This window comes from Dryobates pubescens, chromosome 6 (assembly GCF_014839835.1).
Source record: "Dryobates pubescens isolate bDryPub1 chromosome 6, bDryPub1.pri, whole genome shotgun sequence".
NCBI classification, from domain to species: Eukaryota; Metazoa; Chordata; class Aves; order Piciformes; family Picidae; genus Dryobates; species Dryobates pubescens.
Window position 1 is genome coordinate 5,322,640 of NC_071617.1, and position 114,521 is coordinate 5,437,160.

Consider the following 114,521-nt stretch of genomic DNA (forward strand, 5'->3'; position numbering starts at 1 on the left):
GGAGCCTTGGTTCACCTTCTCAGCAATCTCTTCACAAGCACTGGGGGCGGCGATTTCCTCCCTGCCTGGACGACATCTCACCCCGCAGCGCTCCAGCTTCATCAGGCTTGGTCTCGTTTACAGATACCTTCTCTAAAAGGCATGGGGGAAGACTGCACTATCTCCTAGGCTTCCTTGGGTTTTATCAAAAGAATTCTTCCAGTTCCTTATCCTGAGCAGGTGGTCTGTGATATGCTCCCATCAAGGTGTCACCCTCACTGGTACTCTTCTCACTCTGATGTGTAAGCCCTTTCACCCAGTCCATACAAGATCTCCAGACACCCAAGATGCTGCTTCCCAGAGAGGGCAGTTTCATTGGTGCTCATGTGGATAAACTGTTGAGGGGGTAGTAGGCTGAGGGACTGGCAAGCCTCATCAGTGTCCTCGGAACTTGCTGGATCCAAGCCTCCAGCAGGCAAAAATCCCAGGCAGCTGGGGTCCTCCAACCTTCACAGCAAGAAGGCACCCACTGCTCTTATCCACCACTGTCTCCTGGTGGTGCTGCTCTGTGGTTCAGGCTTGGACAACTGTGGTGCTTCCCCAGGTAAGTCTCCCCATCATCTGCTACCAGGACATGGAGTCTGTATTGCAGTTGCAGATCTGCAGGTAGAGAAGGAATTATCCTCATGCTGCTAGAAGTCACAAACCTTCCCCATCATGGGAAATCCTTCATTTCCCTAAACCCAACCACAATCTCTAGCTGCCCCTCTGTGCAGTTTGGGTTCTCACTTCCACAGGGTCTCTGAGAAGAACTCTTTGATCTTCCTTGGTACTACATGGTCTGCTGGACATCTCAACTCATGACTCCTCACCACTGCACACCTCCAGTAGGCAAATGCACCACCTCTGCAGGGTGGTTCCTGCAGTCTCAGGCCCCTTGAAGTTGCAGCAGCCTCCTACTAGGTCTGGCTGGTATGGAGTTTCCTCACAACAGTCTGTATGTTGCTGTGCTTAGGATTTGTGACCAGTGTTGATAACACACCGGTTTTGGCTATTGATGAACAGAGTTTGCACGCTGTCAAGGCCTTCTCAGTGTCTCGTTCTGCTCTGCACAGCAAATGGGCTGGAGGTAGGGAAGAAGCAGGGTGGGGGAGAGGCAGGACAGCTGACTTGAACTGACCAGAGAGATATTCCACAGCACATAATGTCAAGCTCAGCAATAAAACCTGGGGGTGTAGTCTGTCTAAAGTAACTGTTGCTTGGAGACTGGCTGGACATCAGTGCACGTTTGCCTGTGGGAGGTGGTAAGTGACTGTATGGGGGGGGGTTTTCCCTCCTCAATTACTAATATATTACTGATGGACAACTTTTCCTGCTTTTCTTCTCCTTCTGCAGAGTGAGCTAGCCACTGGCTGGGGTCAACCCACCATGCCTGCAAAGCTCTGAACAGGGAACTCAGGGAAAGGCCAATGCCCAGAAACTGTCCTGCACCACCACCCAGCCCCTGCCTTATGAACAATCCCCTCTCCACCCCTTCTCGCAACAGGTCTGCCCCAATTCCTTGTAATCCAGATTCACCCACCTCTTGAATACTGTCACATTGCCCTCAGACCAAACAGTCATCTGCTCTCCTGAGGTGAGGCTTCCTACTGCTTCTCACAAGGCCTTCTATCAAGAGACACCCATTTGATTGTCCCTTAGCTCCTGATCACTGTCACCAGTGCACACTTCATCCAACTTGCCTCTCTCACAGTATCTAAGAGGCTGTGGATGGTCTGTAGTTGAGAGCACCAAGAGAAGAGCCTTTTGCTTTGAAAAAACCCCTAACTTTCTGTGAATGTCACACCACCTTCTGCAATTGCAGAGTCATTTGAAAACACAGTCTGCAAAGTTTTAAACAAGAAGGCAGATTTGCACTTGTTAAATTTTATAGCCATCTACTACCTAAGGCATCATTACTTTGAAATGATTTTTGGCCTTGGACTTGGCAAAAGCAAGTGGAAGGCTTATGAAAGTCTCAAATAAGTAGATGAAACAAGGTTTGGTTCTGGGGGGGGAAAAAGCTATGCTAGATAATAGTGAGCTAAATTGGTTCAACCAAGAATTTTGTTTACAAAGCATGTACTCAAGGTTATACTCTTTACACATCATTCTGAGTGTGGTGTTTGGGGATTTTGTTGTTGTTTATTAAGGAAGTGAAATATTTAGTCCACATGGTGGCTTTTATTTCCTATTACTTCACAAACCACAGAATCACAGAACATTAGGGGTTGGATGGGACCTTACAACATCACCTAGTCCAACCCCCAATGTGCATATTGTAGGTTAAATTGTTCTGAGCAAGCAGGTTGTAAGTCAAACACAAAATCCACATAATTACAGGAGAATTGACTCCTACTATTAGTGAAATGGCCTTGGGCCCTGACTTTACAAAGGCTTACACACAGCTACAAAGTCATGAATAATCTTAGGTATTTGCAGGGTGTGAGCTTCATTTATTCATAATTGTCTAGTACAGGTTTCTCACCATTTCTGCATAATTACACAGGAATGAAGGTAAATGTCCTACAGAGCAACTGCACCTGGCATCAGCAGTGCATCTAGGCCTCTATTTTGACTCCAATGTTCAGTAAAAGAAGACACTATTTAGGTAAAAATCCTCAGTGTTGTCACTTCCTGGTACTTCCTCTGTGTTTCTCATTTTAGTAGGGATGCTGGAAGGTACTTCCCTGCCTGTTTCCTTTAGTGTCCACTTATAAATGTGTTTGCCATCGACATGAATAATGCCTCCTTGGACCTATGGACAGCGTCCAAGTCCCCCACCTCGGATGGCAACACATTCTAGAAGCTCACAAACTGCTGTGCAGAAAAGCCATTTTCTTTACACATCTCAAAAATGATCTTCCACTGTTAGAACAGAATTAACCATGTTGGAAAAGACCTTTGAGATCATCAAGTTCAACCTATCCTCCCCATTCTCACACTCAGAGCTATTTGGTTAACAACTTTGTATCTTTTGAGATATAAAGGCTTGATCAATCCTCTCCCCTGCTTTGTTTCTCCATATCCAACAGTCCCAGCTGTTACTGCTCTTGCTGTAAGGCACCAGGCACCATCCCTCCTCTGTGCCTTCCCTAACTTCTCTCCACCCCTCTTGAACCATGAAGACAAGAATTGATGCATTTTATACAGCAGCCAAACATCCACCTACCTCTTACCTTGTTCTCAGTATCCTTCCTATGTTTTGTGTGGGGTTTTTTGGTGGTGGTGGTTTGGGATTTTTTGTTGGTTGGTTGGTTTTTTTCTTTTTTTGATTGCCACTGCACATGAAGCTGATGAGACAACTTCAGGGAACTGTTTCAGAGCTCTGAGTTTTAACTGCCACTGATAAATTCAGCAGAAGGGAAGCTTAGGAATCTGCATTACAGCACAGGAGCATGTGAAGGCACATAGTATTGAAAGGACCATCACCTCCATGAAGATCATCACTTTTAAGTGACTCCAAAAGCACCATAGACCCCAGTTAAGAATCTCAAATGCATTTGTAAGCACCTTCAATGACAAATAAATGTAAAGGCAACAGGAAAATTGGAAACACATGACCTGTAGCCATACTCAATGCCTCAGAAAAGCAGTGGCCATTTTCTGCTTTCCAAAAAGGTAATTGTTTCTCGTCTATTGAATCCTGGAATAGATTAATGAGAAAAGGAAATCACATTTTCTCTTAATTATTATGCCAAATCTGGTGTTCCCCATGGATCAGTGCTGGGCCCCATGCTCTTTAATATCTTTATCGATGATCTGGATGAGGGTACTGAGTCCATCATCAGTAAGTTTGCAGGTGACACCAAGATGGGGGCGGGTGTTGATGTTAGAGGGTAGAAGGGCTCTGCATAGGGACCTTGGCAGGCTAGACAGATGGGCAGAGTCCAAGGGCATGAGATATAACAAATCTAAGTGCTGGGTTCTATACACTGGCCACAGCAACCCCATGCAGTGCTACAGGCTGGGGTCAGAGTGGCTGGAGAGCAGCCAGGCAGAAAGGGACCTGGGGGTACTGTTTGATAGTAGGTTGAACATGAGGCAACAGTGTACCCAGGGGACCAAGAAGGCCAATGGCTTCCTGGCCTGCATCAGGAATAGTGTGGCCAGCAGGAGCAGGGAGGTCATTGTGCCCCTGTACTCAGCACTTGTTATGCCACACCTTGAGTCCTGTGTCCAGTTCTGGGGCCCTCAGTTTAGGAAAGATGTTGAGTTGCTGGAATGTGTCCAGAGAAGGGCAACAAAGCTGGGGAGGGGTTTGGAGCACAGCCCTGTGAGGAGAGGCTGAGGGAGCTGGGGTTGTTTAGCCTGGAGGAGGCTCATTGGAGACCTTCTTGCTGTCTACAACTCCCTGAAGGGAGATTGTAGCCAGGTGGGGGTTGGTCTCTTCTCCCAGGCAACCAGCACCAGAACAAGAGGACACAGTCCCAAGCTGCACCAGGGGAAGTTTAGGCTGGATGTTAGGAAGAAGTTCTTCCCAGAATGAGAGATTGGCCATTGGGATGTGCTGCCCAGGGAGGTGGTGGAGTCACCATCACTGGAGGTGTTTAGGAAGAGACTGGATGGGGTGCTTGGTGCCATGGTTTAGTTGGTTAGAGAGTGTTGGATGATATGTTGGACTTGATGATCTCAAAGGTCTTTTCCAACCTGGTTAATTCTATTCTAAACTTCATAAAGAGCTGGCTGATAATGTAAGTCACCAAGTAGAAGATTTACAAATACTATGAGAATTTCCCCTGGCAATATTTCAGAAATATTTACTTGTCTTCAGACAAAGTCTCAAAAGATTTATTATATGAGCAGAATGCACTTCTTCTTTCCCCAGTTAAGTAATTTATGACCATAATAACTGTTTGCTATTATGAAGCCTGCTTTAATTTGAAAACCCTAACGATGACTTTGAAACTAACAGACTGCAGCCTAAACACTGTACCCTTTGTACTGTGAAACTGGCCACTTGAAAATCATCTTGCAATAAAAACAATCCCTTTCAGCATCTTCCACGTGGGCACCCCACACACTCTTATGTGCAATAAGGACTCAAGTGTACTAGCAACAACTCTTTTAACATTCTAAATGCAGCTACTCCTGATATAATCAATTATACCCTAAAGCACCACTTGCCTTCCATTTTTACCTGCGCTATATTTGCTGAACTATGTAAAGACTAGACAAAATATCTATACATATGAAAACTCCTTATGCTTATTTCCATCAGCGCACATGTGCCCACTTCCACGTTCTCCCCACATGCAAGCACGGCGACGCCAAACCATCGACGAGGCACAAGCAGCTCCTTCCTCACAGAAACCCGCAGCCCGCACCTGGAGCCAGCTCGCCCTTCGCCCGCCGCCCCGTAAGCGCCAGCACAGGTGCGGACACAACCGCAGCGTTACGCACCCCTGCTGCTGCCCGCGGGACAGACTCCCCGCCGCTCCCCGCCGCTCCCCGCCGCCGCGCCGAGGGGGAGGCCTTCCGCGCGTGCCGCCCGCCCACACGCGCCGCCTGCTCCCGGCGCCTGCCGCCCGCCCACACATCGCGCGCGCCTTTCCGGCCGCGGCCCGCCAGGGGGAGCGGTGCGGCGAGCAGCGCCGCGGCGAGCAGCGCCGCGGTGCATGCCGGGAGCTGTCAGGGCGGCGCGGGGCTGCTGGCGGTGGTCAGGCTCTTCCGGCTTGGGTCGCTCAGGTAACGCAGCTCCCCCCACCCCCGGCGTCCCCTCCTCTCCCTTCTCCTCCTCCTCCTCTTCGTCTTCCCGGCGCGGGTAAGCTGCGGGGCCCAGCGGCGACTGCTTCCCTCCTCCCTTCCTCCCGTCGCTGCGCCTGTGTTGGGGAGGGCGCCGCAACCGAGTGGGGTCCGCCTCTGAGGCAGAGCCGGCCCTCTCCTCTTCGCTCCCCGGGCCGGGCTGCGGGCGCCGTTAGAGAGAGCCAGGGCCGAACCAGGCCCGATCTGGCCTCGGCGCGGAGGGCAGGTGCCACGGAGCCTTTTGATTGCTCTGCATCAGTTAACCTGTGGCACCTGACTTGCCCGACTGCCGCCCCGTGGTCTGCCCTCCGCTCTCCCCTGCTGTCTCCCGTAGCGCAAAGCGGGCCCGGTTGGTTTCGGGGCTGCAGAGGCTCTCCTCTCGTTTCCCCGCTCCGATACCTGCCGCGGGCGCTGCTGGCGGGGCCTGGTTTCACCCTTCGTGGAGTGCTTCTGCAGGGGATCTCTTCCCGTCCGGGAAAAAGCTCAGTGTTGGGCTGGCAGAACCGTCCTGCTTTGACCTTGAGCGTTCAAGGGCTGTGGGCCTCTTTTGGGTCAGATTCCTGGATGCCTTACTCGGCTGTTTCAGACGTTGTATGTGATGTTTGGAAGGATACGTGTGGCATAGGGCTGTCCGTGCTTCATGTCGCACAGGGTTAAATTTCATCTGTTGTTGCAATGATGGCCTTAAATCTCCTGCTGCCCACTTGAAAAGCAGAAATATGTGGCAGCTCCTGTTAAATATTTTTCAGAAGTAACATTTTGCATAGCTGCAACAATAGCCAGGAAAGGATAAACAATTTATCTCTTAAGTATCCTAAAATATGCTGGATATGAAGTGCAGGTTTTGATGATCTTATTCTGGGTGACTCAGTCCCTGTATTTTTGTTGCTGATCTCCTTTCTATATAGAGTAATAGGGAATGTGTGATGGTTCTCAGGTTGTCTACATAATGTGGTACCTAAACTCCACTTACAGGGCTGTGAAGTGGTGGGAAAATTCTATCTAAATAGTAATGGGCTAGATACTTGCAGGATGTAAGGAGGCATAAAGTAAGGTTGAATATCATAATCCTTCATTTTGTTGCCAAGCCTTGGTCTGTGTTAAATGTTTTCACTGGCCTGGCTGTCAGATTTGCTTAATATTTATTTTGTTTGAAATAATGGTAACTTTTCAAAGGCAGGCTGAAATACAGCAGACATTTTGCAAGTCTAATGATAGTATGATGTCTAAATACTGTGATTATCCGAAATGTACAGTCCATTTTAACATAACATGGATGAATGTCATGTAGAGGAATGTCAGTTGGGAAACAAGCTGAATGTCAACAGTGTTTTTGTTTTAATTGAAATAAGAATAGGCACTTTTGGTAATGAAGCAGCCTGTAAATGCAAAAGAGGGAGGGAGCGACTACATTTCTGACTTAACTGAATGTCTTGCTTTCCCAGCTCGTTGGTAACACCTGTGGCAGGAGATGTTTAAGCAGTATCTTGTCAAAACAATGTACTCTATGTCTTCCATTACTGAGGTGACTGTGCATTCAAGTGGATGCTTATATCTGTTCTGGTGAGACGCTACCTTGAGTGCTGTGTCCAGTTCTGGAGCCCATATTACAGGATGGATCTAGACATGCTGGAGCATGTCCAAAAAAGGGCCATGAGGATGATCAGAGCTCCTCTCCTGTGGAGGCAGACTGAGAGAGTTGAGGTTATTCAGTCTGGAGAAGAGAAGGCTCCAAGGAGACCTTACTGTGGCATTCCAGTATCTGAAGGGGGCCTACAAGAAAGCTGGGGAGGGACTTTTTAAGCTGTTGGCTAGTGATAGGACTAGGGGGAGTGGAACAAAACTAGAAATGGGTAGATTCAGATTGGATGTTAGGAAGAAGCTCTTTACTATGAGGGTGGAACACTGGAACAGGTTGCCCAGGGAGGTGGTGGAGGCTCCATCCCTGGAAATTTTTAAGGCCAGGCTGGATGTGGCCCTGAGCAACCTGATCTAGTGTGAGGTGTCCCTGCCCATGGCAGGGGGGTTGGAACTGGATGATCCTTGAGTTGCCTTCCAACCCTGACAATTCTATGATAGGCCATGTTTATACTGGTAGTGCTTTTCTTGTGTAAAAATGTTGGCACACTGCACTAATCATTGAGATGCTTATGGCACATGCAGCAAGATACTAGATTAAGAATGTGTTTTGTCTGGTGTACGTGGGCATGGCCTGTATTCTGCCACTGTTTCCAGTTTGAGTAAGGGGAGGGTACTTCCACCAGTTAATTATTGACTTATCTGTCTTGACCAGAGCTACTGCTGTCCACCTGTCCACCTTCAGTGTCTTCTGACTTAGCTGGGAATGGCTGCTTGGTCTGAGCTGGCTGACTGAAAATGATTAGTTAATAGTCTACTCTTTTTTTTCCCTTTTTCACTTTGTTATGTTGAATATGCAGTTTGTAGAAGACAGTCAAAAAGTATGCAATATGTTGTAAAAAATAAGCTCTGAAAGTGGTTGAGAAAAATAGGAGCTAGAAAAGAGGCTAAACTAAATGATACCTGCCAAAGCATGAACCACAGAAAGGGAAGTAATTTATTTGCATGCATGTAAATTGTCTTTCAGCTTAATAGTCATGTGCTGACTTGTAGCAGAAAAGTTGGATGGTAAATAGAAGGAGTAGGAGCTTGTGTTTCCCTCTGAAAGCCTGGAAAGAAGAAACATTGCTTGTTTACATTGCATTGCTTACATTATCAACCATTTTCCCTAATAACTGAAACAAGAAGAAAGTACCAAGGAGACTCAGTAAATTGATTGGCCAACACATCCATGTAATTATCATAGAGTCGTAGTCTGCATCCAGTTCAAAGGGACCCCTTGAAGGTTGTCTTGTCCAACCGCTCTGCAGTGAGCTGGGACATCTCTAATTAGATCAGGAACTTGTATTTCAGCATAAGAATAAAAAAATTATATCAAGCCAAGGAATGATGCTTTGGCTAATATGCTTTCTGCTGTCACTTGCAACAATCAGAGGGAATTTAACCTTCTATTTATGTCTCTTCTTGGTTACTTCTGAAAATGAGCAGGAACAAGTTTCAGTCCAGCCACCATTTTCAGAACAGGCAAAAAAGGATTCTGCTTTACAAATTCCTTTGAAATCCATCTGCAGAATATATGAAATCAGATAAATTGTGAAATAAGCACAAACTAGGGCTAAGTATGGTATATGACACTATTACAGAACTGAAGTCAGAACGGAAAGTGATAGAAATGAGCTGAAATTTGAACAAATTATCTTAGGACCTCAGGGTGTAATACAGAAAGAAGTTGCATGAAGTCTTTCCCAGATGCACTGTATTAAAAGGCTGCCTGAGTAAGGCAGTGATAAAGATATGAGAGCTTCTGATATGGTTTTGTGGAAAGAAATATAAGGGTTGTTTCGGGACAATGTTAAACTTGCCCGAAGCTACATATTATTAGAAGGATGGGTATGGATGAATAAAGTGTTCACCTAAATCTTCAATTTTACTTATTTTCAACAAAGAATAAACAAATAAACTATCAAATCACCTGTTTTTTTGTTTGCTTGCTTGTTTGTTTATTTTTCTTGGCCTTTTATTTTAAGTTGATAGATTTTGTGTTAAGCTGTGCATGGGAATATATAAAGAAATGGCACAATGTGAAGGCCTGCTGCTGCCCTGGAATCAGGGCTTCTCTCAGCAGAGGAGAGTGCTGCAAGCTTCATGTAAGAGCAGGAGACTCTTATCAGACCTCTGTCAGTTCTTTTTTGCTGAACTGAAAAGTATCAGGAGGTTGGCAAATTCCCCTTCAAAATAAAGCGTAGCACAAAGCTGTGTTTGAACTGTGGTCATTCTGGTTTGAGTTGTTTTTCATTGTTACATTTGCTATTGCCTTTTTTGTTGTTATTATTGGCTTATTTATTTATTTTAACTGGAATTTTACTTTCTCTACTTTGAGAGTGGCAAAGCACTGGAACAGGCTGCCCAGAGAGGTTGTGGAGTCTCCTCTGAGAGCTCAACATGTTCTTGTGCAACCTGTTTTAGCAGAGGGGGTAGATTAGATGATATCCAGAAGGCCCCTTCCAAACACGCACCATTCTGTGGTTTTGTACTGCTTAGAATAGAATAGAATTAACCAGGTTGGAAAAGAGCTTCGAGATCATCAAGTCCAACCTCTCACCCAACACCATCTAATCAACTAAACCATGGCACCAAGCACCCGATCCAGTCTCTTCCTAAACACCTCCAGTGATGGTGACTCCACCACCTCCCTGGGCAGCACATTCCAATGGCCAATCTCTCTTTCTGGGAAGAATTTCTTCCTAACATCCAGCCTAAACCTCCCTTGGTGGAGCTTAAGACTGTGTCCTCTTGTTCTGGTGCTGGTTGCCTGGGAGAAGAGACCAACCCCCACCTAGCTACAGCCTCCCTTCAGGTAGTTGTAGAGAGCAATAGGGTCTCCCCTGAACCTCCTCTTCTCCAGCTCCCCAGCTCCCTCAGCCTCTCCTCACAGGGCTGTGCTCCAAACCCCTCCCCAGCTTTGTTGCCCTTCTCTGGACACCTTCCAGCAAGTCCACATCTTTCCTAAACTGAGGGGCCCAGAACGACACAGGACTCAAGGTGTGGCCTAACCAGTGCTGAGTACAGGGGCAGAATGACCTCCCTGCCCTGCTGGCCACACTATTCCTGATGCAGGCCAGGATGCCATTGACCTTTTTGGCCCCCTGGAGACACTGCTGGCTCATGTTCATCTGGCTGTCAACCAGTACCCCCAGGTCCCTTTCTGCCTGGCTGCTCTCCAGCCACTCTGACCCCCGCCTGTAGCACTGCGGTGGTTTCATTTGGAAGAGAGAAGATGGAGGGGGTTATCTTACTAATGTTTAAAAGTATATGAAGGGTGGATATCAAGAAGGTGGTACTTGTCTCTTCAGTGGTGTAGTGTGATAGGACAAGAAATGGGCAATACAAACTAGAACACAGGAAGTTTCACCTCAACATGAGTAAAAACCTCTTTTCTGTGAGGGTGATTGAGCATGGGAACAGGCTGCCCAGAGGGGTCATGGAGTCTTCTTTGGAGACTTTCATGAACCACCTAGATGTGCTTCTGTGTGGTCTGCCCTAAGCAATCCTGCTTTGCAGGGGAGTTGGACTTGATGATCTCTGGAGGTCCCTTAAAACCCCTACCATTCTATGGTTCTACTAGATGGCCTAGAATAATATATGACTAAGAAAGAAAAATAATCTTGCAAGTCTTCCATCAGTAAGTGCTTGGAAAAGATTGGAAGAGGAGAGCTAGCAGGTTAACAAATGAATTCTTCTCAGAGAGGATGTAGTGATCATTTGAATGCATGAGGCTGAAACTCACAGAAGTGAAAATAAATTGCAATTTATTTTAGACAGCTTCTCTTGTTATTGTTCTCAGACACTTACAGAGAAAGTAACTATTTGAAATTGTGTATTTACTTCTCAGTCATTGGCAGTAGCCCTAAAGCCTGGTCGGTGTGTGAGCTGGGACTGTGGGACTGGAAAAGCACAAAGCTCACAGTGCTGACAAGTAGTATGGAAGCCTCAGGAAGGTGCAGTTGTGCTCATACCAGAACATGCTGTTTTCTCTTTGTTAATGATTTTTCTAACCCATCAAATCTCTGTGGTTACCATGGATTTAGCTTTGTTGGATAAATAACTTCTATATTCTGTTCAGAAGAATACAAACTGCCGTATTTCTACTATGCAGTCTCAGGATCTTTTTATGAAGGTAAGGAAACTGCTAACTGCCCAGTGTTGCAGATTTGAGTGTGTGTGGTTCTAAAAGGCCCTACCAACCCAGAGTGCAGGCCAGCCTTTTTCAGCATGGCAACAATTTGTTTTGGTCCAGGGAGCGGTAGGTGATAGAGTAAATAGGAAGTCATGCTTGGTTTCTGAGTAGGGATTTTGGTTTTGTCTTTGACTTGGCATCATCAGAGTGACTGGTTGGCTCCAGGAGGTTGCATTCCAGATATTAAAAAATAATAATCCCAAATGTGAGATTCTGCAGTTGGGGTTGTTGAGATCTCAGCCTGGAGCCTGGCATGAAGACTGTTTTTAAAAAGTGCTTTTATCAAGATTGTTTACTGACAGAGGCATTGGTGCTACAAATTAAACTGAGTGTAAAGATGGTGACTCTGTGAGCTGAGCCGAAATGCAGCTTAAGGAGGAAACCCTTTGGAAACATGTAAGAAGAATGCAGGTTAAATGCTAGGTGTGGTATTTGGTTTTCTCTCCTTCTAATGTGTAATTGAATAAGAAGGAAATAGTAAGCAAGTTCTAGATCTAGACTGAAATATTGGTGATTCAAATACATTAAGCAACAAAGGGAAGAAGAGGCCAAGAAAACTAGTTGTGAATGAGCATTGAAAGACAGCCACAAATTCAGGGAAGCATTTCCTCCTTTTTCTCTGTGTTGTGTTATTCTGACTTAAATTGCCATCTGTTTTTAAATAAGACATGCTGGATATTTTACATCATTTAAAATAAGAAGCGTGGATATCTGGAGTTTTGTTGATTTTTAGACACAAAATGCATGCTGATTAAGTTATATTGTAGTAGATGGATAACTCAAGAGTTGTTTATTGCCAGAAAGGGATTAAAAAAAAAGGCATGGGAAAGTAGTATTTTAGGTAGAGGAAAATATTTTCAGTCAATGATTGGCCTGAGTTATAACAGTGAAGAAGCAAATAATCATCTTGCTTTTACTGAGTGACAGAACTTCAGATCTGTGAAACTTGGGTGTTTGATTTGAGATCAAGAAAAATGAGACATTTTAAAGGCAGAAGCTTCAGTGTAAGATTCCAGCATTTGTATAGCACAAGAGGACCTAACTCTAGAGATTCTGTTATGCTGAGTATCACGTTGTCATTTGAGCATCTGTTGTATGCCACTACAATGCTTACATTGACTGATACGTATTTAGTGTTTATTCAGGTTTTTAAAATTAACTGTTAGCTGCAATTAAATATTTGGCACTGAGTCAAATACTATTTTAACAGAGAAACCCTTTTATTCATTTATTACAGCAGTGCTTGGAGCTCCCTGGAGTGATCACGGCTGCTTTTTTTCCCTCATACTTTGCCACAAACAGTAAGAAAGTCCTGAGCAGTTTGCAGGCTCAGTGCACAAGGGCTGAAAGAAAAGGAATTGGTAGTGTTCTAGGTCTGGAATCAAAATGGAATTCCAATCAAGTGTATCAAATTCTTCTGTACTCCATGTATTATATATGGAAAAGCTGTAATAAAGAAGTAGTAAGTCAGGGAATTAAAATGTTGGCACTCGGTGCCATGGTCTAGTCATGAGGTCTGTGGAGACAGGTTGGACTCAATGATCCTCGAGGTCTCTTCCAACCTTAGTGATACCGTGATACTGTAAACTCTTCTTAAGAGGCAACTGGAAGGGATCTGTATTTACCAATTAAAATGAGAAATTTTTGGTCACTTTTATCTTCTGATAGACATAGATTTGATACTTCAATTTTAGATTTGAAGTGGGAAGTAGTGTGCCTGGCTAGGATTAGCAGAAGGTCCTCTGTTAAGAGAATGGAATGGAATGGAATGGAATGGAATAGAATAGAATAGAATTAACCAGGTTGGAAAAGACCTTTGAGATCATGGAGTCCAACCTATCATCCAACACCATCTAATCAACATGGCACCAAGCGCCCCATCCAGTCTCTTCCACAACACCTCCAGTGGGCAGCGCATTCCAGTGGTCAATCACTCCTTCTGTGAAGAACTTCTTCCTACCATCCAGCCTAAACCTCCCCTGGCACAGCTTGAGACTCTGTCCTCCTGTTCTGTCACAGGGAGAAGAGACCAAACCCACCTAGCTACAACCTCCCTTCAGGGAGTTGTAGACAGCAAGAAGGTCTCCCCTGAGCCTCCTCTTCTCCAGGCTAAACAATCCCAGCTCCCTCAGCCTCTCCTCATAGGGCTTGTGCTCCAGACCTCTCGCCAGTCTTGTTGCCCTTCTCTGGACACCTTCCAGCAAGTCCACATCTTTCCTAAACTGAGGGCCCCAGAACTGGACACAGGACCCAAGATGTGGCCTAACCAGTGCTGAGTACAGGTCAGAATGACCTCCCTGCTCCTGCTGGCCACGCTATTCCTGATGCAGGCGAGGAGGCCATTGGCCTTCTTGGCTGCCTGGGCACACTGTTGGCTCATGTTCAGCCTACTATCAGCCAGTACCCACAGGTCCCTTTCTGCCAGGCTGCTCTCCAGCCACTCTGACCCCAGCCTGTAGCACTGCCTGGGGCTGCTGTGGCCAATGATGATCACATTTCGTTGATTTAGAAGTTGCCAGTATGGGTAATGTACAGGTTGTTATGCTGATTTATTTTCACTTTCTCATGGAAAAGAATTTGAACATTTAAAGCAGTGTCATTTTCTGTAGAAAAATGTAATAAGCTCTTTCCAGTTGTGAATTTTGCCTGGCTAGGAAAGTGTACTAAAGCTATTATATGCCATATTAGATCTTATTAAGTGCTGTATGCTGTTGCCGGATATTAATCAGATCATGGCTAATTACAGCTAATTATACAGTCTTGTCCAGGATTTGTTGTTTCTTTGGGTAATAAGGAGTTGGTGGGTGGGTTTTTTTTTTTTCATCTTTCATCACTGTGCTAAATAGCAATTTTTCAAAATAACAAGCTGAAGCAAATCTTTTCTTTAGAAGAGACATTAGAGATGCCTCTGGAAAAAGAAGATTATAGGAAAGTCAGTTTAGGAATAATTAGCTGTAATTGCAAAGTCTCTATCTTTGGTGGCAGAAAAATCTATTTATTTCCAACATTTTATTTTTATCTTAATAGACTGGCCTGGGATTTTCAGTCTTTATTTTGCTCTTCATGCTTTGAGATGCTTCTGAGGGAAAGCGAAACATAATAAATTACCAAATGACAAGGCTTCTGTTTTTCATGTATTCAAATCTGTGTTTGTATCAAGTCTATTTAAATAAAAAATGTGTTTCTGCAGTTACCAGCTTGGTATGTGGGTATTGCACCCAGCTTAAGAAGCAGTGGCTCAATCCCATGAAATCTGATTTTTTCAAAATCATCTTTTTATCTCATCTGATTTTTAATTATCTCTCAGTTCTGTTACTGTGCATCCCATAGCCATGCTGGAAACTGCAAACAATTTTAGAGAAGCCTTTAAATATTTCAGTGGTGAAACTCTGGGGAATCCAAAGGGATTACAGGTTCTTAGAGGATGTGGCACAAATCTTGGGATTTGCTGAAGCGAGGTGGATGTGTGCAGATTTGTGCTCCGTTGCGATCAGCCCCTTCTGACCTACACCAGAAAGCAAACATTTAGCTCTTGCTGTTTGGTGTGAAGCAGACAATTAGAGTGATTCTGTGAGACTTGAAAAGTCTAAGACTGGAACAGTAGCAAATCAAGCCTGTAGATGAGCTTTGGAATGCAGCAGATACTGGAGAGATTATGAGTCCTTGGGAAGTCTTATAACCTTGGATTAAGTTGAGACGGGATGTAGATGAAAGCAGCTTTTATTGGATGTGTTGAAGAAGCTGTTGTTTTTCTCTATCAAGTTTCTGTAGCTTTAGTGAAAACTGTTTAGAGCATTTTAAACAGGTTGGTTGTGTTGATGTGAGACAAGCACAAGTTGAGAAGGATAGTCACTTGCTCTGGGGAACACAGCTGTGGAAGTATTATCATAACACACTCAGGGAAACCGATACCACCTCACTGATAAAGGGATTTGAGGGCTGCTCTATGAAGACACTATGTACAACCCTCAGCATAAGGAGATCCACAGCCCCAGGTAACTGCTTTCACTGCCATAGAATCATAGAATTAATAAGGTTGGAAAAGACCTCAAGGATCATCAAGTCCAACCTGTCACCCAACACCTCATGACTACTAAACCATGGCACCAAGTGCCACATCCAGTCCCTTCTTGAACACCTCCAGTGATGGTGACTCCACCACCTCCCTGGGCAGCCCATTCCAACGGCTAACAACTCTCTCTGTGAAGAACTTTCTCCTCACCTCCAGCCTAAACCTCCCCTTGTGCAGTTTGAGACTGTGTCCTCTTGTTCTGGTGCTGATTGCCTGGGCAAAGAGACCAAGCCCCTCCTGGCTACAACCTCCCTTCAGGGAGTTGTAGAGAGCAAGAAGGTCTCCCCTGAACCTCCTCCAGGCTAAACAATCCCAGCTCCCTCAGCCTCTCCTCATAGGGCTTGTGCTTGAGACCTCTCCCCAGCCTCGTTGCCCTTCTCTGGACAGGTTCAAGAGTCTCAATGTCCTTCTTAAACTGAGGGACCCAGAACTGGTCACGGTACTCAAGGTATGGCCTAACCAATGCAGAGTACAGGGGCATAATGACTTCCCTGCTCCTGCTGGCCACACTATTCCTAATGCAGGCCAGAATGCCATTGGACCTCTTGGCCACCTGGGCACACTGCTGGCTCATGTTTAGGCAGCTGTCAATCAGTACCCCCAGGTCCCTCTCCGTTTGGGAGCTCTCCAGCTGCTCTGACCCCAGCTTGTAGCTCTGCATGGGGTTGTTGTGGCCAAAGTGCAGCACCCGGCACTTGGACTTGTTGAATGCCATCCTGTTGGACTCTGCCCATCTCTCCAGCCTGTCAAGGTCCCTATGCAGACCTCTTCTACCCTCTAACAAAATCATACTTGAAGACTCTACAGGCATCCAGGTATATCCAGAATTGTGCAGTGTCTGTTTTTAAATCCCCATGAGAAGGCGAAGTGGAAAGTTGTTAAGTGTCAAGACCTACTTCAGCAGTTAATTATCATTTAAATATAGTTTTATGGAACAGTTTGAAAGTGTTTACTCTGAGTAGTTTCTTCCTCCTTGTCTTCTGCTCAAACACATCCTGTTTGCTTTTTGTCATCCAAAAAGAGGTGTGGTCATCTAACAGGTCAGCGATTACCAATGTCCAAACTCATGGGAGCGACTGAACTTTAAATCTGAGAGGTTTGTTTCATTTCATTATGTCTGCCAAAAGGGGGGAAAACCCCTCAAAAGCGATGGATGGTGTTCTTCATACTTTTCTTTAAACAGATAAATAAAGAACATTTCAAGGAATGTTTGCCCTCATGCTAAATGGTGGTTGTGGAGTGGCAAGATAACCGGTTTACCCTTTGGGCTGTTTGATGGTGTGGCAGAAACTAATGGGTTTTGATGATTTTTTTGTGCTATCAAATTTGATTATTTCAATTTTCAAAGTAGTAAACCATGAAACAAGAAGGGTGTGATACTAGTAAAGAGGTAGACATTTCTAAGCCTTAATGTGAAATTAAATGTTGTTCTATTGTAGGTTAAAAGAATGAAAAAGTATTAGAATATACAACAGAAACAGGAAAAGACTGAAAACTACACACAACAACCCCATGCAGTGCTACAGACTGGGGTCAGAGTGGCTGGAGAGCAGCCAGGCAGAGGGGGACCTGGGGGTACTGGTTGATGGTAGGCAGAACATGAGCCAGCAGTGTGCCCAGGCAGCCAAGAGGTCCAATGGCATCCTGGCCTGTATCAGAAACGGTGTGGCCAGCAGGAGCAGGGAGGTCATTCTGCCCCTGTACACTGCACTGCTTAGGCCACACCTTGAGTCCTGTGTCTAGTTCTGGGCCCCTCAGTTTAGGAAGGATTTTGACCTGCTGGAAGGTGTCCAGAGAAGGGCAACAAAGTTGGTGAGGGGCTTGGAACACAAGCCCTATGAGGAGAGGCTGAGGGAGCTGGGGTTGCTTAGCCTGGAGAGGAGGAGGCTCAGGGTGACCTTACTGCTCTCTACAACTACCTGAAGGGAGGTTGTAGCCAGGTGGAGGTTGGTCTCTTCTCCCAGGCAACCAGCACCAGAACAAGATGCATAACAGAACAAGATCCATAACTGGATGTTAGGAAGAAGTTCTTTATAGAAAGAGAGATTGGCCATTGGAATGTGCTGCCCAGGGACATGATGGAGTCACTGGAGGTGTTGTGGAAGAGACTGGATCGGGTGCTTGGTGCCATGGTTTAGTTGATTAGATGGTGTTGGATGATAGGTTGGACTTGATGATCTTGAAGCTCTTTTCCAAACTAGTTAATTCTATTCTATTACTATTCTACTCTATTCTATTTCTATTTCTTTTCTATTTCTATTCTATTTTATATTTTGGAATATCTCCAAGCTAAACCAAATGTAAACCTTGTAAGACAAGTGTATATTTATGTATGAGAGGTAATAAAAATAGACATCCCTGTAGTTTCAATGAGCTTAGAATAAAATTAGTGCCAGGTTTATATAAATAATACAGAATAATTACACAGTATCTCCTCTGCATCCCTGGTTATGACTGCAGATACAATTTGGAAGGTATATTATTTAAGATAGAGTCCTTGTTGTGGGGAGAACTATGCAAAAGTTTTTTTCACTCTGTAACCTCAAATTATACAAAACTTAAAATTTTTTTTTTTCTTCTCTCTGTGAAAGTTCAGAATGATTAAATTCACTGCTAACATATGGATAATTGTCAGTATCAAGGACATGATTGGAGTAAGTTCTTTAGTATCTTCTTTAGCTCTTTAGATAGGCAGAGGTTGGTCTTTTCTCCCAGGCAACCAGTACCAGAACAAGAGGGCACAGTCTCAGGCTGCAGCAGGGGAGGTTTAGGCTGGAGGTTAGGAGGAAGTTTTACACAGAGAGACTGATTGCCCATTGGAATGGGCTGCCTGAGGAGGTGGAGTCACCATCACTGGAGGTGTTCTGGAGGAGACTTGATAGTTTAGTTGGTTGGGTGGTGTTGGATGATAGGTTGGACACGATGATCTTGAAGGTCTCTTCCAACCTGGTCTATCCTATCCTATCCTATCCTATCCTATCCTATCCTATCCTATCCTATCCTATCCTATCCTATCCTATCCTATCCTATCCTATCCTATCCTATCCTATCCTATCCTATCCTATCCTATCCTATCCTATCCTATCCTATCCTATTCATATCAGCCAGGGTGCAATAGACTTGCCTAAAGTACAGGTTATTCAAAGTTGTTGATGTGTTTTGTTTTTAAAAAGAGGAGAAGATTCTGATCAGTTAACTCTTAAAAAAAAAAAAAAAGCTACCTGCTGATTTTGTCTAACCTTTGATAATCCTGAATTGGTCCACTCACAGCTTTCAGGCTTTTTGAAGCACTTGATGAAGACAGAGGCCTGTTTTCCGCTCAGCCTTGAGTAGCTCTAGCTAGATTGGAAAAAAGAACGCTGGCGCTATTCTTCAGTCAGAAAGCATTTCTCGCTGTGTCTACTTCTTTCCCTGTCCTTTGTGCTTGGAAAAATGAGCATTCTGCTGGCTTTGTATGATGACCCTTTCTTCTTTTTTAGTGCTAGTACTTCATTTTGCTTTTGGAGGTCAGATGTTAGCACTCGCGCAACTGTCACTTGGACAAATCTGTTGGCGTTCTGTAGCTTTTTCCAAAGAAAACATGATTATTACTGTTTTTTCTGGACTTAATCCAAAGACAGATAGTTATTAGGAAATGAAACCATGTGAAATATTTTTCCTTTTGAAAAAAAAAGAAGAAGTGAGATCTTAGGTGCTTTGTATCAGCAGGATATCCTGAAATCTATCAATTGGGCACCCAGAATATGGTTTTTTAAGTAATGGTTTGCATTTTGTTCTGCCTTAGAGACAATCTGTCATTATTAGGCTTCCATCAGAAATAAGAGTCCAATAGTTTTGTAATTCTTGACCTTTATATTCACTCCTGCCATCCCAGCTATTTTCCTTCATCTTGTCTGTCTCTTTCTTGTTTTTCTTCTTTCTTGCCACTTTCCTTGCATTGCTAAGAAACCAGGAGATGAGTAATGTGAGGAGAAAGAGAGTGCTAAGGATACAAAAATTATTAATGTAGAATTTTGCTTGTTTTGTAGAGGAAAAGATAAATACGATGGCTGAGGCTTGTCTGGCACCTCACACATGACAGATCAGGTGTGAGAGGGTTCTCAGAGGCCCCTCTCTGTGACCAGGAGTGGCAGCATACTGTCTCTGGCTAAAGCAACATGTTTTAAATGTTCTTCCAGCACTAAAAAAAGAGGTTTGGGGGGATTGAAGGTGGCTTCTCATCAATTTAGTTTCAGACACACTTGCTAAGGAATGAAGAAAATTCTCCCAGGGCGTTTTGTGATAAACTCGACATGATTACAATCATGACCGTTTGTCAAGAGTGCTAAAAAAGGCAAAAGTAGTAATAGTGGTGTGGTTTGTAGGTTTGGGAGTTGTTTCAAGAACATGGCAAGGAGTCAACCTTCAGATGACAGAGTGACCAGTCCTAGGTTTTATTTTGTTTAGTCAGTGCTGATTGCACAAGAGAGCTGCTGACAGTGTTATTGAACAGCAGCTTTATAGCCACCTGGGGGAGAGCAGTATTTGAAGGGAGGGATGGATGTAGTACAAATCAAATAAAGATTGTAATGTGTCTGCATAAAACATTCAAAATTGATCTTGTATTATAAAAGGAAATAAAACCCTGTTCATATTTTTGATGTAACTTGCACAGTTGCAGTGTGTTTGTTACCTGAATTAGTACATGTTGAATTGTTAGTCTTTTCTGATTGGTCTGAGAACCCAAACTTGTTCCTTAGCAGAATTCAGATATGGATGTTTTTATTATCTCCAACTGCAGAGCCAGCAGAAATTGGAAATGCCACTTTTTATTTCTGCAGGTTCTTCTATTCTGTTAATTCCTTAGGCATTTTTCATTTCAGCTGTTTTGTTATATTGCAGGGAGGTAGTGGCCAGCAAAGCATATTCTTCAGTCATCAGCTTTCAGCATGACTACTTGGTAGACAGTGTGATGAATATAGCTTCTTTATGCATGTTCCATGATTTGCTTTTGTGGTTGGTTTTGGTTGTTGTTGTGGGTTGGGTTTGGGGTTTTTTTGGTTGATTGGGTTTTGTTGTTTTGGTTTTCTTTGTTTTCTTTGGTTGGTTGGGTTTTGGGGCTGAAGGGTTTTTGTTGTTGTTGCATTTTGGTGGTTTGGTTTTGTCTACCACGCTTCAGCTTGTGCTTCTGAACACAATTTCTCATTTTCTTTTAATCAAGACTGAAGAGAGCAACATCTGCTGAGTGTGAAATCTCTTCTGAAGCTGAGTACCAGGGAGAACTCTTGAAACACTCCAATTCAAAAGGGAACAAAAGCTGCTTTTTTTCCACAGAGTTGCAACTGCTTTGGATTAATGTACCTTTGAAAACATATTTCTTTCTAATAGTGATTCAATGTAACAAACTAAGTAGTGGTGTGGCCTATAAAAGTATGAAGTGGTGTGTCTGGAACTGGAATATCTTAATTACTTGGTGTAGACTACCATGTGATGAGCAAATATATAGAGCAAATATATAGAGCAAATTGTGTAAGCCTCTGATTACAGACCACTGGCAAACATACTTCTGTTGTGTGTGGGTAACAGGAATATAAAAACAAAGTGGAGCTGTGTGGCTGAATTAGAATGTGAGGTCTTGTAAGAGGAAGTGTTGATGCATGAAGCTGCTCTTGAGTGGTGTGTGAGTCTTGTCTGTCTTCTGCCTGGAAGTGATTCAGAAAGGTTGGTGTCTTCTCTTTTCAGAACACCTTTGTGGGGTGATTTTTGGAACGCCTTCAGAATTCACCTTTGCAGAAAGGTGAGTTTTTCTCATGGTGGACCCAGAAGAGGGGGGGCGGGGAAAGGCAAACCAAAAATCCCTTTGTTGCATTGTTTATTAGAATAAACAGTGCTTTTGGGGAAGGGCAACACATTATTTCTCTAGGTTTGGTTTTTTATGGGAATTTTTTGTTTGTAGGGTTTTTTTGTATCTGGTTTTGTTGCTGTTTTTTTTAACAGGACTCAATTGCAAATTACTCTTTTGGGCATGTTAAATGTGTGCAATGTGTTAGCTTTTGCTTCAGATTTGCTGTAAGCTGATTTCAGATTGACATTTTGCAATGCATTTGAGGAACATGTAGTGCTCTGTATACAAAATGGTTTTAATAATGTGTCTCTGGAAACAATGGTTTCAGGAAGTTTTGGGCTTTATTTTGGACAGGTAATGTCTGTACATGAATTGCAAGCTGGTCTCTAGTGGGGACACCGTGGGAGGATGAACACGGAGGAGCTGGAGTTACTGACTGATTCCAAGTACAGAAACTATGTAGCAGCTGTTGACAAAGCACTGAAGAACTTTGAATATTCCAGTGAATGGGCAGATTTGATATCAGCACTGGGAAAATTAAACAAGGTATGCCTGGCAGGTGCTCTTGGAAAAGGTTCAGGAACTGACAAAGGGTAGTGGTGTGATAATGCAGAACTGCAAGGTTCTAGCAGTGTAATATTCTTGCAAATATTTTAACAGTCTGAGCCAAGTGCTGGGTGTGTGCAAGGAGCAAACAGGTCAGATGCCTAAGCCTTACAGCTGAGCCCTTTAATCATAAGTAAAGGGAGAAGTTATTTACATTTCTAGTGGAAATAAATGCAACATTTTTTATTACTAACTTTTACTTCTAATGTCATTCAATGCTATGGAAACAGTGTGGAAAATAGTAGCCAGTGTAAATGTCAGCAATATTTTTCATGAATCATTCATCAAATGAAGAATGTTATCATTCTGATTTAACAGTTGAGAAACTGAATGTGTGATATATCATTGTGATCTTTAATGGCAGTTTACAAGTGAATAGAGACCTTGATACCCATAAAAATCTTGTTCTGATTAATCCTGTATGTTTCTGGGGATCTCCACTCAGGGTCATAGGATTCCTTTCACATTCACACATTTTGTCAATGAGAAGCTTTGCAGAATTTAGCATAGAAAATTACAGACCTGAAGTGTTCACATTCTACCCTTTAAACTTTGTGGAAAATCAGGATTGACAGTAACAGTGGGGGTGCCAATGGCATCATTTCTTTGTATAAACTCCCTTTTCTTTCATTTATTTGATTGTAACAGTCCTTGCTGCACATGGTATACAGAGTAAAGGCTATCTAAAACTGTAAATGCAGCGCTGTGTTCCAGTCCTGAAGCAATTATGTAGTTTCAGGCAGTGTATGTTGTCTCTTTCTATAACAGCTCCATAGAGTTATCCAACCACCCACAGTTTGATAATCCTTTTTGTGCTACTGGCAATCAATTGAAGCAAACAGAGAGAGCAATTTTTGCCCTCAAAAGGGTGTACAATGATATGGACAAGCTGCAAGTATGGAAGTGAAGTTGTGTCCTAGTTTATAGCGGGACAGATTGCTTTATTGCTCTGAAAGGGGCAAAAGGGGCTCACACAAATGGATTGGATAATCATGAAATGGAAAAGCAATTCATAGTCCACAAAAACTACAAAACCCACAAAAACTACTAAAAACTACTATGGTGGTAAGCACAGTGAAGTATATAAAGTTCAAAGAAATCCCTAGTCTAAACTTAACAACTTAGCACTCAAGTTCCTTTACACCAGATCAAAACCCCAGCACTCCCCTTCTTCCCACCTGGGGTTCACCCAAAACCCCAGGACTCTTTCTTCCCCACCATTGCTAGGCTGGTTTCAGGTTGGCCAGGCCTGAACTGGCTCCTCCTTTTTATCCTGGCATTAGGCCTGAACAGGCCAAGATTGCACAGGGGTCAAAAAAGAAAGAGTTACTCAGGCCAAAGTGGCCTGGGATACTCCCCCATTGTTACCAGATAAGAGAGTGTCTCTCTCCCACAGGAGCAGAGAAGGAAGCAAGAGACAGACAATAACTTTGCAGCCAGATTGGTAAAGGTGCAGGATTTCTGGGCAGAAATTTCTGCCCTGTGTCCACCCACTGGGCTGGATGCTCTAGACACTGGAGGTATCAACTCTTTGGCTTCTTTTGTGGAGGCACCCAGCCTAAAGGGCCACAAGTTGTAAATGCCTTGGTAATTCCCTCTGTAGCAAGTGTGCAAGCGAAAGGCTTTACAAAGAAGCAGCTCCACAAGACATCTCAGAGGTGCTGTTTTGCTGTGGTGCTGTAACCAGGGCATGTGTTGTGACCTACTGACCGTATTCAGGAAACTCCTTTACTCAATGTGGCTGTGATGTTTAACTTGCCTTGTGCTATTTTCCTGCCCGTGCTGCTCCGCCAGGTGCTGCAGAACAACGCGAAGTACCAGGTGGTGCCGAAGAAGCTGACTATAGGCAAGCGCTTGGCACAATGTCTTCATCCAGCTCTGCCGGGAGGGGTTCATCGGAAGGCACTTGAGACCTATGAGATCATCTTCAAAATCATTGGACCCAAACGTTTGGCCAAAGATCTTTTCCTCTACAGGTATGGTAGTTCAAACAATAACATAGTAAATCAAGCACAGTTGAGATGGTTTTTTGGTTTTCTCCAATTTGTATTAAAGCTGTTGCTTCGTTGCATAGCAAGGATCAGTCAGTTCCTCTTCCTGCAGTTACTAGTCCTCTGCTCTGGTAAAACCTCACCTGGAGTACTCTGGGGCCCCCAGGAGACATGGACCTAATGGAGCACATCCAGAGGAGGGCCACAAAGATGGAATGGAATGGAATGGAATGGAATGGAATGGAATGGAATGGAATGGAATGGAATGGAATGGACCGGGTTGGAAGAGACCTTCAAGATCATGGTGTCCAACCCATCAACCAATCCAACCCACCTAAACAACTAACCCATGGCACCAAGCACCCCATCAAGTCTCCTCCTGAAAACCACCAATGACGGCGACTCCACCACCTCCCCAATGGGCAATCACTCTCTCTGTATAGAACTTCTTCCTCACATCCAACCTAAACTTCCCCTGGTGCAGCCTGAGACTGTGTCCTCTTGTTCTGGTACTGGCTGCCTGGGAGAAGAGACCAACGTCCGCCTGTCTACAACCTCCCTTCAGGTAGTTGTAGAGAGTGATAAGGTCACCCTGGAGCCTCCTTCTCTCCAGGCTAAGCAACGCCAGCTCCCTCAGCCTCTCCTCATAGGGCTTGTGTTCCAAACCCCTCACCAACTTTGTTGCCCTTCTCTGGACACGTTCCAGCAAGTCAACCTCCTTCCTAAATTGAGGGGCCCAGAACTGGACACAGTACTTGAGGTGCGGCCTAACCAGTGCAGTGTACAGGGGCAGAATGACCTCCCTGCTCTTGCTGGCCACACTGTTCTTGATGCAGGCCAGGATGCCATTGGCCCTCTAGGCTGCCTGGGCACACTGCAGGCTCATGGAATGGAATGGAATAGAATAGAATAGACCAGGTTGGAGCATCTGTCCTATGAAGACAGGCTTAAAGAATTGGGGCTGTTCAGCATGGAGAGGAAAAGACTGCAGGGAGATCTAATAACTACATTTCTATATATGAAGGGGCCCTGCAGGAAGGCTGGGGAAGGACTCTTCAGAAGGGCTTGTAGCAATAGGACAAGGGGCAATGGTTTTAAATCAGAGCAGGAACGATTTAGGTTGGACATAAGGAAGAATTTGAGAGTGGTAAAATGCTGGGTCAGGTTGTCCAGGGATGTGTTGAGGCCCTATCCCTAGAGACATTCAAGCTCAGACTGAATGTGGCCTGGGGCAACCAGATCTAGTGGGAGGCATCCTTGCTTACTGCAGGGGGGGTTGGATAAGATGACCTTTGACCTGTGGTGCTAGTATAGTTGTGCTCTTCTCCTGAATCTGAATATAAACAGATCACCAAACCTTTTTTTAGGAACCAACTTTGATGCTAGAAAACCTGGAACTTACTATTTCTTAACTGAAATAAATTGCTGTGCATACATGCACAGTATATACAGTAATTGAAGTGTTAACACTTTTTTCAATCTATCCACATTAACTTTTTCTATTGTAATTTAAGTAATGCTGGGAAAGAATTTGAGTATAGTTCATTACAAGAAGGTTTCTTTTCCCAGCAGTCAAATCTACAGAGCAGGAGGACATGTCTGTTTTGCTAGAGTGGGAGAGCAAGTCCAATTTTATTATTTGTTTTTAAATTTTCAGTCTGTAGAACTGCTGATAATGAATCATAAAATCATGGAGCTGTTAGGGTTCCCTGCCCTGGGCAGGGACACCTCACACTGCATCAGGTTGCTCACAGCCATATCCAGCCTGGTCTTAAAAGCCTCCAGGGATGAGGCTTCCACCACCTCCCTGGGCAAACTGTTTCAGTCTCACTCTTATGTTGAAGAACTTCTTCCTAACATCCAATCTGAATCTGCCCATTTTTGTTTTGTTCCATTCCCCCCAGTCCTATCACTCTCTGACACCCTAAAAAGTCCCTCCCCAGTTTTCCTGTAGACCCTCTTCAGATACTGGAAAGCCACAATAAGGTCTCCTCAGTGCCTTCTCTTCTCCAGACTGAATAGCCCCAACTCCCTCAGTCTGTCCTCATAGAAAGGATAACCTCAGTCTGTCTGCATCAAAAGAAAGTATAACCTTGAACAGAATGTGCAGTAAAAATATATAGATTCCTAAGCCTGCAGTAGGTTTTTTGGTTGGGTGAGGTGAGGAAGACATGGATCTGTTTGTTCCATAATGCATGGAGGGATGTGTCTGTGTTTATACACACAGTCCCACACACAGGCCTTAATCTTCAGCTGGCCCTGGAGGTTAAAATTTCATCTGTGTCTAAAATAGTGGTACATAATATAATAATTCTGTTCAGGTAGCAAAGTTCTGTATTAATGCATGGAAATAGTTTGTCTTCACATCAGCTGCTCTGTCTTGCATTTTCAAGATGTTTGTAGTTAGTGGGGGAGGGGAGCAGCTCAGTTCTGTGTCTCCACAAGATTCTGTGAACTCACAGTGCTTGTGCAGTGGTTCAGTCGCTGCAATAGCTTGTTCACAATAACTTCTAGGGTAGTGGAAAATGCCACCTTGGGTAATGTGACTGAAAGCCATTGTTCCTTGTGCTTGGGAGAAGAGTGGCATTCACATTAAGGCATTATCAAAGATTCCAGTATCTTCCATGAAAGCAGAATGACAGTGTCTGAGCGTGGAATCTTGAAGGATGGGCAGCAGCCTTACAAAGAAAGGCTGTGTGGCAGCATGCTGCTCACTGAACAAAAACACATTTTCTGCAGGAAAGAAAAAACCATTGACAATGCCAAAACTGTAGTTCTTCTAGATAAAGGCCAAAAGAATTTTTTTCTAATGTTTTTGTACTTTGGAAAGAGGTTTTCCCTCCCCTGTAACAGGAATAATGTTGTTCCCACAAAGGTTATTTATTTATTTTAATTGAATGGTAGATTTGTAGCTGTGTGTTTTAAGACTCCTTTCTCAAATCTGCCTTTTCTTTACTGTTAACAGCCTTATGTGTCAGGGGTCTTCTGCCCTGAGTCCTCAGTGCTTTTGAAAATTGAAAATGCTTTTGATTATTGGTACTGTTCATAATGATTTGTGATGTTTACTAGCAGAAGCAACAATTATTTCAGTGTGTAGGTAACTTCTCTGTGTTACCACGTCTGTAACTTCCATGAGCTTACACTTAAGACTGACAGGAAACTCAAAACATGCTTCCAGTGTTTTTAATCCTTCATGAACAGTGGGTTTATTGTTAGAGAATCTGTTTTCAGACTAAAAATTCTGAAATTAATCTCTACTGTGTTTTTGCTTAACAGTCTAAGTGTCTCTGAATTTGGCTCTGGGTTACTTGGTGAAGTAAACCATCATGGGGTTGTTTAGCCTGGGGAAGAGGAGGCTCAGGGGAGACCTTGCTGCTCTCTACAACTACCTGAAGGGTGGTTGTAGCCAGGTGGGGGTTGGTCTCTTCTCCCAGGCAACCTGTGACAGAACAAGAGGACACAGTCTCAGGCTGTGCCAGGGGATGTTTAGGCTGGATGTGAGGAAGAAATTCTTCCCAGAAAGAGAGATTGGCCATTGGAATGTGCTGCCCAGGGAGGTGGTGGAGTCACCATCACTGGAAGTGTTTAAAAAGAGACTGGATGAGGCACTTAGTGCCTATTTGATTAGGTGGTGTTGGGTGATAGGTTGGTCTTGATGATCTCAAGGGTCTTTTCCAACCTACTTAATCCTGTGTTCTGTACTATTCTTGTTTTCTTACAGAAAGGTATTTCTACAACTTTCCTCACGTGTTCTTATCCTTTGTTTTAAGCAAGGGCAAAGACAGTGTGTTTGTAAATACGTTTTCCATTGAGATGTAGTTCAGCATGGGCAAAATGAACTTTTTTGGTCTTGTAGAGATTGTCTTGCAGCTTTATTACATTTATTTCCTTGGTGGGTGTTGTGGGTTAAGGTTAGACACCTTTAAGAGCCAGAGAGCTGACAGTCCTCCAAAGCACCAGATAGACACAGGAAATTATAATCTATGTTATTTTATCCCATAAGCCCTGTATCTGCTATATAAACTGAGTACAGACTTGCCATTTTTCTGGCCTCCTTTCTGCCTCTCTCTCCCTTCTGAGCACTGATCCTTTATCTCTTGCAGTGTGGAGGAGGTTTGCTGCCTGGTGCAGTTTCGGCAGAGATAGTTTTGTAGCAGAGCCATTTGGCCTAGGTGGGGGGAGAGGGGGGAAGGGTGGGTGGCCTGGGAGGGCATTGAAGCCTGGATTGTTGGAAGGCTTTTGGCTCAATGAACTGGTTTTAAGCTGGAATGTGAGTTTGAGCATTTCACATTCATGTAAATAGTGTAAATATTTGTACGTGGTGTTTCCATTTACATTTCCAATTCTGTGGGGAGCATTTTTATTTTACTCCTCTTGGGAGGGGTAAAATATATTTTCTGTCCACTCTGAACTAAACTAAGACAGTGGAAGACACTCATCTCTGGGCCTTCAGCACTTGCTATCATAATACTCATAGTTTTAATCTGCCATACCAGTCTGTCAGTCTGGAAGGCTGCCGGATTGTGTGGGGGTCTGTGCCTGTGCAAAAATCACAAGATAAAAACCTGCTACTTGTAACTACACCAGACACTCCTGGAACAGTCTTAAGATATAAATGAAGTTGTATCATAAGAAGCTTCCTAAAGAAAGATACATTTTATTTTTCACAGTTCTGGCCTGTTCCCACTCCTGGCCAACGCAGCGATGTCTGTCAAGCCAACGTTACTGAGTCTGTATGAAATTTATTACCTCCCATTGGGGAAAACACTGAAGCCAGGGCTGCAAGGACTGCTCACTGGGATTCTGCCTGGGCTAGAGGAGGGCTCAGAGTATTATGAGAGGTAAGGATAGATTTGTTTATAAAGTGATGCTTGATTGAGGTTTGGGGTTGGTTTTTTTCCCTGCAACTTTAAATACTTGTATGTGGATTTTTGATTTATTTATTTTTCCCTAAGATAAGTGGAATTTAGTTTCATCCAGCCATTGGGTAGTACAGTAAAAAGATTCTTAACATGAATTATGATAAATAACCTGTTGTTCCTGTTATTTAAAAGGGATTGACAGTAAGTACACCTAGTGTTACATGTCTTCTGCAAAGTATCAAGTCATAGGACAAAAGCAAATGGATTTAAGTTGCACCAGGGAAGGTTTAGATTGGACATTAAAAGTCTCTTCACCAAAAGGGTTATCAAACATTGGTACAGGCTGCCTAGAGAAGTGGTGGAGCTGCCATTCCTGGAGGTATTTGAAAGACCTGGACTTGATGATCTTAAAGGCTCTCTCCTAACCTTTAATGACTCTATGATTCTTGTTTCATATTGAGATAGGGATTAGGAACATACTGCTTGTTTCTTTTCCATGAGTTTCCTCTAATTACTACTGTCTTACTATTCATGGTCTAAAAGACATAACTGTATTTAAGATAAGAAACAAATCTTCCATCATTAAGATTTACTCATTACAATGCCTAATTTGTCTGTAAGTCATCTATGTAAGAAACAACAATAATCCAGCTGTCTTGATGGGTTATTACCTTATTTCTGGCCTGGGACTTACAAGCTCTTCTCATCAGCAAGCCTAAGCCCCAGTTGTGTTATCTTGACTGCAGAGTTGGGGATGCTGGGCTAGAATCTTAACATATTTAAAGAATGACCTTATACTCTGAGGCTTTGAGTTCTTGGAATTGTTCTCTTGCTTGCATATTCTTGGTATTTCTAACTTCAGAAGCTGGAATTTTCATGACTTGTATGTGAAGAGCAGTTTGTCTTCTGCTGCATAGGTGGATACACACAGTGTAGCTGACATCACTACAACAGGGAACACAGCTTGCTATAGGGTGTAGAGGTGCTCCCACATGAGCAGAGGGGAATGAGGACAGGGGAAGGGGTTGCTTGTGCTCAAAGATTTGTCATATATTTATGCTCTGTTGTTGTCAGAGTTGCTCAGTGCAAGGAATGAGAGGGCAGAAGCCATTTGCTTGATTCTTTTCTTTAGTAGCTGTGGTTTCCTGCTGTCTCTGAAACTTCTGTCTGTAGCAGCACTTGGCTTTAAGTAGCAAATATGGAAGTTACTTGGCTGTTTGAATATAAGGAGTGCATAAGGAGAAGCATTTTGCAAGGCAGGGTGGCCCACAAGCTTCCGAGTTGGATTGCTGCGTTCAGGCTGCATTATAAGGTTCGAAGTGTAACTGGGGCTTCGCTTGGTCTCTCCAAAAAAGTTTTGACCTTTCCATAATAATTCAGTCTTGTACTTAGTAAAACTGGGGGCTGAGTGAAGGCTGTGATAGAAGCCCTAACGTAGCTGACTTGATTTTACTGCAGAACAAACACACTGCTGGAGAAGGTCGCCTCGGCCGTGGATCAGTCAGCATTCTACAGTGCGCTCTGGGGTAGCCTCCTCACCAGCCCTGCAGTTCGCTTGCCTGGGATCACCTATGTCCTCTCCCACTTAAACAGGAAGCTTTCCATGGAGGATCAACTCTACATAATTGGCAGTGACATTGAATTAATGGTAATGGTTTGAGGGAACAATGCAGACATGGATGTTGCTTTCTATAATAATATACTTCTGGGAGATTTAGATGTCTTCTCTGTCTTTGAACATAGCCTTTGAAGAGATAAAGATGCACATTCATCTATTCTAGCCCCAGTTAAGGTGATGTTTTTATGCATGATAAAGGTTATTTTTACATTGCAAAGCTGACTTAACGTTTCAGAACAACTCTAGGTTTTGTATAAAACTTTCCATTCATGGCACACTTCAGTTAAAACATTATATAGGGTTTTATTTTGTCTTTTAAACTTAAGATAATTTGTTCATAATGTCAAAACCCAAGAGCTTTAAGTCTGTAGAGTTGAGGGAATTGATGTTGATTCTGTTTTGTCATTGATAAACCTTCTCCCTGTTTTGTTTTATTATTAAACATTTTTAAATCACTTTAATTCTGTACATATCACTGTTTATAAACAACTGTTCTTGTTTTGTGTCTGTTGTCTTATATCTGCCTTCTTAAAATATTACAGTAATTAACTCTTTTTTATTTGGGGGGGGGGTCTGCCATTACTTCAGGTGGAAGCAGTAAGCACATCAGTGCAAGATACCAGTGTTTTAGTACAGAGGAGCACGTTGGACCTTATTCTTTTTTGTTTTCCTTTCCACATGAGCCAGGTAGGTTATTGACATGAGAGGTGAACTAGCAAATCCTCAATACACTCCACTTAAGTCAGTGGCAGTGTTTAGCTGGTCTTGGTTAATAATTTAATAATTTTTCTCCAAGCTTGAACAGGACTCATATGTAAGAGTTTCTCTGATAGGTTTGGCTACACTTGTGTTGTGATCTCTGCCTTCTGCCTTTTAACTTGGTATCTTAACTTTGAAGTTAGCTTTTGTACGGGTTTGCATACACAGACCTGCAGTACTGTGTCCAGGTCTGGAGCCCTCAGTATAGGAAGGACATGGAGCTGATGGAGAAGGTCCAAAGGAGAGCCATGAAAATGATCAGGGGGTTGCAGCACCTCTGCTATGAGGACAGGCTGAAGGAGCTGAGATTGTTCAGCCTGGAGAAGAGAAGGCTCTGGAGAGACCTAATAGCAGCCTTCCAGTACCTGAAGGGTGCCTACAGGAAGGATGGAGAGAGACTGTTTACAAAGGCCTGAAGTGACAGGACAAGGGGCAATGGCTTCAAACTAGAGAAGAGCAGATTTAGATTGGATGATAGGAGCAAGATCTTTACCATGAGGGTAGTGGAACACTGGAACAAGTTACCCAGGGAGGTGGTTGGGGCTCCATCCCTCGAGATGCTCAAAGTGAGGCATGACAGGGCTCTGAGCGGCCTGATCTTGTTGAGGATGCCCCTGATGACTACAGAGGGAGTTGCACTGGATGACCTTTAGAGATCCCTTCCAACCCAGACCATTCTGTGATTAAGTAAATTATGATGTTTAGTCCGTGCAGAGGCTTTTAATTTCTTTGAATATGACGAGAAAGCAAATTATCTGTTCATGTGCAAGTTTCCAACTCTCAGCATTCCAAAGCAGCAGAAGTTAATCCTCCTCATCACTGACTTAGTCTGTTAGGAAACTGGAAATGTTTGTTGGCTTTGGATGAGCAGTTAGCCCTGGCAGTAGTGGGGAACAGACCTTACAACTTCTAGGTAATTGTTTTCAGACTGCAATTGTTGTTAGTCACTTTCTGATTTTAAATGATCCTTGATTTATTTTGCTTCCGGAGGAAGGTTGATTCTCACCTTGTTATAAATTATGGAAAACCTGCACTTCCCTGAAAAAGAACTGAGTTGTTGCTTGCAGAAGTGGTTTGTTCACATGTAGCAGCTACTAAATCTCAAAGGTCTTTTCCAACCTGGTCTATTCTGTTCTGTAGTAATATTTAGAGTATCTCTGGTTAAAGTGCTGGAATGATAAAATTTGCAATGTAGCCTTGTTTTTTAAAATATTAAGATACTAACATTTAAAGTTAAAGTATATCAAGTTAACATTAAGACACTAATGTTTTCCTTTTATATTTTCTTTTCCTTTTTTCTTAATTTCTTTTTCCTGTTGCATTTTTTTCTATCCCCTTCTTTCGCTTCCCTTCCCCCTTCTTTCGCTTCCCTTCCCCCTTCTTTCGCTTCCCTTTCCCCTTCTTTCGCTTCCCTTTCCCCTTCTTTCGCTTCCCTTTCCCCTTCTTTCGCTTCCCTTTCCCCTTCTTTCGCTTCCCCTTCCCCTTCTTTCGCTTCCCCTTCCCCTTCTTTCGCTTCCCCTTCCCCTTCTTTCGCTTCCCCTTCCCCTTCTTTCGCTTCCCCTTCCCCTTCTTTCGCTTCCCTTCCCCCTTCTTTCGCTTCCCTTCCCCCTTCTTTCGCTTCCCTTCCCCCTTCTTTCGCTTCCCTTCCCCCTTCTTTCGCTTCCCTTCCCCCTTCTTTCGCTTCCCTTCCCCCTTCTTTCGCTTCCCTTCCCCCTTCTTTCGCTTCCCTTCCCCCTTCTTTCGCTTCCCTTCCCCCTTCTTTCGCTTCCCTTCCCCCTTCTTTCGCTTCCCTTCCCCCTTCTTTCGCTTCCCTTCCCCCTTCTTTCGCTTCCCCTTCCCCCTTCTTTCGCTTCCCCTCCCCCTTCTTTCGCTTCCCTTCCCCCTTCTTTCCTATTTTCTTTATTTTTTCCTTATTTATTTTCTTTTCCTTTTTTTAAGTTTTCTTTTATTTTTTTCTTTTTTTGCCTTTCTTTTCCCTTTTTATTTTTCTTTTCTTCTGGATTTTAGTTCAGTTTTCCTCCAAGGCTTTTGATCACTAAACAAACTGGAATGTGACAAAATGAAGTTGTTTATTTTTGCTGTTAACAGGGGGCACATTATTACACAGTGTCTGTTCCACATGATAATCATACCTTGATTTCCTGAGAGCAAGATCAGGTTTTCTTGTACCATTTTGAAATGGGGACTATCAGAACACAAGATTAACCATGTTTTAGTGCACATTAAGCTGCTAGCATAGAAAAAGTGCTAACTTTTCCCAGTTGAATTTAATGGTGTTTCTAAACTCTTCAGGCAACACGTCCAGACATGATCAGAATTTTGTCAGCAGCCCTTCATGTAGTCCTGCGCAGGGATATGTCACTGAACCGAAGGCTTTATGCGTGGCTTCTAGGTGGGTTTGTATTTCATTCCATTGTTCACTGGAAGTGGAGGAAGGATTTGATGTTCCATACCACTATTTTGCTATGCTGTGCAGAAAGATTCTTGGAAAAATGATTTTGTATCACAAAGAAGAAAGGCACTGTCTCTCTCTCTCTCTCTCGGGACATAAAAGATGAAGAATATTGTGCTGGAACTCTTTCCTCTTTTATAAGTGGTTGTTATATTTTCCTGTAGCAGCAATTATGAGCACGTTCAGGGGCAGAGCCTTGTGCACTAGGCCTGTGTAACTAGACACTGAAAGGCAAATTTTGTATTCCTCAAAACCTAAAAAGGGAAAAATAGCCAACAGATGTTAGGGAGTGTAAGTGGCAGCTGAGACACTACAGCAAAGAAGGTACAGCAGTAAAAGAACACTGAAAAATGTTGATATTACACTCAAGCCCCCATCAGTGTACACACTTTACCCTTCATTAGACATTTGCATGGCTGAATTAACAAATGACTAACCACTTATGTTCTCCATGCACCTAGAACATCATTTCAATGACTTTCTTGGGTAAAAATCAATGACAGGATGCACACTTTGACTTCTACCAAGTGGCAGAATATCAGTGCAATACATATTTAATCTTCTGTGTGAAGCCAGTGTGTAATCAGAAGAGGATAGCAGAGAATAGTTGCTATTTAGGAGACTAACTGTTTAAGGAATATATGGAAAGTTAGGAACTAGAAAAAATTTGCAAAACACTCTTACTCAGCCTTTGTATTTTAAGGAAATGAAGCTTGTGGTTAGGTGAAAGTGTCCTGTTACTCTTTAAAGCCATTTTCAGCAAAGTCAGAAGCTCTGACATGGGACTTCCTAAGAATGTCATAGAAACTGGAGCCTGAGTGGAGGGACTAAGTGATTTCTCTCTGCAAGTGGAAGGCTGTTTTATGGTCTGCTACTGCCTTTTTTTGTTTGACTTCTCATCTCATCAGCAAGCACATACATGCTTCCAGGCTCCTCAGAACCCTTCCCAGCAGCTCTTGCTTCTTTCCCAGCTGATAGTAAAGACATCAGAGGCAGGTAGCCTGTGGGTGAGTGTGGAGTAAGGAAGCAAGTAAGTAATGAAACAGTTCCTTCATGGAAAGGGTTGTCGAGCCTTGGTAAAGGTTGCCCAGGGAAATAGTGGAGTCACCATCCCTGGAGATATTTAAAAGCAGCATAGATGTGTTGCTGAGGAACGTGGTTTAGTTGTGAGCTTGGCAGTCCTGAGTTAGCTCTTGGATTTGATGATCTTGTAGGTCTTTTCCAACCTAAATGATTCTGTTATTCTATGATATGCAAGAGAAATGAAGTTACACGGGAAGGATGAAGTCAGCAACATCATTTGCATGAGGGGGTTGATTTTGTTGCTGTGGAAAGATGCAGGGATTTAGAAGATTAATATGAAAAAAATCTCAGCTGCTTTAGCTGATCATTTCTCAGGACACTGACTGCAAATTGCTCATCTTTTAAAGAAAGAGAGTGCAATGCATCAGAATGCTCCATACCTACATTTTCCAGCTTAAGAAAAGAATTTCCAGATCAAGCAGTGCGCTCTAAATTTAGTGGATGAGGTAATGTCTTTTTGCTGCCACTGAACAAGACATTTCATGTGTTAAAAATGTCACTGTGATTATTTGGTTGCAGAATATTCTTCTACAGCTGTATCATGAGCGTGGTCCTCACTGAAAGATAATACAGCTTTGGAAGAGAGTTTTCCAGGGACTCTTCCTCTCCTGTTTAGTGAACAGCTGCTGCTTCCATTTGCTCTATATTAGGACAGACTTTTTGGCAATGTAGGAGCTGTTTTGCTTGTTTTTCTTAGGACACTGTACTGCTTTCATATTATGATGACATTCTACTCCTACTATAAAATATTATGCCCCTTCTCTTCCCCTTTATGAGGGAGAGGGAGGGATTAATAGAGCCCATCTGTCACTCAATTAATGGCCAGGGGGTCAGTTATGTTGGGAGATTCTCTGAAGTCTGACAGTCTGTCCTGTGTGACATGACTTAATTCTAGTGTTAGCCATTCTTCCCTATTCCTTTATAGCTGGGAGTGATCTATTAACATTCTCCAAGCATAAAAAAATTCATGTGACATCTTTTGAAGTTCAAGCTAGCTTGACCATTGTTAACAGTGGTGGTTTTAAGTTGCTGCTCAAGGGCATGCATCTTCTTGGGCTTTCCTTCTCTTTTTTTGTTACAGCAGGACAGAAACTGGGGAAAACACTTGTGTGGAACTGGGTGATATCCTGACTGTGACTAATTGATTTGATAGTTTTTATTGGTTTTTTCCCTCTGGTTGGTTGGGTTTAATGTAGAATAAAACATTTACTTGGTAAAGGAAAAGATAAACTTACAAAATAAAAGCATGTCTGAATTTTCTTACTCCAAATTACAGGCGTTTTTAACAATAGAATTGATCTCCTAAGTGCCTTAGTCATGCCAGTGTGTTCTGATGATCATTTCTTTATGTTTAAAGTACTGAATTTTGTATTCTCATAATAGTACTGAAATATCTTTATGGGAAAGGGAGTTTTTTGAATGTATTCTGTGGGGGTCATCCAGTGTTCTTGAATGTGTTTTTCTTTTGTACAAGAAGTAGTTTGATGAGTAATGTTGCATAAAGCTTGAGTTTGTAATCTGTGTGGATACTGCTTACTTGGAAGTCTCACTTAGTTTCCTGTATTAAACTCTATAAAATCATCTTTCTTTTGCCAACATTATTTGGACTTCATCTTGGTAAGTTATCAGTACTAGTGTGTTGATTTCTAGTTTAAAGAAATTGGCAAAATGTTCTGTGAAGGGACAAATACTTATTTGCCTTGTCTTTTGTTTGCTCAAAGGTTTTGATAACAATGGTGCCCTTGTAGGACCCAGAAGTACAAGGCACAGTAATCCTGAGGAGCATGCTACTTACTATTTCAACACCTTCTCTAAGGAGATGTTAGTCCAGGTAGATATATTGTGTTTTCTTGTGGCATAGATCTCCATATGTGGATTCTAATCAAAGCTGCTGTATCTGTTAGTTTTTCACTTGTCATTTCAACATGACCATGCAATTTCTGTCCTTTTGTGGTATTGTGTCTTTCTCTTCTGTGGCAGTTTAGGCTGGGTGCCTCCTGTCACTGCCACGTGAGTTACACCTCCGGTGTCTCAAGGGTCCAACCCAGTAAGTGGACACAGGAAACAGTGTATTTCTATCCATAAATCCTGCACCCTATAAATCCACCTGCAAAGTCATTCTCTTTCTCTTTCCTGCCTCTGCTCCTGTGGGAGATGCTCCCTATTGGCTAACCATGGGGGAGTATCTCAAGGCCACTTAGGCCTGGCTAGGCCTAATGCCAGGAGGAGAAGGAGTGGCAGGGGGTGGGGGGGGAAGTCTCAGACCTGGCCAGCCTGAGACTAGCCTAGAAGTAGAGGAGGAAGAAAGAGCCCTGGGGTTTTTTTGGGTGTACCTTCAGGTGGGGAGAAGGGAAGTGTTGGGAGCCTTTGGGAGTGCTGTAAGGGACCCTGTACACTTTGGGATATCTTTGCCACTATGCTTTGCAGTTGCTGTAAAACACCAATTGCTTTTCCATTTAAACTTTCCATCACTCTCCAATCCATTTGTGTGAGTGGCATTCTTTTGCCCCTTTCAGGGGCAATAGAGGATCTGTCCAGCCTCAAACCAGGACATCATCTAAAACCTTCTCAGTGGAAAAATGAAGACATGGGCTAATGTGTTTATTTAGACTAACAGTATGATCTGGACAGATATTAGACTGGTCTCTCTCTTTCACAGGGAATGTAGGATACATGGAAGATATTTGATTATGACTCCAGCACACTGAAGCCTTTTTCTTTTCAGAAAATGGAATTGGGCAATTCTCTATTTCTGTAGAAACTCCTCTGTGTCTTGGAAACTGGAAAAATTTATGGGATAGTACTCAGAAGGTCTGAATGAGAAGGGTCTTCCTTCCCTCTAGGAAAGGGGAACATAGACTCATAGAATTGTCAGGGCTGGAAGGCACCTCAAAGGTCATCAAATTCCAACCCCCCTGCCATGAGCAGGGACACCTTACACTAGATCAGGTTGCCCAGACCCACATACAGCCTGGCCTTCAAAACCTCCAGGGATGAGGCTTCTACCACCTCCTTGGGCAGCCTGTTCCAGTGTCTCACCACCCTCATGGGGAAGAACTTCCTCCTAACATCCAATCTGAATCTACCCATTTCTAGTTTTGCTCCATTTCCCCTAGTCCTCCCTGACATCCTAAAAAGTCCCTCAGTAGCTTTCTTGTAGGCCCCCTTCCAATACTGGAATGCCACTATAAGGTCTTCTCAAAGCCTTCTCCTCTCTGGACTGAACAGCCCCAATTCTCCCAGTCTGTCTCCATACATCTTTTCTGCTGTCCCTTGGTAGACAGGAATAGTTGAGCGAAGTGATCCTTAAAGCCATGCTAAGTGAGCTGAGATCACCTTGCCTGAAGAACTGTGCTCAGCCTGGATGCATTCCTGTGTAATCTGGTGTAGATGATCCTGCTCTGGCAGGGGGGTTGGACTGGATGAGCTTTCAAGGTCCCTTCCAGCCCCTGAAATTCTGTGATTCTGTGAATCTCTCACAGTAATTAAAATATGCAAACATCTTTCAAGATGCTTTGAGCCTGAGCTTGAAATCAGGCAGATATTTTATCAGTAAGGCAAATAGATAAGGTCAGGATTTTTCTTCTATTCAATCAGAATTGCAGTGCTGTGTGTGGGAGTGAGAGTAGGGATTCCAATGTTAGTAGCTGATGCAAGAATATTTAGCTTATCACAACTAAAAGCTGATACCCAGCACAGAGCTAGCACTTTTACCTGGAGGCAGTGAGATCCTCTAAGGAGGAAGAGACACCAGAATTCCGGTGCAGCACCTCACTGGCACACTCTCACCTTTCTGCCTCGCATGGAAGATGATTCAGAGATTAACAAAGTGCAGGGGAGAGGCCTGAATGGGATAGTTTTGCCTGTGCATGTCTATACAAAATGTGGTCAGCTTTTAGCAAAATGGGGGTATTTGCTGATAGCCTGTGGTCTTCCTTTTAAATCTGCCCACTTCTCTAGCCTACTCAGCATCATTAAAGCTTTTCTGTCTGACAATACTAACAACACTGTGGAGTTGACTTACTTTCAGTAAGAAGGAGCACAGTAGAATGAAGAATGACCATTTTTTGTAGCAGGCATAATCACCTGGGTTTTTGGCTTAAAGGGGTGTTTTTTATGGGCATTTAAAGTCAGTGACTTGTTCTGTATAACACATTGCATATACCTTCTAAACCCATTTGCTGTCTTCTGAAAGGCTTCAAAGACAATGCTCCTTTCTGCCTTCTTCCCAGCAGTCTCTTTGTGTGTTCTTTTATCCGGTCCACCCCCATCTTATTCATTGGCACAATGTACTGAGAATTCTGGCTTTCTAAAGGCATATTCAAATACAGAAGATTTTTCTTTCAGGTTGGTGGCTGATAATACTTGGTTTATAGCAGACAGCAAAGTCAAACCTGTTTTCCTGCCTCTCTCTTTCCTATCTCTCTTCTTTCTCTTCTTTTTAGAAGCTGTAAAAGAAACAAGCTAGTTTTGATTCAGACATTTAAGCCAAGCACAGAGACAAAGTTAAGCAAAAACAGTGACAGTTTGGGGGTTTTAGTTTGTTTGAATTCTGCAGCTTGTTCCCTGAATTGCTACAGTACAGACCCAATTGTCCCATTTGTTTCTAAGTTGTTATTGCTATCAAGTCTGCTTAGTGAAGCAAGTTTTCTATCACACAGGTATATACTAGATGGACAGGTTATTATTAGGTCTGTAGTGTTAGCCCAAGGGGCAAGGGCTTCAAACTAGAGAAGAGTAGATTTAGACTGGATGTTAGGAACAAGTTTTTTACCATAAGGGCAGTGGAGCACTGGAACAGGTTGCCCAGGGAGGTTGTTGAGGTCCCATCCCTGGAGATATTCAAGGTGAGGCTCAAAAGGGCTCTGGGCAACCTGATCTGCTTACTGCAGAGGGGGTTTTACTACCTGACCTTTGGGAGGTCCCTTCCAACCCAGACCATTCTATGTTTATGTATTAAGCCCTTCACACTGTACCTTGTAAAACAATTTCTTCATCACTCTTCATGTCTTCTCTTACTCTTCAAATTCTGAGTTGGATTCTGTTTATAATACTTTGGTTTGACTTTCAGTGTGTACAAATTAACCAAGTTCTGTTCCACACAAATATTTCTGTAGGCATAGCTGGGAGAATACTTAAGCATGGAGAGAATGAGCTGCAGTAAGAGGCAACAGTGGTTTCCACTACTGAGAATTTTTCTTTTACATGCAGATTCTAGTGCATCTTCTCTTTCAAAAACTGCTCTCTGCTTCTGTTTTTCTGATGTGCTTTTGCTCTTTTTTTAGGCAATGGTTGGAATATTGCAAGTCAATGGGCATGGAGAAGAAAGTACATTAATGCAAGACTTAAAGCCTTTTCGAATTCTTATCAGTCTGCTGGATAAGCCTGAACTAGGTAATTTTCATATTACTTCTAGTCTTTAACTTCTTTTGCAAGGTTTTACTTGGAGAATTTATCTCTCTCATTGGTCAAATGGAAAAGGCTGTATTCTTAGTCATGGCAGGCTGGCTGGATTTCTTGGATCTTCAAAGCTAATAATTGAATGTATTCATTAGATTTGCCTTTCACCAAATGCAATTTCTTCTACTTTCTGCACAGGAAATAGCAGCTTGAAGTCATAGACAGAGTGACTGCATGCTATAAGAAAGGCAGACTGGATCTTTTCCATTTCCTTAATCAAATAGTGACTTGCACTGCTTTCAATCTCAGCTGTTGCTTGTGGGAATAATCTGCTCTTTTTACAACAATTAATTGTTGGATAACTTCCTTTTTTCTGTGGAATAGCAGTTTTGGAAATGACCCAGTCTCAAGCTGCACCAGGGGAAGTTTAGGCTCAGGGTGAGGAGGAAGTTCTTCACAGAGAAAGTTGTTAGCCATGGGAATGGGCTGCACAGGGAGGTGGTGGAGTCACCATCACTGGTGGTGTTTAGGAAGAGACTGGATGGAGTGCTTGGTGCCATGGTTTAGTTGATTAGATAGTGTTGGATGATAAGTTGGACTCGATGATCTCAAAGGTCTTTTCCAACCTGGTCTGGTCCATTCCATTCCATTCCATTCCATTCCATTCCATTCCATTCCATTCCATTCCATTCCAATGTTGAGTTCACTATTGAGACTTCTCTGATCTTGATAAGGGGCTCAGTGAGTTACAGTTGAACAAATCTCAAAGTAATTTATGATTGGACATGGCACTTGGTGCCATGGTTTAGTAGTCATGAGGTCTGTGGTGACAGGTTGGACTTGATCTTTGAGGTCTTTTCCAGCCTTACTGATTCTAAGATTCCAATTTCTGAAGTCTGCTTGGTTGCATGGTTTAGTTGATTAGGTGGTGTTGGATGATAGGTTGGACATGATGATCCTGAAGGTCTCTTCCAACCTGGTCTGATCTGGTCTGGTCTATTCTATTCTATGCTAAAGAGCAGTGTAATAAAAGCATTAAAATACAGCAATTACAGAATACAACTTGAAACGAAGTGGTTAAGAGACACCACAAAGAACAAACTATCTGACAGGAATCTGTCATCTTCCTGCTGACTTGTGATTTTTGCAGTTTTAATTTTCAGAGGCAATGTGTATGTTGAGACTGCATGAAGTAAAATGAGCTGTGAGGTAGGATCCTTTCAGTAAACTGAGCTGGAAGCAGCTAATAGGGTTTCTGCTTAGCTCAGTGAGCACACTGTCACAGAATGTAGCTCAATGAGGCTAGGAGAAAGCATGAGAAAGCAGAAGATATTGCAAGCAGGGTCACTTTATCAATTCCTTTCAAAAGAAGTGTTTTGTTGGTGTTCTGGTTTGCTCCAAACTCGAAAGGAGGTGATGTTTCAAAAAGTATCCTGCAAACTGTATCTGAAACTAAAGAAAACCTGCCTGAAATTGAAGAGATGGAAGATGATCAAAACACTTCTCCCTTGTATTATGCAAGATGCTCAAAACATTTTACTTTGCATTTGCATTACAATATTTGAGAATATTTTCCATATGATAGCAGCATGATCTACCTTAGGGTTGGATTTTGTTTGACAGTTACATATGATCAGGAATCCATGGGGTAACATTACCATGTTACTCAGCTGAGCTACTAATACCTCAAAGAGGATATGTTGGCCTCAACATGAGCTATGCTAATGTGACTGCATAGCTTTTGAACTGTGTGTGTTTATATCCAGCCATCAGTGTACACACATTGTCTGGGAAAAGAACTCTGTGCTTTGTACACTCCCAGGCATTCCAATTGCCTGTGCATTTCTGGAAAGCAAATAAACCCTCTGAAATGGGAGGTAGTTGATGAAATGAAGGAGGAGGGATTTTATGGGTTTATTTTGGAGAGTTTTCAGATGTGGACTGTTAGCAGTGCTTAAGACACAAGACTGTGAATACATAGAATACATAAGACTGTGGTTGCTGTATTTCTCCCTAGGCCCTGCCATTCTAGAGGATGTGTTGATTGAAGTGTTTCAGACATTGTATACACAGTGCAAAGCGGAGCTGGAGCTTCAGGCAGAGCCTTCGTTCAACAAAGATCACACACAGCTAAGCAGGTAATGTATTTTATAGTATATATCATATATATATAGGGGGTGTTCAGTCTGGAAAAGAGAAGGCTCAGAGGTGACCTAATTGTGGCCTTCCAGTATCTGAAGGGGGTCTACAAGAAGGCTGGGGAGGGACTTCTCAGGATATCAGGTAGTGATAGGACTAGGGGGAATGGAATGAAGCTGGCTCTGGCCAGCCTGATCTAGTGTGGGGTGTCCCTGCCCATGGCAGCAGGGTTGGAACTAGATGATCCCTGTGGTCCCTTCCAACCCTGACTGATACTATGATATATATACATATATATAATATATATATATACACACACACACACATATATATATAAAAAAAAAATATATATATATCTATATATCTCTTCTGTTGCTGCAGACATGACTGTGGGATGTGTGGGACTGTAACCTGTTGGTTTGTTTTTGTTAAGATACAGCATCCATTGACAGGTTGCCCAGGGAGGTTGTGGATACCCCCTCCCTGGAAGTGTTCAAGGCCAGGATGGGTGAGGCCTTGAGCAGCCTGGTCAAGTGGAAGGTGTCCCTGCCATTGGTTGGAACTAGATGATCTTTAAGGTCCTTTCCAACCCAAAGCATTCTATGAATCTGTGAACCATTCTATGAATCTATGACATTGCTTGCAAATTCTGTGTTCAGTGCAAAGATCTGCAGGTTTTAATACTATTTTTAACAGCATTTAATATACATTTTATTCTGTATCCATGACAAAAAAGCTTGCTTCATCCAACTGGAATGCCAGTGGTGTAGATGAGTTGTGGAATTTGTTTTGTCTGTATTCTTAAAAAGAAACCAAACCAACTGATGAACTTCATTGTACACAGAGTGGAAATGAAGAGTGCTGCAAGACAGCCAGAGGTGGGAAGGAAAAAAAAAGTCAAGATTTGAGTTGAATATCTGAGAAAGTTGAGAGAAGAGGGGGAATTGAAAGCTGAAGAGGGGAAACACTTGTAGGAATGATCACAGGAAAACAGATGGGTAAAAAGCATGTTTAGAAAACATATACTTAAAGAAGGGATAGAGAAGAAACTATGGAAACTAACTGATATGAGAAACCTGCTAAATTACCAAGCAACAGAACAACAACCACTTGTAGGGATGAGGGAGGGATAATCCGTCAGCGTTAACTGGCAATGAGTGCACTTCCAGTGATGTGTAGTCACATAACTCAGAAATGAAGGCTGAAAATACAAAATGTTCTTTATATTTCCTTTCAGCAAACTGAGAGAAAACAAGAAAACAGCAGAACTGATTAAAACTGCCAATCTTCTCTTTAATTCCTTTGAGCCTTACTATATGTGGGACTACATCGCTCGTTGGTTTGAAGAATGTTGTAGGTAGGATATAATACTTAGTCTCTGAATGTGTAGAGTTTAAGTTGGCTTTTGCTTTAGTTAGTCTAATGTGAACATTTAGACTGTAGTCTGCTTCTTCCCCATCCCTTTAACTCTGATGATTTGACCTGTTTCAATCAGATGTGATTGGTGGTCTCAGCAGTGTGAGTTCTCACAGAGTTCTGTGTCTGGGTGCAATCAAGAGATCAGTCAGCGCCTGTGCTGAAGGGAAGACTCCAGATCTATCACAAAACTAGCTAAATCACAACTGTAACTTTAAAAGTGATTTAGAGATCCCTCAGAATTTGTCTGAGGCTTTTGCTTATGATTTTGCCCCACTAAAACTTAAAAAGATAATTTCTTGTATCCAGTGTTTTCTCCTAAGTATTACTCTTTGGCCAGCAAAAGAACAAGAGGACACAGTCTCAAGCTGCACCAGGGGAGGTTTAGGCTGGATGTTAGGAAGAAGCTCTTCATAGAAAGAGTGATTGGCCATTGGAATGTGCTGCCCAGGAAGGTGGTGGGGTCACCATCACTGGAGGTGTTTAGAAAGAGACTGGATGGGGTGGTTGGTGCCATGGTTTATTTGATTAGATGGTGTTGGGTGATAAGTTGGACTCAATGATCTCAAAGGTCTTTTCCAACCTGGTTTATCCTATCCTATCCTATCCTATCCTATCCTATCCTATCCTATCCTATCCTATCCTATCCTATCCTATCCTATCCTATCCTATCCTATCCTATCCTATCCTATTTTATCCTATCCTATTTTATCCTATCCTATTTTATCCTATCCTATTTTATCCTATCCTATTTTATCCTATCCTATTTTATCCTATCCTATTTTATCCTATCCTATTCTATCCTATCCTGTTCTATCCTAATGTTGAGTTCACTATTGAGACTTCTCTGATCTTGATAAGGGGCTCAGTGAGTTGAATTTCAAGCCATCCTTTATAATTTATTACAGTTGAACAAATCTCAAAGTAATTTATGTAAATTATGGTAGATCTTTTAGGGCAGTGGTGGGTGAAAGAGCATGTGTTAGAACTTAGACTCACTTCACTGCACTGCTGGTTTCATGAAGAGAATGGCCTGTCAGAGAGACACAGTAACCCAGCAGAGGTGTGGGTTGAGCTGAGTGCTGCTTTTTAAGTGTAGGTTACTGACACAATGCAATTGACATTTGATTTTTAAAATCTCATCAAAATATCTTGGATAAATGCTGACTGTCATTGTGTCAGATTTGGTTTCTGTAATGGTTCTATTATTTCAAATATATCTGTTTTTCAGTACTGACACATGTTCCAAAACAGAAGAAAAGGATTAGCGTGACTCATCTATTGCTGAAAACGTGACACTGCCCTTTCTACCCAATTCCCTTTCCCCTCACCACCACCCCCCAGCAGAATAAAATAATTGAGGACACATAATATTATTCTTTTGTTCATATCCTTTGCTTATAATCTTCCCAGACATGAGTTCATGGGAGGGTTGTGTTCCATCATCCCTCAGAAACAAAGCTCATCAGATTATGAATTCTTGTCAGTAGTAAAACAAAGCAGTCAGCTGAAGCTGAAGTGGATATTAGCAAGAGCCTGGTTTGTTTTCCTCTTGCACAGCTTCAAAGCTTCATGGGCCTTTTATTTCACCTTTGGTTGTCTTTGTCTCAAGTGCTTTATGCCTTGGGTTTAGACCTCTCCAAAATCACTGTTCTGCAAGCAATACTATCCCTTGATTCTATTATGGCTTCTCCTGCTTATACTAGCAGATAGTGCTGTATATGCTAGGGTCACAAATGCCATTTTCTTTAGCCTGAGTTCCCTTAGTTAATGAATCAGGACTGTGTTGTACTGAAAGGCTGGTTGCTGCTTTTTCTGAAAGCATACAAAGGAGCTACTTGAAAGTAAAATGAGAGATTCCTTGTTTGTTTGCAGGGATTATCCCTGAGGTGTACAGCTTCAGTTATAGAAAATGGTCAATGTAAGGGGAAGGGAAAAATGTTTTGAAACCCTATTTGAATTTTGCAGGAGGACATTACATGCCAGACTTCAGACTGGGCCTGGAGGTGGTAGTGAGAAGTCTGAGTTACCCCTGACTAACTTCTGCTTGTTAGTGGATTTTTTGTTGGATATAGTTTCTTTGGTAAGGATTGTGTTATTCATTGCAGGTACTGGGGATTCTCTGTATTTATAGTCTGCATCTGCTTTATTAATTGTTTCTTCCTGAAAATATATTGCCATATTGCCACCTTTTAGAAGAAGTTTTAGATGCATTGTATGATGTCTTGATAGACTGCTTGGCTATAACCAAAGTGGGGTTTATGGTGTTCATGCCTGAAACTTTTTATCTGTCCTTGATTTCTTCTCTCTAAAATTATGCTGTATTAGTTACAAGCATAGTCTTTAGTAGCTTAATATGCAAGTTCAGGTGTGCAGCTTTCTTTCAAGGCTCTTTTAAATGTCATAATAAGATGTATCTATAGCTCTTTTTCTTTTGTTGTTGCATTGCTTAACATAGCAAAGACTGAAACTGTTTTTTTTCTGTACCTGTCTGTCCTCAATTCTTTTGCTTTCTCACTTCAAAGCCTACTAGAAGTATGAGAGTGCTGTGTCAGGTATGACAATCAGCCTGTTTTTCCTTTAGTTCTTAATTGCTATTTTTTCATCTTTCCCTCTTAAACTTTTCTTTTAAGGTTATTAAAATAATAGTAGTGATGTTCTTTAGCCTTCTTGTTGTGTTTTGTACTGTTTGTTGCGTAATGAACAAGAAGCAAGAGTCTGGACAAGTTAAATAGCTTTGTGTTTGTTGGCTACCCAGTTGTACAGTTAATTATGTTATCTGTTTCTTTGGTTTATTTTAAGTAAAGCATGTATCTCATATTCATGGATATTAAGATATTCATTTCCCTTTTCCCTTGTTCTGTATGTTTAGAACACAGTTAAGCAATTGATAGGTACCACTGTTAGAGAGGATGACTTTCAGGGTGGGCTTTAGTGTTGCAATTAATGAGTTTTGCTGTTAATTACTTTGTTAGGAGACTTACATTGAAATACAGACGGAACACTTGCCCCAGCTGTTGCTCAGGATGATTTCTGCCTTGACAAGCCACCTGCACACACTGCACTTGTCTGAGCTTACTGATTCTCTCAGACTCTGCTCGAAGATCCTTAGCAAAGTTCAACCACCTTTGCTGTCTGCAGGTACAGATGGTGTCCTGCAGCTTCCTAGTGGGCACAGCAGCTCTATCAAAGAATGGGAAAACAAAAAGGTAACTGATTGTGTTTTGCAGCATCTTGAAAAATTACTTTTTGGGTGGAAAGGAGAAGTTGGCTTTCTGAGCCTGTATTGAACCACCTACAAGTCACAGAATTTTGTTAGGGTTAGAAGGGACCTCAAGGATCATCTAGTTCCAAACCTGCTGCAATTGGCAGGGACAGCTTACACTACATCAGGTTGCTCAGAGCCACATCCAGCCTGGTCTTAAAAACCTCCAGGGAGGAGGCTTCCACTACCTCCCTGGGCAACCTGTTCCAGTGTCTCAGCACCCTCATGGGGAAGAACTTCTTCCTAACATCCAATCTGAATCTACCCATTTCTAGTTTTCTTCCATTCCCCTTAGTCCTATTGTTACCTGACTCCCTAAAAAGTCCCTCACCAACTTTCTTGTAGGCCCCCTTCAGACACTGGAAGAAGAGAAAAAACATTAATGCTCATCAGTTATTTTACTGGGTTTAGAATGATTTAATAAAGAAATAAAAGAAACAAACCAGCCAACAGCTCTTTCTCTTTTAATGCTGCTGAGTTTGGTCTGCATCTATGGCTCTGTCAGGTGTGCTAAGTGACATGTCCTCAAATCCTTGTTCTCCAGTTGAAGAAACTAGAGAAACATCACAGAAGAAATTTAGGTTGGAAGCAACAGTTGGAGATCACTGCTCAAAGCAGGCCTGATTTCAAAGTTAGATTCTACTTTAAAGCTAGGTCAGATCATTCAGGATCATACCCAGCTTGGTTTTGATATCTCCAGGGATGAAGATGCCACAGCTCCTCTGTACCGCTTCTTTGTGTGTACTGTATTAGTCAATCAGACAGCCTAGGAAAAACAGGAGGATGACAATGACAATAGAGTTGACATCTGAACAATCAGAGGGCAGAGGTTTCTGATCAAAGGACTTCTTCCTTCCCCTGAACTCAAATTCCTAATAATAGTTAGGAGACAATTTACTCTGGAAAGATTCAGCAGTCACATTTGTATCAAAGGCTTTCACTAAAGCAGTTTCTTGTAGGAACAATGAAGCTTCGTAACTCTGATATTCCTTTCACACAAAAAAAATAAGGCAAACCAAACCCAAACAAAACCAACCCCCAAAGTAACAACAGTGAATACAAACACAGAAGCAAAAGAGCCCTGTTCATTTTATTGGAAATGTCTGACCTGAAATCAAAACTCAAGACTCCGCACCAATCCTTGGCTCTCCCTGCACAGAGCTCCCTGCAAGATCAGGGCTCTCATTTTTCACAGGTTGGACTTGATGGTCTCTGAGGTCTTTTCCAACCTTATTGAGTCTATGATTTTGTGTACAATGAATTTGTGATAGATTTAAAACAAGCAACAAAATTGTTGCTTGCAAACAGAGAAAGAAGTATATTTTTTTTTCTCTCACTAGACCTCAGATAACTAATTTTGAACAGTCATAAAACTTTTTTTTGTTCCTCACTCAGGTGCCATCGGTTTCACTTGAAAATCCTAGTGATGTGTTTGAAGATGGTGAGAATCCCCCCAGCAGTCGCTCATCAGAAAGTGGCTTCACTGAGTTTGTCCAATACCAGGGAGATACATCTGATGACATTGACAGAGCACTCAACGAGGGGCACGGTGCCCCTGGCATTCCTATCGTGGGTAGTACATCCTCAGAGACTGAGACAGCATCAACTGTGGGATCTGAGGAAACCATTGTACAGCCTCCTTCCATCGTGACACAGGGGACAGCAACTCGAAGCGGGAAAGTGATCCAAAAGACTGCAATGCAGTGCTGCTTGGAGTATGTCCAGCAGTTTTTAACCAGATTCATCAACCTGTATATCATTCAGAGCAATTCCTTGTCTCAGCCCTTCGGGGCAGAGCTTCCAGCAGACTCTGCTAGAGAGCAGGGACAGACCACAAAATGGGACAGAGAATCACAGGTTGATGCTAAGGTGAAGAAAACAAACAAGAAAAAGCCACCAAAAGAATACCTTCCTGCCTTCATTGCTGCTTGTCAGCTGTATCTTGAATGTTCAAGCTTTCCTGTTTACATTGCTGAAGGAAACCGCACTTCAGAATTACATCCTGGGAAGCCTGAAGTTGGTAAGCTGCACTCTTGGCTTTTTGTTGGTTTTGGTTTCTTTTTGCTTTTAAAATCATATTTGAATTTCCCCAACCCCCCCCAAATGAAAGTAATGCTCTTAATGCTTTGTGTGTGTGTTGCTGTTCCTCTCAGAAATGCAGGGTTCCTTCTCTATCGGTTTGTTCGGGTTTTGCTTGGTGTTAAGGAGATTGGTGGCATGGGTTTTGACACTAATTAATGTTGGGGTGACAAATACATAATGCAAACTGAAGCCTGGGAGTAGAATCTAGATTCTTCAGATGCCCCATTTCACTGTATGACTCCACAGTGTTTTTGCTATCATTTTTGCAACTGCCACAGCTTCATTTTAGCAGCTTTTGACAGATGTGCATCTTGGTCATTTTGTGCCACATGTGGAAATGATAAACTTCTGTCCAAGAAATATATTGGACAGATATAAAGAAAACCTATAAATATAAAAATTAATATGTAATTTTACTTTATTCCTATTAGAGGAACAGAGGTGGTTGAGGCCTCATCCCTGGAGGTGTTTAAGACCAGGCTGGATGAGGCTCTGGCCAGCCTGATCTAGTGTGAGGTGTCCCTGCCCATGGCAGGGGGGTTGGAACTAGATGATCCTTGAGGTCCCTTCCTCAACCCTGACTGATTCTATGATTCTTGCAAACAATTCCAGCTACAGTTGCCTTAGAAAAACTCAACAAAACTGGTGGGGTTTATGAAGTGTGAATATATGTATGGATGAATACAGTTACAGAAATGTGATTAAAATGGTGACAGTTCTGGATTACTGTCAAATGGTGACATTTTAGATGGACAGTCCTCTTTACAGCTTGTAAGGTCTTTAATGTCAGTTCTAATTCCACTTCTGGTTTTGGCCTGTTGCTTGGTAGTTACTGGCTTAAAGTGGTAGATGTGCTTGGAGCATACAAGCAATTGTGACAATAACGTTGGCTACTTGTCAGAGTTGTCTTCTGTGATTTTGTTTCTTCTAGGTAGCTTTATCCTTGCAGCTTTCTGTTTTTGTCCACAACTTCCAAAATCTATTAAAGGCTAAGTAGTGGGCACTGCTTGGAGATCACAAGATGTTAGGGGCTGGAAAGGACCTCTGGAGATCAAGTCCAACCCCCCTGCCAGAGCAATACCACAGAATCTAGCACGGGTCACACAGGAACACATCCAGACGGGTCTGAAAAGTCTCTAGATAAGGAGACTGCACAACCTCTCTGGGAAGCCTGTTCCAGTGTTCTGCAACCCTTAGAGTAAAGAAGTTCTTTATGTTGAGATGGAACTTCCTGTGCTTCAGTTTACATCCATTGGCCCTTGTCCTATCAAAGGGGACAAATGAGAAGAGCCTGTCCCCTCCCTCTTGACACCCAACACTCAGATTTATAAGTATTTGTTAGATCCCCTCTCAGTCTTCTCTTCTTCAGACCAAACAGCCCCAGGTCTCTCAGCTTTTCTTCATAAGGCAGTGCTGCAGTCCCTTAATCATTCTTGTAGCTCTCCATTGGACTCTCTTGAGCAGATCCCTGTCCCTCTTGAACTGGGAAGCACAGAACTGGATGAAATATTCCAGGTAGGGCCTCACTAGGGCAGCACAGAGGGGGAGGAGAACCTCCCTCAATCTGCTGGACACACTTTTCTTGATGCACCCCAGGATACCATTGGCCTTCTTGGACACAAGGGCACATTGCTGACCCATGGAGAGCTTGTTATCCACCAGGACTCCCAGGTCCTTCTCCACAGGGCTGCTCTCTAGCAGATCACCTCCCAACCTGTACTGGTGCAGTTTATCACTCCTTCCCACATGCAGGACTCTGCACTTACGCTTGTTGAATCTCATTAAGTTCTTCTTGCCCAGCTCTCAGTCTGTCCAGGTCTTGCCAAGCCTCTCAGTTTGGTATTGTCAGCAAACTTACTGAGAAGACTCTGTCTGTCTGTCCTGTCATCAGTGTCATTGATAAAGATGTTGAACAGGACTGGACCCAGCACTGATCCCTGGGGGACTCCACACTTACAGGTCTCCAGCTGAACACAAATTTAACATGACTGCTTCTTCTGTTCCTGTGTTGTGTATGTCTTTGCACAGAATATTTGTGTTTCTAAAGCATGACCCAGAAAAACATGGATTTTAAACATACTTTTTTCTCAGCACTAGCAGACCACAGATGAATGTTGAGGCAAAAGACTTCCAAGTGCTTTCAAAAATCAGATGTTTGTTTATAACTTTCCTGTGCATATAGCTCTTCTGATTAGTGCTGCCTTGTAAAACCCCAAAGCAGAAAGAATAGAATGGAATAGAATAGAATAGACCAGGTTGGAAGAGACCTTCAAGATCATTGTGTCCAACCTATCATCCAACACCATCTAATCAACTAAACCATGGCACCAAGCACCCCATCAAGTCTCCTCCTGAACACCTCCAGTGATGGGGACTCTACCACCTCCTCAGGCAGCCCATTCCAATGGGCAATCACTCTCTCTGTGTAGAACTTCCTCCTAACCTCCAGCTTAAACCTCCCCTGGTGCAGCTTGAGACTGTGTCCTCTTGTTCTGGTGTTGGTTGCTTGGGAGAAGAGAGCGACCTCTGTCTGTCTACAACCTCCCTTCAGGTAGTTGTAGAGAGTCTCCCCGGAGCCTCCTCTTCTCCAGGCATAGCAACCCCAGCTCCCTCAGCCTCTCCTCATAGGGCTGTGTTCCAAACCCCTCACCAACTTTGTTGCCCTTCTCTGGACTCGTTCCAGCAAGTCAACCTCCTTCCTAAACTGAGGAGCCCAGAACTGGACACAGTGCTCAAGGTGTGGCCTAACCAGTGCAGTGTACAGGGGCAGAATGACCTCCCTGCTCCTGCTGGCCACACTGTTCCTGATACAGGCCAGGATGCCATTGGCCCTCCTGGCTGCCTGGGCACACTGATGGCTCATGTTCAGCCTACTATAACCCAGTCCCCCCAGGTCCCTCTCCAGCCACTCTGACTCCAGCCTATAGCTCTGCATGGGGTTGTTGTGGCCAATGTGCAGAACCCGGCACTTGGATGTGTTAAAAGGCTGTAGAGCCTGAGCAGTGTGTGCCTTGCATGAAGGCAGTGATTCTAGGAATCTTTCTCACTTGGTGAAATGTCTTGGATTGCTCATGCATCAGCTGAACTTTCCCATTTGTCGTGTTGCATTTGACTTTGAGGAATAAGCATGTATCGTAGGTGGCTGAAATCATTGGGAAGGATTTGTTTCCAGATGTAAACATCTGTTGTATGGAAAGGCAGGGTGGATGGCAACAGTGAAGGGAATGGGGCAGTCCCAAGAGACCTACATCCCATAACAGAAATGCCAGTGGAACAGAGAATGGAGAATGGGAGGCAGCCTTCTACTACCTGAAGAAGGGGGTCTACAAGAAGGATGGAGAGAGAGGCCTGTTACAAAAGCCTGCAGTGGCAGGGTGAGGGGCAATGGCTTCAAACTAGAGAAGAGCAGATTTAGGTTGGATATTAGGAACTTATTCTTTACTATGAGGGGAGTGGAACGCTGGAGCAGGTTGCCCAGGAAGGTGGTTGGGGCCCATCCCTCAAGATATTCAAAGTGAGGCTTGACAGGGCTCTGGGCAGCCTGATGTAGTTGAGGATGCCCCTGCTGACTGCAGAGGGGGTTTTACTAGATGACCTTTGGAGGTCCCTTCCAATCCAGACCATTCTGTGACTCTAGTCACCATAATTCACATGCCAGCCTTTTCTGTGGCTTTCTACTGCTGAAGAGCCTGGTTTTATTCTAGAGTTCAAAGGCATGTTCCAAGTTTAGGATGGGTGACATTAATGGTGTGACCTGATTGCCTTTAATTAACAGTAAGAGTCATCAGTGTTTATTTGAAGGAGCCAGATTAACCTGATATTTGATAGAGCATAATTGTGCTTAAATTTTGCTGTATGCTTCATTTCTGTGCTAATATTAACTGAAGAATTTAAAGGAACTGAGTCAAGCTCAGACTCAAGTTTCTATTTGTAAACTCTAGAATGTTATGTGGGATTGGTAGGTATGTTTAGGCTCCAGTTCACATTGCAAAAGTAACTACTGTGGGTATAAATTAGAAATTGCCTAGTCCTTCTCCTAATTCTGAGTAGAAGCTGTATTTGTGCCTATGAAATAACATTCTTTCACTTGGCTATTTTAGGAACAGCATCAATAGCCCTCCTAAACTTTTATCACTTGGAGAGTTGACTGTGAACTTCAGAGAAAGACACTTGCATTGTCAGGACAGTGTATGGTTTTGAGTGAGAGGATGGTGTCCTGGTTTGAGGCCAGACAGTTCCTCTGTTGCCCATGAAAGTGGCCAAAGAATGCCACTCACACAAATGGATTGGAGAGTGATGGAAAGTTTAAATGGAAAAGCAATTGGTGTTTTACAGAACCTGCAAAGCATAGTGGCAAAGATGTCCCAAAGTGTACTGAGTCCCTTACAGCATACCCAAAGGCCTCCCAACACTTCCCTTCTCCCCACCTGAGGGTATACACCACTAGGTTAGTCTCAGTCTGGCCAGGTCTGTGACTGCCACCCACCTTCCCTCTTCTCCTCCTCCTGGCATTAGGCCTAGCCAGGCTTAAGTGGCCTTGAGATACTCCCCCACCGTTACCCGATAGGGAGCATCTCCCACGGGAGCAGAGAGGGAGGAAAGAGGAGGAGAATGACTTTGCAGATGGATTTATAGGGTGCAGGGCTTCTGGGTATGAAATAGGCTGTTTCTTGTGTCCACCTACTTGGTTGGACCCTTGAGACACCAGAGGTGTAACTTATGTGGCAGTAACAGGAGGCACCCAGCCTGAACTGCCACAGAAAAGTAAGAAGGGGGCAACAACTGCTTACAGTGAAAGCAGAGTGGTTTAATCAGATCAAGTTTCTGCCACCCAAAACATCACTTCTCACAAGACACTTTTGCCTAAGTGTTGCCAGGAGAATCTCTATAGATAATTCTGTAGGTAATATCTATATAACATTTTAAGGTTATAATGTTTGTAACTGTGGTAGGCTGAAATTGTCCCCCAACTAATGTGGAGGAAATTACCCCCAAAATAAAATTGTCAGGCTAGCTCAGAAGGTTTTGGAAGCAAATGAAGCTCTATTTACAAGCAAACTATAAGCTAGAAATATGAAATGCAATGAATAGGTACAAAATATACAACATATGTGCAATACATATGCAATTTAGAAACAGCAGAGAAAACTCCTCAGATCCCCCTGGATGGATCCAGGGGACCTGTTCACCTCCTCTCCCACACTTTGCCTCCTTCCCATTACCTCACAGAGTCGTCAAAACAGACCCTGGCAAGGCCACAGGAGACAGAGAGAGAGAGGAAAGCTGCAATCAGAAGTGACAGAAGAATTACAGAATCATAGAATTGTTAGAATTGGAAGGGACCTGAAGAATCATCTAGTTCCAAACCCCCTGCCATGGGCAGGGACACCTCACACTAGATTAAGTTGCTCAGAGCCACATCCAGCCTGACTAAGCCATGGCTTCAAGTGCCACGTCCAATCCCCTCTTGAACACCTCCAGGGTCGGTGACTCCACCACCTCCCTGGGCAGCACATTCCAATGGCAAACAGCTCTTTCTGTAAAGAACTTTCTCCTCACCTCAAGCCTAAACTTCCCCTGGCGCAGCTTGAAACTGTGTCCTCTTGTTCTGGTGCTGGTTCCCTGGGAGAAAAGACCAACCCCCACCTGGCTGCAACCTCCCTTCAGGTAGCTGTAGAGAGCAAGAAGGTCTCCACTGAGGCTCCTCTTCTCCAGGCTAAACAATCCCAACTCCCTCAGCCTCTCCTCAAGGGCTGTGCTCCAGACCTCTCCCCAGCCTCGTTGCCCTTCTCTGGTCACTTTCAAGTGTCTCAATGTCCTTCTTAAATTGAGGGGCCCAGAACTGGGCACGGGACTCAAGGTGTGGCCTAACCAGTGCAGAGTACAGGGGCAGAATGACCTCCCTGCTCCAGCTGGCTATACTATTTCTGATGCAGGCCAGGATGCCATTGGCCTTCTTGGCCACCTGGGCACACTGCTGGCTCTTGTTCAGCCAGCTGTCAACCAAGGGCAAATCTTCCCCTACATTCCCCTCTTTCCCTCTCTTTCTTTCTCCTGCATATTTCCTAAACCCATATAACAGGCATGTTGAAATACAAAGGACAGTTGTGTATATGGTTATGGATTCTAATATTCATAATGTTTAAAATTAAGTGAATGTGTCATTTGTGATCTTTATTTCAGACTGTGAACAGGTACAACCTCCACTGTGGCTCCAGACTTTAATGAATGCCTGCAAGCAATCAAGCAATTTCAGTGTTCAGGGTGTCACTATTTCCCTTGTGATGGACTTGGTTGGATTGACTCAATCTGTTGCTCTCGTCACTGGAGAGAATCTGAACAGTGTGGAAACTGCTCAGCCTCTTAGCCCTAGCCAGGGAAGAGTGGCTGTGGTCATCAGACCTCCTCTTACTCAAGGCAATCTGAGATACATGGCTGAAAAGACAGATTTCTTCAAGGTACAATACAGAATCTCATTGCTGTTTTCTCTAGACTTCTTTTGCTGGCTGGTGAAGACTGAGTCTTGCCCACTTTACTGTCCTTGTTATGGGAAACCACCTTACTGGGTTTTGTATTTTGAGAACCCTTTCAATCTGTGATGGACTCTAAAGGAAAATACACAGCAAGTTTTCCCACTCTGCTAGCCTTCCTGACTGCTTGGGTGAAAATCCCTGTTTGAATGAGCATTTTAAAGATGTAGAATAGAATTAACCAGGTTGGAAAAGACCTTTGAGATCATGGAGTCCAAAAAATTAAGAGATCTCTGCATTTATGCAATTTGTGTTAAGAAATCATGTCCAGAAGACAAGCAGCAGCAGGGTCTGTTATGTAGTTAATTATATTTTGATGAAAATGTATTTCTGGAGGTGCCTGTGAGCTCTGACTCCAAATGAATGAAGCTGTGGTGAGTTGAAAGTTCATCCCCCCCCAAACATTAACTTTGCCAGAGCAGCTCAGGTGAAAGCAAATGCAAGCTGTATTTGCAGGCAAAACTACAATGTATAATGGAATGCAATGAATATGTACCAAATATACAGGATTTACAGGTATTTGCAGTTAACAAACAGCACAAGAACTCTCCTGGTCAGAGACCAGGGGAAGCTACTAGCTTCTCCTTTTCTGCCCCCACTCCCCTGTATGGAAAGAAGGGAGAAAGGAGCAGAGAAAGTTGCTGTTAGACTTAATCAAAACAATGCAGCCAGGGTGAAGCAGAAGCAAGTTAGCATCTCTCCAGAGTGAAAAAGTGAGAAGGGAAGAAAGAATTGTTTTGGTACAACCAAGCCTATGGTAGAGATCTCTCCTATGGGATTGCTTAGAATTATCTTTGTTCTCCTTTTCACACCCAGCAGTGATTTATTTACATGTTACTACTTTTCTGCTCAAGATGTGTGAAAAGAATTTGAAAACATAGCCAAAAACTGCCACAGAAGCAAGCTATTGCAGGGCTTCAGACAGTACCTTGTGTTCACATGAACAGAAAGGAGAGTTGCCTTATTGGTCATCTTGTGTCATCAGATGTGAGGTCTCCCATCACTGCATAGAACTGAAGTAGCCTAAGGCAAAACAAGGTGTGATACTCATTCACTTGTGTTTCTTGCAACTTCTGTTTTCATGTACAAAGCATATAGCTTTAACACTGTGGGACCAGTTGGGTGATGGAACTCCTCAGCATCATCAGAAGAGTGTGGAGCTCTTCTACCAGCTGCACAACCTCGTTCCATCTTCTAGCATTTGTGAAGATGTTATTAGTCAGCAGTTGACTCACAGAGACAAGGCAAGTGGCTCATGTGTTTACTAAAAGAAAATGGATCTGGTGCCTCAGAAGAGGACATCACTAACTTCAGTATTGAAAAGAACATTGATTGTTTCAGACATTAAAAATACTCTCCTGCTTGCATGCAGAACATCAGATTTGTCCACCCTCTGACACTGCCAACCCTCTTTTCTGTATTCCCACTCCAAGGAAACCTTAACCTTCTGTCTGTAGTTTTCATGATATCTTCAAGTTTCACAAACATATGAAATGTGTTTATAGTGCTAGTGATTGAATGCAATTTTTTCTAGGCTCCATTACAGTTCTCCTAACCACTCTTCCTGCCCTGTTAGAGCTCCAACAAATTTAAACACACTCTTTAATCAACTATAGTTCAGTTCTCTGGTGTGCTCCCTCCTATTTAATCTGATTCCTGCATTTTGTCTAATAATTAGTCCTAATATAGCCTCTAGACTTTCTTCTTCCTTTCTTCTACAGGAAGAAGTGTTGAGGCCTTTATAGTTCTTTAAATTTTAAGTATGTTAAACTGTTTCCACAACCCCAACAGAATGAATGATAGAGGCTTACTTGCTTACATGCTCTGGCAGCTCATGGTTGTGTGACTTCAGAAGCAGTTCCCTTCTTACCTTTCTGCCGCGGGGGGTAACCATGCCAGCACAAGTGAATGTGAGCCAATCTGTCAATCAGTGCAGTTCACAGCTTGGCATATTTATAAAACTGCTGAGGATTTATAGTCTCATTTATTAGGCTGATTTGGGAACTGCTGTGACTGCATGTGGCACTCACTCATTTCTGCCAACCTTACTGTGGAAACAGTAATTGCTTACGTCTGCCCAGCGGGGATTGCAAGGGCCTTACATGGAGTCATCTGTAGGTGTTTGAGGGTTGATATTGTTGTTCTTCATTCAGCAGGTGTTAGTAAAATGTTTTCTGTAACATTATATATTTTTGTAGGAGTGTTGTGTTTGCCCTTTTTGTTGTGTTGTGCTGTGTTGTTTTGCTTTGGGGTTGGGTTTGGGGTTTGGTTTTCTCCTCTTGGAAGCAGACTAAATACAGGTGATGCATGCTTTGCTTTCCAGAATGCTGCTGCTTCTCTTGGTTTGTTGGTTTTTGTGGGTTTTGTTTGTTGGTTTGGTTGTGGTGTTTTGTTTGGTTGTTTTCTGTTTGTCTGATGTGCTCTGTCTTGTGTCCTTTCTGTGATTTTCAGCTTTTATAGCTTTTACTTAAAACTTTCATTATTGTAGCGCCTGCTGCTTGTGTTAAGTGTTGCAAAGCCTCTTACATGCTGTATGCTGGAAGTGAAATCTGGAAGTGGGCCAGATTGTCACAGTGGTATTAACAGTTCTTAGGCTGATTGGAAGGATATATGCCTGCTGTTCATTCCTTGTAAATACATGCTTTAAGAACCAGCAAGTGCAAACCTTCATCCTTTTGTCTCTGCTTATCATCTAGTAATTTACTTTAAACCCTGATTGTGTTTGAAAGTTATTTTAATATTCAGCATAATCACCCTGATTGTTCTGCTTGGTTTCTCACCCCCACAACTGATTAGCATCTTCCTTGTCTCTTGGGTAAAGCTATTTTAATGCACATACCCAGGCCTTTTTCTCATAGTATGGCCTTTGTTGTTGTTTACAGCCTAGCTGGAATAATATTTTGCCTTGAATCAGCCACAGTAAAGAGAGAGATAGAGGGGAATTAAAATTGCTACTTTAATACCAGTGTCACTGTGCAGTGTTCTGCATTTCACAACTAGTCATTAGGAGTCCTTTGGACAGTAAGCATGTCCCTGTTTGTCCAAATACAAGTCACAGGGCTAAATGTGGCATGGTAGTGATAGACTTTATCTACATTGTATCTAGGTACAAAATTCTTGTCCCTGTTTAGCCAACTTGTTTTCATTCTCCTATTTCCATAGATACTGTGTTTAATCCCATTGTTCCAGGCACTATCTTTGCAAATTTCTCTTTTTTTTAAACTCTGCCTTTTCTTTCTGCTTCAGTTTGCTTGAGTTTTCATACTGAAAAGCTTACCTTCTTCATGATCTCTTCCAGTGCCTTGAAACATGTAGGTAAATCAACTGATATCAGAGCTGTGCAACTTGTGAGAATGAAATAAGCATTGTTCAAGCTAGGACATCAAGCATGTAAAAGATTTTCAAGCTAAACTACGAAACTAAGGCAGCCAAGATCAAGACAGGGAAGAATCCTTTCATGGCACTAAGTTTGTCGCAGATACAAATTGTTGCCTGCTACTGTTTTGTTGTTAGAAAATAGGATTTGAGCACAGAGTCAGAAAGGTTAACTTTAAAAGATATAATGCATGTATTAAACTGCTGTATAGCCCTTCCCCCCTTCCCCCCAGTTCTTATCAGAGGCTGTTGTATTCTCATAGAACTGACTTTTATAATTTGGTTCACAGAAAGTAAGAATGGAAGCTCATGCAAAGTTTGCAGTCCTATGGCACCTCACCCGTGACCTTCACATTAATAAGTCTTCTTCCTTTGGCCGCACCTTTGACAGGTTGGTGACTGCAAGCATGGTTCACTTGAAGTAATTTTGCTTTAAGATTTTTGACTACATTACACTGGTAGCATAGAGTGCTTACAGAACTGCAGTGTTAAGTGTGGGAGCCAGGAAGGGGGTCAAGAAATAAGTTCATGTTAGACAAAAATTGTTTTCACAGTGCTGACGGTGTAGGCTGTAGGTTCTTCTGGTAGCTGTAAAAGGCGGGACAAGAATGGCCACACGATTCCTTGGCTGAAATATTTGTCTGCATTGAACAGAGTTTCTGAGTTCTTGCTGGCATTTGGTAGAAACAAAAGCAGGAGACAGAGGTCAACTCAGATGCCAGTTACATAATACACAGAATATATAGAATAAACCAGGTTGGAAGAGACCTTCAAGATCATCACGTCCAACCCATCAACCAATCCAACACCACCTAAACAACTAACCCATGGCACCAAGCACCCCATCAAGTCCTCTCCTGAAAACCTCCAATGATGGTGACTCCACCACCTCCCCAGGCAGCCCATTCCAAGTAACAGTAAAGCTAAAACAACAGCGTTGCAAGTAAGCACTAAGATATGAAAGTCCTTTTGTTTGATCTGTGTGGCTTATTGTGTAAGATGTCATCTATGGCACGCAGCAGAGGATTTCTGGGTTGGATTCTGCTATCAGACTACCTCCTTAAACAAAAAATAATGAATGAAACTGAATGATCCAGACTCTGAACTAGTCTTCAAGATGCAGCTAGCACAAATGTTGTAGAAAGAGCTGATTTAAATTTTACTAATGTACACTTAGCTGTAGGAAGCAAAGTACAAAGGTTCTTATTTCTCTGGCAGTAAGTGGTGATAAATTCTGCACATAAAGCTAAGATTTTATGGCCATGTACTGCTGGAGATAGTAAAACAGTCAATAAAATTCAGAGCCCAATAATGTGTATATTATTTTTCCCCACTTCTGGATAGGATTCTAAAGGCTAAAAGCGTTAAGGAAGTGACAGTAGGAAGTGCTGAATTGTTGAATATCTTTCTCTTCATTCCTGAAGAAAAGATCTTTCAATAAATTATCTTTTCTTTCCCATGCATCTGTGTGAACTGGCCTTTAAAGTTTTGTCTTTCTGTGCTACACTAGCACCAAGTAGGCAACCCAAGCTTGCTATGCCACTAGCTGTACAAACAGTTGAACTCACCATGCAAGTGCTAGTATTACAGCAGCTGTCTTAACTGACTTTATTACTAGCTCTTTGTGGTCATTTCTTCATTAGACTAGAATGAAATATAAAAACTTCAGGCTGCAAAGTTTAGAATCCAAAGAAAATACAATTTTATATGGAGAAAATACTGGACTGTGTAAGGACAGTATGGCATCCTGGCCTGCATTAGGAATAGTGTGACCAGCAGGAGCAGGGAAGTCTTTGTGCCCCTGTACTCTGCATTGGTTAGGCCACATCTTGAGTCCTGTGTCCAGTTCTGGGCCCCTCAGTTTAGGAAGGACATTGAGACTCTTGAACGTGTCCAGAGAAGGGCAACAAGGCTGGGGAGAGGCCTTGAGCACAGCCCTGTGAGGAGAGGCTGAGGGAGCTGGGGTTGCTTAGCCTGGAGAAGAGGAGGCTCAGGGGAGACCTTATTGCCCTCTACAACTACCTGAAAGGTGGTTGTAGACAGGTAGGGGTTGGTCTCTTCTCCCAGGCAACCAGCACCAGAACAAGGGGACACAGTCTCAAGCTGTGCCAGGGGAGGTTTAGACTTGGAAGTGAGGAGAAAGTTCTTCACTGTGCAAGTCGTTCGTCATTGGAATGTGCTGGCCAGGGAGGTGGTGGAGTCACCGTCCCTGGAGGTGTTCAAGAGGAGATTGGACGTGGCACTTGGTGCCATGGTCTAGTCATGAGGTCTGTGGAGACAGGTTGGAATCAATGATCCTCGAGGTCTGTTCCAACCTTAGTTATACTGTGATACTGTGCCATGTTAAAATTTATCATATATCAGATTAAAATGGGTTTATTCTGTGAGTAATACAGAGTTTGTGCTAGGCTCATTCTTCTGTCTGTTCTAGGTCTCTGTTTATCATGCTGGACAGCCTTAATAGCTTGGATGGTTCTACATGGTCAGTAGGCCAAGCCTGGTTAAACCAAGTGCTTCAGAGGCATGATATTGCAAGGGTTCTTGAGCCCTTGCTCCTGCTGCTTCTCCATCCCAAAACTCAACGCGTTTCTGTTCAGCGCGTGCAGGCCGAATGTTACTGGACTAAATCTCCCTATCACCCTGAAGAAGAAAATGAAAAGCACTTTATGCAGAAGTTTAGCTGTTCTGATGGTATGTACACAATAAGACTGTAGGAAGTTCCTTATTTAATATCTTTGTTTGTTATTTGCTTGCAACATTATAAAAAGCAGCGCTCCTTTTGGAGGGTGACTCACAAAACAAAGCTGTGGAGTAGCTGCTGCTTTTATGTGCATTTGTGCTTGCTGTTTCTAATTCCAGTTGGAGTGTCCCAACTATCATTGAAGTTTTATTGTTCTCAAATTACATTGCTGTGCACATATTATAATGCAGGGCAACTTGTTATGCCTTCCTGAACGAAAATTGGACTTCTTGGTTAGAAGCTTAACCATATGAATTGCTCTTATGAATTAGGACCCCCGATGCTGAGAAGATCTGAAGGTGTTTGCATGTATTGTGTAGTTTTAGTAATGTACTAACAATTTTTTTTTGGTAAAACAGGAGCAGACAAGACAGCCTAAGGTTTTATGGGAGAATTTTGTTGGCCTGCTAAGGTCTGCTGCTAAAGTAATGTTGCTTTGGTTATGTGAATGTGTGTCGTTTCCTATTAACGTTATTTTCTGCTGTGAAGCAGAAAGACACCATTTGCCATGCCTTTATAGTCTCAAGTCTCAGTAGTGGCTTAAATTCTAAATTCTTATTCTGAAGAACAAAATACTATGTGTATAATTATGTTTTTTCTTTGTGTGTTTTTTCTCCTAGCATTTTCCCATGTGCCTGTAAGCCAAGGACAACTTATTATACCTAAAGAAAGCAATGAAAAACAACTTGCTATGGATGAAATGGAGAACTTCAGCCTGACTGTCAACCCTCTGAGTGACAGGCTTTCCTTGTTAAGTACCAGCAGTGAGACCATACCTATGGTTGTGTCTGATTTTGACCTTCCTGACCATCAAGTTGAAATACTGCAGAGTTCTGACTCTGGTTGTTCTCAGTCATCTACTGGAGACAACATCAGTTACGAAGTGGAAACGGAAAGCCTGAGTGCCCAAGATAGCTCTCAGACCCTGAGAGAAGACTCACCTGATGAAATCGTGCAACAAGTAGTTACAGATCTTATATGCAAAGTTGTAAGCAGTCTTGGAGAAGAGACTGAACCAGTTAAACATAGCCTGCACTCTGAGGATACTTCATGTAAATTGAGTCCTTTAGATAGCTGTGCAGAGGTGACAAAAAGCGAAGATCAAACCATTCAAAGTAGCCAGAGCAGTTTGCTTAGTGACAGCTCCCAACTGCTGTCAGCCTCAACTGAGACTGGCCTTGAGAGTTTAAGAGATGAAATGTCAAGAAATAACTCTTCACCCTGTATTGCAGAAGGCCAGCAGTCCCTCTCTGATTTCACTCTTGCTTCCACTGAGTCAAAGTCCAGAAAGCGAAGCCACAGCAGCATTCAGTTCAGCTTTAAAGGGAAGCCACCAGAGAAGCTGTCAGAAAAAGAAACCATTGTTAAGGAGGCTGGCAAGCAACCCGGTGCAAAACCTAAGGTGAAAATAGCAAAAAAGAAAGATGAAGAGAAGAAGAAAGCTCAGACAGAAAAGCTGAAACAAACAAATGTCTTCTTTAGTGATGGCCTTGATTTGGAAAACTGGTACAGCTGTGGAGAAGGAGAGATTTCAGAGATAGAAAGCGATGTGGGGTCTCCAGGAATGCGGAAATCTCCCAGCTTCAATATCCACCCCTTGTACCAGCACGTGCTGCTTTATCTCCAGCTCTATGACTCTTCCAGGACGCTCTATGCTTTTTCTGCAATCAAAGCAATCCTCAAAACCAATCCCTCGGCTTTTGTCAGCGCAATCTCCACTACCAGCGTCAACAACGCGTACACTCCTCAGCTTTCCTTGCTCCAGAATCTCCTGGCCAGGCATCGAATATCTGTTATGGGCAAGGATTTCTACAGCCACATCCCAGTGGATTCTAACCACAACTTCCGGAGCTCTATGTACATAGAGATCCTCATCTCCCTGTGCTTGTACTACATGAGGAGCCACTACCCGACTCACGTTAAAGTCACCTCGCAAGATCTCATAGGAAACCGCAACATGCAAATGATGAGCATAGAAATTCTGACGCTCCTCTTTGCCGAGCTGGCAAAAGTGATAGAGAGCTCTGCCAAGGGCTTTCCTAGCTTCATTTCGGACATGTTGTCCAAGTGCAAGGTTCAGAAGGTGATCCTGCATTGTCTGCTGTCTTCCATCTTCAGCGCGCAGAAGTGGCACAGCGAGAAGATGTCTGGGAAAAACATAGTGGCTGTAGAAGAAGGCTTCTCTGAGGACAGCCTGATAAATTTTTCTGAAGACGAATTTGACAATGGTAGCACTTTGCAGTCGCAGCTCTTGAAAGTGCTGCAGCGGCTGATCGTGCTGGAGCACAGCGTCATGACCGTGCCCGAGGAGAACGACTCGGGCTTTGACTTTGTCATCACGGACTTGGAGCACATCGGTCCCCAGCAGCCCATGACTTCTCTGCAGTACTTACATTCCCAGCCAATAACCTGCCAAGGGATGTTTCTCTGCGCAGTGATACGAGCTTTACACCAGCACTGTGCCTGTAAAATGCATCCCCAGTGGATTGGCCTTATCACTTCCACGTTGCCTTACATGGGAAAAGTTCTTCAGAGGGTGGTTGTGTCGGTGACTCTTCAGCTCTGCAGGAACTTGGATAATTTAATTCAGCAGTACAAATATGAAACAGGACTATCTGATAATAGGTATGCCTACATAGGGGTGCGTAATCTCCTTAACCGGAGTTAATTGTGCAGAGTTACTTTACAACCAGATGAACTCACTTGAAAAATTTACTTTCTTATTGTAGGCCTCTCTGGATGGCATCAGTCACCCCTCCAGATATGATTCTTACTTTATTAGAAGGGATCACAACAATAATTCATTACTGCCTCCTGGATCCATCTACACAGTATCATCAGGTAAATTTAACTGGGTGTCTGAGAGCTTCCTGCACAGTACATGTCGAATTAAGGACTGGGGTTATATTAGCAGATAAGAAGATATGAGTGGCAAAAATACCAAATATATTGTCTTGGCTGTAAGTATGAGGGGGGTTATTGGTAAAAAATGGAAAAAAACTAGAAATAGGTAGATTCAGAATGGGTGTTAGGAAGAAGTCCCTCACCGTCAGTGCTGCGTGCCCAGGTGGCCAAGAAGGCCAATGACATCCTGGCCTGTATCAAGAATGGTGTGGCCAGCAGGAGCAGGAAAGTCGTTCTGCCCCTGTACTCTGCACTGGTTAGGCCACACCTTGAGTGCTGTGTCCAGTTCTGGGCCCCTCAGTTTAAGAAGGACATCGAGACACTTGAATGTGTCCAGAGAAGGGCAACAAGGCTGGGGAGGGGTTTGGAGCACAGCCCTGTGTGGAGAGGCTGAGGGAGCTGGGGTTGCTTCGGCTGGAGAAGAGGAGGCTCAGTGGAGACCTTATTGCTCTCTACAACTACCTGAAGGGTGGTTGTAGCCAGGAGGGGGTTGGTCTCTTCTCTCAAGCAACCAGCACCAGAACAAGAAGGCACAGTCTCAAGCTGCGCCAGAGGAAGTTTAGACTGAACGTGAGGAGAAAGTTCTTCACTGAGAGAGTCTTTTGCCATTGGAATGTGTTGCCCAGGGAGGTGGTGGAGTCACCATCACTGGGAGTGTTCAGGAGGAGACTTGATAGGGTGCTTGGTTGCATTGTTTAGTTGATTAGGTGGTGTTGGATGATAGGTTGGACACGATGATCTTGAAGGTCTCTTCCAACCTGGTCTATGCTATGCTATGCTATTCTATTCTATTCTGTCCTGTCCTGTCCTGTCCTGTCCTGTCCTACCCTGTCCTGTCCTACCCTGTCCTGTCCTGTCCTATCCTGTCCTGTCCTGTCCTATCCTGTCCTGTCCTGTCCTATCCTGTCCTGTCCTGTCCTATCCTGTCCTATCCTATCCTATCCTATCCTATCCTATCCTATCCTATCCTATCCTATCCTATCCTATCCTATCCTATCCTATCCTATCCTATCCTATAACTGTAGTCATGAGCCCTCACAGAATACATTTTGAATTGAATTGAATTAACCAGGTTGGAAAAGACCTTCGAGATTATTGAGTCCAACCCATCACCCAACACCATCTAATCAACTAAACCATGGCACCAAGCACCTCATCCAGTCTCTTCCTACACACCTCCAGTGATGGTGACTCCACCACCTCCCTGGGCAGCCCATTCCAGTGGCCAATCTCTCTTTGACATTGTACATTTTCAGAATACATTTGATACTGTACAGCTGAGTCAAAGGATTCTTTATTCTTTTTAATAGCTTCAGAATCTGTACATACTACAAGAATTCTTGAAAAACTTTTGGAAAAGCTAAAGTTTACAGCCTCCATGTTTGTTCAGTCTCCACACTCTTTTAGTTGTGCTGTTTACCTGGGTATTTAATGTTCTTCCCACTCTCTCTCCTTCAAATCCTCTAGCTTTTGGTTAACGTTGATCAGAAGCACTTGATCGAAGCACGCAACGGGATCCTGTCTATCCTGCATATGATCATGTCTTCTGTAACTTTGCTGTGGAACATCCTTCACCTTGCAGATTCTTCAGAGAAAACTGCTACTGCTGCTGCTGCATCCATTACCACTATTAATCTTGGATCAACAAAGGTCAGAATATCAGAGATATATTGCTGAAGTTGTTCATTGATACCTTTTGTTCAACTAAATCCATCTCCATTCCCTTAAATGTAAACTGGATTTTAATACCTTTGCCCTCATCTACTCTTCCATTCCACAAACAAAGCTTTATGACTGAGTATTGAATTTGCTTTTAAGCTTGAGTGTGTCAGTTCAAAGCAGCAATGTCTTACCTCTTTGCTTTCTGCAAAGAAACTGGAATCTCTCCTGAAAGTATTTAAGTCACCCTCTTATGCCTCAAAAGACAGAAAATATTAGTGTAAAACCTCAACAAACAAGAACTCTCCTCTTAAAACATCCAGTACTCTGACATTTGTGACCTAGTTCTTTTTGTCACTCAGCTCCCCTACAGTGGTGCCACTGGGCATGGGGAAATGTCATAGAGAGAGAGCTGGTGTGCCTAAAGAGTAGAACCTGAGAAGTGGTCAAATAGAACTATAATGAAAACACTGTCTAGCCCTCTTACTGGGAGCAGTTCAGACTTCCCTATACTTCACATTGTCAAATAGGAAATGATAGTTTACATTTTTAATGTTTAAAACTGAGACTTCCTCAGTTAATTTGAATTCTGTCAGGTCATGTTCGTGATGCTGCTGCATTGCATCCGTTTCAACCTTTGTCATTCACACTGAAGGAATTAAAAATAACTTACCTAAGGCTCCATGTCTTTGCACATGGTCATATTTGTGCTGCCCAAAGGGTTTCCTGAAAGGAAGGGAGGCTGTGAAAAAAGAATAACCTTTTGTGCTCTGGTTAAAGATTAACTCTTTTGTATATAGAATCATAGATGGTCTGGGTTGGAAGGGACCTCCAAAGGTCATCCAGCCCAACCCCCCTCTGCATTCAGCAGGGACATTCTCAACTAGATCAGGTTGCCCAGAGCCCTGTTGAGCCTCACCTTGAATATCTCCAGGGATGGGGCCCCAACCACCTCCCCACACAACCTGTTCCAGCTTTTCTTTAATTTGCTCAGGTTTGTAGCATTCAAAAGGGCATTCAACATATCCTGCATATGAAAATACCCAGTTTGAATTCAGCTTGTCCAGTGTATAGAATAGAATCACAGAATCAATAAGGTTGGAAAAGACCTCAGAGATCATCAAGTCCAACCTGTCACCCAACACCTTATGACAACTAAATCATGGCTTCAAGTGCCACATCCAATCCCCTCTTGAACACCTCCAGTGGTGGTGACTCCACCACCTCCCTGGGCAGCACATTCCAATGGCCAATTACTCTTTCTGGGAAGAACTTCTTCCTAACATCCAGCTTAAATGTCCCCTGGCACAGCTTGAGACTGTGTGCTCTTGTTCTGGTGCTGGTTGCCTGGGAGAAGTGACCAACCCCCTCCTGGCTACATCCTCCCTTCAGGTAGTTGTAGACAGCAAGAAGGTCTCCCCTGAGCCCCCTCTTCTCCAGGTTAAACAACCCCAGCTCCTTTAGCCTCTCCTCATAGGGCTTGTGCTGGAAGGTGTCTGGGGTAGTATCAGGATAGCTTAGTTTACTTTTTCACCTCATTCCTTTTGGGTAATGCTTTTGGATTTCATGGATGTCATTAAAAACACAAAACTGTGAACCCTACAGAAGTTTCTGTCTGAACTCCAAACAAGGTTTTCAAGCTTGAGTACAATTGCTGTTGGCAAGTGCATGAAGCATGCACTCTGAAGTAGAACTCCAGAGTCATTTACAGCAGTTTGCTGCAAGCTCAGACAACTCCTACTGAAACATCTCTGACCAAGGGGAAAATGGCTTTCAAAGAACAGGTAGAATAGAAAGTACATTTTCCTTTGAAATCTTCCTGTGCTAGAAAACAGGTCATGAAGTCTGCTCAAGAAATACATTTCCTGACCCAAATGTGCCTCAATAACTTCTGACGTGCTTAAGAAACCACACGTTATTAAGAGTTCCAGCAGTGAATATTTCAGTCTCCTGGTGTAGCAGATTCTTTCTTTTAGAATTTCTCCACCATCCCTACTTCCTAACTTTGTCTCACTTGCTACAGGGCAAGTCCATCACTATTTGTAGCACACATGAACATCATCTTCCATTTCTTCCTGATTAACTGGTATACATTTGGTAGCTGTTTTATCTCCCCTTAAATGTTTTCATCCTGACCATATACAAGCCTGTTTCTGCCCTTTGTAGGTCATGTTCCATAGCACTAATCTTTCTTTTTTAGCTTCAGGTCTGTCAGTTTGTGGCATGTCCAAAACTGGACATGATATATAGAGTCTTCTTTCAGGGAAGACACTTCACAGGGTCACAGGATATTAGGGGTTGGAAGAGACCTTTAAAGATCTTCAAGTCCAACCCCCCTGCCAGAGCAGGACCACAGAATCTAGGAACATGTCCAGATGGGTCTGGAAAGATTCCAGAGAAGGAGAGTCCACAACCTCTCTGGGGAGCCTGCTCCAGCTCTGTGACCCTTACAGTCAAGAAGTTCTTCCTCATGTTGAGGTGGAACTTCCTGTGCTGTAGTTTATACTCACTGCCACTTGTCCTGTCATGGAGCACAAGTGAGCAGAAGCCATTCCTTCCTTCTTGACACCCAGCCCTCAGATATTTATATCCATTTGTTAGATCCCCTCTCAGTCTTCTCCAGACTAGACAGCCCCAGGTCTCTCAGCCTTCCCTCATCAGGCATGTATAATGTATTGCATGCAGTTGCCATAGTGAGTTTGTTATCCACTATAATCCCAAGATTATATTTTTTCCTGCAGGGCTGTTATTTAATTAGCTCTCATCCTGAATCACTGGAGCTGTTTATTCCTACCTTTGTATGCAAAGATCAGGCTTCTGTAGCAGCTTATCTGTTGTTCAGGATGCCTTTTGAGCTTGTCAGATCATTTTTTAGTTCTGTGACTCCCTATCAGTTGTTTCCACTTCATTACCAGTTGTAAATTTGACAAGTGTATTTTATCTTCCTTATCTTTCTCCACATTCTTTCTCAATGAATAAAATGACTGGAGGGTACCACATGCAGAATGAAGCCTAATGAACCCCCTTGAGTGCATTCTCCCATTTTGGCAGTAGTTAGTGGCAGTTACCATCCAAGCATGTCTTTGTTGCTGTCTGTTGTGAATGTAATTCTGGGGTGCTTACCTTGATGTGTGTGTGTCCTGCTTCCACATTTCAGAATTTGAGGCAGCAGATTCTGGAGCTCTTGGGTCCAATTTCAATGAACCATGGTGTTCACTTCATGGCTGCTATTGCCTTTGTGTGGAATGAAAGGAGGCAAAACAAAAATACTTCTAGAACCAAGGTATGTTTACACTGCAGTGGTCACTTCAAAGAGTGGGAGAAGCTTTAAGGAATTCTGAAACAGTAAAGAAGCAGCAGATATTCCACTGGGGTTAAAAAACCACATTGTGTGAAATATGGAGAATGGTTATATCACATTTCTAACTGGCAGCTCTGCTGCCAGGGAGCTACCAATTCATTTTAGCATAGCATAGAATCACAGAATCATAGAACTGTAAGGGGCCTCAAGAATCATCTAGTTCCAACTTCCCTGCCATGGGCAGGGACACCTCACACTACAGCAGGTTGCTCACAGCCACATCCAGCCTGGCCTTCAAAACCTCCGGGGATGAGGCTTCTACCACCTCCCTGGGCAACCTGTTCCAGTATCTCACCACCCTCATGGGGAAGAACTTCTTCCTAACATCCAGGCTGAATCTACCCATTTCTATATTTTTTCCATTCTCCCCAGTCGTGTCACTACCTGGCACCCTAAAAAGTCCTTCCACAGCTTTCTTGTAGGCCCCCTTCAAGTATTGGAAGGCCACAATTAGGTCTTCTGGGAGCCTTCTTTTCTCCAGACTGAACAACCCCAACTCCCTCAGTCTGTCCTCAAAGGAGAGGAGCTCCAGCCCTCTGATCATCCTCATGGCCCTTCTCTGGATATAATCTTCCTGAATTCTTCAGGAAAAGAATAAAGGATTCCAAACCCCTAATGAACTCTTAGTTACTAACATTTCAATCCCATGAAGTCAGGTGCCTTAATTTTGTTGTGGACATTATCTGTGATGATAATCTGTGACACATTTTTGATTCTTTTAGGTTATTCCTGCAGCAGGTGAGGAGCAACTTCTACTGGTGGAGCTGGTTCGCTCTATCAGTGTGATGAGAACAGAGACTGTTATACAAACGGTGAAGGAAGTTTTGAAGCAGCCTCCAGCCATAGCAAAGGACAAGGTATGAAGCCTGTGGAGACACTATAGATCTATTGAATGTTCTCTCACAGATGCTTAGAACACTGATGATATGGCTCCTTCCTTCACAAAGATGAGCACTACAGTGTGAAATTATTCACAGTACCTAATAGAGGGATGAACTTTAGGAGGGAAGTCTAACCTCCTGAAGTCATTACCATCTGGGGGCAAGAGTACCAATGGCATCCTGGGGTGCCTTAAGAAAAGTGTGTTCAGCAGGTCTAGGGAGGGTCTTCTTCCCCTGTCCTCTGCCCTAGTGAGTCCACTCCTGGAATACCGTGTCCCATTTTGGGCTCCCCAGTTTGAGAGGGAGAGGGATCTGCTGGAGAGAGTCCCAACAGAGAGTTAGGAGGATGATTACAGTACTTGAACATCTCTCCTATGAAGATCTGAGGCTGTTTAGTCTGGAGAAGAGAAGACTGAGAGGAGATTTAGTAAGTGTTTATAAATATCTGAGGGCTGGGTGTCAAGAGAGAGGGGACAGGCTCTGCTCACTTGCACCCTGTGATAGGACAAGGGGCAATGGATATAAACTACAGTGCAGGAAGTTCCACCTCAACATGAGGACGAACTTCTTCACTGTGAGGGTCACAGAGCACTGGAGCAGGCTGCCCAGGCAGTTTGTGGAGTCTCCTTCTCTGGAGACTTTCAAAACCCACATGGATATGTTCCTGTGTGGCCTGCCCTTGATGGTCCTGCTTTGGCAGTGGGGTTGGACTTGATGATCTCTGGAGGACCCTTCCAACCCCTAGCATTCTGTGATTTACTGGACAACCCCAGAAACCTGTTCATTACCTTTGTACAAAACTGGTTTTGTGGTGATAGACTGCTTTCATAAGGGGAACAGCTCTACAGCCTAGCATAAAGTAGTGAGAAAGGGAAGTGGGGAAAAGAGGAGGGGGAAAAAATTGCACTATAATGTGAATAGTTGCCTAAATGGGTAATTGCAATATCCTGGTAATGAGTGTATTATATAATGATAGCATTGTCATTTTTGCCCTTGGAAGTGAGGAAAAGAAAGTCACTTTCTTCTTCCTGTTAACAGAGGTTTTTGTCTCTTTGTTTCTAGAAGCATCTTTCACTGGAAGTCTGCATGCTGCAGTTTTTCTATGCTTATACTCAAAGGTAAGGCAAGAATTGAAATTTCAATTCTGTCCTCAACAAGCAGGTGGACAATTTGAATATTTTCCCATCTTTTTATCATCCCTAGGATGAGAAATAGCCTGTGTCATGTAAATCATGCAGAAAGGATGGGTGTGAACTGTAGGAATCAGAGAAAAAAGAAAGGGATTTATTTTGTGAGTTCTAGTTCTGCATCACCTTTCTTGCTCGCTGTAAAATCCTGCAGGAAATCTGCCCCCTGCCCAGGGCAAGCTGATCAGTGTGCCCAGAAAGCCAGTTGCATCCTGGGATGCATCAAAAGATGTGTGGCCAGCAGATCCAGAGGGGTGATTCCGTCACTTTGCTCTAAGGAGACCTCACTGGAGTTCTGTGTCCAGGTCTGGAACCCTCAATAAGGACGTGAACCACATGGGGCAGGTCCAGAGGAGGGCCACTTAAGTGGCCCACTTAAGGGGGCTGGAACACCTCTGCCACAAAGACAGGCTGAGGGAGCTGGGATTGTTCAGCCTGGAGGAGAGCAGACTCCAGGGAGGCTTAATAATGAACTTCCAGTACCTAAAGGGGGCCTACAAGTTAGGATGGAGAGAGACTGCTTGCAAAGGCCTGGAGTGTTAGAATGAGGGGCAATGGCTTCAAACTAGAGAAGGAGCAGGTTCTTTACCCTGGGGGTGGAGGAACACAAGAACAGGTTGCTCAGGGAGGTGGTTGAGGCCTCATCCCTGGAGATATTCAAGGTGAGGCTCAACAGGGCTTTGGGCAACCTGATCTACTTTAGGATGCCCCTGCTGACTGCAGAGGGGGTTGGGCTGGATGAACTTCAGAGGTCCCTTCCAACCCAGACCATTCTATGATTCTATGATCTTAATTCTGCTGTAACTCATTGGTACCATTCCAACCTTGGACTGAAAAGCATGTATTTAGAACACACTCTTCTGCTGCTCTCCTCCTGTTCTTAACAACTCGATGTAGCCACCTAATATTAAATGGAAAAAAAACCCAAGGAATTGGATGAATGTTGATTCACAATATTTGCCAAGAGAATTGTGAGGTAGGAAGAAATACCTGAGAGAGAGAGATGATGTTTTCATTGCCATCAATTCTCTCTCTCTTAGGATTCCCGTGACCAGCTTAGTAGATAGCTGGGCAGCACTGCTGCTTCTGTTAAAAGATTCCATCCAGGTTGGTCTTCCAGCTCCAGGACAGTTCCTCATACTTGGGTAAGTGCTCTTAATATCTGCAATTTCCAAGTAAGCTCAAATGTTAAGTGTGTGAAACCACACTGAAGTGTTTAGTGTTCTCCAGTCTCCAATACCTATTTTTGAGGGGCAGAGCTAATGCCTGAGTTTTGTGGGATTTATCAGTTTAGTTTCTTCCCCAAGGATTGGTTGCACATACTCAATTTTTCTGTTACACTAGAATATAAACCACAGTCTTACCTTACTGATTGAGTGATTCATACTCTTTAAATAGTAGCTTGAAGTTTCTGGGGTGTCTTACCAAATAATTACCATTCCTGTTTCATGGGGATGTGAAGATTTGCAGCCCACTAGAGAGGCTCTGTTCCCAGCATGAAAGCTCTTTGTGGAGTGTTAGAAATAAAATATTGAATAGGGTTTTCTCTGTAAAGCTTCAAGGACCATTTGGGAAAAGAGAAGACTCAGAGGGGCTCTTATCAATGTTTATAAGTATCTGAAGGGTAGGTGTCAAAAAGAGGATGCCAGGCTCCTTTCAGGTGTGTCCAGTGATAGGACAAGGGACAATGGACACAAACTGGAGCTCAGGAAGTTCCACCTCAACATGAGAAGAAACTTCTTTATTGTGAGGGTGCTGGAGCACTGAAACTGTCTGTCCTGAGAGGTTGTGGGGTCTCCTTCTCTGGAGACTGTCAAGAACCATCTGAATGCATTTCTGTGTGACCTGCCTTAGGGATCCTGCTTTGACCAGGGAGGTTGGACTCCAAGACCTTCAGAGGTCTAGTCCAACCCCTAACATTCTTTGATTTTCTTGATTTCTGGAATTTATCTTCCCTATTAAACTCTCTCTGAAGACACTTTTGTGCATAGTCTAGTAAAACAAGGTCTTGGTAAACTATTATGATATGATCAAAACTAACAAGAAACTCAGAAGAATGTTTTCTGCAGTATTGGTAAGCAGCAGCATCTGGAGGTTTAATAAACAAATGTTGTGCATGTAAATTTCTTAAGATTTTTCCTGCCTTTGAATAATCTTTGAATAATGTAGAAGAAAATCCATACTTTTATTTCCCTTTCCCCCCCCACAGTGTTCTTAATGAGTTCATTATGAAAAACCCAAGCCTGGAGAATAAGAAAGACCAGAGAGATCTTCAGGTAAGAAATTAGTGGCATGTTTGTGTTGTCAGTTAAGGGAAATCAAGAGTCACTTGGTAGAACCATAAAGAAAAGTCCTCCAGAGGCTAGAGAATCCCAGGGGGACAGGCAGTTTGTCCCAGGATATTGTAAGCTGTTATTCTACTCCATTTGCCTGTACCTCTCTGTTTAAGGCAGTGTACAGCCAGTTCTCTCCTTCTCTCCATCTTGGGATGCAAGCTGTTGTCTTATGGTTTGTGAGGGAGAGGCTTCCTCCTGGCCTTGGCTGGCAGGAGATTTCCAGCTATGCCACTGGGCCTGTTGAAGCCTGCAGAAGGCCTGTGTGTAGTTGGGGACAGTTTGACTGCTCCTGGCCCTGCTGAGGCTGAGGGGGGTGGAGGGTTTTTGAAGGCTCTGGAAGGTGTTGGCCTGGTAGGTCCAGGTGAAGAACTGAGCCTAATTTGTGAATGTATTCCTTTTACCTGGATACCTTTTGTATATGTTTGTGAGTAGAATTTCCATTGAAACTTCCAATCCAGTGTGGAGCATTTTTATTTTCCTCCTTGGGAAGGGGTAAAATATCTTTCCTGTCCTTTTGTCCTGGGCAGCTCGTGGCTCAAAACTGGGACAGTTGGTCTCTTTTGAAACTACTGAACAATAAAAGCTTGGAGTTACTAGAATTCTCTGAGATACCAGTTCTGGGGTCTGAAATGACCCCAGAATGAGGCTCTTGAAGGTGTCCAGAGAAGGGTGACAAGGATGGTGAGAGGCCTCAAGCACAAGCCCTATGAGGAGAGGCTGAGGGTTGCTTAGCCTGGAGAAGAGGAGGCTCAGGGGAGACCTTATTGCTCTCTACAACTCTCTGAAGGGCGGTTGTAGCCAGGAGGGGGTTGGTCTCTTCTCCCAGGCAACCAGCACCAGAACAAGAGGACACAGTCTCAAACTGTGCCAGGGGAAGTTTAGGCTCAAGGTGAGGAGAAAGTTCTTCACTGAGAGAGTTGTTAGCCATTGGAATGTGCTGGCCAGGGAGGTGGTGGAGTCACCGTCCCTGGAGGTGTTCAAGAGGGGGTTGGACGTGGCACTTGGTGCCATGGTCTAGTCATGAGGTCTGTGGTGACAGGTTGGACTTGATGATCTTTGAGGTCTCTTCCAACCTTGGTGATTCTGTGATCTGTGATTCTGTGACTTTTCAGTGTCTTCTACTTAATACTATTTATCACCCATGGTATCTGTGTTAATCTGTTGACAAAGATCTCGTTTTCTGCGGAGTTATTAATCGCTGCCAGTACGGCACAGAAACGATTTGAAAGCAGTTTTACACTTAAGTACTTACAAAGGACAACACAAACAGCCCTTCTGCACAAAGTTTGGTGTGGGGTTTGTTTTTTTTTAATGCTTGGGTTTGTTTTTCCTCTGCCAGGATGTAACACACAAGATCGTGGATGCCATTGGGGCAATTGCTGGTTCTTCTTTGGAACAGACTACTTGGCTGAGACGAAACTTAGAGGTGAAGCCTTCTCCCAAGATTATGGTTGATGGAAACAACTTGGAATCAGATGTTGAAGGTAGTTTTGTTTTCATCTTTTCTCTTTTTGCTCTTTTTTTTGGACATAAAACATTAATTATCAGACCAGAATGAAGAAAGGGGACAGCTTTACTGTGTTTCAATACATTGAAAATGTTTCAGTTTTGTTCAGCCATTAGTAGCGTGCCCAGGTGGGCAAGAAGGCCAATGGCATCCTGGCCTGCATCAGGAATAGTGTGGCCAGCAGGAGCAGGGAAGTCATTCTGCCCTGTACTCAGCACTGGTTAGGCCATATCTTGAGTCCTGTGTCCAATTCTGGGCCCCTCAGTTTAGGAAAGATGATGACTTTCTGGAATGTATCCAGCAAGGGCAACAAAGCTGGGGAGGGGTTTGGAGCACAGCCCTGTGAGGAGAGGCTGAGGGAGCTGGGGTTGCTTAGCCTGGAGAAGAGGAGGCTCAGGGGAGACCTTATTGCTCTCTACAACTACCTGAAGAGAAGCTGTAGCCAGGTGGGGGTCTCTTCTCCCAGGTGGCCAGCAGCAGAACAAGAGGACACAGTCTCAAGCTGTGCCAGGGAAGGTTTAGGCTGGATGTTAGGAAGTTCTTCATTGAAAGAGAGATTGGCCCTTGGAATGTGCTGCCCAGGGAGGTGGTGGAGTCACCATCACTGGAGGTGTTTAGGAAGAGACTGGATGGGGTGCTTGGTGCCATGGTTTAGTTGATTAAATTATGTTGTATGATAGGTTGGATTCAATGATCTCAAAGGTCTTTTCCAACCTGGTCTGGTCTATTCTATTCTATTCTGTTCTATTCTGCTCTATTCTATTCTATTCCATTCTAGTAGGCCTGTGGTGTGGCTCAGTTGGTAGCACATAAGACCCTTAATGGGAAGCTTGTGAGTTCAAGCCTTCAGTGGGCACTATTGTCCTCCCTACTCTAGTCATGGGGTCTGTGGTGACAGGTTGGACTCGATGATCTTTGAGGTCTCTTCCAACCTTGGTGATACTGAATACTGACTTGATATTCTATTCCATTCTATTCTATTCTCTCCTTACACAGTGTATCTGTCAGAGTCTGCCTGCCCAGGGGTGTGGTTGGGTCACCATCCCTTGATATGTTTAGAAGTTGTTGCTTGGGGATATGGTTTAGAAGTGAACTTTGTAGAGCAGGGTTCTTGGTTGGACTTGATGGTCCCAAGGGTCTTTTCCAACCTGAGTGTTTCTGTGATTCTGTGATCTTCAGAATATATGCTATTAAAATGCTATTAAAATAATCTTTTAAAGTAAACAGTGCCTTAAGAAAACTAACTTTGGACATCTTTATTATCTTCATTTAGATATGTTGTCTCCAGCAATGGAAACGTCAAACATAACTCCGTCTGTCTATAGTGTCCATGCGCTGACCTTGCTTTCTGAGGTAAATACCTCCTCAGATGTAATAAACACTGTCTTATAGAAAGTGTTTAAATTGTGAAAAGCTTTGTATTGGAAGCCTGGGGAAAGAGATTTGATGGGGAACACTGGGTTCTGTCATTTAACAATGTATGTAACAATGTACAATTGTTACTGACCCAGTTATAAACAGGAGGTGCAAAACATGGCCTTTGTGATGTGCAAGCGAGGAAACCTCTTTGGTGACCAAACTTTGTGTGGTGTTCACTACTGATAGTCACAGTAAATCTTTGAATTTTATTTGGTTTTGTTTATAGCTTATGCTGTAGAATACTCTGCCCAGGAGCCTGTGCTTTTACCTTTGTTCCTGTGGTTTTACCTTTGCTTATAGAACTGTGTCCAGTTCTGGGCCCCTCAGTTTAGGAAAGATGTTGAGTTGCTGGAATGTCTCCAGAGAAGGGCAGCAAAGCTGGGGAGGGGTCTGGAGCAAAGCCGTGTGAGGAGAGGCTGACAGAGCTGGGGTTGCTTAGCCAGGAGAAGAGGAGGCTCAGAGGAGACCTTATTGCCATCTACAACTACCTGAAGCCAGGTAGTGGTTGGTCTCTTCTCCCGGGTGGCCAGCAGCAGAACAAGAGGACACAGTCTCAAGCTGTGCCAGGGGAAGTTTAGGCTGGATGTTAGGAAGAAGTTCTTCATAGAAAGAGAGATTGGCCCTTGGAAAGCTCTGCCCAGGGAGGTGGTGGACTTGCCATCACTGGAGGTGTTTAGGAAGAGACCGGATAGGGAGCTTGGTGCCATGGTTTAGTTGATGAGATGGTGTTGGGTGATAGGTTGGACTCAATGATCTCAAAGGTCTTTTCCAGCCTGGTTTATTCTATTCTGTTCTGTTCTAAATGATGGAATCTTTATACTCTGGGTTTTGTGTGGCCCATTTGATCACTGCCATCAGAAACTTCAACATTCAGTAGAGCACATTGTGGAAAAAAATACTTAATAGATATAAAGCCATTTAAGAGTGCATGATAATGTGTCTTTCTCTCCTTCTATAGGTTTTGGCTCACCTCTTGGATATGGTTTTCTACAGTGATGAAAAAGAGAGGGTTATTCCTTTGCTTGTGAATATCATGCACTATGTTGTTCCCTACCTCCGTAATCACAGGTACCCTGTTCAGTTGATGTAGATCTCTGCAGCCAGTTGAAATTTGGGTGGCACTGAAGCTGGAATAGGCATGCTAAGGATTAGATGTCTGACAAACTTTCTATAAAGCAGCAATTCAGAGTTGTTTCATGTTGGCTCTGTTTGTTGTTTAGTGCTCACAATGCATCCAGCTATCGAGCCTGTGTCCAGCTGTTAAGCAGTCTGAGTGGCTACCAGTATACAAGGAGAGCATGGAAGAAGGAAGCATTTGACCTCTTTATGGATTCCAGTTTCTTCCAGATGGATGCTTCATGTGTTAACCAGTAAGATGTTTTATTTTTCCCCTGCTTATATTGATGGCTGTTCCAAATTTTATGTATACCACTGCACAAGAGTATGTGTAATGTGGACCAGAGTTTCAAACAGATCTGTGTTGAGAGACATAAAGGCCTGTTGTGTGGTTTAGATTGCCCTGTGAAATGTGAAACTTGCTTACCTAAGGTATATTGCCATGCACAAATCCTGGGTTGTTTTTTACAGTTTCAAGGTTTTCTGGTCTGCATCAAGAATAGTGTGGCCAGCAGGAGCAGGGAAGTCATTCTGCCCCTGTACTCAGCACTTGTTAGGCCACACCTTGAGTGCTGTGTCCAGGTCTGGGCCCCTCAATTCAAGAAAGATGTTGAGTTGCTGGAAGGTGTCCAGAGAACAGCAACAAAGCTGGGGAGTGGCCTCTAGCACAGCCCTGTGAGGAGAGGCTGAGGGAGCTGGGATTGTTTAGCCTGGAGAAGAGAAGGATCAGGGGTGACCTTATTGCTCTCTACAACTACCTGAAGGGTGTTTGTAGCCAGGAGGGGGTTGGTCTCTTCTCCCAGGCAACCAGCACCAGAACAAGAGGACACAGTCTCAAGCTGCACCAGGGAAAGTTTAGGCTGGAGGTGAGGAGAAAGTTTTTCACAGAGAGAGTTGTTAGCCATTGGGATGTGCTGCCCAGGGAGGTGGTGGAGTCACCATCCCTGGAGGTGTTCAAGACGGGGATTGGACGTGGCACTTGGTGCCGTGGTCTAGTCGGGAGGTCTGTCGAGACAGGTTGGACTTGATGATCCTTGGGGTCTCTTCCAACCTTAGTTATACTGTGAGACTGTGATACTTCAGGTGGGGTCTTACTAGAGCAGCAGAATCACCTCCATCAGCCTGCTGGCTACACTTCATGTGATGCAGCTTTCTCTACAGGGCTGCTCTCAATCCGCTCACTGCCCAGCCTGTGCCCATGTGTGAGACTGCTCCCTCTCAGGTGCAGGGCCTTGCACTTGGTCCCATGGAACATAGTGAGATCACACTGGCCCACCTCTCTAGTCTGTCATGGTCCATCTGGATAGCATCCTTCACTTTCTGTGAAAAGAGTGTTTGAGAAATATAGTTTCAGGTGAAATTGCACCAAGTAGAAGCAGAGAGCTTGAACTGAAAGCTTCAGCCTGCATTAAAAACCTCTCAATAATCCTGTAAATTGCTGCTGCTTTGTTGCTTCCCTGATGTGTGAACAATCTTCCTCTTTCAGTTGGAGAGCTATTATGGATAACTTGATGACACATGACAAAACCACGTTCAGAGATTTGATGAGTAAGTATTTAATGACCCACTGGTGGGTTTTCACCAAGGGAAGTATTAAGAAAGGGGGAAATAAATGTCTTGGAAGAAAACATTAGTTCAGCACTTAGTCCCACCTGTTTGATTTATTCCATGCTTTTCCTTTTTTTTTCCCTTCATCTACTTGTTTGTGGAGATCCATAAATAAGCTCAGTTGAAGGCAGAGAGCTGGAGACTGCCCTGGCACATAGTGAAATTTGCCTGGAGGGCAAAGTTGCTTAAGCAGAGCAGGTTGGGGGGGGGTTTGGTTGGGGTTTGGTTTGGGGTTTTTTGGGGGGGGGGTTGTTGGTTGGTTTTATTTTGGGGTTTCCTGTTCTTTGGGTTGGTTTTTTGTTTGGGTTGGCTGGTTTTGGGGGGGCTTTGTTTGGGGTGGGGGGGGGGTTGTGTTTGTTTGTTTGGGGGGCTGGAGTTTGGGTTTTTGTTTGGCTGGGGGTTTTTGTTGGGTTGGGGGTTTATTTTTGATTGGTCAGTTGGGGTTTTTATTGAGATCTGACACTAGCTCTGCTTGAGGAAAATCTCATCCTGCGCACTCCAAACTTCAGGCAATCTGTTCCTGTTTAAAAAGAAATAAAAATGGCTAAACTCTCTCCCCAGAGCCCCCAACCCCATGCATTATTGTGTGTAAGTTTTCTTGCAGCATGTGTTTGGAAATCCCTGTAGTTGAAAATGCACATTTGTAATGGGTTGGGGCAAACCCCCTCCCCACCACAGGCAGAAATAACGACTCAGACAAACTGATTGCAAAAGTAGGGGAGAGTTTAAATAGAGAACAGTGAGTGTGCACAAAAGGAGACATGGTGACAAGGAAGAAACCAAAGTAAACCCAGAATGACCCCAAACCCCACCTGAGGGTGCATCCAAAACCCCCAGGGCTCCTCCTTCCCCCCCACCCTGCTATTAAGCTGGTCTCAGCTGGCCAGACCTGAGCATGCCCATGCCCCAGTGGCCTTGGGCCCAATCAGGCCCATGGCCGGGAGATCTCTCCCCCAGTTACCAAGTCTCGGAGAGGGAAGGAAAGAGGAAGTGCCAGACCCCACCGCAAAGTTTATAGTGGTGCAAGGGATCATGGTAGAAATACCGAATTTCCTGCATCCACCCACGGGGATGGACTGCTGGACACAGGAAACACCCCCGGAGCAGAGGGCACCCAGCCCTAACTACGACAACATTGCAGAACCTGCACCGTCTCAACATCTGCCTTTGAACCCCATTCGTGCAATGAAAGCAGGAGTTACTTGTGCCCTAAAGTGAACCAGAAGGGCAATGTTGAAGCTTGTCCCTGCTCTGTTTCCTCTTTCAGCTCGCGTGGCGGTGGCTCAGAGCAGCTCTCTCAATCTGTTTGCTAACCGAGAAGCGGAGCTGGAGCAGCGTGCCATGCTCCTCAAGAGGCTGGCGTTTGCCATTTTCAGTAGTGAGATAGACCAATACCAGAAATACCTTCCAGACATACAAGGTCAGTACAAATGTGTCTTTTAGTGAAATTCTGGGCTCTGGTCTTAGCTGAGGAAGTAAATTTCCCCCCTGGAATATTGATGTGTGGTAAAATTTCTGTCTGGATGCAAATTCCTACAGATTTTGATTGGAGTGTTTTCAGTCTTAAATGGTTACAAACCAGACAGATTCCAGTTGACCTCTGTCCAGGTTATTTCACTGATCTGTCATTTTTATACCTGATCAATGTCCTTGGGTACCTGCAGTGTGCTTTTTGCCATGAACATTCAAAGTATAAGCATCTACCATCTAGGGATAAATAGAGAGGCCAACCTCCAAGAAGCTTTGAATTCTTGACCTCTCCATCTTTTTCTTTCCTGCTATTCTGTTTTTCTGTCCTATTTATCACTGAAGAATTGTCTTTTCCAGTGACCTTTTACATTAAGTGGTTGGGAATGGCAGCTGCTTAGTTTTACTCTAAGATTCTGCCCAGGGAGGTGGTGGAGTCACCATCACTGGAGGTGTTTAGGAAGAGAACCTAACCCTGGTGCCAGGGTTAGGTTGCTTAGATGGTGTTGGGTGATAGGTTGGACTTGATGATCTCAAAGGTCTTTTCCAACCTGCTCTGCTCTGCTCTGCTCTGCTCTGCTCTGCTCTGCTCTGCTCTGCTCTGCTCTATTCTATTCTATTCTATTCTATTCTATTCTATTCTATTCTGTTCTGTTCTGTTCTGTTCTGTTCTGTTCTGTTCTGTTCTGTTCTGTTCTATTCTATTCTATTCTACAGAGAGTTACATCAGTAGTTTCTTAGATGTATTGTGTCTTAGTTCCACCGAGGTGGACACTTTGGTCTCTTCCTCCATATGAAAAGTCAATTCCCTCATCTTTCTTGTTTCATTTGTTCCAGGATTGAGTTATTGACTCTCTTTTCCCCAGTCACCTTAGTAACTGGGTTTGCTATGTTCAAGATACCAGCTGGTTTTACTGGTCTGAATGGTGAAGTGCATGTATTGGTTTGGCTGGAAAGGTTTCTATATGTGTCAGCCTCTGTGTGTGTTGAATGCTGAGTGGTGGTTGTGGTTAAATAAGAGCATATAACTCCTGAGTAATAGCTCATGTGCCACGATGATGCAGCCTTTTAGGAATACATCCTTGTGGTTCAGGCTGTTCTGGTGGTGCTGGGAATCTGTTAACTCCTCTTGCAAGGGGTGAAACGTGGCATAAGATGAGCAAAACTCTCAGATGTGTTCCTGTGTTTATGTGGAGAACTTTCATGCAAATATGCAACTGCACTGCTCTGAGGTTTCTCACTTTTGTTGGTTGCTGAAGCAGTAACATGGTAGACACTGTGACAAAATGAGAGGGAATAAGGGAAGGAGGAAATGCAAGTTGGGATTACTCTAAACTGAGGAAATCTTCTTGGATTTTTGTTTCAGAAAGGCTGGTAGAAAGTCTCCGTTTGCCACAGGTGCCCACCCTTCATTCCCAAGTGTTCCTGTTCTTCAGAGTATTGCTCTTGAGAATGTCTCCACAGCACCTTACCTCACTCTGGCCAACCATGATCACTGAACTGGTGAGTTGCAGCTAGCATTCATGATTTGGAAGAGCAGTGCAAATCTGAGATACAAACTCATTGCTTCTTAACCATTTTTAACAAAACCTCTTCTAGATGAATGTGAGCCAGCAGTGTGCCCAGGTGGCCAAGAAGGCCAGTGGCATCCTGGCCTGCATCAGGAACAGTGTGGCCAGCAGGAGCAGGGAAGTCATTTTGCCCCTGTACTCTGCACTGGTTAGGCCACACCTCGAGTCCTGTGTCCAGTTCTGGGCCCCTCAATTCAAGAAAGATGTTGAGTAGCTGGAAGGTGTCCAGAGAAGGACAACAAAGCTGGGGAGGGGTTTGGAGCACAGCCCTGTGAGGAGAGGCTGAGGGAGCTGGGGGTGTTTAGCCTGGAGAAGAGAAGGTTTAAGGGACCTCTCTTACAACTACCTGAAGGGTGGTTGTAGCCAGGTCTCTTCTCCCAGGCAACCACCAACAGAACAAGGGGACAGAGTCTCAAGCTGTGCCAGGGGAGGTTTAGGCTGGATGTGAAGAAGAAATTCTTCCCAGAAAGAGAGATTGGCCATTGGAATGTGCCTCCCAGGGAGGTGGTGGAGTCACCATCACTGGAAGTATATTAAAAGAGACTGGATGAGGCTCTTAGTGCCATGGTTTAATTGATTAGGTGGTGTTAGCTGATAGGTTGGACTTGATGATCTCAGAGGGCTTTTCCAACCTGGTTGATTCTGTATTCTAGATGCTGTGCATGTGAATGTGCAACAGGCACAACGTGGAAGCTGACTTATCTTGGTAGTCCTGGTGTCTGGTTTTTCCAACCAAACGTGCTAGCTGTTGGCTTGCACGGTTTAAGCTGTTCAGATGTCTCCTGTCGTCGTTGTTCCCTGCTGACTCCCCCTTCAATTTGTGCCTCTGTATGTGTATACATACACCACTATTCCCACTCTTTCTCTGCTCAAATGTTACTGCTTCTTACTTTGCTGGTCTTTCAGCCTTCTTCCTCTATGTGGTGGGTTCAAATTTCCCCTTCACATTGACCAGGCAGGACCAGCTCAATTGGAAGCTGTATTTACAATGCAAAAACTGCACTCTACAGTGGAATGCAAGGAATAGGTACAACATACACAGGAGTTACAATATTATACAGGTATTTACAATCAGAAAATAGCACCAAAAGGTTGCTCCAATCCCCCCCCAAACCACCTTCTTTTTCCCCCTACAATTAGAAGAAAAGAGAAACGTTAGGAGAAAATGTTAGTTCTTACCTGCAAGGTCAGCTGGCAGCGATTACATCCTCCCCAGCCCAGCAGAAGAGCCAAGCAGCTGGAGGGGGAGGAAAGGAATGAAGGTAAACTGTGTGAGATGTTTATAGAGCACTTGCTTCTGTACCAGGCATTCTGTCCAATGGAATTCATTTAGAATGATCTTTTCTTTTGCTTTTTTAGACCCAACTGTGAATTGTTTCTCTTTTCCTCCTTTCCTGCTCGAAATCTGCAGCTAACTTTTAAAGGCATAGCCTGAAACTGCCACACTCCAGCTATGAGGATGAGAAGCCACATAAAGGAGTCAGAAGCCATACTGTATTTGCAGTTGGTGGTCATTCAGCTCACCCTGTGGCTGAAGCTTTGTAACATGCTTTATACAAGGCTCCACTGAGCTTTCTTCTTTCTTTGTTCCTTTTGGTGTTTTTCCTTTCTAATTTTATTGCCATTTTTGTTTGGGTTTATTCTTCTTTCTTTTTCTCTTTGTTTTACTCTGCCTAACAAGACAGGATAAACATTTTTCAGAGCTATTACCTGTGGAGTCTACGTTGTTGACTGTTTGACAGGTTCTTTTGGCTTTCAGCTTTGGCAGTGGGAGCGGTTGGTGTGCCCTGGGGTTTGTTTAATCTGTTAGCTGAGCAGTTCCCAGGGGACTGACCAACACAGGGAGCAAATCAGAATCACTGCTGGGCTTTAATGTTTTGGTATCTGTAGGCACCTAACCTGGCCACAAATGTAAGCAATAAAAGGAGAAAAGCTATGGAAAATGTCTTTTAAACATCAAATGCAAAACTAGAAATAGGTAGATTCAGATTGGATGTCAGGAAGAAATTCTTCCCCATGAGGGTGGTGAGACACTGGCACAGGTTGCCCAGGGGGGTGGTGGAAGCCTCATCCCTGGCAGTTTATAGGCCAGGCTGGATGTGGCTGTGAGCAACCTGCTGTAGTGTGAGGTGTCCCTGCCCATGGCAGGGGGGTTGGAACTAGATGATCCTTGGGGTCCCTTCCAACCCCAGCAGTTCTAGGATTCTATAGATGGATGTATTTTATTTTGTAGCCTGTCAATAACATAAACATAGGAAACCCATTCTACTTGGTGTGGCCCTTGGATTCCTGTGGTGTCCCCTGGCCTTTACACAAGTTACCACAGTCCTGGAACTACTTTCAGTGCACAGGACTATGTTGCTTCTGGGAATTAGCAGCTGAGCTTGAGTGCTGCAGTATGTGATTCTTATTTCCTGTAGCCTTTCTTCTCTTAAGTATTAAGCCCCTATTACAAGAAGGATATGGAGGTGCTGGAGCATGTCCAGAGAAGGGCCATGAGGATGATCAGAGGGCTGGAGCACCTCTCCTATGAGGACAGACTGAAGGAGTTGGGGCTGGTCAGTCTGGAGAAGAGAGGGCTCCAAGGAGACCTAATTGTGGCCTTCCAGTATCTGAAGGGGGCCTACATACATGAAGAAGGCTGGGGAGGGACTTCTCAGGATCTCAGGTAGTGATAGGACTAGGGGGAATGGAATGAAGCTGGAGGTGGGGAGATTCAGGCTGGAGGTGAGGAGGAAGTTCTTCCCCATGAGAGTGGTGAAGCCCTGCAATGGGTTGTCCAGGGAGGTGGTTGGGGCCCCGTCCCTGGAGGTGTTTAAGCCCAAGCTGGATGAGGCTCTGGCCAGGCTGATGTAGTGTGGGGTGTCCCTGCCCATGGCAGGGGGGTTGGAACTAGCTGATCCCTGTGGTCCCTTCCAACCCTGACTGATACTGTGATACTGTGATTAAGTAGTGCAGGGGACCAGTCTCTGAGAACTTTCCTAGCTAGACAAGAGTCAGTTGCTTATGGTCCTTGTGCTACTCAGGCTATACATGAGAAAAAAGCTTTATGGTAACACTTGTCATCCAGGAATAGAAATAAAGCTCCAAAGAGTTCTTCTAAGGCTTGTTACTCATTCTTCCCTACAGCATTTTCTTGGATAAAATGAAAAATGGTATTAAAATGTATGGTCCATAAAAAATGGTACTAACATGTAGCATTTGATCTCCAGGTACAAGTGTTTTTACTGATGGAACAGGAGCTCACTGCTGATGAAGACATTTCCAGGTAAACCTAAGTACTTCTCACTTGCTTTAACTTGGTAACAGTCTTCTGGCATGCTGCTGGGCATTTGAGTCATTGTTTGAAAGCATTTTTCTTGTAAGGAATGATCAAGCTCAAATGAGAAGGACAAGTAAAGGGTAGTTCAGTCAGACTGCAGTACTAGGGACATACTGGCAAGGCAAAAGGAAACCAAATCCCACTGTCAGACTGCTCATGAACCGCTAAGCAAATTGCAGAAGACAAGTATGTTAGTTCTTGCAGTGGGTTCCTGGCTAAAATGACACTGCTTCTGCAATTGAAATCTGTGTGGTATGACTTCATAGCTTTTCCTGTGTCATACACTTATTTACACTAATATTGATGCAGGGGTTGGGGTTTTTTTTGGTCTGAATAAAAATAATGGTTTCTTGTAGCATGAGAAAGTCATAAAGATGAAGGAGGTAATTTTTCTTGTTTCACTGTCCCTTTCTATCCCATCTGCCTTCTGCACAGTATGAGCCAATTTCAGCCAGTGCTAGCAGTGGAGGCAGATTTCTCTAGAGAACAGGAGATACTTGCCCAAATCTTGGCCTTCAGGGTTTTTTTCCCCCTAGATTATCTCTGTTCTTTTGAAGATTTTTTTTTTCCTTTAAAACAAACTGGTGTGGACATGACTCAATTTCAAACTGTCTCTTCATTTGGATGGCTGATGAGAATGAGATGCAGCCTAGCTTGCTTGTTAACACTTTATCACATCTATCAAGCAAGCAGAATCCATCCACAGTGCAGACTTGCAATGTTCTGGTTTGATTTAGGAGTTCAGGATGAAGTTGGTGATTAGAGAGATGTGTGTGCAAAGGCAAGTTGAAGAGGATGATCTTTCCACAGTGATAGAAGGCTGTTGGGACTCACCTGCCTGCTGTAATTTGTTTTAGAACTTCTGGCCCATCTGTTGCTGGTCTGGAGACAACATACACAGGTGGCAATGGTTTCTCCACGTCCTACAACAGCCAGAGATGGTTGAACCTGTACTTGTCTGCTTGCAAGTTTCTGGACTTGGCCCTAGCTTTGCCATCTGAAAACTTGCCTCAGTTTCAGATGTGAGTAGAAGATGACACTGTCATTGAAGTTTTTGAATGCTTGTCCATGTCTCTTGATAAAATCCTTGTGTATAAAACTCCTTTTTTCCCCCCATTCCCCTGCCTTTTCCAGCCTTCACCCAAGGCTTCCAGTGTCAGAGTGGCCCCAAGTATAAGTGATGCTATGCACCAAATGACTTCAGGCTGGTTTGATTTAGCCTACAGCAAGAGATTCCCCACACTTGTGAGCTAATCAATAATAGTGATTTACTGAAGTACTTTAAAGTACTTCAGACCTTGCAGTAAGGTCTGAGATCTCAAAATACACCCACAGGTCTCAGTGACTAATGCATGAGATCAGTCGACTCTGCGTGGTCTCAGCATGACTCAGATTACTGCTGCGTGATCTGTCTAGAAGATGTTGCATCAAACCTGCTTGTGAAGGGGACTCCCTAGGCTTTTCTTGGTCAGTAGTGTGCATATCACAGAATCCCAGAACACTAGAGGTTGGAAGAGACCTCCAGAGATCACTGAGTCCAACCCCTCTGCCAGGGCAGGATCACCCAGGGTAGGGTGCACAGGAAGGCATCCAGGTGGGTTTGGAAAGTGTCCAGAGAAGGAGACTCCACAACCTCTCTGGGCAGCCTGTTCCAGTGCTGTCACCCTCACTGTAAAGTTTCTCCTCATGTTGAGGTGAAGCCTTCTATGTTCAAGTTTGTATCCACTGGTCCTTGTCTTATTACTGTTTACCACTGAAAAATTGCTTGGCCCCCTCCACTTGACACCCAGCCCTCAGCTATTGATGGACATTGATCAGATCCCCCCCACCAGTCTTCTCTTCTCAAGATTAAACAGCCCCAGGGCGCTCAGTCTCTCTTCCTAGGGGAGAATCCCTTGATCATCCTGGTGGCTCTCCATTGGATTCTCTGCAGCAGGTCCCTGTCTCCCTTGAACTGGGGAGCTCAAAACTGGACGCAGTGCAAACTGCTTCCTCAGTGCTTCTGCCTAGGCAGGTGGTGGAGTCTCCTCCTTTCAAGAACATTTCGGACACATACCGGGGTGACGTGTCCTAGGTGGTTCCGCTTTGGCAGGAGGTTTGCACTCGATCTCCAGAGGTCCCTTTCAACCCCTACCATTCTATGACTTGATGATTTTGCAGTCATTTTCTATTGGGGGAAAAAAAGAAGAGTGGCAAACAACTGGTATTTGTTGAAGGCTCTAGAAATGAGAAGCCAGCGGGGACAAAAGAGAGTATTTTGTTTCTCCCTTTACACTGCACAGCGGTGACCATGTGAAAGCTGCTGCCCTAGCATAGCTCTGTAGACATTTGGTCACCTCTGCTTATCCTGTTATTTAAAGGATGCTCATGCAGGCTAGAGGGTGGAAGGACTTGCACACACTGTGTCAGTTTGTGCCCTGCAGTGTTTCTAGATCTAAAGCTTCTCGTGAAGGTTCCTTCATTTATTTAGTTTTCTGTGGATTTGGCTGATAATTCCTGTTCAGTTCCCCAAGCTGTCCTAATCCCCATTGTCAGCCAACAGTTTCATTTAGGTCATTACTGTGTATTTCTGGGCAGACAGCAGTCATGCTGAATCACACTGGCTTTTTAAGGTGTTCTGGATTGAAGTTTTGAGGACAGAAACTACAGAGACTTTGATATCCTCTGTGATGCAAGTAGCCAGTCCGTGTAGCACAGCAAGGTTAGGGGTCTGTGGTCATTGGTCTATGACTGGCTTAAATAAATGAGGTTTTGTTATCAATATGGTTATCAATATTGATCACATTCTGTGTGTTAGAGTAAAAGCTGCAAATGGGCAGCAAAAAATGTTAAGTGACTTACATATTGTTTCATTCAGGATTGCTTTCAGTTCTCTGGCACACAGTGAAGTTGTGAATCCTCCTGATTTTAGCTTCTCTGCCTTATCTTGCTCTTGGCATCCTTATACTTTGTCCATGTTACCTCCTGCTTTTCAGAATGTGCCTTTCCTAGTCTTCCCTGTCAAAGACTGATGTTTTCTGTAGGAGTTGGTTTTGCACACCAGTGTGCACTTGCAGCCCAGAAAGCCAATTGTATCCTGGGCTACATCAAGAGAAGCATAGCCAGCAGAGCAAGGGAGGTGATTCTCCCCCTCTACCCCACTCTGCTGAGACCCCACCTGGAGTACTGCATCCAGTTCTGGAGCCCCTTTTGCAACAAGGATCTGGACATGCTGGATTTTGTCCAGAGAAGAGCCAAGAGGATGATCAGAGTTGGAGCTCCTCTCCTATGAGGACAGACTGAGAGATTTGGGGTTGTTCAGTCTGGAGAAGAGAAGGCGCTCAGGAGGCCTTATTGTGGCCTTCCAGTATCTGAAGGGAGCCTACAGGAAAGCTGGGGAGGGAGTTTTTAAGGTGTGAGGTAGATAGGACTAGGGGGAATGGGGCAAAACTTGAAATGGGTAGATTCAGATTGGATGTCAGGAAGTTCTTCAGCATGAGGGTGGTGAGACACTGGAACAGCTTGCCCAGGGAGGTGGGGGAAGCCTCATCCCTGGAGGTTTTGAAGGCCAGGCTGGATGTGGCTCTGAGCAAGCTGATGTAGTGTGAGGTGTCCCTGCCCATGGCAGGGGATTGGAACTAATGATCCTTGAGGTCCCTTCCCACACTAACAATTCTGTGATTTCCCCACTCCCACTTTTTCTTTGATCCTTAAGTAAATTTCCTCACCCACTGATTTGCAGATGTGGCAGAAAAGCCTTGAGTGATCCCTAAGGCTGATGTCTGCTTGTGTTCTCTCACGCCAGGTATCGTTGGGCTTTTATTCCAGAAGCCTCAGATGACTCAGGCTTGGAAGTCCGAAGGCAGGGGACACACCAGAGGGAATTCAAACCTTACGTGGTGCGGCTAGCAAAGCTGCTGAGGAAAAAAGCCAAGGTACCTCGCTTCCTTTCCAGCCTTGCTTTGCACTGGCAGCTTCTCACATGCAGGAGCTAACAGCATTGCTCAGTTGTGAATATTTGTATGTTTGGTTGTGGGGGGCGTTATTAACAATGAGCAATGGAAAGGAGTTGATCTGGGGTTTGGTTTTTAACAATGCAAGGCGTTTATCTGGAGTGGGAGATTCTCACCGGAGTCATGACAAGTCAGCATCAGGCAAAAATCACATGCAGGTAAATGAAGCATAAAAACACCTCTAAGCACAAACAAAATATCCCCAGACTAAACAAAAAACTAACCAACCAAACAACAACACAAAGAAACCAAAACCAACCAACCAAAACCAAACCAAACACCAAACAACAAAACAAAAAGCCCCAACAGAACAAAGAGAGGAGGTTCAGGGGAGACCTTATTGCTGTCTACAACTCCCTGAAGGGAGGTTGTAGCCAGGTGGGGGTTGGTCTCTTCTCCCAGGCAACCAGCACCAGAACAAGAGGACACAGTCTCAAGCTGCACCAGGGGAAATTTAGACTCGAGGTGAGGAGAAAGTTGATCACAGAGGGAGCTGTTAGCCATTGGGATGTGCTGCCCAGGGAGGTGGTGGAGTCACCATCCCTGGAGGTGTTCAAGAAGGGACTGAATGTGGCACTTGGTGCCATGATCTAGTATTCATGAGGTGTTGGGTGACAGGTTGGACTTGATGATCTTTGAGGTCTTTTCCAACCTTGTTGATTCCATGATTCTATGAAAACCAAACCAAAACCCAAACCAAACAAACAACCCCAACAGAACTAACAAGAAACAAACAAAACCAAGCCAAAACCCAAACCAAACAAACAACCCCAACAGAACAAGAAACAAACAAAACCAAACCAAAACCCAAACCAAACAAACAACCCCAACAGAACAAGAAACAAACAAAACCAAGCCAAAACCCAAACCAAACAACCAACCCCAACAGAACTAACAAGAAAAAACCAAAACCAAGCCAAAACCCAAACCAAACAAAAAAACCCAACAGAACTAACAAGAAACAAACAAAACCAAACCAAAACCCAAACCAAACAAAAAAACCCAACAGAACTAACAAGAAACAAACAAAACCAAGCCAAAACCCAAACCAAACAACCAACCCCAACAGAACTAACAAGAAACAAACAAAATCAAACCAAAACCCAAACCAGACAACCAACCCCAATAAAACTAACAAGAAACAAACAAAACCAAGGCAAAACCAAAACCAAACAACCAACCCCAACAGAACAAGAAACAAACAAAACCAAGCCAAAACCCAAACCAAACAACCAACCCCAACAGAACTAACAAGAAACAAACAAAACCAAGCCAAAACCCAAACCAAACAACCAACCCCAACAGAACTAACAAGAAACAAACCAAACCAAGCCAAAACCCAAACCAAACAAACAACCCCAACAGAACAAGAAACAAACAAAACCAAGCCAAAACCCAAACCAAACAACCAACCCCAACAGAACAAGAAACAAACAAAACCAAGCCAAAACCCAAACCAAACAACCAACCCCAACAGAACTAACAAGAAAAAACCAAAACCAAGCCAAAACCCAAACCAAACAAAAAAACCCAACAGAACTAACAAGAAACAAACAAAACCAAACCAAAACCCAAACCAAACAAAAAAAACCAACAGAACTAACAAGAAACAAACAAAATCAAACCAAAACCCAAACCAAACAACCAACCCCAACAGAACAAGAAACAAACAAAACCAAGCCAAAACCCAAACCAAACAACCAATCCCAACAGAACAAGAAACAAACAAAACCAAACCAAAACCCAAACCAAACCAAAAAACCCAACAGAACTAACAAGAAACAAACAAAACCAAACCAAAACCAAACAAAAAAACCCAACAGAACAAACAAAACCGAAACAAAACCAAGCCAAAACCCAAACCAAACAAACAACCCCAATAAAACTAACAAGAAACAAACAAAACCAAACCAAAACCCAAACCAAACAAACAACCCCAACAGAACTAACAAGAAACAAACAAAACCAAGCCAAAACCCAAACCAAACAACCAACCCCAACAGAACAAGAAACAAACAAAACCAAACCAAAACCCAAACCAAACAACCAACCCCAACAGAACTAACAAGAAACAAACAAAACCAAACCAAAACCCAAACCAAACAAACAACCCCAACAGAACTAACAAGAAACAAACAAAACCAAACCAAAACCCAAACCAAACAAACAACCCCAACAGAACAAGAAACAAACAAAACCAAGCCAAAACCCAAACCAAACAAACAACCCCAACAGAACAAGAAACAAACAAAACCAAGCCAAAACCCAAACCAAACAACCAACCCCAACAGAACAAGAAACAAACAAAACCAAGCCAAAACCCAAACCAAACAACCAACCCCAACAGAACAAGAAACAAACAAAACCAAACCAAAACCCAAACCAAACAACCAACCCCAACAGAACTAACAAGAAACAAACAAAACCAAGCCAAAACCCAAACCAAACAACCAACCCCAACAGAACAAGAAACAAACAAAACCAAACCAAAACCCAAACCAAACAACCAACCCCAACAGAATTAACAAGAAACAAACAAAATCAAACCAAAACCCAAACCAAACAACCAACCCCAACAGAACAAGAAACAAACAAAACCAAGCCAAAACCCAAACCAAACAACCAATCCCAACAGAACAAGAAACAAACAAAACCAAACCAAAACCCAAACCAAACCAAAAAACCCAACAGAACTAACAAGAAACAAACAAAACCAAACCAAAACCAAACAAAAAAACCCAACAGAACAAACAAAACCGAAACAAAACCAAGCCAAAACCCAAACCAAACAAACAACCCCAATAAAACTAACAAGAAACAAACAAAACCAAACCAAAACCCAAACCAAACAACCAACCCCAACAGAACTAACAAGAAACAAACAAAACCAAGCCAAAACCCAAACCAAACAACCAACCCCAACAGAACAAGAAACAAACAAAACCAAACCAAAACCCAAACCAAACAACCAACCCCAACAGAACTAACAAGAAACAAACAAAACCAAACCAAAACCCAAACCAAACAAACAACCCCAACAGAACTAACAAGAAACAAACAAAACCAAACCAAAACCCAAACCAAACAAACAACCCCAACAGAACAAGAAACAAACAAAACCAAGCCAAAACCCAAACCAAACAAACAACCCCAACAGAACAAGAAACAAACAAAACCAAGCCAAAACCCAAACCAAACAACCAACCCCAACAGAACAAGAAACAAACAAAACCAAGCCAAAACCCAAACCAAACAACCAACCCCAACAGAACTAACAAGAAACAAACAAAACCAAACCAAAACCCAAACCAAACAAACAACCCCAACAGAACTAACAAGAAACAAACAAAACCAAGCCAAAACCTGAACCAAACAAACAACCCCAACAGAACTAACAAGAAACAAACAAAATCAAACCAAAACCCAAACCAAACAAACAACCCCAACAGAACAAGAAACAAACAAAACCAAACCAAAACCCAAACCAAACAAACAACCCCAACAGAACTAACAAGAAACAAACAAAACCAAACCAAAACCAAACAAAAAAACCCAACAGAACAAACAAAACCAAAACAAAACCAAGCCAAAACCCAAACCAAACAACCAACCCCAACAGAACTAACAAGAAACAAACAAAACCAAACAACAAAACAAAACCTCCAACAGAACAAACAAACAAAACAGGAAGAAAAAAGATAGAAAGCAGTAAAATCCAACCCAACCAATCCAAACAAGAACAAAAGGCAAACAAAAAACCAACACTACAAACAGCAAAACCCTTGGACTTTAAAAAAGCTCAAAACCAACCGCAAAAACCCAAACACCAGAAGCAGAAACCAACCAAACCGAAAGATCCACCCAAAAAAACCAACAATCAAACCCAAACACACAGCAGAAGCAACCTAGCAAACCAAAAGGAACAAACAAACCCACCCCTGGAAAAGAAAATGATCAGCAAAGCCAACACCCAGCCCCAGCTATGGTCAGTGATTTTGGAGTTGCCAGTTAACAGTTTCCTTTGTATTATTTGAGTGAAAAGTCGAATGTGTTTCAGTGTCTGATGTATTTTAACCTACAGTCACTTTCAGCTGGCCAGCTGCGTGCCGCTTCGAACCGACAGCCTTTTGAAGTACAAAAGCATTTGTTGTTAATAATGATCACTTTTAAATGTCCAGCAAACTGATACATCCCTAAAACTGACACAACCAGGAGTGGAGAGACTCTGCAGAGCCAGGGAGGGTTGGGTTTCTTCCCTGAAGCAGTTCAGAAGGCAAAGAGCAGTGGAAACAGTTCTGGTTTGTAGAGTGGGAGGAGAGAATTGGAGGTAGATTAAAGCCCTGGTTTGGGTGGGGTGGTGGCCTGATCTGTTGATGAAGCTGATGGAAGCTGGCCAAGCCCTGTCCCAGGGAGTTCCTCTCCACTGCTGCAAAGTAAGGAATTTGCTGTCAAGTACTCTTGCTGTGTGGTCAGAACTGCTCCAGGCAGGCACTTCAGCAGGAAAGGTTGCTGGGGTGGGCCAGGAAAACAGGAAGGAAGCTGGAAGGCATGTGGGAGACAGCTTTGAACTTTCACCCTCGATTTCCCCTCCAAATAGATGGCATTGTCAGGGCTGTGACATTAGCAGCTTGCTACAGGGGTTGAAACAAGTGCATGAAGCACATCTGCAGTCTTCATTTTATTGACTTTGTACCACAAAGATAAGGCTAAATTTCTCTTCTTGCACATGCAAAGGAACAATCAGTTTTGACTGACTGCTAGCCAAGCACAGCCTCTGATGTTCAGTGTAGTGCACTGCACCTGATAGAGAATTGTCACACTCCAGATAATCTCTCTGCATGAATTATAAAGTACATATGATGGGTACAGTATCCCTGCTGGTAAGTACTGCATGTTGAGACAGAAGCCCCAAGTCACCACACAGGACACCTCCAAGAATACAGGAAAGTGGCTGGAATTTCTGGAACCCCCTAGTCGTGGCAGCAGTTGCACACTGTGAACCATAGCTAGGGGTATGGTGATGAGATAAACAAGAGGTAATGAATATTGGCTTCCAGGTCATTCCTTCTTAGTGCAGAAGAGAAGAGTGTTGCACAGAGCTGCAGGTTTCTCTTAGGAAATAACTCTTTCTGAGCAAAAGATCCAGTGGATCTTCATTTTCCTTCAGGGCACTCTGACTGCTGCTCAGATTCATGTAGTATGGTGCTGCTCAGGCTCTGTCTGAAGGCAACATGCTTTAGAAAGCTCCTTCGGCACTCCTGGCCATATGGTCTAGGCATGAGGTCTGTGGAGACAGGTTGGACTCAACGATCCTCGAGGTCTCTTCCAACCTTAGTGATACTGTGATACTGTGTGATGATGGTGTCTTGGCCAAGTAGCTCCAGAGTCTGCCCTCTCTGGGCTCTTTGGGGCAGGTGATTTTTCTAGCTGAAGCACAGCACCCAACCAAGCAACTGCACACAGCCTTCATGGCAAAGGTTGAGTTTGATATATGAAATGCAGTCTGAAAGTTCTCCTCTTTCCTTCCACAGGACAAACAGGAGGACTTTAAGACGGTGGTTTTGGAGGGAATGGAGATGGCCAAGCATCAGGTGAGGGTGGCCTTTGATGCTTGAGTTGTGAAACAAGCTCACCATAACAATACCATCACCTCAAGGCCTTGGGCAGCATTTAGCTTTCAGACCTGAGAGAGATCAGTCTTGTCAGAGGAGGAAATGGAGAGATTTTTTTGGAAGTCAAGCCCTCATTGATAAAAATAACTATAGCTTTAAAAAATCATTTTGAAGTTGGTTTCCTCCATGCAATAGATTACAAGAAGGTAATGTTAGTTTGAAGATTGCCAATGAATGTATAATTAAAGAATCGTTTTTGCTGCATGGCACGTGTGAAGCAGAATCCCTAACCAGCTGCTGTTTGAAGTGTCTGAGGAATTAGTGGTGTTTGCTTAGCAGGTACTGTTGTGGGATCTGCTGGAGAGGGTCCAGCAGAGGGCTACAAGGATGATTAGGGGACCGGAGCACTGCCCTGTGAGGAGAGGATGAGGGACCTGGGGCTTTTGAGTCTGGAAAAGAGAAGACTTAGAGAGGATTTAATAAATGTTTGTAAGTATCTGAGGGCTGGGGGTCAGGAGGGAGGGGACAGGCTCTGCTCACTTACTCCCTGTGGTAGGACAAGGGGCAATGGATGTAAGCTGCAGCACAGGAGGTTCCACCTCAACATGAAGAACTTTAAGGGTCACAGAACACTGGAACAGGCTCCCCAGAGAGGTTGTGGAGTCTCCTTCTCTGGAGACTTTCAAGACCAATCTGGATGTGTTCCTCTGTGACCTGAGCTAGATTGTATGGCCCTGCTCTGGCAGTGGGGTTGGACTGGATGATCTCTTTGGGTCCCTTCCAACCCCTGACATCCTGTGGTCCTGTGAAATGGCTTGGACAGGCTGTACTTCACTGCTCAAAGAATTGGGATTAGGCTGGCTGCTGTGTGATGCTGACCCTTGCTGCATGCTGGAGATGGTCTCTGCTCACCACCTGGGTCATACTAAACATGCCAGACAATCTGTACTGAGAAGCCTCTCTCCTGTGAATCCAGTGGGATGTTTTCATGGAAAACATTTTTGAATCTACTATCTTCATAAAAATTGGAGGCATCAACAACTCTTTATGTGTTGGAATTCAGTCTTCCCTTTTAGTTCTTTTACAAGCTTAGCTTTTCTTGAGGCTTGGAGAGCAAGGACAGCAATCTCCTGTAGCAGGGAGCCAAGCTACCAGCTTAAAACATGAAGTACATTCACCCTTCATTTACAACTAATTGTATTTCTGTGAAATGGATGTTGTTTAGACTCCTGATTGCTAGAGACAGTTCCTCCATTTAAAGATCCAAAACTGTATGTGGCAGTTCAGGCTGGGTCCCTCCTGTTCCTGCCACCCACGTCACGCCTCCAATGGCCCGAGTATCCAGCCCAGTAGGTGGACACAGGAAATAGCCTATTTCATGCCCATAATATCCTGCTCTCTATAAATCCACCTGCAAAGTCTTTCTCTTCCTCTTTATTCCCTAGCTTGCTCCCGTGGGAGATGCTCCCTATGGGGTAACGGTGGGGGAGTTATCTCAAGGCCTCTTAGGCCTGGCTAGGCCTAATGCCAGGAGGAGAAGCAGGGAGGGGCAGTCTCAGACCTGGCCAGCCTGAGACTAGCCTAGCAGTGGTGGGAGGAAGAAAGGGCCCTGGGGGTTTGGGGTGTACCCTCAGGTAGGGAGATGGTAAATGTTGGGGACCTTTGGGTGTGCTGGAAGGGACTCTGTACACTTTGGGATTCTTTTGTCACTGTGCTTGTAGTTTCTGTAAAACACTAATTGCTTCTCCAGTTAAACTTCCCATCACTTCTGCAAGCCATTTGTGTGTCATTCTTTCGCCCCTCTCAGGGGCCAGAGAGTATCTGCCTGGCCTCAAATCAGGACACTGCATTTGCTAAAGCACCATTTCTTGAAGGAAAGCTTTTTGCTCCAAGGCTGTGCAGTCAGTGATCCTCCCCTTAGGTTCTGCTCCCACTGCTGCCCTCTCCCCATTCCCCTTTCCTTGCAATGCTCTTCAGGAGCTGGGGAGCTCTTGAACCCCTGCCTCAGCAGAAGCATTGCAAGGGCACCAGGATGGACACACTGGTCAGAAGTGGTTCAGGAGGTTGCTATCCTTGATGTGGTCTTGTGATGCTTTTCTCCTTCCTCAAGGAACAAAACCCAGCATTGCTGGAAGTCTGCTTCCTGGTAGAAGCTTTGTCAAGCAAGAGTCCAAACAAGGTGTTTCTGTGGTGACAGTACCTTGTTGTCTAGATTTGAACATGGGGTTTGACTCAAATTAAAAGGCAATGAGGGAAGAGTGCCATGCCAGCAGCTGGGGCTTGGCTATTTTAGCATGCAGCCCTGAACAGGGATACAGCACTGTGCTGGCACTGCCTGTCAGCAGCTGGTGTGTGACTGCTGCCTTCGCTGGTGGGGTTCCTGAAACTCTCCCTTGAAATTCCCCCCATGAAATGGAAGGTGTAACCAAAGTCTTTTGAGTAACTGAACCTTTCTCCCCCAAGGACAACTCCAAGTGTTTGCTCAGAGCCTCCATGCTGTGTCATTTCTTGATACCAAAACACAGCACAGCTTTTGCTCTTCCTGAAAACTGAGCTCTACCTTCAACGTGAAAATGCTTCTTTTCTAACTTCCTGTGAGGTTTGCTGCCACTCAAGCTGGCAGTAGGATGAATTGTGAGTGTGCTTTGGAAAGCAGCTGGAGTACCACACACCTTTTCCCAGCAGGTGCAGTACTGCCTCTCACCAGCCTGGGCTGTCTGTGATAGCACCAGGGGCAGCTCTGCAGGGCAGCAAGGTGGTGGGTGCCAGGGTGCTCCCGTGGGCATTGGTCTTCTCTTTTCACCTGTGCTTTGGTTTGTTCTGTATTATTTCCCATCTCTCTCTCTTTTCAGAAAAACCCAGAAGAGGACAGCTCAGGGAAAACACTAAGTTGGGAACCAGGTCACTTGCTTTTAACCATCTACACTGTTCGCAGCATCGAGCAGCTTTTGCCTTTCTTCAACGTCCTCAGTCAAGTTTTTAACAGCAAAGTGACCAGCAGATGCGTTGGACACTCAGGGAGCCCTGTCCTTTACCCCAACTGTTTTCCAAGTAAGGACATAAAAATGGAGAACCTCAAGACCTTCTCCAGCAAAGCCAGGCAAAAGATAGAAGAAATGGTCGAGAAGGATTTCCTCGAAGGCATCATCAAAACCTAAAGCAAACCGGTACCGCTCAGCTTCCGTGTAGTGTAACTCTTGAGAGGAAACGGCGTCCCCTCCCCGGGTGTATAGTCATTCTTTTCTTACTTTGTATGTACTGCAAACACTTCATGTTCTATTTAAGTTAAATATTTGTAAATAAGAGAGCAGAGTTCTGGATGTGGCCTGAATCAAGGTGAAATATCGGTGGCTCATATTGATTATGGTGCCTACTCTTTCCATGTTTTGTTGTCTTGAGTTCTGTCTTCAAAAGCAAACAAAAATCCTTCAAAACCACAAATATACAAGGTGCACATTTTTTCCACTTCGTTGCCAGTTTATTTTGGGGTTGCTGCTTTGGGGTTTGTTTTTTTTTGGTTGCTTTTCAGTTATTTTTGGTTTAACCCTCTGAAAATGGTGCAGGAGTCAATACAGGACTACAGTGGAAAATCCATTTGTCAGAGGCAGATGCTCTGAACTGAAATAGGCAGAGGAGATACTCCTCTGTATCAAATATTGCATCCTGTTGGCTCTACCTCTTCCTACTGCTAGGAGTAGTAAGAGCCACAGAAGACAAACTTGTCTCTGTCCTTTCCCTCTTGTCTTGGTCCGGAGCAGGAGGTCCCGGAGTTTGTTTCCTTGTCAGCTTGTGCTATCCTCAGCCTGAGGAGAGGAGGGAGTTGTGAGAGAGATCCCAAAGGCCAAGGCCTTTTCAGCTTGCATTGTCCTGTCCTGTGATGTTTCCAGCCTGTGCCATCTTCAGTGGAGTTCTCTCTTACACCTCTTAAAAGTGGTGATACTATCACTGCAAATTGCTTTCTGAGCAAGCTTTGGTTTCCTAAGTATCTAAGGAAGATACTATTGCAAGAAATCCTTCTCATAATACTGTTTGCTGTTATACTCATTCCCCCTAAAACTGAGGTGAACTGAATCTCAAGCCCTTACTTTTTGCCCCTTCCCTGCAGATGACCTGGTGGCTGTGGGAAGGTAAGCAGCAGTCACCACAGGATTTCAGTCAAAGGCAGCCACCTTGTGGGCATGAAGGGCATGGGAGTGGGACTGCAGGCACAACATGGAAATAAACTATGATACCATCTGGGGCAGGGGGCAGAATTCCTTCTGGGCATGATCAGGCCACTGACTGTCAAGAAGTGAGTCACCTCAAAGTCATTTCAGTTTCCAAAGCTGGACAAACTCAGCAGAGATGGAACATTCAGCAGCAGCAGCAAGAGCATCTCAGTAACCTATGAAATAACCTGGGACATGATCAGGCCACTGACTGTCAAGAAACACTCAGCTCTGGTGAGGCCACACCTCAAGTGTTGTGACAAGTTTTGGGCACCTCAATAAAAGAGAGATGTGGAGGTGCTGGAGCCAGTGCAGAGAAGGGCAACAAAGCTGAGGAAGGGCCTGGAGAATAAATCTTACGAAGAGCAACTGAAGGAGCTGGGGATGGCTGAGGAGAGCTCTCATTGCTCTCTACAACTACCTGAAAGGATGCTGGGGAGAGGCTGGTGCTGGTCTCTTCTCACAGGTAATCAGTGATAGAACAAGAAGGAATGGCCTCAAGCTGTGACTGGGTAGGTTTAGACTGGACATTAGGAAACATTTTTCACAGCAAGAGTGGTCAGGCCTTGGAATGTGCTGCCCAGAGAGGTGGCTGAGTCACCAACCCTGGATGTGTTTAAAGGTGGTTTGGATGTGGTGCCTGGGGATATGGTTTAGGGGTGAACCTTGTAGAACAGGGTTCCGGGTTGGACTTGGTGATCCTGAGGGTCTTTTCCAGCCTGAATGTTTCTGTGATTCCGTGAAGTGAGTCCCTTCAAAGTCACTTCAGCTTCCAGAGTTGGCCAAACTTGGCAGAGATGGAACATTCAGCAGCAGCAGTAAGAGGTAAGTTGCTAACAGAGGTAAAGACTAAGCAGAATAATATTGCACTTGGCTCTGTTTAGTCCTTTCTACTCAGTGTCCAAAGAACAAGTGGTGGAGAAAGTAATATTTAAAAAAAATGAGTGTAGTTATGACCTTTAATGGCAGTTGTGTAGTTTGTTATATAGGCTGGGGTGGTTCTCCTTTTCCACCAGCGAGGTGGTAAACAGCCAGGCTTACTTCATGGGCCAGGGCGTCTGCGTTCTCCTGTGGAATGGTGTAAAAGTCAGTTACACTGGTGTCAGCAAAGAGGTGGTATTAAAGTAAGTGTAAATGCTGTGTTCCCAATGCTGCTCTGTCACACTAAGGTACCTTCTGCTGCTGGTCATGCTGGCAGGAAGAAGCTAGCAGCAGCAGCAGGTGAAGGGGAAACAGCAGGACCTTTTACTGTCAAGGTTCACATTCACAGGTGGACTGATTCCTAACAGCAGCCAAAGTCTGGGGTCTTTTATTTTGCCTCTTACGGACTCATGCAGTTTGGGGCTGCTTTGGTAACTTTCTTCTTAACCCTGAGTTCTCAGCAGACTGCTCTTCCCTTCCACAATCATTTAATCTCTCTTTCTAACCTACTTAATCATCTAACCTAGTCACCTAACTCTGCCTTTATAAACATTTCACTTTTAAAGATAAACCTTCCTAAAAGGGACATTTAATGTTCTCAGTAAAAAAATCCAAAGAGGCTTTTTGCAATCACTAAGCTCCTCTCAAACTTGGCACCCAATGAGTATGAAGAAAGGCTGAGCATGCAAACCTCCTTCTCCCTCCATCCCCCACTGCTAAGGAGAAGATTGTTTAACATAACCTGGAATACTGTGTCCAGTTCTGGGCTCCCCATTTCAAGAAGGACAGGGATCTACTTGAGAGTGTCCAATGGGAGAGCTACCAGGATGATTAAGGGACTGGAGCACTGCTTATGAGGAGAGGCTGAGAGACCTGGGGCTGTTTGAAGAGAAGACTGAGAGGAGAGTTAATAAATGTCTATAAAGATTTGAGGGCTGGGTGTCAAGAGGGAGGGGACAGGCTCTGCTCACTTGCACTCTGTGCTAGGACAAGGGGCAATGGATATAAACTCCAGCACAGGAGGTTCCACCTCAACATGAGGAGGAACTTCTTCACTGTGAGGATCACAAAGCACTGGAACAGACTGCCCAGAGGGGTTGTGGAGTCTCCTTCTCTGGAGACTCTCAAGACCCACCTGGATGCATTGCTGTGTGCATTCCTCTGGTGAGGGGGGTGGACTCAATCTCCAGCTATCCCTTTCAACCCCTAACATCCTGTGCTCAATCCACGTTCACCCAGAAGCAGCTGAAGCTCTGACCTGTGTGTCTGCTTCGGCGTATACTCTAACCACGTCTTCCGTCCCGGAGGGGCGGACGAAGGCTCGTGCCAGCTTGTAGCTCTTCAGCAGCACGTCGATGTCCTGCTGCAGCCCTGCAGGGCTCACCGCACGCCTTTCCGCGTCTGCCGTGCTAATCACCCTCCTGTCGGCCACCTGCGGCATCACAAACAGACCAGTCACCTGTGAGCTGGAGCCGTGTGATGACAGCACAACCACAAAGGTTATGGCTAAGGCAGTACAGCAGGTTTAGATGTGCCTGAAGACCTCAGAAGTTCCCTGCTGAACACTTTGGGTTCCAGCTCTGGGCTCGCCACTTCAAGAGGGACAGAGATCTACTTAGGAGAGTCCAACGGAGGGCTACAAGGATGATGAAAGGATTGGAGTACTGCTTTATGAGGAGAAGCTGAGAGACCTGGCACTGTTTAGTCTGGAGAGGAGAAGACTGAGAGGGGATTTAATAAATGTCTATAAATATCTGAGGGCTGGGTGTCAGGAAAGAAGGGATAGCCTCTGCTCACTTGTGCCCTGTGATAGGATGAGGGGCAATGGATGTAAACTACAGCACAGAAGTTCCACCTCAACATGAGGAAGAACTTCTTTATTGTAAGGGTCACAGAACACTGAACAGGCTGCCCCAGAGGGGCTGTGGAGTCTCCTTCTCTGGAGACTTTGAAGACCCATCTGGATGCATTCCTGTGTGACCTGCACTGGATTCTATGGTCCTGCTCTGGGGAGGGCTGGGGGTAGGGTGGACTTGAAGATCTCTAGTGGTTCCTTCCAACCTCTAACATCCTGTGATCTCTCAGATCTCTGCCTGGCCACTGTTCAGCATGTGTTAACTAGGTCCTGATGGGATGCAGCTGCTTGGTTTGGAAAAAGGGTCACTTCTGAGCACACCTCCTTGGTCAGCCTCCTAACTGAAGCTGCAGCTTCTCCCAGTAGATGAGGAAGCTTAAACTCTCTTCTTTGGTCAATGTAAAGCCCAAGGCTCCCTCGCTGTGTCTAGCAGAATGCTACCACAGGGAAGCCAGTTCTGCTTAAGCTCTTCAGCTGAATGTTGAAGAAGATAAAGAGCAGCTTGAACATTCAACATACACAAAGTGGCACAGCCAGAAAAATACAGCTGCCCAGCAGGCAGGTGCCTTAGAAAAAGAGCAGTTTTCTAATCTGAAAGCTAGGAAAGAATTTCCGAGTTAAAATTTGAACAGTTTTGGCCAGGTTTTCCATTTAACTTATTTGGCTGTTATTTTGTCACTTAAGTCAGGCTTTTAGGTTAGTGCAAGCAACATTCCAGCCCCTCCTCTGGGCTGTTTCATGGCTTGTTTGGCCTCCTTCTGCCCTTTCTTGGGTTGTTTCAGTCTTAAAATAAAGCTGAGCTGAATCTCTGCAGGCAAGAGATGCTCACTGCAGGGCCCCAAGAGCCTGCTGTAAGCTGAGACAAGGTGTTCCGTGGCTCACCTGAACTTTGAGCAGCCTGTTTGGAAGGTCGGTGTAGATGGCATCCCACTGTTGCACAGTCAGACCTTTCAAAGCCAGGATTGCTTCAATAACTAACATGTCTGAGACAGCATCACCAACTGTCTGTTGAAGGGAAGACACAGTAGAGAAATCAACAGTGAAGCAGCAAGGGCATGATTTGATCAGTGAGCTTCCACCTGAAGGTGGTGGACATGCAGCCGGGCTGACTTGTCTCAGTCTGAGAACCTAAGGTCAGCCAGGTGGTTTGTTTGGGGAGTGGTGGTTTATTTTTCCCTCCTTTCCATGCTGCCCCTGTGGTAAGAACAGCATCACAGTTGTAGAGCTCTGCCAAAAGCTCTACTTGTCCTCCCCTCTCTTAAAGAGGACTGCCGCCCTCACCTTCGTTCTGGGGTCAGGATGCTTCTAAGCCTATGAAGTATGATTTGGCACTAGCCCCACATGAACAATGCCTGTGCCATGACATGGAGTCCCAGGCTGTGAGGGAAGGGACACTGGAACACCCCCACCCTCCCCTACCACACAAATCAGTGAAAAATAACAAAGAGAAGATTACTTGCTGTTGAATCAAGAACAAGTCCCATCCTGTCACTAGGTTCCCATGTTATCCCACTCCCTCTTTGAGTCCTGAAGCCAAAAGAGTGAACCAGATAGAAGCATTCTGCATCCACTCATGAAGAAGTATTTGCATCTTTCTAAAGATGTTCCTGCCCTTTTCTTCAGGGTCCCTTCAATCACAGCACCCTGCTTCCTGCTCCACCAGTCCCTGCCAGTGGCAGGCACTCACAAAGACAGCTGGCCCTATGGCTGTCAGCATCATGCTTTGTTTCTCTCAGTTTTTACCTGATTGATAAGGTCAATCATGTTTTCAAGCACCTTTGCTGCTTCTCTTTTCTCAGCATCTTTCTCCTCTTTTGCCAGTTGTCTTATTTTAGTTTCAGCAGCTTTACTAAATAATACCTACAATAAAAAATGGAGCTTGTCAAGACCAGACCACATCCTGAACTAGGATAGGTGCAGCAAGAAGGAACAGACTTTAGTCATTTAAGCCCAAATAACTACCATTAATGTTTGCTACCATGAATTCACATCCCCACCTAGAATGCAGAGGGGTTGGTGGCAATGCTATGATAAAGACAGGAGGGGTAAATGAGTTTGTTCTCAGACAAGGAGAGAAAAAGGTTTGTTTGCAAATGTAAACAGAGAGTGAAGAGGCCTTCTCCAGCTTACCCAACTCCAGTTTTGCACATATTGGCTGCTCCTTGTGCATTACATGCTCATACTTACTGTGCCATGTCCATTTGCCTCAAAATAAACACCAATGTCAAACTCCTGGGCCTTGTGATGCAAGTGTTTCACTCCTGTTTTGACACAGTGCACAGGTACCTGCAGCCCAAGGACATACAGAGAATCACACAAGGGTCGGGATTGGAAGGAACCCCAAGGATCATCCAGTTCCAAACCCCCTGCCATGGGCAGGGACACCTCACACTAGATCAGGCTGCCCAGAGCCACATCCATCCCACCTTAAAAACCTCCAGGGGTAAGGCTTCTATCATGGGCAACCTGTTCCAGTGTCTCAACACCCTCATGGGAAAAAAATTTCTTCTTCACGTCTAATCTAAATCTCCCCTCCTCTAGCTTGGATCTTTTCCCCCTTGTCCCCCTGACACCCTAAAAAGTCCCTCACCAGCTTTCTTGTAGGCCCCCTTCAGATACTAGAAGGCCACAAGAAGGTTTCCTCAGAGCTTTCTCCTTTCCAGACCAAATAGCTCCAGCTCTCTCAGTCTGTCTCCATAGGAGAGGTACTTCACCATTCTGATCATCCCTGTTGCCCTTCTCTTCCAGAGAAGGGTTCCACTCTCCAGAACTAGACACAGTACTCCAGTGGGGTCTCACCCAAGTGTCATAGAAGGGGAGAATCTCTGCTCTCATCCTGCTGGCCACACTTCTCTTGATGCAGATCAGGATGTGATTTGCTTTCTGGGCTGCAAGTGCATACTGCTGGCTCATGTTGAGCTTCTCATCCCCCAGCACCCCCAAGTCCTTTGCTTCAGGGCTGCTCTCAAGCCAGTCCCTGCCCAGCCTTTATCAGTGCTTGGGATTGCCCCAACCCAGATGCAGGACCCTGCATTTGGTGTTGTTGAACCTCATGAGGTTGGCTTGGGCCCAGCTCTCCAGCCTGTCAAGGTCCCTCTGGATGGCATCCCTTCCCTTTACCACCAAGACTTCAGTCACTATTGCAGGGTTGAAAGCACCATTTACTATAGCTTGGTTCAAGTTCTCCTGGCACTCATGTTACAGTAGCATGTATGTTAAAAGCAAACAGCTTTGCAGCAGACAACATTGACAGAAAACCAGCAGGGAAAAACCAGAAGAATACCTTCAGTGTTTGCTCAAGGTAGCGTGTGGAGCTGCCGTTGGCATATGCTGTTTGTACCACTGCCATCTCAAAGCTCTGTCCCACCTGAAGAAAACAAGAAGGAAGGTCTTTTACTGTCCAAAAGGCAGGCAGCCAGACAGGGAGGATCAACAGAAAGACAATCACAGTACCACAGTACAATAGAGGTTGGAAGGGACCTCAAGAGATCCTTGAGTCCAACCCCCCTGCCAAAGCAGCATCACTCTGGGGAGTCTGCACAGGAATGCATACAGGCAGGTTTTGAAAGGCTCCAGAGAAGGAGACTCCACAACCTCTCTGGGCAGCCTGTTCCAGGGCTCTGTCACCCTCACTGGAAGAAGTTTCTCCTCATGTTGAGGTGAAACCTTCTATGTTCAAGTCTGTATCCATTGCTCCTTGTCTTATTACTGTGCACCACTGAAAAGAGCTTGGCCCCCTCCACTTGACACCCACCCCTCAGCTATTGATAGACATTGACCAGATCCCCTCTCAGTCTTCTCCAGACTAAACAGCCCCAGGGCTCTCAGTCTCTCTTTATAGAGGAGATGCTCAAGTCCCCTGATCATCCTTGTGGCTCTCCCTTGGACTCTGTCCAGCAGGTCTCTGTCTCTCTTCAACTGGGAAGCCCAAAACTGGACAGAGTATTGCAGGTGCAGTCTCACCAGGGCAGAGTAAAGGGGGAGCAGAACCTCCCTAGCCCTGCTGGCCACACTTTTCTTGCTGCACCCCAGGATCCCATTGGCTCTCTTGGCCACAAAGGCACATTGCTGTCCCATGCAGAACTTGCTGTCCAGCAGGACTCCAAGGTCTTTCTCTATGAAGCTGCTTTCCAGCAGGGCAGCCCCTAACCCCTGCTGGAGCCTGCTGTTATTCCCCAGATGCAGGACCCTGCACTTGCAACTATTAGACACACATTCCCCTACAGATACTTGAAACTCCTGGGCAGCAGAGGAAGGCACCAGCTCCTAGAGAATTCTGTAAGTTCAGGACAACATGAATTCTGTTTGGGTCTTTGTTATCATGTTTTTTAGCTGGCTTGGAGCAGCTCCCTGAGCTCAGGCTTTCCAAACTCCTTTTTCAGATTCAGCAAGTTCAGTGCACTGCTCAGGCACCACATGAGGCCATACACACAAGCAGGAAAGTCAAACCTTCCAATGCAAGGCAAGCCAAGGCTGGTGGCAAGCCCAAGTTCTCCTCACTGGCCAGCTTCTCTGACACAGTTTAAGAAATGAGCTGGTCTCTAAGAAAACAAAGATGGAATGCCTCATCTAGGTTCAGTATCACAGACACCAAGTCTGAGAGGACTTGTGAAGAAGAAAAGCTTCTTCTCTCGATACCCTGTGGGGAGAGGATGCTCCGTGGCACAGTGGGTTTGGAATGACGACATACAAGCCCCTTGCCACATGCAAGCTCTCATGGAAATGGAGTGCCCCACCTTCCTAAAGCTCCACAGAAACACTGAGGCAAGGTCTGAAGCCAAAAGTAATGAAGAATTAATGAAAGACACCGAAACAAGAAGAATGGAACACCGGTACTTCATAGGCTGAAACTGGCAAAGCTCTCTCCCACTCAGAAGAGGCTCCAGCACTCAGACTTCTACTTGGAGCGTGGAAGTCACACCCTGGTGAAAACCACATTTTGGCCACACCAGTGTGGTACAGAACTGATGTCTTTTGAAACTGGGTTCACTTTAGGCAGATGTAGGGAGACCACAAACGTACAAACTGACACAGCAGCCCTAGGCTACTTACAGGCTAAAGTGTCAGCATTCATTGCATGTTAGAGTTACCTTGGCAAGAAGCTCCTTAAGGAAGACACTAATCAAAGCTGCTATTTTATCTCCATCGATCAGGTGAAACTGGCCACTTGTGTCCACGTAGTAATAAACAATTCTATCTGCATCACCATCAAAGGAGCAGCATCTCTCGTTGGGCTTCATGTCCAGGCCTAGTGAACACAGTTACAAATGCAAGTTAGAGGCACAGAAAGGTAGAAAATGTTCTAATTAGTCCCACTGGGTGCAGGAGATAAATCAGGCTGCGGTTCCTGGCATGTGGAAGGTCCACTGCAAACTCTTAGTGTAACAGAATCACAGAATGGTAGGGGCTGAAGTGACCTCTGGAGGTTATCTAGTCCAACTGCCCTGCTACAGCAGGTTCAACTAGAAAACTTACTGCAAACTTACTGATGACACACTGTATGTCTTCATCAAGGTCATCAATAAAGATGTTAAACAGAAGTGGTCCCAACAGTGAGCCCTGAGGAACACCACTTGTGACTGGCTGCCAGCTGGATTTAACTCCATTGTCCATCACCCTCTGGGCCTGTTTGCCCAGCCAGTGCTTTATCCAGCAGAGTGTGTGCTCATCCAGGCCATGAGCAGCCAGTAACACATCAGAGAAATCAAACCTTGAAATCACAGAACGTTAGAGGTTGAGAGAATACATAGAATACATAGAATAAACCAGGTTGGAAGAGACCTTCAAGATCATCGTGTCCAACCCATCAACCAATCCAACACCCCCCAAGCAACTAACCCACAGCACCAAGCACCCTGTCAAGTCTTCTCCTAAAAACCTCCAGTGATGGCGACTCCACCACCTCCCCAGGCAGCCCATTCCAATGGGCAATCACTCTTTCTGTATAGAACTTTTTTCTAACATCCAGCCTGAGAGGGACCTCTGGAGATCATCAAGTCCAATCCCCCTGCCAAAGCAGGATCACCTAGGGCAGGCCACACAGGAGTGCATCCAGGCAGGTCTTGAAAGTCTCCAGACAAGGAGATTCCACAACCTCTCTGGTTGAAACCTCATCAGTGAATGCTGAGGAAAACACATTTTCTTTTCAGAGCACATCCCTGCAAGGAAATGATCAAGGAGTTTCCTCTCAGTCCTAGTTAAAGCTGAGATCCAGATGTGCCACACCAGCATCCATCCAGCAGGGTCTGCTCCTGTGCCCTTCCCCTTTCTATACTGCTCTAGCATGCAAGCAGCATGGCAAGGGGAAACACCACCACACCCTGGTGTTCAGAGGGGCAGCTGTCAAATGGAGAACCCAGTTTAGCTTCACAAAACCAACTATCCAAACCGGTCTGCTTCCCCAGTACAGGGATTTTCTCTTTGCAGGAAATTGGATGAAGTAATTTCCTTGGTGGTCAGTCTGCAGGCTCCATCTCTTCTTTAAGAACCTGGAAAAGCATCTGCAACTCCAGCCCACAATGTCAATGTTTCTTGATAACACAAAGGGAAGGAAGGTAAACAGCAGCAAACCAGGCCTGACTGATCTTTGGACTCCACCATCTTAACTTTCAGACCAGACTGTCAAATTCACTTCAAGCCAGCTGAAGACAGAGCACTCCTCCAAACAATTTAACCTAACACTAACTAGGGATGGGCCAAGCCCAGCCATATGATTCTCTCCATTGTGCAAGCAGAAGTGATCATGCAGCCACTCAGTAAGAAATGGGGAGCTCAGCTTAAGCAGAAGTGCTACACCATGATGTGATACACCCTGTCCTTTCAGATCTGGAGAGGGGGTAGAAGGATATAAAATTATTGACTACATACCTCTAGGAGGCTTCTGGTTAACTTTCACAAAATCTGCCCCACATAAGTGATTGAGTTTCTCCTTGCTTCCATCATTATACAGCTGAATTAGCACCTCCTTTGGAAAGTAGGACACCATTTCTGATAGTTTCAGGGCTCCAATTCCATTGGCACAGTCAACCTTCAGGTGCCTCTGATGCTCTCCAGAACTGGGAGCCTTAGGGGAAGAAGAAGCAAAGTGAACTCAGACCCTCACTTCAACTAATCTATGAAATGCAAAGGCTTGTGTCCAGCCACAGGACCAAGTTTTGCTTTTAAATAAAGCACAGGAGGAAGGAAAAAAAAAGCCCACACCACCTCATCCCTTGCATGTTTTGTGTAGTTCCTATTGTCCTGGAAGAAGTGGCTAAAGCACTACAATCACTTGTGTTGCTTCTCCCAAGATTTAGGATCCTGCTTGCCATGGAATGAGTGGAATGCACCTCACTCAGCATAGGAAAGCAGCAGTTTATGCAATGAAGTAGAATGGTAATTAGACCATAAAATAAAGTAACTCAGACCCTAGAAGCACACTGAATTCAGAACTTCAGACCCAGACAGGCTAACAAACACTTGCATGAAGAGGAAGAGCCCAGCCAATATTCACCTGTTTTATCAGTTCTGTAAAAGCTTTGGATAGCTTTTCATAATAACCTTCCAGCGTTGCTTTGCCATACTGCCCTTGGGTGTTCTGACAGCAGACCATGTAATGCAGCTGTGGTGTTGTCACCAGACCATAGTCTAGCAGAAAAATAAAAGGCAGAGTCTTCACAAATGGAATACTACATTAATTCCTCTTTAGAAGTTGTACAGCATTCGCTCTTCTACAACCAACAGACAAATGCAGTGCAGGAAACTCATGTAGTATCTTTCAAGCCCTGTGATGAAAAGGTGAAACACCTCCTCTCCTTGCATTAAAGCCATATAACTGCCCCTGAAAGAAGACTGTTGAAAGGGCAAGTGGAAATGGTGTCTGGGCTACTGCTCTGCTCTACATAACAGAGTCATGTTTCCATAAAAACTTGAAATCAGACTAAAACTAGGGTTTAACATACCATGGTACTGGCCACCTAGAACTGAGATGCCATCTATCACTGACTGGGAAAGCTTCTCGCTGCTTGGCCTGGAAAACAACAGATACAAACATTAACCTTTGCACAAAATAGTTGTGTATGGACCTGGGAAGGAAGCACATGTGGAGGAAGGCCCTACAAGCTTCCTCCCAGCAGACTTTGATTCAATTTGAATAAATCCATACCTTTTTATTTTGTAGGCACCTCCCAAGAAATAAGTTTCAAAGCCACCACTCCAGTGCTGAACAGTGCTGCTGAACACACATGGATGCCACAAGGTATCCACCAAAACCCCACACCATCCTCCTCCTCCCACAACCATCAGGGAAGAGAATATAGGAACAGCAATGGAAAACTTCTATTTATTGCTGTAACCATAAATTATTGAGTAGCAGACTAGGCATTAAAAGCCCCTCATAAATCTGGCTGTGGAGGGCTAAACATCCAAAAGCACCCACAGACAAAATGCTGGCCCTTCCACAAAAGCAGCACACATCTGCAGCACTCTGGCATTACCTGGTGTCTCTGCCAATAAAAACCGAAGCATCTTTGTGCTGGTTCACTGCTGCTTGTTGGCAGATCTCAGTTATTATATTCTGCAATTCTTCCTCCTCTGCATTTGCCAGTTGTGTGGCATACTCTTCCCAGGAAGGGTGCAGCATTTCTCCCAGAGGATCGACCAGCTTTACGCCATTATCCTCCTTAGAAGATAAAAAACGGTAAGAACAGCAGATAGCAAGCCTGAAAGCAGGAAACCTACTGAAACCTTTGAAGGTTCAATCACATTCTTTCTGTGGAGCATTTCTGGGAAGCAACAGCTGACACAGAATCACAGAATTGTTAGGGTTGGAAGGGACCTCAAGGATCAGCTAGTTCCAACCCCCCCTGCCATGGGCAGGGACACTTTCCACTAGATGAGGCTGTCCAGAGCCACATCCAGCCTGGCCTTAAAAATCTCCAGGCATGGGGCTTTTATCACCTCCCTGCTTATTTAAACCTCCAACATGCATGGAAAGGTAAGGTAACCAGCACATTTTGTAACCAAATTTGTTGCAATGAACCAAAGTTTTGCTATGAAATTCATGGGACAATAAAGTGACATAAAGGCAGATTCTAATAACCTGGAATGCTCCACAGCAGCAGAAGCCCAAGTGCCTGATTTGCAATTGCTGCATCTCTCTATTTTAATAAGATTGCAGATTTTGCTCAAAGGTTCATGTCAAAGGCACTCCCAGCTTGCCAAGGTTACAGATTTCCTATGTTACAGCATTTCCACATGAGGGAAAACAACACTTGGGTGTACAGGGAAAAGTAACTTTGAGCACCTCTCCTGTGAGGACAGACTGAGGGAGTTAGGACAGTTCACTCTATAGAGGAGAAGGCTCTGAGGAGACCTTATGGTGGCCTTCCAATATCTTAAGGGGGCCTACAAGAAAGCTGGGGAGGGACTTTCTAGGGTGTCAGGGAGTGACAAGACTAGGAAGAATGGGAAAAAAAATAGAAATGGGCAGATTCAGATTGGATGTTAGAAATTCTTCACCATGAGGGTGGTGAGACACTGGCACAGGTTGCCCAGGGAGGTGGTAGAAGCCTCATCCCTGGAGGTTTTTAAAGGCCAGGCTGGATGTGGCTCTGAGCAACCTGATCTAGTGGAGTGTGGTTGGAACTAAATGATCCTTGAGCTCCCTTCCAACCCTAACAATTCTATGATTCTATGTGGGAGATCATATTTACAGGGAGCAGGCTAAAAACATGTTTTAAGCAGCTCCAAGTGCCTTCAGGATCTGGTCTCTCAGTGCCACGAAGAGCTTCGATTCCACCAGTGATTACATCCACTTTCTTTTTGAAGAAAAAAGGTTTTCTTACTTCAGGATTGTGAGATGCAGTAACCATGATGCCAATAGTAGATGCCACAGCTTTGGACCTGAGAACTGCCAGCAGGCCCATGCGGAACATGATGTGGTCAAGCTGCTCAGCCCTGGCACGAAATCCAGCAGTGCCATACTGGAGAGTAAGTCCAGCAGGTTTAGGATGCAGCGTTGAGTATTTCTTAAGGGCTTCAAAATCCATCTCTAGAGAAGAAAGTAACACAGAGGCAAGCAACAGACATCAGGTCATGATAATCAATTTTATATTTTGCACTTCATTTAATTTTGGGGCCCACTGATAGCTCAAACCATTCATACCAAGCCCCTTGGTGGGACTGTGAGAGGGACCACTACCTGAGCTTCTACACTCACAGTACAGCACTAGAAAAACAAAGCTGGACCAGATTTCACCAGATCATAAAAATTCACAGAATCACACAATTGGAAGGGATCTCTGAGGATCACCTAGCCCAACCCTCCCTGCTAAAGCAGGTTTACCTAGATCAGGTTGTATAGGAGTGCATCCAGGTGGGTTTTGAAGACCTCCAGAGGACACTCCAGAACCTTTCTGGGCAGCCTGTTCCAGTGCTCCACCCCTCTCAGTGTTCTTCCCTCATATTCAGATGGGACTTCCTGTGCTTTAGTGTGTACTTGTTGCCCCTATTCCTATCACCAGCCACCACTGAAAAAACCACAGCCTCATCCTCTTGACCTTAGATATTTATAAACATTGATAAGACCCCTTCTCAGTCTGCTCTTCTCCAGGCTAAAAAGATCCAGGCCTCTGCCTCTCCTCTTAAGAGAGATGCTCCAGTCCCCTAATCATCGTCATGGCCCTCCATTGGGCTCTTTCCAGTAGTTCCCTGCCTCTCTTGAACCGGTGAGCCCAGAACTGGACACAATACTCCAGGTGCGGCCTCACCACGGCAGAGTAGAGGAGAAGAACCTCCCTCGACCTGCTGGACTCACTCTTCTTAATGCACCCCGGAAAGCCGCTGGCCTTCTTGGCCAGGAGGATGCAGTGATTTCGGTTAAGAGCCACAATTCTCAGCCGGTAGGACCCGGGAATCAATCACAGCAGAGTTCCTGCCAAGGGCTGGCTCTTTCTCACAGTAAGGCTGGCACTCGATCACGGCTCTACCCGAGACCTTGTGAGTTCACAGCAGACTGTCCTCCCCCTCCAAGTCCTTGCTGCTACAGGGGCGCTCCCAGCAGCGTCACCTGGCTGCTGCACTCGGACGGCGGATCCGCCAAGGCGCTCCCTACGGCCCCGCCACGCCAGCACCACGGTCCCCACCTCGCCCCGGGCACCTGAGGCGCGGACAGCCGCTGGGCCGGGAGAGAAGGGCCGGACGCTCGCCTCTACGAGAGCCACAGCGCTTCCAGCAGCCGCCCCCTCGCAGGGCTGCGAGCCTCGGGGCGCACCCAACACCGCCACCCGGGGCCACCCCGAGGGTCGCAGCCGCCCGCCGCCAGCCGCTCACCTGCCTCCGCCGCCCAGCTCCCCGCCCCGAGCCGGCGCGGCCAAGCCCTCGGGCGGCACAAGGCCAATGGCAGGCCGGCGGGCGGGCGCGCACCGCTACGTGGCACCAGGGGCCCGCCCCGCCGCTCACAGCCGGCAGCGGGAAGCGGCCACGCCGCAACGAGAGTAAGCGCCGGGGAGGAGCATCCGCGGGCACAAGCCCCATCTCTCCGCCGCAGCCTAAGCCTCAGTGACAGCAGCTCCTGCACGGCCTCTCTGACGTCGCGCAGGGGCGTCCGAGTTGTCACCGCGGGCAGCGGCCATAGCTGCCCGCGTAGGAGGGACGTGGCGTCTCCATTTTGCGCCCCTTCCTGCAGCGCTGCAGTGCGCTGCGCGGGGGCCCGGCCGGCAGTGCTCTGTTGGGCTCCCTGCGGCACCGGACGCTGCCTCCTACCTCACGGGCAACTACCGCCCCGTAGTCCCTGCGGTGCCTCGGGGGCCGCGAGCGGCCCTCA

The 114,521-nt window shown here is 44.4% G+C and overlaps 2 protein-coding genes across 2 annotated transcripts; one reads left to right on the plus strand and one right to left on the minus strand.

The window, feature by feature from the left end:
* Positions 1-5,626: 5,626 nt before the first annotated feature.
* DOP1A (DOP1 leucine zipper like protein A) lies at positions 5,627-98,937 on the plus strand. Its single transcript, XM_054162555.1, has 40 exons — positions 5,627-5,706; positions 21,372-21,426; positions 21,829-22,020; positions 23,875-24,056; positions 28,742-28,912; positions 30,392-30,581; positions 31,140-31,238; positions 33,603-33,702; positions 36,567-36,676; positions 40,131-40,239; positions 42,263-42,383; positions 43,622-43,741; positions 45,769-45,883; positions 46,326-46,355; positions 46,776-47,009; positions 48,461-49,085; positions 55,331-55,605; positions 56,769-56,921; positions 59,343-59,443; positions 61,484-61,743; positions 62,413-64,417; positions 64,522-64,633; positions 66,164-66,346; positions 69,513-69,638; positions 70,439-70,573; positions 71,660-71,715; positions 72,825-72,929; positions 73,994-74,060; positions 75,460-75,604; positions 76,901-76,980; positions 78,005-78,114; positions 78,267-78,416; positions 79,649-79,710; positions 81,038-81,190; positions 82,604-82,740; positions 86,021-86,076; positions 86,988-87,152; positions 89,915-90,044; positions 95,654-95,713; positions 98,587-98,937. Exons 3-40 carry the CDS (start codon positions 21,883-21,885, stop codon positions 98,890-98,892), a joined length of 7,476 nt encoding a protein of 2,491 aa, XP_054018530.1. The 5' UTR covers positions 5,627-5,706; positions 21,372-21,426; positions 21,829-21,882; the 3' UTR covers positions 98,893-98,937.
* Positions 98,938-100,764: 1,827 nt separating this feature from the next.
* Positions 100,765-114,102, minus strand: PGM3 (phosphoglucomutase 3). Its single transcript, XM_054162556.1, has 13 exons — positions 114,029-114,102; positions 112,543-112,748; positions 111,193-111,377; positions 110,659-110,726; positions 110,211-110,344; positions 109,586-109,781; positions 107,809-107,966; positions 106,002-106,085; positions 104,906-105,004; positions 104,462-104,578; positions 103,601-103,723; positions 102,122-102,295; positions 100,765-101,010 (listed from the first exon to the last, which is right to left on the minus strand). The coding sequence occupies exons 2-13, from the start codon at positions 112,744-112,746 to the stop codon at positions 100,924-100,926; spliced, it is 1,629 nt and encodes a 542-aa protein (XP_054018531.1). The 5' UTR covers positions 112,747-112,748; positions 114,029-114,102; the 3' UTR covers positions 100,765-100,923.
* Positions 114,103-114,521: the final 419 nt, after the last annotated feature.

Excerpts from the sequence above, each read along its gene's own strand:
- DOP1A (XM_054162555.1), top strand. The coding sequence starts at position 21,883 with ATGAACACGGAGGAGCTGGAGTTACTGACTGATTCCAAGTACAGAAAC. Across the intron at positions 42,384-43,621 it reads GATCACACACAGCTAAGCAG|CAAACTGAGAGAAAACAAGA; the intron begins GTAATGTATTTT and ends ATTTCCTTTCAG. Across the intron at positions 59,444-61,483 it reads TTTGGCCGCACCTTTGACAG|GTCTCTGTTTATCATGCTGG; the intron begins GTTGGTGACTGC and ends TGTCTGTTCTAG.
- PGM3 (XM_054162556.1), bottom strand. The coding sequence starts at position 112,746 with ATGGATTTTGAAGCCCTTAAGAAATACTCAACGCTGCATCCTAAACCT. Across the intron at positions 110,345-110,658 it reads TCTAGGTGGCCAGTACCATG|ACTATGGTCTGGTGACAACA; the intron begins GTATGTTAAACC and ends TTTTTCTGCTAG. Across the intron at positions 102,296-103,600 it reads ACAGGCTGCTCAAAGTTCAG|GTGGCCGACAGGAGGGTGAT; the intron begins GTGAGCCACGGA and ends GTGATGCCGCAG.